We start from the raw sequence: 144,179 nt of genomic DNA, 5'->3' as shown, positions 1-144,179 counted from the left end.
CGTGAGTGTATTACCATGAGGGCCAGCCTGTTAGAACAGGAGTGGCCCAGGCAGAGCATGGCAAGCAATACCTCGGGGTTATTGACAGGGAAGCAGAAAAATAGCACAGAGGGTTGATGTCTGCCCAGCTCTAGTACTTTAAGGCTTATTCTAAATCTGAAAGTTTTGTGTCTTTTATTTGGGAACTAAATAATCTACGGTGGGGTAGAAAACCCCTAATAATATTTACTGTAGCAATGGCCACTCATTTATTGTGGTATTTTAAATATAACACACATTGAATTTCACAATTCAGATGCAAGGCTTTTTATATTTCCAATGTGACTGTACACCTGAGGTCATGTCTAGGTATAGAGACATAACATGGGAGAAATACCTAGAACATTTTCAGGTCACCACAGGGAACAATGAAAGCCACAGGCTATACAGACTATGATGGATGAGGAGAAGGCTTAGTGCTCTCTGGGAGTCCCCTTCCCTAGTCTTGAGATAAGACTTCCAGTAAGCCAAGACCATAATCCTCTTTCATTTTCACTGAGCCAGGGTTAGAACCACATATATGATTTCTTAGCCTGCAGTGTTTTTTTTCCAAGTGCTGCCCTGTTTGAGGACTTGGCAAAGGTAAGCACCATCAGAGGAAGGCCAGCATATGAATTCTGTATAACTCTGCTCTGACAGCATGTACCTATCAAGTACTGGAAGCCTTGCTGGAAAGATTAATCAACCTCTAGGATCAAAAGGAAACAACCCGAGGGCCATATGGCTGTAAAGCAAGTCTGGAACCATAGCCCAGTATGGAAGTTCAGCCTTGGATCTTACATCAAACAGCGATAGCATCCAAAAGAAAAACGAAACTGAAATGGCAAGGTGACTGGTAATGACCTCATGGCAAGGATATCTAAGTCATGTGGAAAGATCCCAGTGCAAAGACACATGTCCACGAAGCTTTCACCAAGAATCCCTATTCTGTGTTCTACAACATTATATATACACACACACAAAGAATACTCATTTATGGTCAGCTATGGGGATTGATTCTCTGGGAATCTGACTTTGAGATTGACATAGATGTATAAAGGTGTTTGACAAGTGCTCTTGGGGACCATGGCTGTGACAAAGAGGAGAGAAGAGGATGGGGCAGAGAGCACTCTGGCTTTAATGCAGTCACAAGGGTATGCAGGCAGCCCTGTGTGGGTCTCAGGAGCTGGCCTGACCCTGAAGTCTTAGCCTGCACTGGAACAAGCAGGAGGCCCGGCCTTAAAGTCTCCATTGGCTAAGGACGAGGTTCCTGGTCAGAACCCAGTTACGACATTGTAACCACATAGCCATCCCTTCTCCAATATCATTCTTCCTGAATTTCCAAGTCCTATCATGAGGATATTTGGGGCTCCACTCTGATCTTTTACTCATAGCAAACATAAAAATCAGGTGGATGGGCAGGGAGTGGAATGGCCTAAGGTTAGGCTAAACCTCAATTTTAATGTGTCCATAAGTTCAGGAGGGAGTCCATTGGCATTGTCATCTGTGGCTTCTGGGTCCTTATCCCGGGTGAGCTGACTCTGTGATACGATGCCACATCACCTCCCAGATGTCAGGGTGAAAATCATGTATGACTTTTCTGGGAAGAACTCTGCCTTTTCCTACCATCTGGAGTTATACAACATCTCTATGCACAGCTCAGAAGAGAGGGGTGGAGATTGTGGAGGCCTTAGAAGTTGAGGATCTTTTCTGATTAAGGCACATATTTTTTCCTATGTAATTTTCCCCTTGCTCTTTCCCTAATGATGGTTGTCTTCATTCCTGGCCTGAAGTAAACTGGATTCCAAGGTTTTGGATTAGGGAAGTCCCTATTTTTGAGATGACAGGCCCAGCAAGGGATCCCACTGCATACAGGTTCCTATTCCCAAGGAAGTTGTTGCTGCAGAATCACAGCATGGGGGCAGCAGCACAGGATATCTCCCAGCTTTCTCTCCTGCACCTGCTGCAACTGTAATAAGGCTGTTTGTTTGTTTGTTTGTTTGTTTGCTTTTTATTGGAAATACCTAAAAACTGGTCAGAGTTAATACATGCCTTTAATACCAGCACCCACAAGGTATTTTTGTTTTTGCTTTTGTTTTTGTTTTATTTCATTTCATAATTTCTGTAATTGTTGTTAGGATTCTTATTGTTTTCTTTGGTAATTCCCTCTAGCTATTCACTCTGTACCTAGAATGTGAAGCCCATGCTCTGCATGGTCCTGTTATTCATGTTAAGGATTTTATTCTAACCACCGATGCCACAGATGAACACAATATTTACTTTCTAATCAGGGAAACAGGCATAAAGAGGAGAGCTATGTAGTTTGGTCTCAGGTAAGCAGGCAATCAGGAGTGTAGGATGGCTTCCCAATGTTTTGGATTAGGTAAGCTTCTGTTATTGAGATGAAAGGCCCTTGCTGAAACCTTCAGTTGAGTAACAGAGAGCCTGTAAAGACTGAAAGAGTGGTTGTGAAAGAGCGTACCCCAAAACGGGGAGCCGCGTCTCTCGCTCCGATCGCAGGGTGGGTTGCCCCCAGGAATCACGAGGAGCCATTCTTGATGTAACAGCAAGAGCTAGCTTTATTAACGAGATCCCAGGTCTTAGCGGGATCCCGGGTCGACACGTATCTCACACAGGAGACAGAGGAATCGACCCCGAGCTTCCAAACTCGGGGGTTTTTATAGGGGAGGTAAGGAGCATTCACGCGGTTACACATGATTGGTCAATTCAAAAGGTGCACGGTTACTTTCGGCGCGAAATGACATCAGCAAGGAGTATGTGTTATCTAGCAGCTCGGCAGGCAGGTAGGGTGGCTCATCTCACTCAGGGGGGTGAAGGAAGGGGAGGGGGTGGCTATGGATGGTCAGTGTCCTTGGGGCTGATAGCTGGTTTGGCAAGTCCTATCTCTGGCTCTCCCTCAGGCACGTCCGGCCCTGCACATCCGGACTCTGACAATGAGCAACCTTTATGAAACTCTAGTTCTACATTCCCCAATTCTTTTTTTTTTTTTTTTTTTTTTGGTTAATAGTTCTAATCCTAGAACTTCATGGAGAACTCAGCTTCATCTAGCATAACAGCTTGGTATTGTTGTCTTAACATGAGGATTCTAATCTGGACACTATCCAAGCCTATCCACCAAGGTCATGACTAGCTTTTAGAACTTCTAAGCTTATACAGACTGTGATCCCTGAGGCACAGTCCCAAGAAGTGTTAGGAGTACTAACATATGCAATGTTACATCATTTGCAATAGAAATCAAGCCTATTTCCACACCTATCCCGATGGAACGAGGGCAAACATGAAATTCTTGTTTCTAAAGCACACTCCTCAAGTGAGCATTATAGCAACCTCCCAGTCAGTTTCTGATGTATCCACTTATCAGATGTGTAAGTCTAGGGAGCTTTTTGAAGATCTGAGTGTCCCTCTAGGTCTCAGCTCTCAGCCCCAACAGCTAGTATGTGGCTGGTGAGGGCTGAGAATTGACGGCTGTCAGGGTGGTCAGTAGCACCAGGTACAGTCCTTTCCAGCGATGCTCGAGTGTCTGGGCTCAGTGTAGCTGCTTCCGACCTGGAACTGATGAGATGTCTCAGGGGTCTCCGGGGCATAGGCTGCTGTCAGCTGTGAGCAGATTTCTTTCTGTATCACCTGTAGGTCTTTTAGCCTGGCACACAAATCATTATTACTATGGCACTATGACATGTTGGTTCAGTAACATCATCTAATACAGTCAGGGGGGCTGAGGCCCCATAAAAGATCTCAAAGGGGGTAAGGCTGAATCTGGAAGGGGTATTTCTTGCTCTGAAGAGAGCAAGAAGGAAGGAGTGCCACCCAGTCTGTGCCAGTCTCCATGGTCAATTTGGTCAGGGTCTCTTTTAGAGTTCTATTTATTTACCCTACCTGTCCTGAACTTTGAGGTCTGTAAATACAATGTAATTTCCAATCGACCTCTAAATACTTGGCCACACCCTGGCTTACCTTGGCAACGAAAGTAGGGCCGTTGTCTGACCAGATTACCTTGGGCATTCCAGACCTGGGGAAGATTTCTTCCAGTATCTTCTTGATGATTGCAGAGGCTGTCTCTCGTTTGGTGAGGAAAGCTTCTATCTATTCCTGAAAAAGTATCTACAAGCACTAGGAGATACTTGTGATTATATTTTTCTGGTTTTATCTCAATGAAGTTCACTTCGACTTTTCACTAAACTCTCTAGGTCTCTTTGCCCTGTTTGCTTGCTAAGCATTCACTTATTGTCATACCTTATACTTTCTACTGCCTCTCTGGCTAAAATCTTAAAGTCTATTACATACACTTAACTACTTGGACAAACTTTTTATCTCCTAAATGAGTCCATTTCTGTATTTGGTAAAGTGAGTCTTTTTTTGTTCTCTGGGGAGTATAGCTTTCCCCTCAAGTGCGTCATTGTCTTTTTTTTTTTTTTCGTTTAAGCAATTTGGGCCTTTTCTTCTGTTTTACATTCTAAGTGAGGCCATCCCTTAGTCCGATCCTAGTTCTCAGTGGCTGTCTCTTGCAGGCCTTCAACCAGGATAGGCTCCTGCATAGCCATTTCCCGAGCCACTTTATCTGCTTTGTTACTGCCCAATGCCACTGAATCTCTTCCCTCCTGATATCCTGAGCAATGAATAGTACTCACAGTTGTTGGCTTCACCAGGGTATCCAAGAGATGGCAAAGGCATCTGCGGCACTGATGTACTGGGGGGGTAGAGGTTCAGCCATCCCAGATGACATTGTGTTGTCCACCATGGCAGCACCCACTTATCTCTGACCTTCATGAAGAGAACTGTTCCCGTCTGTGGACAAGGTAGCCTCGGCTTTCAGCAGGGGTCAATCAGCCAGTCGCAGAGGTCTTTCCTCCACCCATGGGCTTCTGCCAGTACTTGACACTCGTGCTGTGGTGGCTCCAGGTCCGGATTGGGCAGCAAGGTGACCAGATTGTCCCCAACCGGTGGAGAATCTAGTCCATGGCAGCTGACCAGTGGTCCCATCTTTTGGGACACTCTATTCAAAGGCAGAACATCAGCCACTCTATCACAGTTTAAGTCCTGGATTGGGTGATAATTGTTAGTGCCCGGTTGGCAGGAGTGATGTGTTCCAGGCAGATCAGGACTAAGTCACACATCTCCCAGCATCAGGTACTGGTGCACTGAGACAGGTCTTAAGCTCCACATACACAGTCTGTAGATATGTATACACATGGCCTCACCCAGCCATTTCAGCCCACGCAAGCCATTTTGGAGAGCAATTTTCTCATGAGCAAGGGATAGGGGCAGTCAGGGATGACCATGAATTAGTGGGTGGGTTACCCGGCCCACGCCAAGGTCCACTGTTCTTCGGGCAGTCCATAAGTATTGTTCGTTGCCAGTAGCCCCTTGCACTCAAGGTCTTTGGATATTGGCCCACTGGGGGGCATAGGAGCACAGAGCATTGGGTCCCTGTATCCACACTTCCCTTCTATCTCTGTACATAGCCAGCACTCTAGGACCAAGAGGCTCTCCAGTGGCCCCTCTTGTTCTTCTTGGGCAGTCCCTGACCCAGTGTCCTTTTTTCTTCGTATTAGGCACACTGATCTTTAGCCAGGAATTCTCTTCTGTTGCCAGGTACTATCTTCCTAGGTTCCCTAACTACTGTGGCCAGTATATGTTCCTCTCTCGTCTTTTATCTCTCTTTAGCTCTCTAATTTCCTCTTCTTTTTGTCTCTTTTCTTCCCTAGCTTCCTGCTCTCTTTACCTCTTACTTTCTTTCTTTCTTTCTTTTTTTTCAGTCTCTCTGCATCTTCTTCTACAGCTATTAGGTGCTGTCCACTTTTCTGCACAGACCCTGAACCATGCATCAACTTATTTTCTCTGCAACTTACAATAACTCTCTCAGTGACTTAGCTTAACCCTTCAAGTTTCTGTAACTTTCTCTTCATATCTTTTCCTTATCTTAGCCAGATTGGTGGGGCATTTTCCAGCCCCTCAGAGACCCACCCTTGGAGCCTGGCGGCAGACCTGGCACTCCCTACCTTCAGGCGTCTGAAGGGAGCAGGAAGAAGTGAGGGCCTTCTATCCGTGTCTGGAACATTTTTTTTTTTTATAGCCTGTTGACAGCATTTCTGATCTTTTAGGCAGCTACGCACTAAGTGTCAAACCGGCTGAAACTCCGCCTTTAAGATTCCTTACTCCCAAGCAAAATTTAAATCTTCCTCTAGCTTATCTCAGCTGGCTGCGAGCACAAGCACAGATAAACCACTGTTTTAAAAATTAACTTTGGCTATCAACAAACACACTGCCACTAGAGCGGGGTCCATAAGATTAAGTTTCTTAGAACCATCTGATTTTACCTCCCAACAGAATTCCAGAGTATCCCCTTGCCCTAACATCCGTCCAATGGTCCACCTTCAAAGACAAAGGGGTTATCACAGTCAGCTCTTTTTGACTGCTAGTTGCCGGGTCCTCCCGACAAAGGCTGGCTCGAGGAACGTCTCTCACACGTCCCAGAGCCAGGACCCGACAAAGACTGGCTCGCGGAACGTCTCTCACGCGTCCCAGAGCCTGCGCGATTGGGGCGTCCCCCGGTGCGCTTTCTAAAAAGGAAAAAAGAAAGAAAAAGACTATTCGGAGTAGGAATCCTTCATCTACTCACAGGCGCCATTTCGGGGTGGGGAACCTTCTTCCACCCGTGCACAGGGCAGGAATCCTCCTTCTGCCCAGACAGTGCACTCTCAAGCTAGCTTTCTACGGGGTGGGGAACCTTCTTCCACCCGTGCACAGGGCAGGAAACCTTCTTCTGCCCAGACAGTGCACTAAGACTCTCATGCACAGGGCAGGAATCCTTCATCTGCCCAGACAGTGCACTAAGACCTTAAACCGGTACCGAAAAACACAGACTACAGGACTTAATTCACACACACTCACACACAGCAGCCGCTTTCCAGCACTCACACTAATGTACCTCCAAGTGGCATTCGGGGTTCCGGGGGGTCACGCTCCGATCCCGGACGAGCCCCCAAATGAAAGAGCGTACCCCAAAACGGGGAGCCGCGTCTCTCGCTCCGATCGCAGGGTGGGGTGCCCCCAGGAATCACGAGGAGCCATTCTTGATGTAACAGCAAGAGCTAGCTTTATTAACGAGATCCCAGGTCTTAGCGGGATCCCGGGTCGACACGTATCTCACACAGGAGACAGAGGAATCGACCCCGAGCTTCCAAACTCGGGGGTTTTTATAGGGGAGGTAAGGAGCATTCACGCGGTTACACATGATTGGTCAATTCAAAAGGTGCACGGTTACTTTCGGCGCGAAATGACATCAGCAAGGAGTATGTGTTATCTAGCAGCTCGGCAGGCAGGTAGGGTGGCTCATCTCACTCAGGGGGGTGAAGGAAGGGGAGGGGGTGGCTATGGATGGTCAGTGTCCTTGGGGCTGATAGCTGGTTTGGCAAGTCCTATCTCTGGCTCTCCCTCAGGCACGTCCGGCCCTGCACATCCGGACTCTGACAATGAGCAACCTTTATGAAACTCTAGTTCTACAGTTGCACCTTGAAGGTGAAGGCTGGCCCTTCAGTGCCTCTGCAGCCTGAGGCAGAGTAATTTTGGGAACACAAGAGCACTTGGCCAGAGATCATAGGGGACTGCATTTTGCTTGAGCCCTGAGACCTGGATGAGAGGAGGCCTCCACAGTCCTGATAAAGGGAAGCAGAGTCACATAGATGGGAGGGAACAATGGATCTGTGATCTACATGTTATCCACTTCATTTATCTTTGCTGTGTACATAGTATATGTAAACGACAAGGGCATCCTACTTTATCACATCTAGTCTCTCTAGATGTTAAAGCATGTGCAAGTGTAAACACAGTAGAGTTAGTTCAGCAATACATTGTGTCCCATTTTGTTAAAGACCTTTATTTTATTTCTATTTATGTATTTTTTCTTTTTCACTTTACGTTCTGCTCACTGACTACTGATACTTAATTACTCTCTCCCACAATCCTTCCCCAATTCTCCTGGCACAGTCTTCTCTGAGTGTATGAGGGCCAACTGTCTCACTACCTCCCTTCTTTTAACAAAGCCTTCCCTGGGGTCATTGGTGAGGATGCTGGTTTTGAATGCCTTGGACTTGGCTTTCTTCATGCTCCAGTTTGCTGGCTTTGAGAAGTTTGTGAAGAACTGTCTGTGAACTTGGTACTTCATCCAGATGGTAAACAAGAGGCAGTGGTTTTGTTAATATTTTTGAGAGTATATTTCAATCAAACCTCTCCTACTAATATCCTAACAATGACAAAGGTAATGGGAGGCTACACATCTATTTCATTAGTTTTTAGTTCTCCTCAGACCAGCAGTGTAGAAGCCCACAAAGCTGGCAAAGTGAAGTGAGGTCACGCAGGGGTCCTAAGAGCATAGTCCTACTTTCTTAGAGTAACTCCTAGGGACTTACCATATCCATACACCCGTAGCTCCATATGCACTGGACCCCAGTGAAGTGCTCAACATTCATTGCTTTTGCCACGCAGTTTGCCACAAATGTTAGAAATCTGAAAAGTTCAGCAAATTTGAAGGTGTGAGTAACTCCCAGTGACTGGAGTAAGCTCAAACAGTCTGTGACAACGAAGAAATGATTAAGTATCCAAGAGAGAAGACCCTCACCAGGATCGTAGTCCTATTCCAGTAAGAAAATTTAATAATAAGGATTCAGGTGAAAAGATAAATTAGGAGATCTAGGCCAAATATTTTATCCTCTGCCCTCAGGGTTGCAGCCATTCTATCAGCCTTTCCTGGCCTCTCACAGGATCAGAGTTCTCACCTGGAAGCAGGAATATCTTGAAGGCACATAATACATATCCACAGACGACTCTTTGGGTACAAACTGACAGGCAACTTCAAGGCTTAAAGTTATTCTCTCTCTCTCTCTCTCTCTCTCTCTCTCTCTCTCTCTCTCTCTCTCTCTCTCTCTCAATCTCTCTCTCTCTCTCTCAGCTTGAGGCTGCACACACTCTCATTCTTTTGTGCACTCTGCCTTTTTTATTGCAGTTTTCTTTTCTCAAACTCCCACAATCATTCACACGTCTGTTCATTACCCTTTCATTCTCACACACAGTCTTCATACACACCTCATACCTATCTCACACACACCACATGCACTCTCCTTTCACGCACACACACAATCTTCATACACACCTCATACATATCTCACACACAGCACGTGCACTCTCCTGTCACGCACACACACAATCTTCATACACACCTCACATTCTCTCCTCACTCATTTTCAAATTCTCCTCTTATGCTCTCTCCCTGGCTCTCATATTTGTTCTTACATTTGCTCTGTGATTTACTCTCTCATTCACTCCCTCATGCACTCTCTCATTTACTCTTCACATGTTCTGTAGTTATTAATAATCCAAAAGCGGGTAGAAAAAAGAGCTTTTATAATCATTGCCAAATCAAATGCAAAGAATGACTAAATCCCACCAAGAACTAAGAATTACAACTGTTCCCCAAAGTTTCAGGCTTGCCCTATACCCAGGCCTGTGGCCAATATAATAATAATAATTGTAAACTTATCATGATTTAAACTTTAACCATTTACTTTTATACTTCAGAGTCCAAAGCTCTGAGGTCAGCTAATTGCATTTTCCTGTGACACTCTAATGATAAATGACATAGGCAAAACTGCCAGGCAGTGGCCAGAAAGAATCAAGGTAACCCTTAGCACACTAATTCCACTAGCGTTCTGTTCCTTGCACACAATGACTCTCATAAGGGTTCCAGTAGTTAGACTTAGTTTACTAGTATATTATTTTATATATTCTATACTTCCTTAACCAGTCTATAATATTATGTAAAACTTACTTCCTAACTTCAATAACTTTTTCCTTTCTTGGGGTCCCAATGTTGGCTCTAATTCATTTTCTCTCATTTTCTTCAAGCTGTCTTTGCAAGTAAAACCCAAATCTAGAACTACAATTCTGCAGTTATTACATTTTTTTCCAAGATGAGAATACACAGTATGCACCTGGGCCACTAGGGCTGTGCTGTGCTGTGCCCCTATGCATCAATTTCCAATTGTCTAAGAATCATAACATCAAGGAACATCTAGTTTCACAGAATTTACCAGAGCAGAAGGAGAAAGAAGTAGGAAAGTCAGATATAATACAATAATTGTGCACACCAAGGCCAACTGATAGGCAGTCACACACAAATGAAATCTATACAGCCGTTGTCCAGGGCTAAGGTTTGGAGAAATGGAAACAACCAGTTTTTACAAAAAGCTACTGCGGGCTACTGAGATGTCTCCATTGTATGTTGTCCCCAGTATTAGCCAGAACTCAGACAAAAAAGAGAGGTCAAAAGGATACAGATTGGAAAGGAAGAAGTAAAAATATCACTGTTGCAGAGGATAGGGTAGTATACATGGGACACCCCAAAAGTTACAACAGAGAACTCCTAAGCCTGATAAACAACTTCAGCAAAGTGGTTGGGTATAAAATTAACTCAAACAAATCAGTAGCCTTCCTCTACACAAAAGATAAACAAGCTGAGAAAGAAATTAGGGAAATGACACCTTACATAGTAGTCCCAAATCATATAAAAATACCTCAGTGTGACTTTTATCAAACAAGTGAAAGATCTGTGTGACAAGAACTTCATGATATGAAGAAAGAAATTGAAGAAGATCTCAGAAAATGGAAAGATCTCCCATGTTCATGGCTTGGCAGTATGAAGATAGTAAAAATGGCCATTTTCCCAAAGTGACCTACAGTTGCAATGCACTCTCCATCAAAATTCGATTCCAATTCTTCATAGGGTTAGACAGAACAATTTGCAAATTCATTTGGAATAACAAGTAATGCAGGATAGCTAAAACTATCCTCAACAATAAAAGGACTTCCCTGGGAATCACCATCCCTGAACTCAAGCAGTTTACAGATCATTAGTGATAAAACTGTATGGTATTGGTACAGAGACAGGAAGATAGACCAGTGGAATAGAACTGCAGACCCAGAAATGAACCAGCACACCTATGGTCCCTTGATTTTTGACAAAGGAGACAAAAGCATCCAGTGGAAAAAGGATAGTATTTTTAGCAAAGGGTGCTGGTTCAATTGGAGGTCAGCATATGGAGGAGTACAAATCATCCCCTTCTTATTGCCCTGTGTAAAGCTTAAGTCCAGGTGGATCAAGGACCTCTACATCAAACCAGATCACTCAAACTAATAGAAGCAAAAGCAGGGAAGAATCTTGAACACATGGACACTGGAAAAAATTTCCTGAACAAAACACGAATGGCTTATGCTCTACGATCAAGAATAGACAAATGGGACCTCATAAAGCTACAAAGCTTCTGTAAGACAAAGGACACTGTGGTTAGGACAAAACAGCAACCAACAGATTGGGAAAAGACCTTTACTAATCCTACAACTGATAGAGGGCTAATATCCCAAATATACAAAGAACTCATGAAGTTGGACTGCAGAGAGACTAATAACCCTATTAAAAATTGCAGTTCAGCGCTAAACAAAGAATTTATAGCTGAGGAATATGGAGTGGCTGAGAAGCACCAAAAGAAATGTTCAACATCTTTAGTTATGTGGGAAATGCAAATCAAACAACCCTGAGATTCCACCTCACACCAGTCTGAATGGCTAAGATAAAACACTCAGGCGACAGAAGATGCTTGCACGGATGTCAGAAAGAGGAACATTCCTCCATTGTTGGTGAGATTGCAGACTGGTACAACCATTCTGGATATCAGTCTGGAGGTTCCTCAGAAAATTAGACATTGCACTAGCTGAGGACCCACCTATACCTCTCTTGCACATATACCGAAAAGATGATCCAACATACAACAGGGCACATGCTCCACCATGTTCATAGCAGCCTTATTTATAATAGTCAGAAAATGAAAAGATCCCAAATGCCCTTCAACAGAGGAATGGGAACAGAAAGTGTGGTACATCTACACAATGGAGTACTACAGAGATATCAAAAACAATGACTTCATGAAATTCATAGGCAAAGAGAATGAACCAGAAAGTATCATCCTGAGTGAGTTAACCCAATCACAAAAACACACACATGGTATGCACTCACTGATAAGTGGAATTTAGCCCAATTGCTCAAGTTCTCCAAGATTCACAGACCAAATGAAATTCAGGAAGGATGACCAAAATGCTGATTCTTCACTCCTTCCTTTAAGGAGAAGAAGAATCCCTATTGAAGGGGTAGGGAGGCAAAGTTTAGAACAGAGCCTGGAGGAATGGCCATTCAGAGTCTACCCCACGAGTGGCCTATACATATACAGCCTCAAACTAGATAAGGTGGATGAAGCTAAGAAGTGCAGGCTGATAGGAACTGGATATAGATGTCTCCTGAGAGGCATAGCCAGATCATGTCAAATACAATGGCAAATGCTAGCAGCAAACCTTATTGATCTGAGAACTGGACCTCAGTTGGAGGAATTACAGAAAGATTGAAAGAGCTGAAGGGACTTGCAACCCCATAAGGACAACCATGCCTGCCAAGCAGAGTTTCCAGAGACTAAACCAATACCAATCACTATACAGGGACTGTGCCATGGCTCCATCTGCATGTGTATCAGAGGATGGTCTTCTTGGGCACAAATGGAATGAGCAGCCCTTGGTCCTGCCTAGGCTGGGAAAGTGGATGGCTGGTGAAGGGAATACTTTTATAGCAGAGGTGGAGGGCAATGGTATTCAGACTTATTTCTGGAAAACAAGGAAGGAATAACATTTGAATTCGAAATGAAAAATATCCAACTAAAAATCAACAACAACAAAATGGTATTTTGAGCTTCGAATCAAAAAAAGCCACAGTCAGGAAACAGAGAATTGTATGCTTCTGGTTTTCTTCAAATATGCTCAGGGCCCAGGTAGGTTCTGGGCCCAGGCTGAACCAAGCAGGTTCCTGCCACTGACTTCTCTATTCCTGTTTCCAGAGGCATCATGCAGATTAATATTGGGCCAGAGATGTGGGCAGAGCTGGTCAGAAGTGGCTTTCTTTCCTGTGGTCTCAGGATTATCTGCATTCCTGGGTGTTCAGCATTTTCTGCCCCGGGATTTGGGTGCAGGATTCCCGATGGCTTTAAACTCCCTTATACCATGTTTATATGTCCTGGGAGGTGTTACAGAAAAATTAATGTTTATCCTATTAATTTGGTCAAAACTCTCATCGACAGAGTATAATTTAGAGGTAACTATATATTTGACAGCAAGCATACACAGTGGGTAATGTATGCATGATGAAGTTGAAATTCAGAGTTGGAAACACAGTGCACAGTGACTGTATAAATTCCTGTGAATCTCAGTCTGACTGGGAAGTGATTTGATGCCCAGTCCCCATGAGAATGCAGAGATCCATCCCTCCCTGATAGCTGTGGGACTTCAGATGTTGACACTAATGATCAATAAACAAGGTTCTTAAGAGTGAAGAGTTTGAGATTACTCCTTTATTGACCAGAATACATCCAATTTACTTGATAGTAACCAGATGCAGGTAGTCAATATATACAGTCTATATCTTTATCAAAATAGAAAAGCAAATGAAGAAAACAACAACAACAGATAAATAACAAATCTTCAAATGAATAGAAGGAAAACCAAATACCCAAACAATTAAAAATTAACCAAACCTTAAATAGAGGAATTGCACTAAGCATTTTTTGCTGCTCCTTTTGCAGAATAGACTTATAGCCTGTGGCTTGCCTTGGAGACATAGTAGACAAGCAGTTAGTGATGGTAATAATCTTTTCAAGAGGAGTGGAAGTAGGTCTGTTTTGTTGGCGTGGGGGTATTAAGGAAAAAGCCATCCAACACTGAGTAGAAATTATATTATAGACTTTGTCACAAAGTCTTTCCAATATTGTGAACTGATCTCCATGAAACTCTTCTGGATGACCCATCAGGACAAGTACAAATTTACATGTGCACAGTCTTTCTGGATGACCAGCAGCTCTTGATTGATGTGCATCAGCACTTCTCTGAGTCCCTCAAAAAGTGTACACTTGCTGGAGAGAGGCAAGGTGAAAATACAGCGTATTCAATCCAAAGAAATCAAACTACAGGAGGAAAATGCAGTCCACAGTTGCTATGGACATTACAAGTGAGATGCAATAGTGGTGTATTTGCTGTGCACACTTAGTTCTCCTCCTGTAGCTCTTCTCTCCAAGGGAGATCTTGTCCTGGACTGTGTCATGTTCGAGTTTCTGCTGGAGAATTTCAGACCTAGCAGAGCAAGGGAAAAAAAGGTTTAGTGAGTGGTTGTCAATTCGGCTCTCCCTCATACATCAGCTCTATTCAGTTGGACAATCCAGCATGACCTGTCAGCTGAGGTCAGTCCCTGCATCCCCAAGTGTCCTAGAGTACCTGCGCTTGGATTTATATCTCACCTTTCAAACTGTTAGAATTTGAACTGTGGACTATGCACTGTACTGGGATTAAGAGAAAAATGAGTATTTTTTTCCCACTAGTCCAGGTATATGACATTGAATAATAACATTGTAGCTATGTCTGAATCTGAGTTCAAGAGAGGTATGAGCAACCTAGAATACCATGTGGATTCCTTCTGGAGAACATGCCCAGAATTGAGGTGAAATTTCTGATTATGTTAGCACTGAAGGAACCCGTCTAGTTTCTATTTGTAACCACTGAGTCTGCAAATACACAGAGAAGCCATCTCACATCAAATCCATGGGAATTGCATAGATCCTGTAATCACTGAGAATGTGCTCCATGCAAATCTTCCCAGCGTACACATGGACATTAAAGGTGATTGTGATGTAGAAACAGAACAGCACCCCTGTAAGTCTATGGCTAGTGTAAGGCAATTTGTGAGAGGACAGAAGAGAAAATGTCCTCAGATCTTTCCGGAGAGATCACAGGAAGAAAGGAGTAGAACATAGCAAGAAATCCAGAGGATCATATATATTGTTTCATGGGCAAAATTCACATGAACTGTACCAGAACAATACTCTGAGTAGATCTTTAACTGCCTGAGGCTGAAATCCAGGTGGGGTGGTCATCCACCCAAAAAGGGTATTTATATAGGGAAGGATATTCAAATGGCTTCTTCCAGCCTGTGTTCCTACCTGAACATTAATGCTTAATGTAAATATTCCCCAGGATTCGCTGGAGGCATAAAAAAAATGTAGAGTGGGATATGTACATAGTGGCCAGAGCCTATAGACAGCTCAGTCAGTGATGTGCTGTCCTCCAATAAACCGTCATAGACTCAGGGTTCTTTTTCCATTAACAATCTGGCTTAGCAAGTCCCAAAGGCTGTGTAGAGCTGTCTTGTTGCTCAGCAAAGGATCATATATTGGTGGTGGACTAGACTCTTGTTCTTGTTCACTCTTTCAGACTTTCCCCAAAGTGTGCAACTTCTTCTAATTGGAGCTGTCTTTACCATAGCCTGAGTGACTTCATGCCCAAAGCTAGAATCATAGGAAATCTCCATAACCAGGATCCAAATCAACAAATTTTCTCCCCGTAATGTGATTGCTCCACAGATAATTTGAATAAGTAAGTAAAAGCTTGCATGGATTATCTCACACTGAATCAGAATCTATGGAAGGGCTCCATCGTATGGTACACTTTTACTCCTTGGCTGATGGACGTCTGGATAGATTCTCCTTCAAGGTTACTCTGGGACCACTACAACATTGATGCTCCCTAGTTGCAATGGCAATACCTACTCCTTGTTGTGGAATCACTGGGTTAACTAAAACTTCTGTTCCACTTTCTGAACATGGCTTCTCATAGGGCTACCTGTTCTTACACTGTCAGACCCATTTGAAGCTCATCATTTCTCCTAACCCATTGAGGCTGAAATTAACTGAGAGAAAATGATGTTGATTGACAGCACTTGCAGAATGCTACACAGATAACATAGAGGAGCGCTTTGGATTATCTGTGCACCTAAAGGGGTTCCTGAAACTGCCCTGTTCTTGCACCACAGCATAGCTATGGGGCTTTTTCTGGATGACGATACAATTCCAAGCAACTCAAATTCTCAATGAATAAAATCCAAGCCAAACTCCCAGGGGAAGTTGTAGTGTGCCAAGGTAGCTCGAAAGAAATGGTAGCAGGCAATGTGAAAAGAAACCTTGGAGAAGACACAGTGAGTGACATAACCTTCCAATGGGCTTTCACAATTCACAAAGAACAGAGAAGCAGAATAAACTCATGGATTTTTCTAGAGAAGCCTTGCCCTTACCTCCCAGTACTCCTTTCCTTTGATGTGCTCCAAAGGATTTCAATGCAGATCAGTAGTTTTGCCCCTAATCACTTGAAAATCTAACTTTACAGGTGTTTTTGTGTCCTCGTTTTGGGGGTTGCATTTCTAAAGGATTTTATTGTCCTGCTTCTACACCATAACAAAAAGGGACCTGCAAGCTCTAGGCCTGTACCATTTGTTACCCCTGTGAAACATGACTCACTTGAACATATTTCCACTCCTCCCCCAGACTTCACAAGATAATTCTGTTCTGAAATTTTTGGAAACAATAAATTAGTAATTTAAGTGTCCTTTTGCTGTACAGAGCTAGATGGAGATGCCAAATGACTGGGCAGCTCTATTTCATGTTTCATGGATGTAAAGTGAACGCTTAGAGTACTTTTCTCATGAAACTTGGAAATAGAGGGAAACACACGTTCACTACTGCAAACACACACACACACACACATATACCCACACACACCACACACACACACACACACACACACACACACACAAACACACACAAACACAGACACCCAGATACACACTCACATGCACAAATGAAAACTTTGCTCTTATGCAGCACATTTCCTGTTGAGTGAGGTATTAGTGGGAACAATGCTGTGTACAAGTCTCTTAGACTCAAGCAATATGTGCTGCCCTGACCTGTACTCATTTCCACTTCAGGAAACCTTTCTATGCAGATACTTGCTGGTTCGACAAGTAAGTTACATGTTTTGCACAGATAGCCTAAACAACACAACATCAAATCCCCAAGAGAGAAATTTCTAGGAAAAGACTCCATCAAGCTCTATGCTGACTCATCATAGGCCCCTCACTAAAACTACCCTGTTTCCTTCATAGAAGTCTTTGGAAGCACCAGAGAAGACAGTAACTCATGGTCAGTTCCGAGGAACATTTGATCACATTAGAGTTCCTGTGATATAAAAACAACCTCAATGTCAGTCAGTAAAAGGCTAAATAAATAACATACAGTGAATTTTCTGAAATGCAGCACTGTGTACAATATTGAGAGGGAATCTATCCTGAAAGAATGCAGTGCCCATGATATAGTCAGCAAAGCAATGTCAGCAGAGGGTTGCACTCTAGGATTCCATGCAATATCATGGTGAAGCCAATAAGACAATACAGAATCTTCCCGGGGGATAACTCTGTTCAGGTAAAGTAAAGAAATCTAATCCTTATTTTTAAAATAGCTAAATGGTTTAAGAATGTGTTGAGACAAATAAGAGAGGGGGCTCCACTTGGAACTGGATGAATGATGCAAAGACTGCTGGCCAGCACAAAACAGGAAGCTTCATGTTTGTTGAGAGACCTAGGCTTAAAGGACTAAGTTAGATAATGACTGGACAAAACTGCATGTCATGAACTGGCCTCCCCGCGTGCTCCCTAAGATGCAGGTCAGCACAGCAATGCACCTTTCTTGGTGAGAATTGGGGGTACATACGGATAACTTTGTTCTTGAAGTCTCAAGTCTCTCATGCCAACCCTCAGCCTTTGAGAAACCTTTTCCACATCCTTGCTCTTCTAACCAGCTTCAGGTTGTAAGGCCCAGTTATGAACTCTCAGGGGCACTCAAATAAGACAGGATTGACATACTGATACACAGGCTCTGTAGTTACCCAAGATCTATGAAGCATGAAGTCACCATCTTCATATACAGGGACATGAGGGGAGGAAGAACAAAAGCCACCACAAATGACAATGAGAACCATTTCTTTGGCATTTCCACCAGGCTCTCCTCCTTGACAACTACTTACTTCCTGAGTCTCACACGATCCTGAAAATAAAATGAGCTCCAGGCTTTTGCTTCATCCCTCAAAGCCCTGTTCTAGTCTAAAGAGGGGCTCCCACATAGCACCCTCCATACATAATGGCATGTAGTGCTGTGCTGTGTGATCAACCTATCTCCCTTAATGAAGTGCAGATTCTCGAAGAGGAGGAGCATTTGCTTTCCAACATGCAGTTTCTTGAAAAGGGGCTATCTCCACAGAAAGCCTTGTAAACCATCACATGAATGAACACTTGGATGAGACCTAGGTCAGGACATGGATCAGTCAATAGACAGTTACATTGGTTTGTCTATGATTATGGTAAGACATGAGGACAACCTGACCCTGAGGCCTAACCCTACCTGCTGTTGCTTGGCTCTGGGGTCACAGATGTTCATTCCGGCCTCTTCACAGAACCTCTTTGTCTCCACAGAGGATGCTGGCAGTTCAGTCTGCTCCACCAGCAGTTCTCTCTTCTCATTCAGCAAAATCTGTATATTGTTCTCCAATTGAGCTTGTTCACGCAGGAGCTGGGATTGCCTGATGCTGAACCACAAACAAAAAATGGTAAACCCAGCCAGCTTCTATTTGCCTGTCACTCCTGCAAGTCCAATCATCCCTTCAAGGGCCCTCATCCCCAGAAATCACCAGAATAGAGCCACACTATGCAGGTTAGCACCAATTAGAGGAGGTCAAATCCAGAGGATACATTCCTTGTGAATCAAAGTACTTCTGAAAATCCTGACACTAAGACGGTTTATATAAATCAAGGAAGAAGAGATGGTCCATATGGGTGCTTATATGTCCATAGTATGCTGAAAACATCTTCACGTTGTGGGGAAATCCCCTCTGAGGGGTGGTTGAAGATCCAATAGCTGTATAATCTTTCCATGTGTTTCTCATGGATCATAGACATCCTGTCAGAGTTCTAGAGATTCAGAGTTGATTGATATTCCCATTATGGTGCAAACCTTTTCTATCTAGAGGATCTTTAATGGGGAAAATAACAATTGGAGGGTCTTCTACACCCTTCACATGTAGGACAACTGAGTCCAAGAGCTACAAATCTAAGACCCTTGCCAGGAGGCAGGCTTCTTTTTAAGAGTCAGACACTACAGAACCAGAGCCCTGACTTTTGATAAAGTCATACAGGACAGAAGCATTCCCTGCCTAGTGCTGGGTTCTCATCTCTGTCAGCGACTCACCGGTAGGAACTGTTCACTTGTATGAGCTCCTTGTACCTCTCCATGGCATCACTTATTGAGTTGGTCATCATTTGCATAGCCATCATTCTCATCTCATGTTCGGATTGAAGGACTGGCAATTCGACATCCAGCCTGGGTTAGGTCATGGCCAAAGGAACAAATAACATTTTGAACTCATGATTTCAGAATTAGGTGAAATGTAAATAAAAAATATATAATAAAACAGTTCAAATTCAAGGAATGGTGGAAGGGAAGAAAGTGGCAAACTCAAAAACCAGACCAAAACCCAAGAGTGAGACACAATCCACAGAAAATATTTCCATGTACATAAGCAAACATTTGTTTTGATATAAGGACTCCTTGGAATCTTGGGGAGATATGGTTCTGCAAAGACTCACTATATAGGAGAGGGCAGAGCCTGAGAGCTGCCTGTTTGGGAATAACAACGGTCAAGACCACAGTGACCATTTCTAGGTCACAATGAACAATCCCTGGATAGTTAAAAAAATAAAAAACTAAAGATCAAAGCAGGTGAAACAAATTAGGTAAAATCAGACTGTTCTCTCGATTACTTAAACTCAGTATGTACCACATACTTGCTCCTTCAAAGTATTTGTACTGCTTAAGTTTATTATCCTGGGCACAGGACAACAGAGCCAAGGGACCAATTGGAGGGACCTGAGCTTCAAGAGCTGGCCAGGTGAGCATGATGGAATTGACTAGTTCAGGAAGAAGATTCCTCCAGTCTGTGCCACAGCTTTGGGCCCAAGAGAAAGCTGTGATGACATTTCTCTTGTTTTGAATACTCAATCCTTGGTTTCTATTGTTACATGAATTCTCAGAGGGCATAAATATGTTTGACAGGGAAGAGGATTTATAGCACCTCCTCCCCTCAGGAGAGTCCTGTGTGCCACCAAGGTATACAGAAGGAGCAAAGTGCTCTGTAGATCAATGTGGGCCTCCACGTACTCATCACTATCATGACCTGCAAACTGTCCATCACACAAATTCTCAGACCCCATCAAAGGTCCCAGACGTCCTGATCCTGAGTAAAACACCAACAAATACATCCACATATATACATACCAACCCATATCCAAAAACATTTAGAATGCCAACTACATCCATGGAGGTGCCATAGAATCAGTGTATAATGAACAAATTCAGAGGAAAAGAGTGATGACCTGCAGGCATTTCATTCACACACACACTTGCAGTAAGTGTGACCAGGTCCTTCCAGCTGTTGACAGAACCAATGCATCTCCAACCACCTCAGGCTCAACTACAAAACAGTTAACCCCAAACACACAGCACCTAGCTTATCTCACAAGCTAATGCATGCCAAGTCTCCTTAAAATCCAGGATGAGAGGTGAAACTCTCTCGTGCTATGAGGAAATCTTGGGTTAGCAGAGAGAGAGCACAAGACAGTGAACAGGTTACTGGGCATAATGATTACCTGTGGTCCCAATCATCATAGATATAAAGGTCCAGGATTTGGTAAAGTTCATCCCTCTCGAATTGACACTTCTGGATTTCAAATTTGAGTTCCTCCAGTTCCTTTAGACACTCCACTTGCTGACTTATGACACTTTGGGATGATGCCTTCCTACCAAAACCTGTAGATAGATAAACCCAAGTTAATTTGCATATTTGATGGCCCATGGGAGGAAAAGACCATTCTGAATACCAAAAGGCAGTTGAGGAAGATGAAATGGTAGACTGGGTGAATCCCAAAAAGAGCAGAAAAGCTATTTTGAAGCTGGACTTTAAGCTATGACCCTCTTCCCAACCTCTAATGCCATACACATGCCACACTCACTATTATAGGACCCCTGGCACTGAAAGTTATAACCTGACTGAGACATAAACATCTGGGATAATGTTATCTCATATCAGATGTGGTGCAGTTAATCCTGGAGTTCATAATGCTTAGCTCCATCAAGCTCTAATCATCTATGTTCCAGCCCAAAGTGTCTGAGAACTCAATTCATGACTAGGGGTGCATCCTTCCTTGTTCTCACCATAGAGACTTATGTAACCTACAGTAATCTAGAGGATGAAGTTCTTCAACTCCCAACCATGGATGGTCAAATTGTTAATCTCACAGTGCCTCCTCCTGCCATTCATTGACATTCACAGTTAAAAAACTTCAAGAAAAGACACTGAAGGCTTACCACTTTATGTCTTTCTCTCAAATTTAAGATTAGGAACTCCTGACTCTTGGTTTGCCTTTGAGAAATCCCAAGGCTCCTGCTTGTAAGGCCTAGCCTTGGAAGGCACATCTCAAACCTATCTCCTTGAGGATGTTCCCCAACTCTGCCCAGGACTCACCAAGCCTTCCCCAGAATGATTTCCTCCTTCCTGTTTCACTAGAGAGGGGGTCAGCTTCCCTCTGACCTGGTATGGTCTCTCCTTGATCTCCCCTTTCCTTCCGAAATAGCCTGAGCAGCTGGCGAAACATGCCTGCTTGTGAACCCAAAGGGAACTGAAGAAAGATCCCAAAGGCAGTTGGTGTCACCACAACACTGGTGACATCACAGAAGATTCTAGGGATCTCTTAGATACAATAGATTGCCCAGTGAAGTGCTTACTGGTGATGTCACTGGAAAGTTCTATGGCCTACCTACTAACCAGCTCTCCCCAAACTAATGATTTTCTGTGGGGACCCTTTCGTCCAGTCTCTCATGTGTCGCTGGGAATACCATTTGGCAACTTCTATTTCAAAGCTAGATATTTCTCTCTGCTTCATTAGAAGTCAACAATGCTTTTGCTGGGGAGGGTTGCTTACAACCCTGAATTTGAGAGCAGATTTTTCTTAGCACCCAAATCTCTAGGGACCAAGGAGGAGGGAGACTTTACTTAAAAGTAAATCTACTACTTGAGACAATGCATGTGACACACATTTCCATTCCTAAGCTTTTCCCTTTTTCTGGAGGCCAATATATTTCTTCTATACCTCTGAGTGTATAAAACCTGGAAATATTTGCTTACTGTGCAGTCCTTGACAGCCGACATTGTTTCCATTTACATATCCATGTATTTCACAAAATCAATGGTCTATAATCCTATTTTTTTGCAATAAAAACTCCTTTTCCATGGGAACATAGTGATCAACTACAGGGCATATATAAAAGAATAAGTTTCTGTCCCTTTTATATATTATTTAGGATATCTTCCTTTTCTCAAATATAACAAGACAATTAAATTGGACATCAGTGAGCAAATGTCAACCTGGACCATGTGTTACTACATTGTAACTACGTAGCCATCACTTTTACAATATCATTCTTCCTGAATAGCCAAGTCCAGGCATGAGAATATTGGGGGCTGCACCATGATCTTTTACTTCTTGCAAACATAACAATCAGGAGGACGGGAAGGGAGTGGAATGGCGTGAGGTCAGGTTGAAGCTCAATTTTAATGGGTCCATAAGTTCTGGAGGGTGTCCATTTGGCATTGTGATATGTGGATTCTGTCTTCTTATCCTAGGTTTTATAATCCCACCTGAATGTGTGCTATAATGCCACCCAACCTCACAGATGTAAGAGTGAAAATCATGTATGACGTTTCTGGGAAGAACTCTGCCTTTTACTACCATCTGGAGTTATACAACATCACTATACAAAGCTCAGAAGAGAGGGGTGCAGATGTGCGGGCCTTAGAAGTTGAGGATCTTTTCTTCTGATTAAGCCACTTGTTTTTCCTATGTAATTTTTCCCTTGCTCTTTTACTAATGGTGGCTGACTTCTTTCCTGGCCTGAGGTAAACTGGAGTCCAATCTTGTGGATTACTGAACCTTCTATTTTTGAGATGACAGGCCCACCAAGGGTCCTACTGCATACAGAAGGTGTGAATAATTCTCAGGGTATGGAGTAAGTTAAAAACGTCTGTGACAACAAAGAACTGATTAAGAAAACAAGAGCCCAGCTGCTCATCAAGATCACAGTTGTATGATAGTAAGAAAATGTGAATAGGCATCAGGTGAAAAGATAAATTAATTAGGAGGTCATAGGCCTAGAAGGGTTATCCTTTGCTCTCAGTGGAGCTGCCCTTCTTTCTGCCATTCCTCGCCCTCTGCCACAGGACCAGAGACTTCCCCAGACAACTGGCTGGCCTTGCCAAAGACCTGGCAGGGCTTCTCCCTGCAGAATAGGACATGTAGAGTCCATGAGGACTCACCAAGAGGTCTCCTCCACACAGGTTCCTTGTTGTCAAAGGGAAATGTTCCTGCAGAATCCTGCCATGGCAGCAGGAATTTCAACCTGGCTGCTCTTGGTCCAGCTCACTGGGTGCAGGCCTGAGGCCCAGGGGTATCTGGGGAAAGAAGCAGCACGCACTACCTCACAGCTCTCTCTTTGTTGGATGCAACTGCTAGGACTGTGATAGGATTTTTGTTTCTTTGTGTGTTTATTAGAAATACCTACAAAGCTGATTAAAGTTGTAACATGCCTTCATACCCAGAATGCAGAATGTTTTTAAATCATTGTTGTTCCTGTTTTATGTTTGGATTTTGTTCTTTAATCCCCCAGGAAATTTCCCTGTGCTTAGAATGTTAAGCACATGCTCTGGAGGGATCGATTATTCAAGTTAGGCAAAGCTTTTGTTCTCACCATCACTCCACAGATGATGCCATTACTTACTTTCAAATAAGAAAACAGTCATAGAAAAGTAAATTAACCTGTAAGATATCACAGAAGAAACACATCATGATTGTGGAATGGTAACCCAGTATTTTGTATTTCCTAAGTTATTTTTATTTTAAACTTTTTTATTGGATTTTTTGGGGTACATTTCATTTTTTTTAAATCTTTAAAGGTATCTTTTATTCCTCTCCTCCCATTTACAAGGTGGAATTTCACCTGTGATTGTTAGTCCAGATAGTTTGGTCAATGGCTTAGATATCACCTTGGCCTAGTTTCCTTGGCATAAGCTGAGTTAGAAGCAGACTCAAAGATTCAGGACCAACAAATAATGAATTCCACTACATCTGGATCCCCAGCCTCACAGCCAGGAAGGGACTGGATTTCCATTCACTATTTAAAAAGATGCAGTTCATTAACATGTAAAAAAATTTCTCAAGTATATTAAAGTGTTTACCATGATCATACAGTTTTTCAAATACCTGGCATTCATCTTTTTCCAAATCCTAAAATTTCTTTCTTATTCACATTTTTTGATTATTTTTTGGCATTAGTATCATTTTTTTAAATTTTAGTTTTTTTAATAGATATATATGTTTTATTCAAACGTTATTCCCTTTCCCAGCTTTTGGTCCATAAACCCCCCTGCCGTGCCCTCTCCCATATATATGATCCCCCAATCCACGCCACTTAGAAACCCCTTCCCGGATATTTCCCTGCACTCAGGGTCCAACCTTGTTAAGAACAAGGGCTTCCCCTTCCACAGGTGCCCCAACAAGGATATTCTCTCCAACATATGCAGTTGGACCCCTGGGTCAGTCCACGTATAGTCTTTTGCTAGTGGTTTATTTGGTTGGCATTGCTGTTCTTATGGGGTTGCAAGCCCTTCAGCTCTTTGAATCCTTCCTCTAATTCCCATAAATGGCGTCCTGCTCTCAGTTCACTAGTTTACTGCCAGCACTGACCTCTTTATTTGAAATGCTCTGCATGTGTCTCTCAGGGGAGATGTATATCCAGTCCCTTTCAGTAAGCACTTTTTAGCTTCATCAATCTTACCTAGTTTTGGTGGCTGTATATACATGGGCCACATGTGGGGCAGGCTCTGAATGGCTGTTCCTTCAGGCTCTGCTTTAGATTTGGCCTCCATATCCCCTCCTATGGATACTTTTGTTCCCCATTTTAAGAAGGTGTGGGAACATCTGCACTTTGGTCATCCATTTCTTGAGTTTCCTGAGATCTGTAGATTGCATCTTGGGTAATTTGAGGTTTTGGTCAATATCCACTTATCAATGAGTACATACTGTCAATGAGGGGTGCTGAGAATCTGGAAGAGAATGGGGGAGAAGAGACGTGACGAAGGACTCCAAGACAAGAGTATGATCAAGGCGACAATTTTATTTTTCCCCAAGGCTGAATTTGTACCATAAAAAGGGTAACAGAGAGAGGAGAGAAGTAAAAAACAATTACCCACGCCAAGGACACAATATTCATGTGGTCAGGGAATCGGCTGATGTTGACAGGTTGTCAGAAAGTTCACAGGTTTGTCATATCTATTAGTCAGCAGGATGTTGGTTTTTCAGAAAGGTTACAGGTCATGACATTGGGTATCTTAACGTCACACGTTATCATATGATTATTCATCTTGACCACCACATTTGTATTAGTCTTCTGCAGCTGGCTGGGGATTTTCCATGAACCCAGTCATACTTAATGCTAAGCATAATAATAACATCAATAATGGAGGGCTTCAAGGCCATCGCTACCAAGAGCATACCAAGTGTGTTTTTCTGTGATTGGATTACCTCACTGTGGATGATATTTTCTAGTTTTTTCCATTTGCCTATGAATTGAACGTAGTCATTGTTTTTGATAGCTGAGTGGTACTCCATTGTGTAGATGTACCACATTTTTCGAATCCATTCCTCTGTTGAAGGGCATCTGGGTTCACTTCAGGTTCTGGCTATTATGAATAAGGCTGCTATAAACTCAGTGGATCATATGTGTTTGTTTTATGTTGGAGTATCTTTTGGGTATATGCCCAGGACAGGTATAGCTGTGTGCTCAGGTAGTGCAATGTCCAATTTTCTGAGGAACCTTCCGACTGATTTCCAGAGTGCTTGTACCAGTTTGCCATCCCAGCAACAATGGAGGAGTGTTCCTCTTTCTCCACATCCTCACCAGCATCTGTTGTCACATGAGTTTTTGATCTTAGCCATCCTGACTGGTGTGAGGTGGATTCTCAGCCTGTTTTGATTTGCATTTCCCAGATGACTAAGGATGTTGAGCATTTCTTTAGGTGCTTTTCAGGTATTCGATATTCCTCAGCTGAGAATGTTTTCTTTAGCTCTGTACCCCATTTCTTAACAGGGTTGTTTGGCTCTCTGTATTCTGACTTCTTGTGTTTTGTGTATACTTTGGATATTAGCCCTCTATCAGATGCTGGATTGGTAAAGATTCTTTCCCAATCTGTTGGTTGCCTTTTTGTCTGAATGACACTGTCCTTTGCCTTACAGAAGCTTTTCAGTTTTATGAGGTTCCCCCATTTGTCGATTCTTGATCTTAAAGCATAAGCCATTGGTATTTTGTTCAGGAAATTTTCCTTAGTTCTTATGTCTTCGGGACCCTTCCCTAATTTTATCTATTACTTGTAGTGTATCTGGTTTGATGTGGAGGTCCTTGATCCACTTGGACTTAAGGTTTGTACAGGGTAATAAGGATGGGTCAACTTGCACTCTTCTACCTGCTGACCTCCAGTTGATCCAGCACCATTTGTTAAAAATGCTATGTTTCTACCATTGGATGTTTTAACTCCTTTGTCAAAGATCAAATGACCATAGGTGTGTGGGTTCATTTCTGTGTCTTCAATTATGTTCCGCTGATCTGCCTGTCTGTATGCAAATACCATTCATACTATTGCTCTGTAATACTGCTTGAGGTCAGAGATGGTGATTCCCCCAGAAGTTCTTTTATAGTTGAGTATAGTTTTTGCTATCCTGGGTTTTATGGTATACCAAATGACGGCAAATTGTACTTTCTACCTTTATAAAGAATTGAGTAGGAATATTGTTGGTGTTGGCATTGAATCTGTAGATTGCTTTTTGCAAAATGGCCATTTTTTACCATATTCATCCTGCCAATCTATGAGCATGGGAGATATTTCCATTTTCTGAGATCGTCTTCAATTTCTTTCTTCAGAGATTTGAAGTTCTTGTCATACAGATTTTTTACTTGCTTGGTTCAAGTAACAGCAAGTTATTTCATATTATTTGGGACTATTGTGAAGGGTGTCATTTCCCTAATTTCTTTCTCAGCCTGTTTACCCTTTGAGTAGAGGAAAGCTACTGAATTGTTTGAGTTAATTTTATACTTGGACAGTTTGCTGAAGTTGTTGATCACATTAAGTAGTTCTCTGGTTGAATTTTCGTGTTGCTTAAGTAGACTATCATATCATTTTCAAATATTAGTGTTTTGACTTCATCCCTTCTAATTTTTTCTCATTGACCTAATTTCATTGTGTGATTGCTATGGCTAGGACTTTAAGTACCATATTAAAAAGTAGGGAAAGAGTGGGCAGCCCTGTCTACTCCCTGATTTTAGTGGGATTCCTTCAATTTTCTCAGTTTAGTTTGATGTTAGCTACTGGTTTGATGTATATTGCATTTTCCTATATTTAGATTCAGGCCTTGAATTCCTGAACTTTCCAGGAATTATTAATGAATTTTGTCAAAAGATTTCTCAGCATCTAATGAAATGATCATGTGGTTTTGACTTTGTTTATATGATGAATTTCGTTGATGGACTTCCGTATATTAAACCATCCCTGCATCCTTGCCATGAGGCCTACTTGATCATGATGGATGATCGTTGGGATGTGTTCTTGGATTTAGTTTGCAAGAATTTTATTGAGCTTTTTTGATCAATATTCATAAATCAAATAGGTCTGAATTTCTCTATCTTTGTTGTATCTTTGTGTGGTTTAGGTATAAGAGTAATTGTGGCTTCATAGAAGGAATTTGGTAGTGCTCTGTCTGTTTCTATTTTGCGGAATAGTTTGGACAGTATTGGTATGAAGTCATCCATGAAGGTCTGATAGAATTCTGCACTAAATCCATCTGGTCCTGGGCTGTTTTTGGATGGGAGATGTTTAATAGCAGTTTCTATGTCTTTATGAGTTACGGGTTTGTTTCGAAGGTATATTTATTCCTGATTTAACTGTGGTACCTGGTATCTGTATAGAAAATTGTCCATTTCCTCTACATTTTCCAGTTTTGTTGAATATACGTTTTTGTAGTAGGATTTGATGATCTTTTTAATTTCTTCAGATTTTGCTGTTATGTCTCCCTTTTATTTCTGATTTTATTAATTTGGATACACTCTCTATGCCCTCTGGTTAGTATGGCTAAGCGTTTATTTATCTTGTTGATTTTCTCAAAGAACCAGCTCCTGGGTTTGCTGATTCTTTTGATACTCGGTTATGTTTCTTCTTGTTTGATTTCAGCCCTGAGTTTGATTATTTCCTGCTTCCTACTCCTCTAGGGTTTATTTAATTTTTTTCTAGAGCTTTTAGGTGTGCTGTGAAGCTGCTGAAATATGCTCTCTCTTGTTTCTTTTTGCAGGCACTCAGAGCTATGATTTTTCCTCTTAGCGCTGCTTTTATTGTGTCCCATAAGTTTCAGTATGTTGTGTCTTCATTTTCATTTACTTCTAAGAAATCTTTAATTTTTTTCTTATGTCTCCAATGACCAAGTTGTCATTGACTTCAACTTCCATGTATATGTGTGCTTTCTGTCCTATTTGTTGTTATTGATCAGTAGCCTTAGTCCGTGGTTTTTTGATAGGATACATGGGATTATTTCTATCTTCCTGTATCTGTTGAGGCCTGTTTTGTGACCGATTATATGGTCAATTTTGGAAAAGGTACTGTGGGATGCTGAGAAGAAGGTATATCCTTTGGTTTTAGGGTGTAGTGTTCTATAAATATATGTTAAATACATTTGGTTCATAACTTCTGTTAGTCTTTCTATGTCTCTGTTTAATTTCTGTTTCCCTGATCTGTCCATTGATGAAAGTAGGGTGTTTAAATCTCCTACTATTATTGTTTGTGGTGCAAAGTATGATTTTTTTGAGCTTTAGAAAGGTTTCTCATTGTTTAGGGACACAACTGCTATATACTTGACAAATATAGCAATCACGCAGAACATCTGTATAAAGCCTGTGACCGTTGGCCATATGAGGATGAGTGTCTTTCAAATATCATCATGATTTTTGGTAAGATCTTCCCTGTAATTGGTGGCATGGCTTCCCACAAATATGGTCCAGTTGTCTAAAATCTACTCCTTGGTAAGAATCTTTTTTTATCTGACTCATACACCAGATGCCAGAACTCACCCTGTGCATGGTCATAGTCCTGAGGGAGGATCCAGTGGCGAATCTCATCCTAGTCCAGCTTCCCATCCTTGTTCAGATCTGGGAAATCATTGAACTGCTCCCCAGACAAAACCAAGTCTGTCTCAGGGCAATTGTCCTCGTGAGAAAAAGATGTTCACAATGTATTCATCCTGGTCCACAAAACCATCCCCGTTCTTGTCGATATCCTCCAGGGTTTCCAGAACTACAATCTCCTTCATATGTTCTAAATCCTCTTAGTGTAGAAAAGCAATGAACCCATCCTGAGTAGCTGTCAGGTCACCGTTAAGGCCTTAAACCTCCTCTCATCTCATGGAGGCAACTTTTTAAAGTTGTGATGATCAGAGCTATCTTGGAATTCAGCAAGGTTAACCAGGTAGTAGCCATAGTTGGCCTGATTGTATTCTTCCCAGGAGATCTTTTCGTATATGTCCCTATCCCAATCCTTCCAGAGTTTAGCCACATTATGGTTGATGTATCTTTTCTGTACCTGTTTGATCCAAACTTTCAGGTCTTCAGTAGTAACAAGGCCACCTCCATCACTGTCAATTGGATCAACAATTTTCCCCAGCCTCTCCTGCTCTCGTCCAGGCTTACTATCAAAGGTCTTGGAGTCCTCCTTGCCCAGGAAGTCCTCATGATTGTACAGGAAGCTGTCCTAGTCCTCTGGTGGCCACTCACCCAGCTCTGAATCGGGACAAACCATGTGCTCCTTGCTCATCATGCTCTTGGCCCTGAACACCAGGACCAGTGCCAGCAGCATCCCATGGGGAGTCCCAGGCTGACACCATACACCACAGTCGTGATCAAAGGGAGGCAGCAGGGAAGGAGGTGCTCAGAGCATCCTTAGCCGCTGTCCATCCCCAGAGAGGGCTTTTGTTACATTTCAAATGTTATCCCTTTTCCTGGTTTCCCATCCACTAAACCCCTTATAACACGCCTCCCCCTTCTACTGTGAGGGTGTTACCACCCACCCAAACTCCCAGGCCGACCTGCCTCCCTGTTCTGGTTTCCTCTATACTGGGGCATCAAGCCTTGACAAGACCAAGGGCTTCTCCTCCCATTTGTGCCCAAGAAGGCCATTCTCTTCTACATATGCAGCTGTAGCCATGGGTCTGTCCATGTGTACTCTTTGGATGGTGGTTTAGGCCCTGGGAGCTCTGGGTGTTTCTTACTGTTGTTCTTATGTGGCTGTAAACCCCTTCAGCTCCCTCAATCCTTTCTCTTAACTCTCCATTTGGGACCCTGTTTTCAGCTAAATGGTTGACTGCAAGCATCTGCCTCTGTATTTGTCATGCTCTTTACCCCACTCTTTTGAGCAGATCACCACAGAGCAACAAAGATGTATTGTCTTGGCGTGATGATGTATAGACAAATAGTTGATTTCTTAATTCCTAATGATGGTTCTATAAGAATTCCTAAATTAGATTAGTAATTTTAAGCTTTTATAATAGGACTGCTATTATGTTTTCTCTGGTGATCAAAATTGCATTGAGATCTCTTCTATTCTTAAAGTGTCATGAGTGAATTGCTTCTCCAATACCAAGGAGGCATCTACAAATTAGAGCCCATCCTAAGAGGGTATAAACCAATTAACCAAAGTTCATAAAAGGAGAACAAATCATTTACTATAGGTGCATGGACTGAACATAAATAACTGACTGGATTTGCCTATAGGTAATTTCACTTATTTTTTTCTCATAAAAATTACAGCTTTTAACTCTCCATGAATGTGCAGAGCTGGTGACAGATGGTGACTGTTTATCCTGAGGATTACTCTTCATGGATATGCATGTAAACATTCTCTGTCGTAAACTGATTATCCAACTTATGATTTGAATTCCTGTGCAAACTTGTGGTGAACATTTCACCATGTGATGCTGTGTTCAGAAAGATATACAAATACTGAGTACAAAGAGAGAGAGAAGCTTTTTAGACAGAACTGAACTGAAGAGAACAGAACTCAAGAAGAACTTAGAAGTAAAGGCACAGTGTTGAGAGGAAGGCCTTGAGAGTAAGGAAATTATTGTGTCATAAGAGCAAGAGGAAAGGAGATAAGAAGAAGAGAGCAAGGAGAACCTCTTTAGTCAAACTTTATGGAGGGAAACTTTTGTCTTTTAGGAAAACTGAAGAACTTAGAAATAAAGGTTAAAATCACTGCTCTTCAGCCTTCAGTCAGGCTCACTGGCTAGCCTGTGCTCTTCAGTCAGGTTCACTGGCTAGCCTCTGCTCTTCAGTCAGGCTCACTGGCTAGCCTGTGCTCTTCAGTCAGACTCACTGGCTAGCCTCTGCTCTTCATTCAGGCTCACTGCCTAGCCTCTGCTCTTCAGTCAGGCTCACTGGCTAGCCTCTGCTCTTCAGCCTGGCTCACTGGCTAGCCTCTGCTCTTCAGTCAGGCTCACTGGTTAGCCTCTGCTCTTCATTCAGGCTCACTGGCTAGCCTCTGCTCTTCATTCAGGCTCACTGGCTAGCCTCTGCTCTTCAGTCAGGCTCACTGGCTAGCCTCTGCTCTTCAGCCTGGCTCACTGGCTAGCCTCTGCTCTTCAGACTGGCTCACTGGCTAGCCTCTGCTCTTCAGTCAGGCTCACTGGCTAGCCTCTGCTCCTCAGTCAGGCTCACTGGCTAGACTCTCCTCTTCAGCTGGGCTCACTGGCCGATGGAGCCCTAGCACATTGCTTAACCATCTGCTCATGACTGCGTGACTACGCTGACCACCTGACCGCCCTGACTTCTTAAAGTCATTCTCTAGAAAGAGCACAAGAAACCAAAGAGAAACACCGCAACAAACTTTTCCCATGGGCTTTGCTTAACCTTAAGTGCTTTCATTATTTCTTTAAAAGAGTGAAATATAATTTAGGCTATTTATATGTCCAAGAGAGCTGTGCAGTAGTCATTGCTTTAGGGAATTTGGTGCTAAATCAAAAGATTCCTTTATTCTATTACGATGTTATCTGTATGCTGTACGATGTATGTTTAGAAAACACAAAACTAAATTCCTAAATCTAGATGTTTTAAGACATCAGCTCATGGAGAAACATATCTGCTTACCTATCTAGACTGGGTTTTTTTGCTATACTGCAGGTAAAATCAATTTTCCACACTACTTCCATGATTTTCAAGAATGATTAAGAGTAAAATATGTTGAACATAATGGCCAGAAAGGGAGTTCTGTCAAGTTGTCTTATGTGGGACAAGATACCAAACTATAACTGGTCAACCTAAAATCACCTGTTCCCAAAACTAACAGAACTTACAGAAAATACATACTTTCTTATCATTCCTCCTCCCCAATGGTCAGTGATTTATTGAGCACCTAATACGATCCTAGCACTGTGCATCTAAGGGTGTAATGGTGAATAAAAAGCTTAATAAAAAGCCTCATTAAGTAATAAAGAAAAATGAAACATAACTTTGAAACTCAGAATTCAATATAAGAAAACCACCATTTCTTTAACTGGTGATTTCTGAAAACTTCATCATTTTTTCCATGGGCTTCTACAGTAATGATACTCAGTCTTGATTTTGTAAGTCACAAAAAGCAAGTCACACTTCTTTCTTGGCTCCCACAACTGTCAAAGAGAACAACACTGTCACTGTCCATTTCGCTTCCCTATCAATCCTGCTATGGATGGTAATGAATTCCAGTCTTTTCAATGTGAAAACAGGCCACCACTTGAGGGGAAAGGTTATTAAAATTACCCAAAACCGTATATTCTCTAAAATTTTCACATAGCATTTTACTGATATCACAATGTAAATTCACCACAAATATTTATCCAATGAAAATATTGAATAGCTCTGCAAATAGGAGCGATAATCATATATACTTGAAAACAACTATCATGGAAACAAATGACGTAATAGGAGAAAAGTTACATCACTAAAAAGTACAGAAGCAGCAAAAAAGACACTACATTTCTTGGTTTGAAAGTTAGGTGATACACTTGATCTCTAAAGACAGGCAATGTACTTGATTTTTAAGCCCTTCAACTGTGCCCTGTCCACACAGAAACTACAGTAGATGACAATCTTTTGTAAGATTTATTTATTTATATGTGAGACCATGCAGCTGTCTTCAGACACAACAGAAGAGGGCATCAGTACTCCTTACAGATGGTTGTGAGCCATCATGTGGTCGCGGGCATTTGAACTCAGGACCTCTGGAAGAACACTTGGTGCTCTTACCCACTGAGCCATCTCTCCAGCCCTCACAACAGCCTCTCTTACACAGCATCACAGTGGTCTATTTCACTAGATGGCTCCAGGGTGATAACAGAGAAACTTTCACAGTTCCTGAGCACTTCTGAGTTCAAACACCACCAGTGCCCAATCTGTGCTGTTGGCACATTCTGACCTTCTCCTAAGGGTTGTCAGCCACAAAAGGGACGGGTTAGCACCAGACAGCATTCATTGCCCAATCCTAAAAACCCCCTCGATTCTGAAAAAGCCACATTCCATGCTTGCTCCAAATTTGAGGAAGCCAAATGGTTGATCTGGCTCAAGGCTCCTCTTTTCTTAGCTCATCAACTTTCTTTTTCCACTTCTTGTCACAAGAAGTATGTTTTTATGCTGCAACTACACTGCAGTGTTTGAAGGAAACCACCATAAACTCTGGGTGTCACCTCTTGAAATTTAAAATTCACAAAACAATTCATGGCTTTCTAATCAGCACCATGGAAAATAAACAAAAACAAGAAAACCATTCCAAAGGAACTTGCTGATCTGGAGGCCTGCTCATAGCAGGCAGGAAAGAATTAAATTATGCAGAACTGTAATCTGCATAAATTGCCTGAGGTTTTAAGAAAATATATTCCCAAGATCCCCATCCTTTAACATACAATGAAAACATTACAGGGAGTGTGCCACCAGGCTAAGCTGCCTCTGAAAAGCCTGTCCTGCCCTGGCAGGTACAGGTCATTTAATTCTAAGTCAATCTAGAGAGAGGTGACAGCCCCAAGTTGCTCTGGGGATGTCAGAGCACAGCTCTCATGCACACTCCGATCACCTCTCCATTCTTTCCCAATGCCATAGGCTTTCCAATCCCTGCTTCAGCTCTCCATACATCTCTGAACCCTCCCTTCCCCTACCCAATGGGCTCCCTTTGCATTGCCTCCTTCTGCCACTGCTTTCCCAGGGCTGGGGTGGGGGGCGGCCCAGAAGGAGCCTTAGGAGGGACGCGGGTCTCCTATGTACCTTGATGATGCTGCTCTTAAGGTGCAGACCGCCCTGCTTGAGGCTTGCTGTCCCTGGGGAGCAGACCGGAGGTCGGGCTAGGGGTCCGCCCAGGCGCCAGGCCTCCAGGTCCCCTGGCAGGACTAGCCTTGGCTTCTTCCCTGGACACTGCAAGGGTGGAGTCGCCGTTGGAAACCCCGCCGCTGTCTTAGCGCGCCCTCCCGTGGCCGAGGTGACCCCCAACGCCGTTACCGCCCCCTTCTCTGTCAGCTTCTTCTGATTTTTCTTTTCATTTTTTTCTTTTCTCTTTTTGTTCGCGACGTGGCGCCTGAGAAGAGCTCGCCTCCAGGAAGGAGGACATCGTGCAGGCAGAATCACGTCTGGGCCCTGCCGGGGTCGGAGAGGGAGAGAGAGGAGTCAGCTTGGGCTTCGGCGCCCCCGCTGCCGGCACCCGCGGAAGGAAAACTCGCCCAGGCACACGCACTGCTGCCGGCGCCAAATATGAAGCGCGCTCCCCGTCCCCTCAGGCCCCGCGCTCACCCACGAGCTCCGTGTGCCCTGAGGCCCGGCTCGGGCGCGGTCGAGCTGCGGGGTGGGAAGGACACGTGTGCCCACTCCGTGGCGCAGACAACACCGGGAGGCAGGACAAGGGGAGGCGCGTGGTGTGGAGTTCCGGGCTCCGCTCAGGCCGGTCAGTCCCCTCTCAGGGCCCGCGGAGGCCGGGGCGGCTTCTTCGGGCCTCCAGGCCCACCATGACCAACCTGAGGCCATCACAGCCGGAGCTTCCTGGTGCCCCAGGCTGGAGGCTTGGACATGGCGATTGTGGTTGCCACTCTCCTAGGCCGGCTCAGCAGGGCACAAGCCACCACCTGCTGTCCTCGCCTGAAGGCATCTTGATGGGGCTGAGAGCCCACATCCAGCAGGCGAGCCTCAGGGCACAGGGCCATGGTCTTGGGTCTGCACCTTGTTGCCAGCCCCTCACACATATGGTGGCATCACACATATGGCTCCTTCTACCAACCGCCACTAATCACCATTTGGACATTCCATCACAGTGTTCTCAAGAAGAAAGATGCAAACAAACACGAAAAGAATGAAATTTAAAATCTTTTTTATCAGGTTGGAGAGATGGCTTGGTGGTTAAGAGCGCTGCTTCTCCAGTGCTCCCAAGTTCAATTCCCAGCAACCACATGGTGACCGACAACTATCTGTAGTGGGATCCAATGCCCTCTTCTGTCTGAAGCTCTCTTCTGACAGGCAGGCACACTCGCAAACAGAGTGCTCATGTACATAAATAAATAAATCTTTAAAAATAAAACCTTCTAATCAGTTAATGTATCTACATCTAGAAGCTAGAAAAGGGTCACAGCAATATTAAAAATAACTCAGAAATAGTAAAGGGATGTACAAGAGTCACAAAATTCACTGGGCAAGATGGTGTATACCTGCAATCCCAACACTCACAAGGCTGAGGTAGGTGGATTGCCTTGAGTTCAAGGCTAGACTAAAGTGTGAGTCCTTGTACTAGAAAACAGAACAATTGGGGAGGGGATGGAGAGAGAGACAGAGAGACAGAGAGACAGAGAGACAGAGAGACAGAGAGACAGAGAGGGAGACAGAGACAGAGAGACAGAGATAGAGAGAGACAGAGAGACAGAAGAGACAGAGAGACAGAGAGACAGAGAGGGAGACAGAGACAGAGAGACAGAGATAGAGAGAGAGAGAGAGAGAGAGAGAGAGAGAGAGAGAGAGAGAGAGAGAGCGAGAGCTTGATGTCATTTCCTGCACTGATGACAAGCTACTGAAGAATGTGAATGTCTCCTATCAAGCACAGAGAGTGCTAATGACAGAATGGGTTTCTTATTAAGATATCATAAACTATAGATGGAAAAGTAAAGGAATGTATAATAAATAAAAGAGAAATCAGACATCGGAAACCTAAATTTAGAAGACTGTATATGTTTAAGTTCCAGAGGAGGGAATGGGACGATGTGGGGGAGAGAATAATCAGAATAAATTATATATGTGTATGAATATGGAAACTAAGAGCAACCAATGAAAAGAGAAAAGCAGGTTTATTTTACGATGAAATTGAGTTCCCATATGACACTATGTAACATTTTTTAAATTGATTATATGAATTATCAGCAATAAAAATTAATTGTTATTAAAGATGTGGTTGTGTTCATATTAATGAGAAATGTTTTAAATTCTTTTTATTTGCTTATTTATTGATTGATTTTTTTTAAGATAGGGTTTTCCTATATAGACCAGGTCGACCTCAAAAAACAGATCCACCTGCTTATGCCTTCAAAGTGTTAGGATCAAAAGTGTATACTCACACATGAAAGTTACATTCTTAAAGTGATAAAAAAGAAAGTACAGTTATCAACATGGTACAATTATTGAACATTGATCAAGTGAATGGAAATATCAGAAACACATTTAAGGCATTAGGTCACTGTTGTTAAAAGGATCTTAAGCAGCATATATAATTCAAATCATCCAGGAGACACATTTCGAAAAAAAACAAGAAACTGGATAAAGATGATTTAAATTTTTTAATCTATTAAAAATTTTAAAGTGCATTCGATATGAAAGCTCTAAGTGATATACTTCACACTTTTGCTTATATACCATCTTCAATTTTATGTGCATTCTGCAAATATTGTCCATGTTTATTCAGGCTCTTAATATTTCCCCATGACTGATAACATTCACAGAAATCATATTGAGCAAAATGTATATGTTGACGTATAATAGAATTGTATTCTACACAGTATAGCATAGAAATATGTATATATAACTTCCCATATGTGTGTATATACATATGTAAATGGCTCAAGAAAATGAGTATCACTTTATCATTGTAGTATTATTTTCATCAAAATCCTGAGAACATTTAAATGGCATCAAATACTGACCAGATTGGCAAAAAGCAAAAAAAAAAAAAAACAAAAAACAAAAAGAAAAAAAAACTCCAAAAAATAAAACTCTTATAAAGAATCTAACGATACTAGCAAAAGATGCAAAAATATTAAAGTCTCAATGAAAAAAAAAAGCTCAGATGAAATACTGTATATTTTCTCAACTCTAGGATAATATATTTTTGTACAACTATCAATAATAGGCCTGAATTTTGAAGAATTCAAAAGTAGTGCAGTATAATTATGCAGGGGACAATACTGTTGCATACCATTTTACATAACTGCATACACTCTCGTTCTTTTGTTCCGTGGTCTAGCAACGAACTCCGGTAGATTTATGGGGAACTCGGGTAGATTTATGGGGAACCATTGCACTGTAGACTTAAACTGGATTAATTTGGGGATGAGTAAGTCGTATTTTGTTAAAGTTGCTTTAAAAATAAACCGTTGGATATTAGTATGGCAAGTAATTCTCCCTGAAGGAAAAACCAGACACCAAGAACCTAGACCACTTCTGTCCAGGAGAAATTTCTAGATGATAGCAATATTCTATATCTGCTGTGTTTCTGGCTATGGATTTCTGGCTGGCTGTTTGCCTCCTGGTTTGCCTGCTGTGACTAAAGAGGCAGATTTTAGTTAAGTTTAGTTCATCTCAAATAGCCATGTGTGACCAGTGGGTGTCATTTGGACAGTGTAGCCACAGAAAACTGAAGCAGTGTAACCAAAGACTCACCTAGGAGTCAGTTGACCTCCTAGAAGGTGACTTGGGAAAACGTTGGCAATGATAGCCTCTTGGGGAGCTCACCTTCACCAAAAACAAACTGTGAATCCTTACTCTTCTGCAATAGTCATAATGCAACTGGTCTCACACCCACCCCAACCCTCACCAAAGACACTTGAGAGGGAGCTGAACCCATTGTGTGCTTTAGATTTCAGTGTAGAAAGCACTTCCTTCGAAGTGGAGCAGACTGAGATTGCCAAGTCCTTTGCCTGGCTCCAGGGACTTGGGCCTGACCAGGGATGAGGAGGAAATGAAGAATGACATTGGACACACTTACATGGGGAAGGCTGGGTCCATGAGCTGGAGAAAATGCAGCATCCCAGAAGCTCAGCATGTTTATTATATAGAGTTGGCAGGAAGCAGGGCTGTTGCTCCAGGCAGCAAGGAGGTGGGCATTACATGCAGATAAACAAGGAGGGGAGGACTATGCATATGTAACTGACAAGGGGCAGATTTAGCTAATCTCAGTGGGAGCAGTCTCTGCAGCTGGCAGTCTTCAGGCTGTAAATATCCTGATGGGGAAAGGGGAAAGGTAGAGTAGACTTTATCTGCACACACTATCAACACCATCCTGAGAAGGCTTTGTCATGTCTCTGAGCCTCAACGGGTATGGGGGCCTTTGCCTTTTCCCCATGGATAAATGGCTTTGGGTCCATGGCATGGTCATATCATTTTTACAACACACACCCTCTTAGGGCTGCAGTTCCTCAGGACTTCCTCTGCTCCCACAGTGAGATCTCAAAAGAAAAACAGAAACCAAACAAAGAAAAAATGTGCTCAGTGAACTGGTTAATTCCCTAAACTATACAGATCCAGTGTCCTAAGTCTAGGACTTCCTCAAAAGCTACAGAAAATCCTGTGGACCTAAAATAAGCAAGAAAAAAAAAAAGAAAAAAGGAAAAAAAACAAAACAAAGACCCTTGTCCCCTCCACAAAAAATGAATGGGAGAAAAAATTATTAAAGGTTTTCATAGAAAATTGTTTAAGAAAAACACACGGGAATTGTACTTAATAGAATTAGTGTGCTGAGATGTGAGGCCCACTCACAGCATGCAGCATTTGGAAGTCTCAGACAACTTAACAGAAGAGGACTCCTAATTAGTCTTTGTGACCACTCTCCACATACTACTCACAGCTTAATACTAACCTTCATAATTGAGTTGGGGATAGTATTCACCATAGCAGATAATTGAAGCATTTGTGCACACACACACACACACACACACACACACACACAAACATGCACACAAAACACACACACTCACACATACACTCACACACATACACACAGACACACACACATGCACACAAAACACACACACACATTCACAAACATACACACAGACATACACTCATGCACACAAAACACACACTCACACACACACTCACACATACACACACACTCACACATACACACACACTCACACATACAAAACACAAACAAAACACACACACTCAGGAGCACACACAAGAGAAATGCATATTCTATGAAGTTTCTTGGCATATTTTTATTTGTAAGCCTCAATGCTGGAGTATTCTTGGTTTTGCAAAAAGTGGGGGGAAAAGTGTGGCTTCATTTTCCCCCTTTTGAAATGACAGATATCTGTGTGTTAAACATTCTCTGATGGCTGTCCAGGCTGCCTCGGCCTATTTGACAGCATCCAGGTCACCTTGGTCAGGACAGTGGTTGTTCTTCTTATTGGCAACTGGTTTGCATCACAAGAGTTTTTCACATCCTTACCAATATTAGAAGTTTGGTGACACAAGCAGCTTGACAAACAGTAAAATTATTGTGGTTTTGCCTCTCTGGAGGACATTAAAATTTACATGTTTTGCATATGGCTTTTTTTCTTAGCATTTAGTCCTGCTTTAGCACTGTTCAAATGTGGCCATGCAGCCAGCATCCCTTTGCTCCAGGCTCTCAGCACCCCATTCCTGTCACTGATCTGATGCATACTTGGTCCCAGAGATGGACAGCAGAGGGACTTGACACACAGCGTCCACACTGCTCCACTGCTTTGCTTTTTGTAAATTCTTTACAATGGCTATTTCTTGATTTATTATTACTATGAACCTGACTTTTCTTGATATTTTGAGATACGATCTTATTATGCAGCCCAGGCTAGCCTTGATTTCCCATATCTCTGCCCTTAGTCTTCCATCATTCCCTGATTCTCAATTTGTTATTAGAGGTAGTTGTATGGCCCCATTTCCAAATCAAATGTTCTTCTGGCTTTATGACCTTGCCCTTTCCACAGACTTTTATTAATTATGCAAAGTAGATGGTGTTTAATGTTTAAATACTAGATATATTAACTCGTCAGTCCCCAAGACAACTCTGTGAATTAACACTCGTTATCATCCTCACTGTGCAAATAAGGGAATTGAGTCACACAAAGGTAAAATAACTTCTCCAGGTTGAACATCTAATGGGTGTGAGAGCCAAGCTTTGAGTCCAACTACAAAGTAGATTGGCCTATAATGTGTCTGCTGCTGCTGTATATTCAAATGGTAAATTCTGCACCCTCAGGTCTGGTTGCTCCAAGACAAGGAGATCCTCATGTATACCAGATTTTCTTCCTTCCTTCCTTCCTTTCTTTCTTTCTTTCTTTCTTTCTTTCTTTCTTTCTTTCTTTCTTTCTTTCTTTTTTTGCCTCCTATTTTATCCCTGATTGGTTAATAAAATCCCTACAACATGGGCTGGGCAGAAGAGAGGGGACAGAGCAAAGTTTCCCTGGGCCTGGGGGCTCAGGCAGGGTCCACAAGGAGAGGGAAAAGACATGGAGGAGAAGGAAGGAGTCACCACCCCATAGGGTAGGTGGATCGTGAGTGTATTGCCATGAGGGCCAGCCTGTCAGAACAGGAGTGGCCCAGGCAGAGCATGGCAAGCAATACCTCGGGGATATGGACAGGGAAGCAGAAAAAATAGCACAGAGGGTTGATGTCTGCCCAGCTCTAGTACTTTAAGGCTTATTCTAAATCTAAAAGTTTTGTGTCTTTTATTTGGGAACTAAATGATCTACGGTGGTGTAGAAACCCCCTAATAATATTTACTGTAGCAATGGCCACTGAATTATTGTGGTATTTTAAATAAAACACACATTGAATTTCACAATTCAGGTGCAAGGCTTTTTATGTTTCCAATGTGACTGTACACCTGAGGTCATGTCTAGGTATAGAGACAGAACATGGCAGAAATACGTAGAACATTTTAAGGTCATCACACTGACCACAGGAAAGCCACAGGCTATACAGACTATGATGGATGAGGAGAAGGCTTAGTGCTCTCTGGAGTCCCCTTCCCTAGTCTTGGGATAAGACTTCCAGTAAGCCAAGACCATATTCCTCTTTCATTTCTCAAAGAGCCAGGGGTAGACCCACATATATGATTTCTTTCCCTGCAGGGTTGTTTTTTCCAAGTGCTGCCCTGTTTGAGAACTTGGTAAAGGTAAGCACCATCAGAGGAAGGCCAGCATATGAATTCTGTATAACTCTGCTCTGACAGCATGTACCTATCAAGTACTGGATGCCTTGCTGGAAAGATTAATCAACCTCTAGGATCAAAAGGAAACAACCCGAGGGCCATATGGCTGTAAAGCAAGTCTGAAACCATAGCCCAGTGTGGAAGTTCAGCCTTGGATCTTACATCAAACAGCGATAGCATCCAAAAGAAAAACGAAACTGAAATGGCAAGGTGAATGGTAATGACCTCATGGCAAGGATATCTAAGTCATGTGGAAAGATCCCAGTGCAAAGACACATGTCCACGAAGCTTTCACCAAGAATCCCTATTCTGTGTTCTACAACATTATATATACACACACACACAAAGAATACTCATTTATGGTCAGCTATGGGGATTGATTCTCTGGGAATCTGACTTTGAGATTGACATAGATGTATAAAGGTGTTTGACAAGTGCTCTTGGGGACCATGGCTCTGACAAAGAGGAGAGAAGAGGATGGGGCGGAGAGCACTCTGGCTCTAATGCAGTCACAAGGGTATGCAGGCAGCCATGTGTGGGGGTCAGGAGCTGGCCTGACCCTGAAGTCTTAGCCTGCACTGGAACAAGCAGGAGGCCCGGCCTTAAAGTCTCCATTGGCTAAGGACGAGGTTCCTGGTCAGAACCCAGTTACCACATTGTAACCACATAGCCATCCCTTCTCCATTATCATTCTTCCTGAATTTCCAAGTCCTATCATGAGGATATTTGGGGCTCCACTCTGATCTTTTACTCATAGCAAACATAAAAATCAGGTGGATGGGCAGGGAGTGGAATGGCCTAAGGTTAGGCTAAACCTCAATTTTAATGGGTCCATAAGTTCAGGAGGGAGTCCATTGGCATTGTCATCTGTGGCTTCTGTGTCCTTATGCCGGGTGAGCTGACTCTGTGATACGATGCCACCTCACCTCACAGATGTCAGGGTGAAAATCATGTATGACTTTTCTGGGAAGAACTCTGCCTTTTCCTACCATCTGGAGTTATACAACATCTCTAGGCACAGCTCAGAAGAGAGGGGTGGAGATTGTGGAGGCCTTAGAAGTTGAGGATCTTTTCTGATTAAGGCACATATTTTTTCCTATGTAATTTTCCCCTTGCTCTTTCCCTAATGATGGTTGACTTCATTCCTGGCCTGAAGTAAACTGGATTCCAAGGTTTTGGATTAAGGAAGTCCCTAGTTTTGAGATGACAGGCCCAGCAAGGGATGCCACTGCATACAGGTTCCTATTCCCAAGGAAGTTGTTGCTGCAGAATCACAGCCTGGGGGCAGCAGCACAGGATATCTCCCAGCTTTCTCTCCTGCATGTGCTGCAACTGTAATAAGGCTGTTTGTTTGTTTGTTTGTTTGTTTGTTTGCTTTTTATTGGAAATACCTAAAAGCTGGTCAGAGTTAATACATGCCTTTAATACAAGCACCCACAAGGTATTTTTGTTTTTGCTTTTGTTTTTGTTTTATTTCATTTCATAATTTCTGTAATTGTTGTTAGGATTCTTATTGTTTTCTTTGGTAATTCCCTCTAGCTCTTCACTCTGTACCTAGAATGTGAAGCCCATGCTCTGCATGGTCCTGTTATTCATGTAAAGGATTTTATTCTTACCACCGATGCCACAGATGAACACAATATTTACTTTCAAGTCAGGGAAACAGGCATAAAGAGGAGAGCTATGTAGTTTGGTCTCAGGTAAGCAGGCAATCAGGAGTGTAGGATGGCTTCCCAATGTTTTGGATTAGGTAAGCTTCTGTTATTGAGATGAAAGGCCTCTGCTGAAACCTTCAGTTGAGTAACAGAGAGCCTGTAAAGACTGAAAGAGTGGTTGCACCTTGAAGGTGAAGGCTGGCCCTTCAGTGCCTCTGCAGCCTGAGGCAGAGTAATTTTGGGAACACAAGAGCACTTGGCCAGAGATCATAGGGGACTGCATTTTGCTTGAGCCCTGAGACCTGGATGAGAGGAGGCCTCCACAGTCCTGATAAAGGGAAGCAGAGTCACATAGATGCGAGGGAACAATGGATCTGTGATCTGCATGTTATCCACTTCATTTATCTTTGCTGTGTACATAGTATATGTAAACGACAAGGGCATCCTACATTATCACATCTAGTCTCTCTACATGTTAAAGCAAGTGCAAGTGTAAACACAGTAGAGTTAGTTCAGCAATACATTGTATCCCATTTTGTTAAAGAACTTTGTTTTATTTATATTTATATATTTTTTCTTTTTCACTTTACGTTCTGCTCACTGACTACTGATACTTAATTACTCTCTCCCACAATCCTTCCCCAATTCTCCTGGCACAGTCTTCTCTGAGTGTATGAGGGCCAACTGTCTCAGTACCTCCCTTCTTTTAACAAAGCCTTTCCTGGGGGCATTGGTGAGGATGCTGGTTTTGAATGCCTTGGACTTGGCTTTCTTCATGCTCCAGTTTGCTGGCTTTGAGAAGTTTGTGAAGAACTGTCTGTGAACTTGGTACTTCATCCAGATGGTACACAAGAGGCAGTGGTTTTGTTAATATTTTTGAGAGTATATTTCAATCAAACCTCTCCTACTAATATCCTAACAATGACAAAGGTAATGGGAGGCTACACATCTATTTCATTAGTTTTCAGTTCTTCTCAGACCAGCAGTGTAGAAGCCCACAAAGCTGGCAAAGTGAAGTGAGGTCAGGCAGGGGTCCTAAGAGCACAGTCCTACTTTCTTAGAGTAACTCCTAGGGACTTACCATATCCATACACCAGTAGCTCCATATGCACTGGACACCAGTGAAGTGCTCAACATTCATTGCTTTTGTCACTCAGTTTGCCACAAATGTTAGAAATCTGAAAAGTTCAGCAAATTTGAAGGTGTGAGTAACTCCCAGTGACTGGAGTAAGCTCAAACAGTCTGTGACAACGAAGAAATGATTAAGTATCCAAGAGACAAGACGCTCACCAGGATCATAGTCCTATTCCAGTAAGAAAATTTAATAATGAGGCTTCAGGTGAAAAGATAAATTAGGAGGTCTAGGCCAAATATTTTATCCTCTGCCCTCAGGGTTGCAGCCATTCTGTCAGACTTTCCTGGCCTCTCACAGGATCAGAGTTCTCACCTGGAAGCAGGAATATCTGGAAGGCACATAATACATATCCACAGACGACACTTTGGGTACAAACTGACAGGCAACTTCAAGGCTTAAAGTTATCTCTCTCTCTCTCTCTCTCTCTCTCTCTCTCTCTCTCTCTCTCTCTCTCTCTCTCAGCTTGAGGCTGCACACACTCTGCATTCTTTTGTGCACTCTGCCTTTTTTATTGCAGTTTTCTTTTCTCAAATTCCCACAATCATGCACACGTCTGTTCATTACCCTTTCATTCTCACACACACTCTTCATACACACCTCATACATATCTCACACACACCACATGCACTCTCCTTTCACGCACACACACAATCTTCATACACACCTCACATTCTCTCCTCACTCATTTTCAAATTCTCCTCTTATGCTCTCTCCCTGGCTCTCATATTTGTTCTTACATTTGCTCTGTGATTTACTCTCTCATTCACTCCCTCATGCACTCTCTCATTTACTCTTCACATGTTCTGTAGTTATTAATAATCCAAAAGCGGGTAGAAAAAAGAGCTTTTATAATCATTGCCAAATCAAATGCAAAGAATGACTACATCCCACCAAGAACTAAGAATTACAACTGTTCCCCAAAGTTTCAGGCTAGCCCTATACCCAGGCCTGTGGCCAATATAATAATAATAATAATAATTGTAAACTTATCATTATTTAAACTTTAACTCTTTACTTTTATACTTCAGAGTCCAAAGCTCCGAGATCAGCTAATTGCATTTTCCTGTGACACTCTAATGATAAATGACATAGGCAAAACTGCCAGGCAGTGGCCAGAAAGAATCAAGGTAACCCTTAGCACACTAATTCCACTAGCGTTCTGTTCCTTGCACACAATGACTCTCATAAGGGTTCCAGTAGTTAGACTTAGTTTACTAGTATATTATTTTATATATTCTATACTTTCTTAACTAGTCTATAATATTATGTAAAACTTACTTCCTAACTTCAATAACTTTTTCCTTTCTTAGGGTCCCAATGTTGGCTCTAATTCATTTTCTCTTATTTTCTTCAAGCTGTCTTTGCAAGTCAAACCCTAATCTAGAACTACAATTCTGCAGTTATTACATTTTTTTCCAAGATGAGAATACACAGTATCCACCTGGGCCACTAGGGCTGTGCTGTGCTGTGCCCCTATGCATCAATTTCCAATTGTCTAAGAATCATAACATCAAGGAACATCTAGTTTCACAGAATTCACCAGAGCAGAAGGAGAAAGAAGTAGAAAAGTCAGATATAATACAATAATTGTGCACACCAAGGCCAACTGATAGGCAGTCACACACAAATGAAATCTATAAAGCCGTTGTCCAGGGCTAAGGTTTGGAGAAATGGAAACAACCAGTTTTTACAAAAAGCTACTGCGGGCTACTGAGATGTCTCCATTGTATGTTGTCCCCAGCATTAGCCAAAACTCAGACAATAAAGGGAGTTCAAAAGGATACAGATTGGAAAGGAAGAAGTCAAAATATCACTGTTGCAGAGGATAGGGTAGTATACATTGTATACCCCAAAAGTTACAACAGAGAACTCCTAAGCCTGATAAACAACTTCAGCAAAGTGGTTGGGTATAAAATTAACTCAAACAAATCAGTAGCCTTCCTCTACACAAAAGATAAACAAGCTGAGAAAGAAATTAGGGAAATGACACCTTTCATAGTAGTCCCAAATCATATAAAAATACCTCAGTGTGACTTTTATCAAACAAGTGAAAGATCTGTGTGACAAGAACTTCATGATCTGAAGAAAGAAATTGAAGAAGATCTCAGAAAATGGAAAGATCTCCCATGTTCATGGCTTGGCAGTATGAAGATAGTAAAAATGGCCATTTTCCCAAAGTGACCTACAGTTGCAATGCAATTTCCATCAAAATTCGATTCCAATTCTTCATAGGGTTAGACAGAACAATTTGCAAATTCATTTGGAATAACAAGTAACGCAGGATAGCTAAATCTATCCTCAATAAAAGGACTTCCCTGGGAATCACCATCCCTGAACTCAAGCAGTTTACAGAGCATTAGTGATAAAACTGTATGGTATTGGTACAGAGACAGGAAGATAGACCAGTGGAATAGAACTGCAGACCCAGAAATGAACCAGCACACCTATGGTCCCTTGATTTTTGACAAAGGAGACAAAAGCATCCAGTGGAAAAAGGATAGCATTTTTAGCAAAGGGTGCTGGTTCAAATGGAGGTCAGCATATGGAGGAGTACAAATCATCCCCTTCTTATTGCCCTGTGTAAAGCTTAAGTCCAGGTGGATCAAGGACCTCTACATCAAACCAGATCACTCAAACTAATAGAAGCAAAAGCGGGGAAGAATCTTGAACACATGGACACTGGAAAAAATTTCCTGAACAAAACACGAATGGCTTATGCTCTATGATCAAGAATAGACAAATGGGACCTCATAAAGGTACAAAGCTTCTGTAAGGCAAAGGACACTGTGGTTAGGACAAACCAGCAACCAACAGATTGGGAAAAGACCTTTACTAATCCTACAACTGATAGAGGGCTAATATCCAAAATATACAAGAACTCATGAAGTTGGACTGCAGGGAGACTAATAACCCTATTAAAAATTGCAGTTCAGAGCTAAACAAAGAATTCATAGCTGAGGAATATGGAGTGGCTGAGAAGCACCAAAAGAAATGTTCAACATCTTTAGTTATAAGGGAAATGCAAATCAAAACAACCCTGAGATTCCACCTCACACCAGTCTGAATGGCTAAGATAAAATACTCAGGCGACAGAAGATGCTTGCACGGATGTCAGAAAGAGGAACATTCCTCCATTGTTGGTGAGATTGCAGACTGGTACAACCATTCTGGACATCAGTCTGGAGGTTCCTCAGAAAATTAGACATTGCACTAGCTGAGGACCCAGCTATACCTCTCTTGCACATATACCCAAAAGATGCTCCAACATACAACAGGGCACATGCTCCACCATGTTCATAGCAGCCTTATTTATAATAGTCAGAAAATGAAAAGATCCCAGATGCCCATCAACAGAGGAATGGAAAGAGAAAGTGTGGTACATCTACACAATAGGATACTACAGAGATATCAAAAACAATGACTTCATGAAATTCATAGGCAAATAGAATGAACCAGAAAATATCATCCTGAGTGAGTTAACCCAATGACAGAAATACACACATGGTATGCACTCATTGATAAGTGAATATTAGCCCAAATGCTCAAATTCTCCAAGATTCACAGACCAAATGAAATTCAGGAAGGATGACCAAAATGCTGGTTCTTCACTCCTTCCTTTAAAGGAGAAGAAGAATCCCTATTGAAGGGATAGGGAGGCAAAGTTTAAAACAGAGCCTAGAGAAATGGCCATTCAGAGTCTACCCCATATGTGACCTATACACATACAGCCTTCAAACTAGATAAGGTGGATGAAGCTAAGAGGTGCAGGCTGACAGGAACTGGATATAGATGTCTCCTGAGAGGCACAGCCAGAGCATGTCAAATACAGTGGCGAATGCTAGCAGCAAACCATTGAACTGAGAACAGGACCTCAGTTGGAGGAATTACAGAAAGATTGAAAGAGTTGAAGGGACTTGCAACCCCATAAGAACAACCATGCCTGCCAAGCAGAGTTCCCAGAGACTAAACCACTACCCAACCACTATACAGGGACTGTGCCATGGCCTCATCTGCATGTGTATCAGAGGATGGTCTTCTTGGGCACAAATGGAATGAGCAGCCCTTGGTCCTGCCTAGGCTGGGAAAGTGGATGGCTGGTGAAGGGAATACTTTTATAGCAGAGGGGGAGGGCGATGGTATTAGGACTTATTTCTGGGAAAAAGGAAAGAATAACATTTGAATTCAAAAAGAAAGATATCCAATTAAAATTCAACAACAAAATGGTGTTTAGAGCTTCGAATCTAAAAAAGCCACAGTCAGGAAATAGAGAATTGTATGCCTCTGGTTTTCTTCAAATATGCTCAGGGCCCAGGTAGGTTCTGGGTCCAGGCTGAACCAAGCAGGTTCCTGCCACTGACTGCTCCTCTATTCCTGTTTCCAGAGGCAGCATGCAGATTAATATTGGGCCAGAGATGTGGGCAGAGCTGGTCAGAAGTGGCTTTCTGTCCTGTGGTCTCAGGATTATCTGCATTCCTGGGTGTTCAGCACTCCCCACCATGGGATTTGGGTGCAGGCTTCCGGATTGCTTTAAACTCCCTTATGCCACGTTTATATGTCCTGGGAGATATTACAGAGAAATTAATTTTATCCCATTAATTTGTTCAACACTCTCATCCACAGAGTATAATTAAGAGGTAACTATATATTTGACAGCAAGCATACACAGTGGGTAATATATGCAATATGAAGTTGAAATTCACAGAGTTTGGAACACAGTGAACAGTGACTGTATAATTGCCTTTGAATCTCAGTCTGACTGGGAAGTGATTTTGATGCCCAGTCCCCATGAGAATGCAGAGATCCATCCCTCCCTGATAGCTGTGGGACTTCAGATGTTGACACTAGTGATCAATAAAGAAGGTTCTTAAGAGTGAAGAGTTTGAGATTACTCTTTTTTTCACCAGGATATATCCATTTTACTTGATAGTAACCAGATGCAGGTAGTCAATATACACAGTCTATATCCTTATCAAAATAGAAAACAAAATGAACAAAACAACAACACATAAATAACAAAACTTCAAATGAATAGGAGGAAAACCAAATAACCAAAATAATTAAAACTCAGCCACACTTAAATAGAGGAGCTGCGCTAAGCATTTTTTGCTGCTCCTTTTGCAGAATAGATTTATAGCCTGTGTCTTTCCTTGGAGACACAGTAGACAAGCAGTTACTGATGGTAATAATCTTTCCAAGAGGAGTGGAAGTAGGTCTGTTTTGTTGGAGTGGGGGCATTAAGGACAAAGCCATCCAATACTGAGTATAAATGATATTACAGACTTTGTCTCAAAGACTTTCCAATATTGTGAACTGATCTCCATGAAACTCTTCTGGATGACCCATCAGGACAAGTACAAATTTACACGTGCACAGTCTTTCTGGATGACCAGCAGCCCTTGATTGATGTGCATCAACACTTCTCTGGGTCCCTCCAAAAGTGTACACTTGCTGGAGAGAGCTGAGGTGAAAGTACGGTCTATTCAATCCAAAGAAATCAAAGTAAAGGAGGAAAATGCAGTCCACAATTGCTATGGACATTACAGATGAGACGCAATAGTGGTGTATTTGCTGTGCACACTTAGTTCTCCTCCTGTAGCTCTTCTCTCCAAGGGAGATCTTGTCCTGGTCTGTGTCATGTTCGAGTTTCTGCTGGAGAATTTCAGACCTAGCAGAGCAAGGGAATAAAGGTTTAGTGAGTGGTTTCCAATTCAGCTCTCCCTCTTACATCAGCTCTATTCAGTTGGACAATCCAGCATGACCTGTCAGCTGAGGTCAGTCCCTGCATCCCCAAGTGTCATAGAGTACCTGGGCTTGGATTTATATCTCAGGTTTTCAAACTGCTAGAATTTGAACTGTGGACTATGGACTGTACTGGGATTAAGAGAAAAATGAGCATATTTTGTCACTGGTCCAGGTATATTATATTGAATAATAACATTGTAGCTGGGTCTGAATCTGAGTTCAAGAGACGTATGAGCAACCTAGAATACCATGTGGATTCCTTCTGGAGAACATGCCCAGAATTGAGGTGAAAGTTCTGATTATGTTAGCACTGAAGGAACCCGTCTAGTTTCCATTTGTAACCACTGAATCTGCAAATACACAGAGAAGCCATCTCACTTCAAATCCATGGGAATTGCATAGATCCTGTAATCACTGAGAATGTGCTCCATGCAAATCTTCCTAGCGTACACATGGACATTAAAGGTGATTGTGATGTAGAAACAGAACAGCACCCTGTAAGTCTATGGCTAGTGTAAGGCAATTTGTGAGAGGACAGAAGAGAAAATGTCCTCAGATCTTTCCAGAGAGATCACAGGAAGAAAGGAGTAGAACATAGCAAGAAATCCAGAGGATCATATATATTGTTTCATGGGCAAAATTCACATGAACTGTACCAGAACTATACTCTGAGTAGCTCTTTAGCTGCCTGAGGCTGAAATCCATGTAGGTGGTCATTCACCCAAAACAGGTACTTACATAGGGAAAGGATATTCAAATGGATTCCAGCCTGTGTTCCTACCTGAACATTAATGCTTAATGTAAAGATTCCCCAGGATTCGCTGGAGGCATAAAAACAAATGTTGAGTGGGATATGTACATAGTGAATAGAGCCTACAGATAGCTCAGTCAGTGATGTGCTGTCCTCTCATAAACCGACATAGACTCAGGGTTCTTTCCCTATTACCAATCTTGCTTTGCAAGTTCCCGAGGCTGTGTAGAGCAGTCTTGTTCCCCAGCAAAGGATCATATGTTGGTGGTGTACTAGACTCTTGTTCTTGTTCACTGTTTCAGACTTTCCCCAAAGTGTGCAGCTTCTTCTAATCTGAGCTGTCTTTACCATAGACTGAGTGACTTCATGCCCAAAGCTAGAATCATAGGAAATCTCCATAACCAGGATCCAAATCAACAATTTTTCTCCCCGTAATGTGATTGTGCCACAGATATTTTGAGTAAGTACGTAAAAGCTTGCATGGATTTTCTCAGACTGAATCAGAATCTATGGAAGGGCTCCACCCTATGGTACACTTTTACTCCTTGCCTGATGGACGTCTGGATAGATTCTCCTTCAGGGCTACTCTGGGACCACTACAACACTGATGTGCCCTAGTTGCAATGGCAATACCTACTCCTTGTTGTGGAATCACTGGGTTAACTAAACCTTCTGTTCCACTTTCTGAACATGGCTTCTCATAGGGCTACCTGTTCTTAAACTCCCAGACCCATCTGAAATTCATCATTTCTCCTAACTCCATTGAGGCTGAAATTAACTGAGAGAAAATGATGTTGATTGACAGCACTTGCAGAATGCTACACAGATAACATAGGGGAGCGCTTTAGATTATCTGTGCACCAAAGGGGCTCCTGACACTGCCCTGTTCTTGCACCACAGCATAGCTATGGGGCTTTTGCTGGATGACAATACAACTCCAAGCAACTCAAATTCTCAATGAATAAAATCCAAGCCAAAGTCCCAGCGGAAGCTGTAGTGTGCCAAGGTAGCTGGAGAGAAATGGTAGCAGGCCATGTGGAAAGCAACCTTGGAGAAGACACAGTGAGTGACACACCCTTCCAGTGGGCTTTCACCATTCACAAAGAACAGAGAAGCCGCATAAACTCATGGATTTTAGAGAGAAGCCCCCCTTACCTCCCTGTACTCCTTTCCTTTGATGTGCTCCAAAGGATTTCAATGCAGACCAGTAGTTTTACCCCTAATCACTTGAAAATCTAACTTTACAGGTGTTTTTGTGTCCTCTTTTTGGGGGCCTGCATTCTTTTTTGGGGGGGGGCTGCATTTCTACAAGACTTTATTGTCCTTCTTTTACACCATAACTAAAAGGGACCTGCAAGCTCCAGGCCTGTACCATTTGTTACCACTGTGAAACACGACTCACTTGAACATATTTCCCACTCCTCCCCCAGACTTCACGAGATAATTCTTTTACGGTATTTTTGAAAACAGATTAAATTAATACCTTAAGTGTCCTTTTGCTGTACAGAGCTGGATGGAGATGCCAAATAACTGGGCAGCTGTATTTCATGTTTCATGGATGTAAAGTGAACTCTTAGAGTACTTTTCTCATGAAACTTGGAAATAGAGGGAAACACATTCACTACTGCAAACACAAACACACACAAACACACAGAAATACACAGATACTCACTTGCACGCACAAATGAAAACTTTGATCTTGTGCAGCACATTTCCTGTTGAGTGAGGAATTAGTGGGAGCTATGCTGTGTACAAGTCTCTTAGACTCAAGCAGGCTGTGCTGCCCTGGCCTGTACTCATTTCCACTTCAGGAAACCTTTCTATGCAGATACTTGCTGGTCCGACAAGTAAGTTACATGTTCTGCACAGATAGCCTAAACAATACAACATCAAATTCCCAAGAGAGAGATTCTAGGAAAAGACTCCATCAAGCTCTATGTTGACTCATCATAGGCCCCTCACTAAAACTACCCTGTTTCCTTCATAGAAGACCTTGGAACCATCAGAGAAGACAGGGACTCATGGTCATTTACCAGGAACTTTTCATCACATTAGAGTTCATGTGATGTTAAAACAACCTCAATGTCAGTCAGAAGGAGGCTAAAGAAATAACATACCCTGACTTTTCTGAAATGCAGCACTGTGTACAGTATTGAGAGGGAATCTATCCTTAAAGAATGCCATGCCCATGATATAGTCAGCAAAGCAATGTCAGCAGAGGGATGCACTCTAGGATTCCATGCAAGATCATGGTGAAGCCAATAAGACAATCCAGAATCTTCCCGGGGGATACCTCTGTTCAGGTAAAGTGAAGAAATCTAATCCTTATTTTGAAAATAGTTGAATGGTTTAAGAATGTGTTGAGACAAATAAGAGACAGGGCTCCACCTGGAACTGGACCGGTGATGCAAAGACTGCTGGACAACACAAAAAAAGGAAGCTTCATGTTTGTTGAGAGACCTAGGCTTAAAGGACGAAGTTGGATAATGACTGGACAAAACTGCATGTCATGAACTGGCCTCCCCGCAGGCTCCCTAAGATGCAGATCAGCACAGCAATGCACCTTTCTTGGTGAGAATTGGGGGTATATACGGATAACTTTGTTCTTGAAGTCTCAAATCTCTCATGCCAACCCTCAGCCTTTGAGAAACCTTTTCCACATCCTTGTTCTTCTATCCAGCTTCAGATTGTAAGGCCCACATACGAACTCTCCAGGAGCACTCAAATAAGACAGGACTGACATGCTGCTCCTCAGGCTCTGTAGTTATCCAAGATCTATGAAGCATGAAGTCACCATTTTCATATACAGGGACATGAGGGGAGGAAGAACAAAAGCCACCACAAATGAGAACCGGTTCTTTGCCATTTCCACCAGCCTCTCCTCCTTGAAAACTACTTACTTCCTGGAGTCTCACAAGATCCCTGTAATGAAAATCAGCTCCAGGCTTTTGCTTCATCCCTCAAAGCCCTGTTCTAGTCTAAAGAGGGGCTCCCACATAGCACCCTCCACACACATGGCATGTAGTGCTGTGATATGTGATCAACCCATCTCCCTTAATAAACTGCAGAGTCTCAAAGAGCAGGAGCATTCGCTTTCCAAACATGCAGTTTCCTGAAGAGGGGCTATCTCCACAGAAAGCCTTGTAAACCATCACATGAATGAACACTTGGATGAGACCTAGGTCAGGACATGGATCAATCAATAGACAGTTACATTGGTTTGTCTATGTTTATGGAAAGACCTGAGGACAACCTGACCTGGAGGCCTAATCCTACCTGCTGTTCCTTTGCACTGGGGACACAGATGTTCATTCCGGCCTCTTCACAGAGCCTCTTTGCCTCCACACAGGATGCTGGCCGTTCAGTCTGCTCCACCAGCAGTTCTCTGTTCTCATTCAGCAAAATCTGTATATTGTTCTTCAATTGAGTTTGTTCACGCAGAAGCTGGGAGTGCCTGATGCTGAACCACAAACAAAAAATGGTAAACCCAGCCAGCTTCTATTTGCCTGTCACTCTTGCAAGTCCAATCATCCCTTCAAGGAATCCCTCATCCCCAGACATCCCCAGAACAGAGCCACACTATACAAGTTAGCACCAATTAGAGGAGGTCAAATCCAGAATCCACATTCAACATGAATCAAAGTACTTCTGATAATCCTGACACTAAGACGGTTTATATAAATCCAGGAAGAAGAAATGGTCCATATGGGTGCTTATATGTCCATGATATGCTAAAACCATCTTCACGTAGTGGGGAAATCCCCTCTGAGGGGTAATTGAAGTCCCAATAGCTATACAATCTTTCCATGTGTTTCTCATGGATCACAGATCTTTAAATCTTCTGTCAGAGTCCTAGAGATTCAGAGTTGATTGATATTCCCATCACGGTACAAAACTTTCTATCTAGAGGATCCTTAATGGGGAAAATAACAATTGGAGGGTCTTCTATAGCCTTCACATGTAGGACAACTGAGTCCAAGAGCTACAAACATAAGACCCTTGCCAGGAGGCAGGCTTCTTGTTAAAAGTCAGACACTACAGAACCAGTGCCGTGACTTTGGTTCAATGTCATACAGGACAGGAGCATTCCCTGCCTAGTGCTGGGTTCTCATCTCTGTCAGCGACTCACCGGTAGGAACTGTTCACTTGTATGAGCTCCTTGTACCTCTCCATGGCCTCACTTATTGAACTGGTCATCATTTGCATAGCCATCATTCTCATCTCATGTGCGGATTGAAGGACTGGCAATTCGACATCCAGCCTGTTGTGGGGCATGGCCCAAGAAAAAAATAACCATCTGAACTCAGGATTTCAGAATTAAGTGAATTGTAAATTAAAAAAACCCAATAAAAAATTGAAATTTAAGAAATGTGGGGGGAGGGAAGAATGTGGCAAACACAAAGACCAGAGCAAAAAACACAACAGTGAGACTCCAACAACAATTCTTTCAAGGAAATATTTCTACGCAAATCAGCAAAGAGTTATTTTGAAATATGGACATTTTCTAAGACTGTGGAGATATGGTTCCCCCAAGACCAACTGTACTGCAGTGGCTTGGGTCTAACAGATAGCTGTGATGATATTTCTTTTGTTTTGAAAACAGGGATTCTCAAACCTTGTTTCCTACTGTTCCATGAATTCCCAGAGGGCATAACTACTTTGACAGGGAAGAGGATTTGTAACCCCTCCTTCCCTCAGGAGGGTCCTATCTACCACCTAAGTAAACAGAAGATGCAAAGTGCTCAGTTGATCCATGTGGGCATCCCCACTATCATGACCTGCAAACTGTCCATCAGACATATCCTAAGATCCCATGAAACTCCCCAGACTCCCTGACCGAGAGCTTAATACCCACAAACACTTTCACATACTTACATACCAATCAATATACAAACACAAGCAGAATCCCAACTACATGCATGGAGGTGCCATAGAATCAGTGTATAATGAAAACAATTAGAGGAAAAGAGGGATGACGTGCAGGCATTTCATCCCCTCACTTAGAGGCAGCAAGTGTGACCAGGTCCTTCTAGCTGTTGACAGAACCAATGCTAATCCAAGGAGCTCAGGGTCAAGTACAAAAGAGGTTGACCCTAAACACACAGGACCTAGCTTGTCTCACAAGCAAATGCCTTCCAAATCTCCTTAAAATCCAGGATGAGAGGTAAACCTCTCTTGTGCTAAGAGGAAATCTTGGGTTAGCAGAGAGAAAGCACAAGACAGTGAACAGGTTACTGGCCATAATGACTACCTGTGGTCCCAATCATCATAGATATAAAGGTCCAGGATTTGATAAAATTCATCCCTCTCGAATTGACACTTCTGGATTTCAAATTTAAGTTCCTCCAGTTCCTTTAAACACTCCTCTTGCTTACTGATGACATTTTGGGATGATGCCTTCCTACCAAAACCTGTAAATAGATAAACCCAAGTGAATTTGCATATTTGGTGGCCCATGGGCAGAAAAGATCATTCTGAATCCGAAAAGGAGGTGAGGAAGGGGAAATGGTAGAGACTGGGTGAATCCCTTAAAGAGCAGAAAAGCTTTCTTAAAGGTGGATTCTTTTTTTTTTTTTTTTTTTTTTGGTTCTTTTTTTTTTTTTTTTTTTTTCGGAGCTGGGGACCGAACCCAGGGCCTTGCGCTTCCTAGGCAAGCGCTCTACCACTGAGCTAAATCCCCAACCCCCTTAAAGGTGGATTCTTAAGCTATGTCCCTCTTCCCAACCTCTAATGCCATACACGTGCCACATTCACTTTTACAGGACCCCTCACCCTGAATAGTATAACCTGACTGATACATAAACATCTGGGACGTTGTTATCTCATATCAGATGTGTTTCAGTTAATCCTGGAGTTCATACTGCTTAGCACCATCATGCTCTAATCATGTGTGTTCCACCCAAAGTGTCTGAGAACTCAATTCATTTCTCGGGGTGCATCCTTCCTTGTTCTCACCATCAGAGACTTATGTAACCTACAGTAATCTAGAGGAAGAAATGCTTCAACTCCCAACCATGGATGGTCACATTTTTAATCTCACTGTGCCTCCTCCTGCCATGCATTGACACTCACAATTAAAAAGCTTCCAGAAAAGAAACTGAAGGCTTACCACTTTCTGGCTTTCTCTCAAATTAAAGATCAGGAACTCCTGACTCTTGGTTTGCCTTTGAGAAATCCCAAGGCTCCTGCTTGTAAGGCCTAATCTTAGAAGGCACATCTCAAACATACCTCCTTGAGGATGTTCCCCAACTCTGCCCAGGACTCACCAAGCCTTCCCCAGAATGATTTCCTTCCTTCCAAGGAAGATGAGAGGAGGTCATCTTCCTTCAGCCTTGGTGTGGTCTCTCCTTGATCAACACTTTCCTTCTGAAATAGCCTGAGCGGCTGGCGAAACATGCCTGTTTGTGAACCCAAAGGGAACTGAAGGAATATCCCAAAGGCAGTTGGTGTCACCACAACACTGGTGACATCACAGAAGATTCTAGGGATCTCTTAGATACAATAGATTGTCCAGTGAAGGGCTTACTGATGATGCTACTGGGAAGTTCTATAACCTACCTGCTAACTAGCTCTCCAAAAATTGATCAATTTCTGTGCGGACCCTTTCCTCCAGTCTCTCATACATCACTGGGAATAGCATTTGGCAACCTCTATTGCTAAGCTAGATGTTTCTCTGTGCATCATTAGAACTCAACAGTGCTTTTGCTGGGGAGGGCTGCTTACAACCTGAATGAGAGAACAGATTTTTCTTAGCACCCAAATCTCTAGGGACCAAGGAAGAGGGAGTTTTTTCTTAAAAGTAAATCTACTACTCGAGACAATGCATGTGACACACATTTCGATTCCTAAGGTTTTCCTTTTTATGGAGGCCAATATGTTTCTTCTAGACCTCTGAGTGTATAAAACCTGGAAATATTTGCTTACTGTGCAGTCCTTGACAGTTGACATTGTTTTTATTTACATATCCATGTATTTCACAAAATCAATGGTCTATTATCTTATTTTTTTAGAATAAAAACTCCTTTTTTCTTGAAACATAGGGATCAACTACAGGGCATATATAAAATAATAAATTTCTGTACCTTTTATATATTAAGTTGGACATCCTCCCTTTCTCAAATATAACAAGACAGTGAAATCGGACATCAGCGAGCAAACGTCAACCTGGACCTTGTGTTACCACATTGTAACCACATAGCCATCCCTTCTCCAATATCGTTCTTCCTGAATTTCCAAGTCCAATCCTGAGGATATTTGGGGCTGCACGCTGATCTTTTATTCAGAGCAAACATAAAAATCAGGCGGATGGGCAGGGAGTGGAATGGCCTAAGGTTAGGCTAAACCTCAATTTTAATGGGTCCATAAGTTCAGGAGGGAGTCCATTGGCATTGTCATCTGTGGCTTCTGTGTCCTTATCCTGGGTGTGCTGACTCTGTGATACGATGCCACCTCACCTCACAGATGTCAGGGTGAAAATCATGTATGACTTTTCTGGGAAGAACTCTGCCTTTTACTACCATCTGGAGTTATACAACATCACTATGCACAGCTCAGAAGAGAGGGGTGGAGATTGTGGAGGCCTTAGAAGTTGAGGATCTTTTCTGATTAAGGCACATATTTTTTCCTATGTAATTTTTCCCTTGCTCTTTCACTAATGATGGTTGACTTCATTCCTGGCCTGAAGTCAACTGGATTCCAAGGTTTGGGATTAGGGAAGCCCCTCTTTTTGAGATGACAGGCCCAGCAAGGGATCCCACTGCATACAGGTTCCTATTCCCAAGGAAGTTGTTGCTGCAGAATCACAGCATGGGGGCAGCAGCACAGGACATCTCCCAGCTTTCTCTCCTGCACCTGCAGCACTTTTAATAAGGCTGTTTGTTTGTTTGTTTGCTTTTTATTGGAAATACCTACAAAGCTGGTCAAAATTAATACGTGCCTTAAATTCCAGCACCCACAAAGTATTGTTGTTTTTGCTTTTGTTTTTGTTTTATTTCATTTCATTATTTCTGTAATTGTTGTTAGGATTCTTATTGTTTTCTTTGGTAATTCCCTCTAGCTATTCAATTTGCAAGTAGAATGTAAAGCCATGCTCTGCATGGTCCTCTTATTCATGTTAAGGATTTTATTCTTACCACCAAGACCACAGATGAGCACAATATTTACTTTCAAATCAGGAAAACAGGCAGAAAGAAGAGAGCTATGTTGTTTGGTCTCAGGTAACCAAACAATGAGGAGTGTAGGATGGCTTCCCAATGTTTTGGATTAGATAAGATTCTGTTATTGAGATGAAAGGCCTCTGCTGAAGCCTCCAGTTGAGTAACAGAGAGCCTGAAAAGGCTGAAAGAGTGGTTGTACCTTGAAGGTGAAGGCTGGCCCTTCAGTGCCTCTGCAGCCTGAGGCAGAGTTCTACTGGGAACAGAAGAGAACTTGGCCAGAGATCATAGGGGACTGCATTTTGGTTGAGCCCTGAGACCTGGATGAGCAGAGGCCTCCACAGTCCTGATAAGGGAAGCAGAGCCACATAGATGTGAGGGAACAATGGATCTTTGAACTGCATGTTCTCCAATTCATTTATCTTTGCTATATACATAGTATATGTAAATGACAAGGGCATCCTACTTTATCACATCTAGTCTCTCTAGATCTTAAAGCATGTGCAAGTGTAAACAGAGTAGAGTTAGTTCAGCAATACATTGTGTCCCATTTTGTTAAAGACGTTTATTTTATTTCTATTTATATTTTTTTCTTTTTCTTGACTACTGATACCTAATTACTCTCCCACAATCCTTCCCCAATTCTCCTGGCACAGTCTTCTCTGAGTGTATGAGGGCCAACTGTCTCAGTACCTCCCTTCTTTTACCAAAGCCTTTCCTGGGGGCATTCGTGAGGATGCTGGTTTTGAATGCCTTGGACTTGGCTTTCTTCATGCTCCAGTTTGCTGGCTTTGAGAAGTTTGTGAAGAACTGTCTGTGAACTTGGTACTTCATCCAGATGGTACACAAGAGGCAATGGTTTTGTCAATGGGTCCATAAGTTCAGGAGGGAGTCCATTTGGCATTGTGATATGTGGATTCTGTCTTCTTATCCTAGGTGTTATAATTCCACCTGAATGTGTGCTATAATGCCACCCAACCTCACAGATGTAAGAGTGAAAATCATGTTTGACCTTTCTGGGAAGAACTCTGCCTTTTACTACCATCTGGAGTTATACAACATCACTATGCAAAGCTCAGAAGAGAGGGGTGCAGATGTGTGCGTCTTAGAAGTTGAGGATCTTTTCTTCTAATTAAGGCACTTGTTTTTCCTATGTAATTTTCCCCTTGCTCTTTTACTAATGGTGGCTGACTTCTTTCCTGGCCTGAGGTAAACTGGAGTCCAATCTTTTGGATTACCGAACCTTCTAATTTTGAGATGACAGGCCCACCAAGGGTCCTACTGCATACAGAAGGTATGAATAAGTCTCAGGGGCTGGAGTAAGTTAAAAACGTCTGTGACAACAAAGAACTGATTAAGAAAACAAGAGACCAGCTGCTCATGAAGATCACAGTTGTATGATAGTAAGAAAATGTGAATAGGCATCAGGTGAGAAGATAAATTAATTAGGAGGTCATAGGCCTAGAAGGGTTATCCTTTGCTCTCAGTGGAGCTGCCATTCTTTCTGCCATTCCTCGCCCTCTGCCACAGGACCAGAGACTTCCCCAAACAACTGGCTGGCCTTGCCAAAGACCTGGCAGGGCTTCTCCCTGTAGAATAGGAAATGCAGAGTCCATGAGGACTCACCAAGAGGTCTCCTCCACACAGGTTCCTTGTTGTCAAAGGGAAATGTTCCTGCAGAATCCTGCCATGGCAGCAGGAATTTCAACCTGGCTGCTCTTGGTCCAGCTCACTGGGTGCAGGCCTGTGGCCCACGGGTATCTGGGGAAAGAAGCAGCACGCACTACCTCACAGCTCTCTCTTTGTTGGATGCAACTGCTAGGACTGTGGTGGGATTTTTGTTTCTTTGTGTGTTTATTAGAAATACCTACAAAGCTGATTAAAGTTGTAACATGTCTTCATACCCAGCATGCAGAATGTTTTTAAATCGTTGTGGTTCCTGTTTTATGTTTGGATTTTGTTTTTTAATCCCCTCAGGAAATTTCCCTGTGCTTAGAATGTTAAGCATATGCTCGGGAGGGATCGATTATTCAAGTTAGCCAAAGCTTTTGTTCTCTTTTTTTTTTTTTTTTTTTTTTTGGTTCTTTTTTTCGGAGCTGGGGACCGAACCCAGGGCCTTGTGCTTCCTAGGTAAGCGCTCTACCACTGAGCTAAATCCCCAGCCCCGAAAGCTTTTGTTCTCACCATCCACTCCACAGATGATGCCATTTCTTACTTTGAAATAAGAAAACAGTCATAGAGAAGTAAATTAACCTGTAAGTTATCACAGAATAAACACATCATGATTGTGGAGTGGCACCCCAGTATTTTGTATTTCCTAAGTTATTTTTATTTTAAACTTTTTTTCTTTTTCTTTTTTTTTCTTTGTTTTTTTTTTTCTTTTTTTCCTGGAGCTGGGGACCGAACCCAGGGCCTTGCGCTCGCTAGGCAAGCACTCTACTGCTGAGCTAAATCCCCAACCCCTATTTTAAACTTTTTTATTGGATTTTTTGGGTACATTTCATTTTTTTTAAATCCTTAAAGATATCTTTTATTCCTCTCCTCCCATTTACAAGGTGGAATTTCACCTGTGATTGTTAGTCCAGATAGTTTGGTCAATGGCTTAGATATCATCTTGGCCTAGTTTCCTTGGCATGAGCTGTGTTAGAAGCAGGCTCAAAGGTTCAGGACTCAACAAATAATGAATTCCAATACATCTGGTTCCCTAGCCTCACAACCAGGAAGGGACTGTATTTCCATTCACTATTTAAAAAAAGATGCAGTTCATTAACATGTAAAAAAATTACTCAAGTATATTAAAGTGTTTACCATGGTCATACAGTTTTTCAAATACCTGGCATTCATCTTTTTCCAAATCCTAAAATTTCTTTCTTATTCACATTTTCTTTTTTTATTTCTTAGTAGTATTATCATATTTTTAAATTTTAATAGATATATACTTTTTATTTACATTTCAAACCTTATTCCCTTTCCCAGCTTTTGGTCCATAAGCCCCCATCACGTGCCCTCTCCCATATGTATGGTCCCCCAATCCATGCCCCTTAGAACCCCCTTCCCGGACATTCCCCTGCACTGAGTGTCCAACCTTGTTAAGAACAAGGGCTTCCCCTTCCACAGGTGCCCCAACAAGGATATTCTCTCCTACATATGCAGTTGGACGCCTGCGTCAATCCATGTATAGTCTTTTGCTAGTGGTTTATTTGGTTGGCATGACTGTTCTTATGGGGTTGCAAGCCCTTCAGCTCTTTGAATCCTTCCTCTAATTCCCATAAAGGGGGTCCTGTTCTCAGTTCAGTAGTTTACTGCTAGCACTGACCTCTTTATTTGACATGCTCTGGATGAGTCTCTCAGGGGAGATGTATATCTGGTCCCTTTGACTAAGCACTTTTTAGCTTCATCAATCTTACCTAGTTTTGGTGGCTGTATATATATGGGCCACATGTGGGGCAGGCTCTGAATGGCTGTTCCTTCAGTCTCTGCTTTAGATTTGGCCTCCATATCCCCTCTTATGGATATTTTTGTTCCCCATTTTAAGAAGGAGTGGGGGCATCTGCACTTTGGTCATCCTTTTCTTGAGTTTCCTGAGATCTGCAGATTGCATTGGGTAATTTGAGGTTTTGGTCAATATCCACTTATCAATGAGTGCATACTGTCAATGAGGGGTGCTGAGTACCTGGAAGAGAAAGGGGGACAAGAGTTGTGAAGAAGGACTCCAAGACAAGAGTCTGATCAAGGCGACAATTTTATTTTTCCCCAAGGCTGAATTTGTACCATAAAAAGGGTAACAGAGAGAGGAGGGAATTAAGACACATTTACGCAAGCCAAGGACACAATATTCATGTGGTCAGGGAATCGGCTGATGTTGACAGGATGTCAGAAAGGTCACAGGTTTGTCATATCTATTAGAAAGCAGGATGTTGGTTTTTCAGAAAGGTTACAGGTCATGACATTGGGTATCTTAAGGTCACACGTTATCATATGGTTATTCATATTGACCACCACATTTGTATTAGTCTTCTGCAGCTGGCTGGGGATTTTCCATGAACCCAGTCATACTTAATGCTAACCATAATAATAACATCAATAATGGAGGGCTTCAAGGCCATCGCTCCCAATAGCATACCAAGTGTGTTTTTCTGTGATTGGATTACCTCACTGTGTATGATATTTTCTAGTTCTTTCCATTTGCCTATGAATTGAACGTAGTCATTGTTTTTGATAGCTGAGTGGTGCTCCATTGTGTAGATGTACCACATTTTTCAAATCAATTCCTCTGTTGAAGGGTATCTGGGTTCATTCCAGCTTCTGGCTATTATGAATAAGGCTGCTATGAACTTAGTGCAGCATGTGTGTTTGTTGTATGTTGGAGAATCTTTTGGGTACATGCCCAGGACAGGTATACCTGTGTGCTCAGGTAGTGGAATGTCCAATTTTCTGAGGAACCTTCAGACTGTTTTCCAGAGTGCTTGTACCAGTTTGCCATCCCAGCAACAATGGACGAGTGTTCCTCTTTCTCCACATCCTCGCCAGCATCTGTTGTCACCTGAGTTTTTGATCTTAGCCATCCTGTCTGGTCTGAGGTGGATTCTTAGGGTTGTTTTGATTTGCATTTCCCAGATGACTAAGGATGTTGAGCATTTCTTTAGGTGCTTTTCAGCTGTTCGATATTCCTCAGCTGAGAATGTTTTCTTTAGCTCCGTACCCCATTTATTAACAGGGGTGTTTGGCTCTCTGTACTCTAACTTCTTGTGTTTTGTGTATACTTTGGATATTAGCCCTCCATCAGATGCAGGATTGGGAAAGATTCTTTCCCAATCTGTTGGTTGCCTTTTTGTCCGAATGACACTGTCCTTTGCCTTACAGAAGCTTTTCAGTTTTATGAGGTTCCCCCATTTGTCGATTCTTGATCTTAAAGCATAAGCCATTGGTGTTTTGTTTAGGAAATTTCCTTAGTGCTCATGTCTTCGAGACTCTTCCCTACATTTTTTCTATTAATTTTAGTGTATCTGGTTTGATGTGGAGGCCCTTGATCCACTTGGACTTAAGCTTTGTACAGGGTAATAAGAATGGGTCAACTTGCATGCTTCTACATGCTGACCTCCAGTTGAACTATTTGTTAAAACTGCTATCTTTCTTCCATTGGATGATTTAACTCCTTTGTCAAAGATCAAATAACCATAGGTGTGTGGGTTCATTTCTGTGTCTTCAATTATGTTCCACTGATCTGCCTGTCTGTATGCCAATACCATACAAACTATTGCTCTGTAATACTGCTTGAGGTCAGAGATGGTGATTCCCCCAGAAGGTCTTTTATTGTTGAGTATAGTTTTGCTATCCTGGGTTTTATGGTATACCAAATGACGGCAAATTGCACTTTCTACCTTTATAAAGAATTGAGTAGGAATATTGTTGGTGATGGCATTGAATCTGTAGATTGCTTTTTGCAAAACGGCCATTTTTTACCATATTCATCCTGCCAATCTATGAGCATGGGAGATCTTTCCATCTTCTGAGACCTTCTTCAATTTCTTCAGAGATTTGAAGTTCTTGTCATACAGATTTTTTACTTGCTTGGTTCAAGTAACAGCAAGTTATTTTATATTATTTGGGACTGTTGTGAAGGGTGTCATTTCCCTAATTTCTTTCTCAGCCTGTTTACCCTTTGAGTAGAGGAAGACTACTGAATTGTTTGAGTTAATATTATACTCGGCCAGTTTGCTGAAGTTGTTGATCAGGTTAAGTAGTTCTCTGGTGGAATTTTGGTGTTGCTTAAGTAGACTATCATATCATCTTCAAATATTAGTGTTTTGACTTCATCCCTTCTAATTTTTTCCCTGTGACCTACTTTCATTGTTTGATTGCTATGGCTAGGACGTTAAGTACCATATTGAAAAAGTAGGGAAAGAGTGGGCAGCCTTGTCTAGTCCCTGATTTTAGTGGGATTCCTTCAATTTTCTCAGTTTAGTTTGATGTTACCTACTGGTTTGATGTATTTTGCATTTTCCTATATTTAGATATGGGCCTTGAATTCCTGATATTTCCAGGACTTTATTAATGAAAGGGTATTGAATTTTGTCAAATGATTTCTCAGCATCTAATGAAGTGATCATGTGTTTTTTTTCCTTTGAGTTTGTTTATATGGTGAATTTCGTTCATGGATTTCTGTATATTAAACCATCCCTGCAGCCTTGCCATGAATCCTACTTGATCATGATGGATGATTGTTTGGATGTGTTCTTGGATTCAGTTTGTAAGAATTTTGCATCAATATTCATAAATCAAATAGGTCTGAATTACTCTTTCTTTGTTGTATCTTTGTGTGGTTTAGGTATAAGAGTAATTGTGGCTTCATAGAAGGAATTTGGTAGTGCTCTCTCTGTTTCTATAACTGGTAAGCCTAAAACCCCCTGTTCCTGAAAGTAACAGAACTTACAGAAAATACATACTTTCTTATCATTCCTCCTCCCCGATGGTCAGTGATTCATTGAGCACCTACTACGATCCTAGCACTGTGCATCTAAGGGTGTAATGGTGAATAAAAAACTTAATAAAAAGCTTCATTAAGGAATAAAGAAAAATGAAACATAATTTTGAAACTCAGAGTTAAATATAAGCAATACCACCATTTCTTTAACTGGTGATTTCTGAAAAACTCATCATTTTTTCCATGGGCTCCTACAGTAATGACACTAAGCCTTGATTTTGTAAGACACAAATAGGCAACTCACACTTCATTCTTGACTCTCAAAACTGTCAAAGGGAACAACACTGTTGCTGTCCATTGTGCTTCCCTATCAATCCTGCTATGGATGGTAATACATTCCAGTCTTTTTAATGTGTAAACAGGCCACCACTTGAGGGGAAAGGTTATTACAATTACCCAAACCGGTATATTCTCTAAAATTTTCACATAGCATTTTACTGATATCACAATGCAAATTCACCACAGATATTTAACCAATGAAAACAGAAATATTGAATAGCTCTGCAAATAGGATCAATGATTATATACACTTGAAAAGAACTATCATGGAAACAAATGATGTTATAGTAGAAAAGATACATCATTAAAAGGTACAGAAGCAGCAAAAAAGACACTACATTTCTTGGTTTAAAAGTTAGGTGATACACTTGATTTTTAAAGACAGGCAATGTTTTTGATCTTAAAGCCCTTAAACTGTGCCCTGTCCACATAGAAACTGCAGTAGATGACAATCTTTTGTAAGATTTATTTATTTATATGTGAGACAATGCATCTGTCTTCAGCCACAACAGAAGAGGGCATCAGTACTCATTACAGATGGTTATGAGCCACCATGTGGTCGCGGGCATTTGAACTCAGGACCTCTGGAAGAACACTTGGTGCTCTTACCCACTGAGCCATCTATGCAGCCCTCACAATGGCCTCTTACACAGCATCACAGTGGTCTATTTCACTAGATGGCTCCAGGGTGATAACAGAGAAACTTTCACAGTTCCTGAGCACTTCTGAGTTCAAATACCACCAGTGCCCACTCTGTGCTGTTGGCACATTCTGACCTTCTCCTAAGGGTTGTCAGCCACAAAAGGGACGGGTTAGCCCCAGACAGCATTCACTGCCCAATCCTAAAAACCCCCTCGATTCTGAAAAAGCGACATTTCATGCTTGCTCCATATTTGAGGAAGCCAAATGGTTGATCTGGCTCAAGGCTCTACTTTTCTTAGCTCATCAACTTTCTTTTTCCACTTCTTGTCACAAGAAGTATTTTTTTTTTGTGGTGCAACTACACTGCAATGAGTGAAGGAAACCACCATCAACTCTGGGTGTCACCTCTTGAAATTTAAAATTCACAAAACAATTCATGGCTTTCTAATCAGCACCATGGAAAATAAACAAAAACAAGCAAAACCATTCCAAAGGAACTTGCTGATCTGGAGGCCTGCTCATAGCAGGCAGGAAAGAATTAAATCATGCAGAACTGTAATCTCTCAGAGCTTTGGAGGCTAAAAAAGAGGAAATCTCTGTTTATGTTCCCTTTCTCCGAGTAATTGAAGGAGGGTATTTTACATCCTCCAAATACAATCTCTTGCAAGGGGCCACCAATTACAAAGTAGATCAGAAGAAATCTATTAAATAATAATTCATTGCCTGAGGTTTTAAGGAAATATTTTCCCATGATCCCTGTCCTTTAACACACAATGGAAACATTACAGGGAGTGTGCCACCAGGCTAAGCTGCCTCTGAAAAGCCTGTCCTGCCCTGGCAGGTACAGGCCATTTAATTCCAAGTCATCTGGAGAGAGGTGACAGCCCCAAGTTGTTCTGGGGATGTCAGAGCACAGCTCTCATGCACACTCCAGAGCACCTCTCCACTCTTTCCCAATGCCATAGGCTTTCCAATCCCTGCTTCAGTTCTCCATCCATCCCTGAACCCTCCCTTCCCCTACCCAATGGGCTCACTTTGCATTGCCTCCTTCTGCCACTGCTTTCCCAGGGCGGGGGGCGGGGGGGGGGAGGGGCGCCCAGAAGGAGCCTAAGGAGGGACGCGGGTCTCCTACCTACCTTGATGATGCTGCTCTTAAGGTGCAGCCCGCCCTGCTTGCTGCTTGCTGTCCCTGGGGACCAGACCAGAGTTCGGGCCAAGGTTTCGCGCGGGCGCCAGGCCTCCAGGTCCCCTGGCAGGACTAGCCTCTACTTCTTCCCTGGAAACTTCAGGGTGGAGGCGCCATTGGAAACCCCGCCACTGTCTTAGCGCGCCCTCCCTTGGCCGAGGTGACCCCTAACCCCGTTACCGCCCCCTTCTCTGTCGGCTTCTTCTGATTTTTCTTTTCTTTTTTTTCTTTTCTCTTTTTGTTCGCGACGTGGCGCCTGCGAAGAGCTCGTCTCCAGGAAGGAGGACATCGTGCAGGCAGAATCACCTCTGGGCCCTGCCGGGGTTGGAGAGGGAGAGAGAGGAGTCAGCTTGGGCCCCGGCTGCTGGCACCTGCGGAAGGAAAACTCGCCCAGGCACACGCGCTGCTGCCGGCGCCAAATATAACGCGCGCGCCCCGTCCCCTCAGGCCTGCGCTCACCCACGAGCTCCGCGTGCCCTGAGGCCCGGCTCGGGCGCGGTCGAGCTGCGGGGTGGGAAGGACACGTGTGCCCACTCCGTGGGGCAGACAACACAGGGAGGCGCGACACGGGGAGGCGCGTGGTGCGGAACTCCGGGCTCCGCTCAAGCCCGTCAGTCCCCTCTCAGGGCTCGGCGGAGGCCGGGGCGGCTTCTTCTGGCCTCCAGGCCCATGGTAACCAACCCGCGGCCATCACCTCTGGAGCTTCCAGGTGCCCCAGGCTGGAGGCTTGGGCATGGCGATTGTGGTTGCCACTCTCCTAGGCTGGCTCAGCAGGGCACAAGCCACCACCTGCTGTCCTCACCTGAAGGCATCTTGATGGGGCTGAGAGCCCACATCCAGCAGGCGAGCCTCAGGGCACTGGGCCATGGTCTTGGGTCTGCACCTTGTTGCCAGCCCCTCACACATATGGCAGCATCACACATATGGCTCCTTCTACCAACCGCCACTAATTACCATTTGGACATTCCATCACAGTGTTCTCAAGAAGAAAGATGCAAACAAACACGAAAAGAATGAAATTTGAAATCTTTTTTATCAGGCTGGAGAGATGGCTTGGTGGTTAAGAGCGCTGCTTCTCCAGTGCTCCCAAGTTCAATTCCCAGCAACCACATTGTGACCTACAACTATCTGTAGTGGGATCCAATGCCCTCTTCTGTCTGAAGCTCTCTTCTGACATGCAGGCACACTCGCAGACAGAGTGGTCATGTACATAAATAAATAAATCTTTAAAAATAAAACCTTCTAATCAGTTAATGTATCTACATCTAGAAGCTAGAAAAGGGTCACAGCAATATTAAAAGTAATTCAGAAATGGTAAAGGGGTGTACAAGAGTCACAAAATTCACTGGGCAACATGGTGTATGCCTGGAATCCCAACACTCACAAGGCTGAGGTAGGTGGATTGCCTTGATTTCAAGATTAAAGTGTGAGACCTTGTATTAGAAAACAAAACAGTTGCGGAGGGGATGGAGAGAGAGACAGAGAGACAGAGAGACAGAAGAGACAGAGAGAGAGACAGAGATGGAGACAGAGACAGAGAGACAGAGATAGAGAGAGACAGAAACAGAAAGAGAGAGAGAGCTCGATGTCATTTCCTGCACTGATGACAAGCTACTGAAGAATGTGAATGTCTCCTACCAAGCACAGAGAGTGCTAATGACAGAATGGGTTTCTTATTAAGATATCATAAACTATAGATGGAAAAGTAAAGGAATGTATAATAATTAAAAGAGAAATCAGACATTGGAAATCCTAAATTTAGAAGACTGTATATGTTGAAGTCATAGGGGAGGGGATGAGACAATGTGGGGAGAGAAAAATCAGAATAAATTATATATGCGTATAAAAATGTTAACTAAGAGCAACCAATTGAAAGAGAAAAGCAGGTTTATTTTATAATGAAATTGAGTTCCCATATGACATTATGTAACATTTTGTAAATTGATTATATGAATTATCTGCAATAAAAAATCAATTGTTATTAAAGATGTGGTTGTGTTCATATTAATTAGAAATGTTTTAAATTATTTTTATTTATTTGCTTATTTATTGATTGATTTTTTTTAAGATAGGGTTTTCCTATATAGACCAGGTTGACCTCAAAAAACAGATTCACCTGCTTTTGCCTTCAAAGAGTTAGGATCAAAAGTGTATACTCACACATGAAAGTTACATTCTTAAAGTGATAAAAAAGAAAGTACAGTTATCAACTTGGTACAATTATTGAACAGTGATCAAGTGAATGGAAATATCAGAAACACATTTAAGGCATTAGGTCACTGTTGTTAAAAGGATCTCGAGCAGCATATATAATTCAAATCATCCAGGAGACACATTTCGAAATAAAACAAGAAACTGGGTAAAGATGGTTTAAATTTTTTAATCTATTAAAAATTTTAAAGTGCATTCGATATGAAAGCTGTAAGTGATATACTTCACATTTTTGCTTATATACCATCTTCAATTTTATGTGCATTCTGCAAATATTGTCCATGTTTATTCAGGCTCTTAATATTTCCCCATGACTGATAACATTCACAGAAATCATATTGAGCAAAATGTATATGTTGACGTATAATAGAATTGTATTCTACACAGTACAGCATAGAAATATGTATACATAACTTTCCATATGTGTGTATATACATATGTAAATGGCTCAAGAAAATGAGTATCCCTTTATCATTGTGGTATTATTGTCATCAAAATCCTGAGAACATTGAAATGGCATCAAATAGTGACCAGATCGGCAAAAAAATCCACAAAATAAAACTCTTATAAAGAATCTAACAATACTAGCAAAAGATGCAAAAATATTAAAGTCTCAATGTAATAAAAAGCCCAGATGAAATATTGTATAATATTTTCTCAACTCTAGGATAATGTATTTTTGTAAAACTATCAATAAAAGGCCTGAATTTTGAAGAAATCAAAAGTAGTACAGTATAATTATGCAGTGGTCAATATTGATACATACCATTTTTACATAACTGCATAAACTGTCTTTCTTTTGTTCCGTGGTCTACCGTCGAACTCGGATAGATTTATGGGGAACCATTACATTGTAGACTTAAACTGGATTAATTTCGAGGTGAGTAAGTCATATTTTGGTAAAGTTGCTTTAAAAATAAACCTTTTGATATTAGTACCGCAAATAATTCTCCCTGAAGGAAAAACCAGACACCAAGAACCTAGACCACTGCTGTCCAGGAGAAATTTCTAGATGATAGAAATATTCTATATCTGCTGTGCTTCTGGCTATGAATTCTGGCTGGCTGTTTGCCTCCTGGTTTGCCTGCTGTGACTAAAGAGGCAGATTTTAGTTCTAAGTTTAGTTCATCTCAAATAGCCATGTGTGACCAGTGGGTGCCATTTGGACAGTGTAGCCACAGAAAACTGAAGCAGTGTAACCAAAGACTCACCTAGGAGTCAGTTGACCTCCTAGAAGTGACTTGGGAAAACATTGGCAATGATAGCCTCTTGGGGAGCTCAGCTTCACCAAAAGCAAACTGTGAATCCTTTACTCTTCTGCAATACTCATAATGCAACTGGTCTCACACCCACCCCAACTCTCACCAAAGACACTTGAGAGGGAGCTGAACCCACTGTGTGCTTTAGATTTCAGTTTAGAAAGTACTTCCTTCAAAGTGGAGCAGACTTAGATTGCCAAGTCCTTTGTGTGGCTCCAGGGACTTGGGCCTGACCAGTGGTGAGGAGGAAATGAAGAATGACATTGGACACACATACATGGGGAAGGCTGGGTCCGTGGGCTGGAGAAAATGCAGCATCCCAGAAACTCAGCATGTTTATTGTATAGAGCTGGCCAGGAAGCAGGGCTGTTGCTCCAGGCAGCAAGGAGGTGGGCATTACATGCAGATAAACAAGGAGGGGAGGACTATGCATATGCAACTGATAAGGGGCAGATTTAGCTAATCTCAGTAGGAGCAGTCTCTGCAGGGAGCAGTCTTCAGGCTATAAATATCCAGATGGGGCCAGGGAGAAAGGTAGAGTAGACTTTTTCTGCACACACTATCAACACCATCCTGAGAAGGCATTGTCATGTCTCTGAGCCTCAAGGGGTATGGGGGCCTTTGCCTTTTCCCCATGGATAAATGGCTTTGGGTCCATGGCATGGTCATATCATGTTTACAGCACACATCCACTTAGGGCTGTACTTCCTCAGGGCTTCCTCTGCTCCCACAGTGAGATCTCAAAAGAAAAACAGAAACCAAACAAAGAAAAAATGTGCTCAGTGAACTGGTTAATTCCCTTAACTGTACAGATCCAGTGTCCTAAGTCTAGGACTTCGTCCAAGGCTACAGAAAATCCTATGGACCTAAAATAAGCAAACAAACAAACAAACAAACAAAAAGAAAACCAAAAAACAAAACAAAAACAAAAACAAACCAAGACCCTTGCGCCCCCCCCCAAAAAAATGAATGGGAGAAAAAATTATTAAAGGTTTTCATGGAAAAATGTTTAAGAAAAACACACGGGAATTTACTTAATATAGTTAGTGTCCTGAGATATGAGGCCCACTCACATCATGCAGCATTTGGAAGTCTCAGACAACTTAACAGAAGAGGACTCCTAAATATTCTTTGTGACCACTCTCCACATACTACTCACAGCTTAATACTAACCTTCATAATTGAGTTGGGGACAGTATTCACCATAGCAGATAATTGAAGCATTAGTGCACACAGACACAGACACAGACACACACACACTCATACACACACTCACACACGCACACACACACAAAACACACACACTCACACGCATACACACACACTCACACCTGCATACACACTCACACACATACACACACAGACACACAGACACTCACACACACAAGTACACACACATACACACACACTCACACCTGCATACACACTCACAGACATACACACACAGACACACAGACACTCACACATACAAGTACACACACATACACACACACTCACACATACACATAAAACACACACAAAACACATACAAAACACACACACTCAGGAGCACACACAAGAGAAATGTATATTCTATGAAGTTTCTTGGCATATTTTTATTTGTAATCCTCAATGCTTTAGTATTCTTGGTTTTGCTTAAAGGGGGGAAAAGTCAGGCTTCATTTTCCCCCTTTTGAAATGACAGATATCTGTGTGTTAAACATACTCTGATGGCTGTCCAGGCTGCCTTGGCCTATTTGACAGCATCCAGGTCACCTTGGTCAGGACAGTGGTTGTTCTTCTTATTGGCAACTGGTTTGCATCACAAGAGTTTTCCACATCCTTACCAATATTAGAAGTTTGGTGACACAAGCAGCTTGACAAACAGTAAAATTATTGTGGTGTTGTCTTTCTGGAGGACATTAAAATTTACATGGTTTGGATATCACTTTTTTTTTCTTAGCATTTAGTCCTGCTTTAGTGTTGTTCAAATGTGGCCATGCAGCCAGCATCCCTTTGCTCCAGGCTTTCAGCACCCCATTCCTGTCACTGATCTGATGCATACTTGGTCCCAGAGATGGACAGCAGAGGGATTTGACACACAGCGTCCACTCTGCTCCACTGCTTTGCTTTTTGTAAATTCTTTACAATGGCTATTTCTTGATTTATTATTAAATAATAATAAATCTTGACTTTTCTTGACATTTTGAGATAGGATCTTATTAGGCAGGGTAATTCTGTACCCTAAGGTCTGGTTGCTTCAAACAAGGAGACCCTCATGTATACTAGATTTTTTTTTTTTTTTTTGCCTCCTAAGTTATCCCTGATTGGTTAATAAAATCCCTACAACACGGGCTGGGCAGAAGAGAGGGGAGAGAGCAAAGTTGCCCTTGGCTTGGGGGCTCAGGCAGGGTCCACGAGGAGAGGGAAAGGACATGGGAGGAGAAGGAAGGAGACACCACCCCATAGGGTAGTTGGATCATGAGTGTATTGCCATGTGGGCCAGTCTGTTAGAACAGGCGTGGCCCAGGCAGAGCATGGCAAGCAATACCTCAGGGTTATTGACAGGGAAGCAGAAAAAGTAGCACAGAGGGTTGATGTCTGCCCAGTTCTAGTATTTTAAAGCTTATTGTAAATCTAAAAGTTTTGTGTCTTTTATTTGGGAACTAAATGATCTACGGTCGGGTAGAAACCCCCTTATAATATTTACTGTAGCAATGGCCACTCAATTATTGTGGTATTTTAAATATAACACACATTGAATTTTATAATTCAGATGCAAGGTTTTGTATATTTCCAATGTGAATGTACACCTGAGGTCATGTGTAGGTATAGAGACATAACATGGCAGAAATACCTAGTACATTTTAATGTCACCACACCGACCAAATGAAAGCCACAGGCTATAAAGACTATGATGGATGAGGAGAAGGCTTAGTGCTCTCTGGAGTCCCCTTCCCTAGTCTTGGGATAAGACTACCAGTAAGTCAAGACCATATTCCTCTTTCATTTCTCAAGGAGCCAGGGGTAGACCCAGATACATGATTTATTGCCTGCAGGGTTTTTTTTTTTTTTTCTGCAAGCGCTGCCCTGTTTGAGGACTTGTCAATGGTAAGCACTGTCAGAGGAAGGCCAGCATATGAATTCTGTATAACTCTGCTCTGACAGCATGTAGCACAATCCTATCAAGTACTGGAAGCCTTGCTGGAAAGATTAATCAACCTCTAGGATCAAAAGGAAGCAACCCGAGGGGCACATGGCTGTAAATCAAGTCTGAAACCATAGCCCATTATAGAAGTTCATCTTTGGATCTTATATCAAACAGCGTTAGCCTCTAAAAGAAACACAAAATTAAAATGGCAAGGTGACGGGTAATGACCCCATAGCAAGGATATCTAAGTAATGTGGAAAGATCCCAGTGCAAAGACATCTAGCAAAGATACTGAAAGAGTGTACCCCAAAATGGGGAGCCCCGTCTCTCGCTCCGATCGCGGGCTTGGGTGCCCTCAGGAATCACGAGTAGCCATTCTTGATGTAACAGCAAGAGGTAGCTTTAATTAACGAGATCCCGGGTCTTAGCGGGATCCCGGGTCGAGACATATCTCACACAGGAGACAGAGGAATCGACCCCGAGACTCCAAACTCGGGGGTTTATATAGGGGAGGTTAGGGGCATTCGCGAGGTTACACATGATTGGTCAATTCAAATGGTGCACAGTTACTTTCAGTGTGAAATTACATCAGCAAGGCGTACGTGCTCTCTAGCAGCTCGGCAGGCAGGTAGGGTGGCTCATCTCACTCAGGGGGATGAAGGAAGGGGAGGGGGTGGCTATAGATGGTCAATGTCCTTGGGGCTGATAGCTGGTCCGGCAAGTCCTATCTCTGGCTCTCCCTCAGGCACGTCCGGCCCTGAACATCCGGACTCTGACAATGATTAACCTTTTTAAAACTCTAGTTCTACATTCCCTTCTCCTTTTTTGTTAATAGTCCTAATCTTAGAACTTCATGGAGAACTCAGCTTCATCTAGCATAACAGCTTGGTATTGTTGTCTTAACATGAGGATTCTAATCTGGACACTATCTAAGCCTATACACCAAGGTCATGACTAGCTTTTAGAGCTTCTAAGCTTATACAGACTGTGATCCCTGAGGCACGGTCCCAAGAAGTATTAAGAGTAGTAACATATGCATTGTTACATCATTTGTAATGGAAATCAAGCCTATCCCACACCTATCTTGATAGAACCCAGGACAAACATGACTGAATTTCCCTCTAGGTCCCAGCTCTCAGCCCCAACATATAGTACACGACTGGTGAGGGCTGAGAATTGACAGCTGTCAGGGTGGTCAGCAGCACCAGGTATGGTCCTTTCCAGCGAGGCTCGAGTGTCTGGGCTCAGTGTAGCTGCAGTCTCCGACCTGGAACTGATGGGATGTCTCAGGGGTCTCCAGGACATAGGCTGCTGTCAGCTGTGAGCAGATTTCTTTCTGTATCACCTGTAGGTCTTTTAGCCTTGCACACAAATCATTATTACTATGGCACTATGACGTGTTGGTTCAGTAACATCATCTAATACAGTCAGGGGGGCTGAGGCCCCATATAAGATCTCAAAGGGGGTAAGGCTGAATCTGGAAGGGGTATTTCTTGCTCTGAAGAGAGCAAGAGGGAAGGAGTGTCACCCAGTCTGCGCCAGTCTCCATGGTTAATTTAATTTGGTCAGGGTCTCTTTTAGAGTTTTATTTATTTACTCTACCTGTCCTGAACTTTGAGTTCTGTAGATACAATGTAATTTCCAATCGACCTCTAAATACTTGGCCATACCCTGGCTTACCTTGGCAACGAAAATAGGGCTGTTGTCTGACCAGATCACCTTGGGTACTCCAGACTGGGGGAAGATTTCTTCCAGTATCTTCTTGATGACTATCGAGGCCATCTCTTGCAGTTGTTGGCTTCACCAGGGCATCCAAGAGATGGTAAAGGCATCTGAAGTGCTGATGTGATGGGGGGTAGAAGTTCAGCCATCCCAGATGACATCGTGTTGTCCACCATGGCAGCACCCACTTGTCTCTGACCTTCATTCATGAAGAGAACTGTTCCCGTTTGTGGACAAGGTCCTCGGCTTTCAGCAGGGGTCAATCAGCCAGTTGCAGAGGTCTTTCCTCCACCCATGGGCTTCTGTCAGTGCTTGCACTCGTGCTGTGGTGGCTCCAGGTCTGGATTGGGCAGCAAGGTGACCAAATTGTCCCCAACCGGTGGAGAACCTAGTCCATGGCAGCTGACCGTGGTCCCATCTTTTGGGACACTCTATTTAAAGGCAAAACATCAGCCACTCTATCACAGTTTAAGTCCTGGATTGGGTGATAATTGCCAGTGCCCGGCTGGCAGGAACGGTGTGTTCCAAGCAGAACAGCGCTAAGCCACACACCTCCCAGCATCAGGTACTGGTGCACTGAGACAGGTCTTAAGCTCCACATTCACAGTCTGTAGATATGCATACACATGGCCTCACCCAGCGATTTCAGCCCACGCAAGCCAATTTGGAGAGCAATTTTCTCATGAGCAAGGGATGGGGCAGTCAGGGATGACCATGAATTAGTGGGTGGGTTACCCGGCCCACGCCAAGGTCCACTGTTCTTCGGGCAGTCCATAAGTATTGTTCGTTGCCAGGAACCCCTTGCACTCAAGGTCTTTGGATATTGGCCCACTGGGGGGCATAGGAGCACAGAGCATTGGGTCCCTGTCCAGCACTCTAGGACCAAGAAACTCTCCAGTGGCCTCTCTTGTTCTTTCTTGGGCAGTCCCTGCCCCAGTGCCCTTTTTCTTGGCATTAGGCACACTGATCTTTAGCCAGGAATTCTCTTCTGTTGCCAGGTACTATCTTCCTAGGTTCCCTAACTACTGTGGCCAGTATATGTTCCTCTCTCATCTTTTATCTAACTTTAGCTCTCTAACTTCTTCTTCTTTTTGTCTCTTTTCTTCCCTAGCTTCCTGCTCTTTTTATCCTCTTTCTTTCTTTCTTTTTTTCAATCTCTCTGTCTGCACCTTCTTCTACAGCTATTTTTCTCTGCAACTTACAATAACTCTCTCAGTGACTTAGCTTAACCCTTCAAGTTTCTGTAACTTTCTCTTCATATCCTTTCCTTATCTTAGCCAAATTGGTGGGGCATTTTCCAGCCCCTCAGAGACCCACCCTTGGAGCCTGGCGGCAGACCTGGAGCACTCCCTACCTTCAGGCGTCTGAAGAGAGCAGGCAGAAGTGAGGGCCTTCTATCCGTGTCTGGAACATTGTTTCTGGCCTCTAGTAGGATCCCGTCTTTCCTCAGTGGTAAAGAAAACCTGTAACAGTTACTAACAAGCATGAAGAGGGCAAACAGCATTTAGTCACACAGCTAAACCAGGAGGCCTTCTTGGACAAAAAGCCATTGTACAAATAAGCACAAGCTTTGTCTATGAAACGGAAAGGTGAGCAGAGAGGCAGTAGATCTGTTATCGACTATCTCTCTAGACTTAGATTTTTCCCTCAAGGAGTATAACCAAAGGATGGAGAGATGGTTAGAACCTGGGTGCTAGATGCCAGGTGGCTGACAAAAGAATCGTAACCAATTCACCTGGGGCTATCAGGACCTCAGTAGCAGCCCTTTACCAAACTGTCTCACTGGGTTTAAAGGCCCATGGAAAAGAAAACATTAATCCTGACCTTGGCCACCGCCTGATAAGGCAGGCTCCCTTAAAGAACTTCTCTAAATGAGCACTCTCCTACTGTGAGCAAATGTCAGAAATTCCTTTCTTGTTCTTGTTTTCCTTATAGTCCTCTCCCACCTCGCTCTCAGCCTTTTCAGATAGTTCCTCCTGTAGCATTTCTAACACAGCCTGTCTCTCTCTCTCTTTTTTTTTTTTGATAGCCTGTTGACAGCATTTCTGATCTTTTAGGCAGCTGCGCACTAAGTGTCAAAATGGCTGAAACTCTGCCTTTAAGATTCCTTACTCCCAAGCAAAATTTAAATCTTTCTCTAGCTTATCTCAGCTGGCTGTGAGCACAAGCACAGATAAAACACTGTTTTAACAATTAACTTTGGCTATCAACCAACACACCGCCACTAGAGCAGGGTCCATAAGATTAAGTTTCTTACTCACTAAGCATTAAGGGGACCAAGTAAAACTCTTCGACGAACAAAGCAAAACATGATTTCAAACACAGTCGTCGGTCCAAGATTTTAAACACAGTCAGATCTTTTTGACTGTCAGTTGCCGGGTCCTCCCTGCAAAATTCAGCTCGTGGAACGTTCTCATGCGTCCCAGATCCTGCGCGATTGGGGCGTCCCCCTGTGTGCTTTCTAAAAAGGAAAAAGAAAAAAAAAAGACTATTTGGAGTAGGAATCCTTCATCTACTCACAGGCGCCTATTCGGGGTGGGGAACCTTCTTCCACCCGTGCACAGGGCAGGAATCCTTCATCTGCCCAGACAGTGCACTCTCAAGCTAGCTTTCTACGGGGTGGGAATCCTTCTTCCACCCGTGCACAGGGCAGGAATCCTCCTTCTGCCCAGACAGTGCACTCTCAAGCTAGCTTTCTACGGGGTGGGAATCCTTCTTCCACCCGTGCACAGGGCAGGAATCCTTCTTCTGCCCAGACAGTGCACTCTCAAGCTAGCTTTCTACGGGGTGGGAATCCTTCTTCCACCCATGCACAGGGCAGGAATCCTTCATCTGCCCAGACAGTGCACCAAGACCTTAAACCGGTACTGAAAAACACAGACTACAAGACTTAATTCACACAAACTCACACACAGCAGCCGCTTTCCAGCACTCACACTAACGTACCTCCAAGTGGCATTGGTGGTTCCGGGGGGGTCACGCTCAGATCCCGGACGAGCCCCCAAATGAAAGAGCATACCCCAAAACGGGGAGCCCCGTCTCTCGCTCCGATCGCGGGCTGGGGTGCCCCCAGGAATCACGAGTAGCCATTCTTGATGTAATAGCAAGAGGTAACTTTAATTAACATGATCCCGGGTCTTAGCGGGATCCCGGGTCGACACGTATCTCACACAGGAGACAGAGGAATCGACCCTGAGCCTCCAAACTCGAGGGTTTATATAGGGGAGGTTAGGGGCATTCTCGCGGTTACACATGATTGGTCAATTCAAATGGTGCACAGTTATGTTCGGCGCGAAATTACATCAGCAAGGAGTACGTGCTCTCTAGCAGCTCGGCAGGCAGGTAGGGTGGCTCATATCACTCAGGGGGGTGAAGGAAGGGGAGGGGGTGGCTATAGATGGTCAATGTCCTTGGGGCTGATAGCTGGTTTGGCAAGTCCTATCTCTGGCTCTCCTTCAGGCATGTCCGGCCCTGCACATCCGGACTCTAACAATGAGTAACCTTTTTAAAACTCTAGTTCTGCAATACATGTCCATGAAGCTTTCACCAAGAATCCCAATTCTGTGTTCTAAAATACTATATATATACACTCACACACACAGTGAATCCTCATTTATGGTCAGCTATGGGGATTGATTCTCTGGGAACCTGACACTGAGATAGAGATAGATGTATAAATGTGTTTGACAAGTGCTCTTGGGGACCATGGCTGTGACAAAGAGGAGAGAAGAGGATAGGGTGGAGAGCACTCTGGCTCTAATGCAGTCACAAGAGTATGCAGGCAGCCCTGTGTGGGGCTCAGGAGCTGGCCTGACCCTGAAGTCTTAGCCTGCACTGGAACAAGCAGGAGGCCCGGCCTTAAAGTCCCCATTGGCTAAGGACGAGGTTCCTGGTCAGAAACTAGTTACCACATTGTAACCACATAGCCATCCCTTCTCCAATATCATTCTTCCTGAATTTCCAAGTCCTATCATGAGGATATTTGGGGGTCCACTCTGATCTTTTACTCAGAGCAAACATAAAAATCAGGTGGATGGGCAGGGAGTGGAATGGCCTAAGGTTAAGCTAAACCTCAATTTTAATGGGTCCATAAGTTCAGGAGGGAGTCCATTTGGCATTGTCATCTGTGCCTTCTGTGTCCTTATCCCAGGTGTGCTGACTGTGATAAGATGCCACCTCAACTCACATATGTCAGGGTGAAAATCATGTATGACTTTTCTGGGAAGAACTCTGCCTTTTCCTACCATCTGGAGTTATACAACATCTCTATGCAAAGCTCAGAAGAGAGGGGTGGAGATTGTGGAGGCCTTAGAAGTTGAGGATCTTTTCTGATTAAGGCACATATTTTTTCCTGTATAATTTTTCCCTTGCTCTTTCACTAATGATGGTTGACTTCATTCCTGGCCTGAAGTCAACTGGATTCTAAGGTTTGGATTAGGGAAGCCCCTCTTTTTGAGATGATAAGCCCAGCAAGGGATCCCACTGCATACAGGTTCCTATTCCCAAGGAAGTTGTTGCTGCAGAATCACAGCATGGGGGCAGCAGCACAGGATATCTCCCAGCTTTCTCTCCTGCACCTGCTGCAACTGTAATAAGGCTGTTTGTTTGTTTGTTTGTTTGCTTTTTATTGGAAATACCTAAAAGGTGGTCAGAGTTAATACATGCCTTTAATACCAGCACCCACAAGGTATTTTTGTTTTTGCTTTTGTTTTTGTTTTATTTCATTTCATTATTTCTGTAATTGTTGTTAGGATTCTTATTGTTTTCTTTGGTAATTCCCTCTACCTCTTCACTCTGTACCTAGAATGTGAAGCCCATGCTCTGCATGGTCCTATTATTCATGTTAAGAATTTTATTCTTACCACCAACACCACAGATGATCACATTATTTACTTTCAAATCAGGAAAACAGGCATAAAGAAGAGAGCTATGTTGTTTGGTCTCAGGTAAGCAGGCAATCAGGAGTGTAGGATGGCTTCCCAGTGTTTTGGATTAGGTAAGCTTCTGTTATTGAGATGAAAGGCCTCTGTTGAAACCTCCAGTTGAGTAACAGAGAGCCTGGAAAGACTGAAAGAGAGGTTGCACCTTGAAGGTGAAGGCTGGCCCTTCAGTGCCTCTGCAGCCTGAGGCAGAGTTCTGTTGTGAACACAGGAGCACTTGGCCAGAGATCATAGGGGACTGCATTTTGGTTGAGCCCTGAGACCTGGATGAGCAGAGGCCTCCACAGTCCTGATAAAGGGAAGCAGAGGCACATAGATGTGAGGGAACAATGGATCTTTGAACTGCATGTTCTCCACCTCATTTATCTTGTATACATAATATATGTAAATGACAAGGGCATCCTACTTTATCACATCTAGTCTCTCTATCTGTTAAAGCATGTGCAAATGTAAACACAGTAGAGTTAGTTCAGCAATACATTGTATCCCATTTTGTTAAAGACCTTTATTTTATTTCTATTTATATATTTTTTCTTTTTCACTTTACGTTCTGCTCACTGACTACTGATACTTAATTCCTCTCCCACAATCCTTCCCCAATTCTCCTGGCACAGTCTTCTCTGAGTGTATGAGGGCCAACTGTCTCAGTACCTCCCTTCTTTTACCAAAGCCTTTTCTGGTTGCATTGGTGAGGATGCTGGTTTTGAATGCCTTGGACTTGGCTTTCTTCATGCTCCAATTTGCTGGCTTTGGGAAGTTTGTGAAGAAATGTCTGTGAACTTGGTCCTTCATCCAGATGGTACACAAGAGGCAATGGTTTTGTTAATATTTTTGAGAGTATATTTCAATCAAACCTCTCCTACTAATATCCTAACAATGACAAAGGTAATGGGAGGCTACACATCTATTTCATTAGTTTTCAGTTCTTCTCAGAGCAGCAGTGTAGAAGCCCACAAAGCTGGCAAAGTGAAGTGAGGTCACGCAGGGGTCTTAAGAGCACAGTCCTACATTCTTAGAGTAACTCCTATGGATTTACCATATCCATACACCCGTAGCTCCATATGCACTGGACCCCAGGGAAGTGCTCAACATTCATTGCTTTTGCCACGCAGTTTGCCACAAATGTTAGAAATCTGAAAAGTTCAGGAAAATTGAGGTGTGAATAAGTCCCAGTGACTGGAGTAAGCTCAAACAGTCTGTGACAACAAAGAACTGATTGAGCATCCAAGAGACAAGACGCTCACCAGGATCATAGTTTTATACCAGTAAGAAAATTTGAATAATAAGTCTTCAGGTGAAAAGATAAATTAGGAGGTCATAGACCTAAAAGTTTTATCCTTTGCCCTCAGGGGAGCAGCCATTCTGTCAGCCTTTCCTGGCCCTTGGTCACAGGATCAGAGTTCTCACCTGGAAGCAGGGTTATCTGGAAGGCACATAATACATATCCACAGACTCCTCTTTGGGTACAAACTGATAGGCAACTTCAAGGCTTAAAGTCATCTCTCTCTCTCTCTCTCTCTCTCTCTCTCTCTCTCTCTCTCTCTCTCTCTCTCTCTCTCAGCTTGAGGCTGCACACACGCTGCATTCTTTTGTACATTCCGGTGTTTTTATTGCAGTTTTCTTTTCTCAAACTCCCACAATCATGTACACGTCTGTTCATTACCCTTTCATTCTCACACACACTCTTCATACACACCTCACACATATCTCACACACACCACATGCACTCTCCTGTCACATACACACACATAATCTTCACACACACCTCACACATATCTCACACACAGCACATGCACTCTCCTGTCACGTACATACACATAATCTTCATACACACCTCACACATATCTCACACACACCACATGCACTCTCCTGTCACTCACACACACAATCTTCACACACACCTCACACATATCTCACACACACCACATGCACTCTCCTGTCATGCACACACACAGTCTTCATACACACCTCATACATATCTCACACACAGCACATGCACTCTCCTGTCATGCACACACACAGTCTTCATACACACCTCATACATATCTCACACACAGCACATGCACTCTCCTGTCATGCACACACACAATCTTCACACACACCTCACACATATCTCACACACACCATATGCACTCTCCTGTCAGGTACACACAATCTTCATACACACCTCATACATATCTCACACACACCACTTGCACTCTCCTGTCATGCACACACACAATCTTCACACACACCTCACACATATCTCACACACAGCACATGCACTCTCCTGTCACACACACACACAGTCTTCACACATACCTCACACATATCTCACACACAGCACATGCACTCTCCTGTCATGCACACACACAGTCTTCACACTCACCTCAAGTTCTCTCCTCACTCATTCTCAAATGCTCTCCTCATGCTCTCTCCCTGGCTCTCACATTTGTTCTCAGACTTGCTCCCTCATTAGCTCCCTCATTAGCTCCCTCATTCACTCTTCACATTCTCTCTCCTCTCACTCTTCACATGCTCTTCTCATGCTCTCTCATTCGCTCTCACATTTGTTCTCACATTAGCTCTGTCATTTACTCTCTCATTCACTCCCTCATGCTCTCTCTCATTTACTCTTCACATGTTCTGTAGCCTTTCTCTTGCCCCAGTCCTTTATTAATAATCCAAAGGCGGGTAGAAAAACAAGATTTTATAATCATTGCCAAATCAAATGCAAAGAATGACTACATCTCACCAAGAACTAAGAATTACAACTGTTCTCCAAAGTTTCAGGCTTGCCCTATACCCAGGCCTGTGGCCAATATAATAATAATAATTGTAAACTTATCATGATTTAAACTTTAACCATTTACTTTTATACTTCAGAGTCCAAAGCTCCGAGATCAGCTAATTGCATTTTCCTGTGACACTCTAATGATAAATGACATAGGCAAAACTGCCAGGCAGTGGCCAGAAAGAATCAAGGTAACCCTTAGCACAGTAATTCCACTAGCGTTCTGTTCCTTGCACACAATGACTCTCATAAGGGTTCCAGTAGTTAGACTTAGTTTACTAGTATATTATTTTATATATTCTATACTTTCTTAACCAGTCTATAATATTATGTAAAACTTACTTCCTAACTTCAATAACTTTTTCCTTTCTTAGGGTCCCAATGTTGGCTCTAATTCATTTTCTCTTATTTTCTTCAAGCTGTCTTTGCAAGTAAAACCCTAATCTAGAACTACAATTCTGCAGTTATTACATTTTTTCCAAGATGAGAATACACAGTATCCACCTGGGCCACTAGGGCTGTGCTGTGCTGTGCCCCTATGCATCAATTTTCAATTGTCTAAGAATCATAACATCAAGGAACATCTAGTTTCACAGAATTCACCAGAGCAGGAGGAGAAAGAAGTAGGAAAGTCAGATATAATACAATAATTGTGCACACCAAGGCCAACTGATAGGCAGTCACACACAAATGAAATCTATAAAGCCGTTGTCTAGGGCTAAGGTTTGGAGAAATGGAAACAACCAGTTTTTACAAAAAGCTACTGCGGTCTACTTAGATGTCTCCATTGTATGTTGTCCCCAGCATTAGCCAGAACTCAGACAACAAAGGGAGGTCAAAGGGATACAGATTGGAAAGGAAGAAGTCAAAATATCACTGTTGCAGAGGATAGGGTAGTATACATCGGACACCCCAAAAGTTACAACAGAGAACTCCTAAGCCTGATAAACAACTTCAGCAAAGTGGCTGGGTATAAAATTAACTCAAACAAATCAGTAGCCTTCCTCTACACAAAAGATAAACAAGCTGAGAAAGAAATTAGGGAAATGACACCTTTCATAGTAGTCCCAAATCATATAAAAATACCTCAGTGTGACTTTTATCAAACAAGTGAAAGATCTGTGTGACAAGAACTTCATGATCTGAAGAAAGAAATTGAAGAAGATCTCAGAAAATGCAAAGATCTCCCATGTTCATGGCTTGGCAGTATGAAGATAGTAAAAATGGCCATTTTCCCAAAGTGACCTACAGTTGCAATGCACTCTCCATCAAAATTCGATTGCAATTCTTCATAGGGTTAGACAGAACAATTTGCAAATTCATTTGGAATAACAAGTAACGCAGGATAGCTAAAACAATCCTCAACAATAAAAGGACTTCCCTGGGAATCACCATCCCTGAACTCAAGCAGTTTACAAAGCATTAGTGATAAAACTGTATGGTATTGGTACAGAGACAGGAAGATAGACCAGTGGAATAGAACTGCAGACCCAGAAATGAACCAGCACACCTATGGTCCCTTGATTTTTGACAAAGGAGACAAAAGCATCCAGTGGAAAAAGGATAGCATTTTTAGCAAAGGGTGCTGGTTCAAATGGAGGTCAGCATATGGAGGAGTACAAATCATCCTCTTCTTATTGCCCTGTGTAAAGCTTAAGTCCAGGTGGATCAAGGACCTCTACATCAAACCAGATCACTCAAACTAATTGAAGCAAAAGCGGGGAAGAATCTTGAACACAAGGACACTGGAAAAAATTTCCTGAACAAAACACGAATGGCTTATGCTCTATGATCAAGAATAGAAAAATGGGACCTCATAAAGGTACAAAGCTTCTGTAAGGCAAAGGACACTGTGGTTAGGACAAACCAGCAACCAACAGATTGGGAAAAGACCTTTACTAATCCTACAACTGATAGAGGGCTAATATCCAAAATATACAAGAACTCATGAAGTTGGACTGCAGGGAGACTAATAACCCTATTAAAAATTGCAGTTCAGAGCTAAACAAAGAATTCATAGCTGAGGAATATGGAGTGGCTGAGAAGCACCAAAAGAAATGTTCAACATCTTTAGTTATGTGGGAAATGCAAATCAAAACAACCCTGAGATTCCACCTCACACCACTCTGAATGGCTAAGATCAAACACTCAGGCTATAGAAGACGCTTGCAGGGATGTGAGAAAGAGGAACAATCCTCCATTGTTGGTGAGATTGCAGACTGGTACAACCATTCTGGATATCAGTCTAGAGGTTCCTCAGAAAATTAGACATTGCACTAGCGGAGGACCCAGCTATACCTCTCTTACACATATACCCAAAAGATGCTCCAACATACAACAGGGCACATGCTCCACCATGTTCATAGCAGCCTTATTTATATTAGTCAGAAAATGAAAAGATCCCAGATGCCCTTCAACAGAGGAATGGAAACAGAAAGTGTGGTACATCTACACAATGGAGTACTACAGAGATATCAAAAACAATGACTTCATGAAATTCATAGGCAAAGAGAATGAACTAAAACATATCATCCTGAATGAGTTAACCCAATCACAGAAACACACACATGGTATGCACTCATTGATAAGTGGATATTAGCCCAAATGCTCAAATTCTGCAAGATTCACAGACCAAATGAAACTCAGGAAGGATGACCAAAATGCTGATTCTTCACTCCTTCCTTTAAAGGAGAAGAAGAATCCCTATTGAAGGGATAGGGATGCAAAGTTTAAAACAGAGCCTGAAGGAATGTCCATTCAGAGTCTACCCCACATGTGGCCTATACATATACAGCCTTCAAACTAGATAAGGTGGATGAAGCTAAGACGTGCAGGCTGATAGGAACTGGATATAGATGTCTCCTGAGAGGCACAGCCAGATCATGTCAAATACAGCGGTGAATGCTAGCAGCAAACCATTGAACTGAGAACTGGACCTCAGTTGGAGGAATTACAGAAAGATTGAAAGAGCTGAAGGGACTTGCAACCCCATAAGAACAACCATGGCTGCCAAGCAGAGATCCCAGAGACTAAACCAGTACCCAACCACTATACAGGGACTGTGCCATGGCTCCATCTGCATGTGTATCAGAGGATGGTCTTTTTGGGCACAAATGGAATGAGCAGCTCTTGGTCCTGCCTAGGCTGGGAAAGTGGATGGCTGGTGAAGGGAATATTTTATAGCAGAGGTGGAGGGCGATGGTATTCGGACTTATTTCTGGAAAACAAGGAAGGAATAATATTTGAATTCGAAATGAAAAATATCCAACTAAAAATCAACAACAACAAAATGGTATTTTGAGCTTCGAATCAAAAAAAGCCACAGTCAGGAAACAGAGAATTGTATGCCTCTGGTTTTCTTCAAATATGCTTGAGGCCCAGGTAGGTTCTGGGCCTAGGCTGAACCAAGAGGGTTCCTGCCACTGACTGCTCCTCTATTCCTGTTTCCAGAGGCACCATGCAGATTAATATTGGGCCAGAGATGTGGGAAGAGCTGGTCAGAAGTGGCTTTCTGTCCTGTGGTCTCAGGATAATCTGCATTCCAGGGTGTTCAGCATTTTCAGCCCCAGGATTTGGGTGCAGGGTTCCGGATGGCTTTAAACTCCCTTATACCATGTTTATATGTCCTGGGAGGTATTACAGAAAAATTAATGTTTATCCTACTAATTTGGTCAAAACTCTCATCGACAGAGTATAATTTAGAGGTAACTATATATTTGACAGCAAGCATACACAGTGGGTAATGTATGCATGATGAAGTTGAAATTCAGAGTTGGAAACACAGTGCACAGTGACTGTATAAATGCCTGTGAATCTCAGTCTGACTGGGAAGTGATTTGATGCCCAGTCCCCATGAGAATGCAGAGATCCATCCCTCCCTGATAGCTGTGGGACTTCAGATGTTGACACTAATGATCAATAAAGAAGGTTCTTAAGAGTGAAGAGTTTGAGATTACCCCTTTATTGACCAGAATACATCCAATTTACTGGATAGTAACCAGATGCAGGTAGTCAATATATACAGTCTATATCCTTATCAAAATAGAAAAGCAAATGAACAAAACAACAACAGATAAATAACAAATCTTCAAATGAATAGAAGGAAAACCAAATAACCAAAACAATTAAAAATTAACCAAACTTTAAATAGAGGAATTGCACTAAGCATTTTTTGCTGCTCCTTTTGCAGAATAGACTTATAGCCTGTGGCTTGCCTTGGAGACATAGTAGACAAGCAGTTAGTGATGGTAATCATCTTTTCAAGAGGAGTGGAAGTAGGTCTGTTTTGTTGGAGTGGGGGTATTAAGGAAAAAGCCATCCAACATTGAGTATAAATGATATTACAGACTTTGTCACAAAGTCTTTCCAATATTGTGAACTGATCTCCATGAAACTCTTCTGGGTGACCCATCAGGACAAGTACAAATTTACACGTGCACGGTCTTTCTGGATGACCAGCAGCTCTTGATTGATGTGCATCAGCACTTCTCTGAGTCCCTCAAAAAGTGCACACTTGCTGGAGAGAGGCAAGGTGAAAATACAGCGTATTCAATCCAAAGAAGTTAAACTAAAGGAGGAAAATGCAGTCCACAATTGCTATGGACATTACAGATGAGACGCAATAGTGGTGTATTTGCTGTGCACACTTAGTTCTCCTCCTGTAGCTCTTCTCTCCAAGGGAGATCTTGTCCTGGTCTGTGTCATGTTCGAGTTTCTGCTGGAGAATTTCAGACCTAGCAGAGCAAGGGAATAAAGATTTAGTGAGTGGTTGTCAATTCAGCTCTCCCTCTTACATCAGCTCTATTCAGTTGGATAATCCAGCATGACCTGTCAGCTGAGGTCAGTCCCTGCATCCCCAAGTGTCCTAGAGTACCTGCGCTTGGATTTATATCTCACCTTTCAAACTGCTAGAATTTGAACTGTGGACTATGCACTGTACTGGGATTAAGAGAAAAATGAGCATTTTTCCCACTGGTACAGGTATATGACACTGAATAATAACATTGTAGCTATGTCTGAATCTGAGTTTAAGAGAGGTATGAGCAACCTAGAATACCATGTGGATTCCTTCTGGAGAACATGCCCAGAATTGAGGTGAAATTTCTGATTATGTCAGCACTGAAGGAACCCGTCTAGTTTCCATTCGTAACCACTGAATCTGCAAATACACAGAGAAGCCATCTCACTTCAAATTCATGCTCACCGCACAGATCTTGTAATCACTGAGAATGTGCTCCATGCAAATCTTCCCAGCGTACACAGGGAACATTAAAGGTGATTGTGATGTAGAAACAGAACAGCACCCCTGTAAGTCTATGGCTAGTGCAAGGCAGTTTGTGAGAGGACAGAAGAGAAAATGTCCTCAGATCTTTCCGGAGAGATCACAGGAAGAAAGGAGTAGAACATAGCAAGAAATCCAGAGGATCATATATATATTGTTTCATGGGCAAAATTCACATGAACTGTACCAGAACAATACTCTGAGTAGCTCTTTAACTGCCTTAGGCTGAAATCCAGGTGGGTTGGTCATCCACCCAAAAAGGGTATTTATATAGGGAAGGATATTCAAATGGCCTCTTCCAGCCTATGTTCCTACCTGAACATTAATGCTTAATGTAAAGATTCCCCAGGATTCGCTGGAGGCATAAAAACAAATGTTGAGTGGAATATGTACATAGTGGCCAGAGCCAATAGACAGCTCAGTCAGTGATGTGCTGTCCTCCCATAAACCGTCATAGACTCAGGGTTCTTTCCCCATTAACAATCTGGCTTAGCAAGTCCCAAAGGCTGTGTAGAGCTGTCTTGTTGCTCAGCAAAGGATCATATGTTGGTGGTGGACTAGACTCTTGTTCTTGTTCACTCTTTCAGACTTTCCCCAAAGTGTGCAACTTCTTCTAATCGGAGCTGTCTTTACCATAGCCTGAGTGACTTCATGCCCAAAGCTAGAATCATAGGAAATCTCCATAACCAGGATCCAAATCAACAAATTTTCTCCCCGTAATGTGATTGTTCCACAGATAATTTGAATAAGTAAGTAAAAGCTTGCATGGATTATCTCACACTGAATCAGAATCTATGGAAGGGCTCCATCGTATGTACACTTTTACTCCTTGGCTGATGGACGTCTGGATAGATTCTCCTTCAAGGTTACTCTGGGACCACTACAACACTGATGTGCCCTAGTTGCAATGGCAATACCTACTCCTTGTTGTGGAATCACTGGGTTAACTAAAACTTCTGTTCCACTTTCTGAACATGGCTTCTCATAGGGCTACCTGTTCTTACACTGTCAGACCCATTTGAAGCTCATCATTTCTCCTAACCCACTGAGGCTGAAATTAACTGAGAGAAAATGATGTTGATCGACAGCACTTGCAGAATGCTACACAGATAACATAGAGGAGCGCTTTGGATTATCTGTGCACCTAAAGGGGTTCCTGAAACTGCCCTGTTCTTGCACCACAGCATAGCTATGGGACTTTTTCTGGATGACGATACAATTCCAAGCAACTCAAATTCTCAATGAATAAAATCCAAGCCAAACTCCTAGGGGAAGTTGTAGTGTGCCAAGGTAGCTCGAAAGAAATGGTAGCAGGCAATGTGGAAAGCAACCTTGGAGAAGACACAGTGAGTGACATAACCTTACAGTGGGCTTTCACAATTCACAAAGAACAGAGAAGCAGAATAAACTCATGGATTTTTCTAGAGAAGCCTTGCCCTTACCTCCCAGTACTCCATTCCTTTGATGTGCTCCAAAGGATTTCAATGCAGATCAGTAGTTTTGCCCCTAATCACTTGAAAATCTAACTTTAGAGGTGTTTTTGTGTCCTCTTTTTGGGGGTTGCATATCTAATGGATTTTATTGTCCTGCTTCTACACCATAACAAAAAGGGACCTGCAAGCTCTAGGCCTGTACCATTTGTTACCCCTGTGAAACATGATTCACTTGAACATATTTCCACTCCTCCCCCAGACTTCACACGATAATTCATTCTGAAATTTTTGGAAAGAATAAATTAGTAATTTAAGTGTCCTTTTGCTGTACAGAGCTAGATGGAGAAACCAAATGACTGGGCAGCTCTATTTCATGTTTCATGGATGTAAAGTGAACGCTTAGAGTACTTTTCTCATGAAACTTGGAAATAGAGGGAAACACACGTTCACTACTGCAAACACACACACACACACACACACATATACCCACACACACATATACCCACACACACACCACACACACACACACACACACACACACAAACACACACACAAACACAGACACACAGATACACACTTGCATGCACAAATGAAAACTTTGCTCTTATGCAGCACATTTCCTGTTGAGTGAGGAATTAGTGGGAACAATGCTGTGTACAAGTCTCTTAGACACAAGCAAGATGTGCTGCCCTGGCCTGTACTCATTTCCACTTCAGGAAACCTTTCTATACAGATACTTGCTGGTCCGACAAGTAAGTTACATGTTTTGCACAGATAGCCTAAACAACACAACATCAAATCCCCAAGAGAGATTTCTAGGAAAAGACTCCATCAAGCTCTATGCTGACTCATCATAGGCCCCTCACTAAAACTACCCTGTTTCCGTCATAGAAGACTTTGGAAGCATCAGAGAAGGCAGTGACTCATTGTCAGTTCCCAGGAACATTTCATCACATTAGAGTTCCTGTGATATTAAAACAACCTCAATGTCAGTCAGAAAAAGGCTAAATAAATAACATACAGTGAATTTTCTGAAATGCAGCACTGTGTACAATATTGAGAGGGTATCTATCCTGAAAGAATGCAGTGCCCATGATATAGTCAGCAAAGCAATGTCAGCAGAGGGTTGCACTCTAGGATTCCATGCAAGATCATGGTGAAGCCAATAAGACAATCCAGAAACTTCCCGGGGGATAACTCTGTTCAGGTAAAGTGAAGAAATCTAATCCTTATTTTTGAAATAGCTGAATGGTTTAAGAATGTGTTGAGACAAATAAGAGAGGGGGCTCCACCTGGAACTGGACGAATGATGCAAAGACTGCTGGCCAGCACAAAACAGGAAGCTTCATGTTTGTTGAGAGACCTAGGCTTAAAGGATTAAGTTAGATAATGACTGGACAAAACTGCATGTCATGAACTGGCCTCCCCGCATGCTCCCTAAGATGCAGGTCAGCACAGCAATGCAACTTTCTTGGTGAGAATTGGGGGTACATATGGATAACTTTGTTCTTGAAGCCTCAAGTCTCTCATGCCAACCCTCAGCCTTTGAGAAACCTTTTCCACATCCTTGCTCTTCTAACCAGCTTCAGGTTGTAAGGCCCAGTTATGAACTCTCCAGGAGCACTCAAATAAGACAGGACTGACATGCTGATACACAGGCTCTGTAGTTACCCAAGATCTATGAAGCATGAAGTCACCATCTTCATATACAGGGACATGAGGGGAGGAAGAACAAAAGCCACCACAAATGACAATGAGAACCATTTCTTTGGCATTTCCACCAGGCTCTCCTCCTTGAAAACTACTTACATCCTGAGTCTCACACGATCCCTGTAAAGAAAATGGGCTCTGGGCTTTTGCTTCATCCCTCAAAGCCCTGCTCTAGTCTAAAGAGGGGCTCCCACATAGCACCCTCCATACATAATGGCATGTAGTGCTGTGCTGTGTGATCAACCTATCTCCCTTAATGAAGTGCAGATTCTCAAAGAGCAGGAGCATTTGATTTCCAAACATGCAGTTTCTTGAAAAGGGGCTATCTCCACAGAAAGCCTTGTAAACCATCACATGAATGAACACTTGGATGAGACCTAGGTCAGGACATGGATCAGTCAATAGACAGTTACATTGGTTTGCCTATGTTTATGGTAAGACATGAGGACAACCTGACCCTGAGCCCTAACCCTACCTGCTGTTGCGTGGCACTGGGGTCACAGATGTTCATTCCGGCCTCTTCCCAGAGCCTCTTTGTCTCCACAGAGGATGCTGGCAGTTCAGTCTGCTCCACCAGCAGTTCTCTCTTCTCATTCAGCAAAATCTGTATATTGTTCTTCAATTGAGCTTGTTCACGCAGGAGCTGGGATTGCCTGATGCTGAACCACAAACAAAAAATGGTAAATCCCAGCCAGCTTCTATTTGCCTGTCACTCCTGCAAGTACAATCATCCCTTCAAGGGTCCTCATCCTCAGAAATCCCCAGAATAGAGCCACACTATGCAGGTTAGCACCAATTAGAGGAGGTCAAATCCAGAATCCACATTCCACATGAATCAAAGTACTTCTGAAAATCCTGACACTAAGACGGTTTATATAAATCAAGGAAGAAGAGATGGTCCATAAGGGAGCTCGTATGTCCATGGTATGGTGAAACCATCTTCATGTTGTGGGGAAAGCCCCTCTGAGGGGTAGTTGAAGACCCAATAGCTATACAATCTTTCCATGTGTTTCTCATGGATCACAGATCTTTAAATCTCCTGTCAGAGTCCTAGAGATTCAGAGTTGATTAATATTCCCATCATGGTCCAAACCTTTTCTATCTAGAGGAACTTTAACTGGGAAAATAACAATTGGAGGGTCTTCTACACCCCTCACATGTACGACAACTGAGTCCAAGAGCTACAAATCTAAGACCCTTGCCAGGAGGCAGCCTTCTTGTTAAGAGTCAGACACTACAGAACCAGAGCCCTGAATTTTGTTCAAAGTCATACAGGACAGAAGCATTCCCTGCCTAGTGCTGTGTTCTCATCTCTGTCAGCGACTCACCGGTAGGAACTGTTCACTTGTATGAGCTCCTTGTACCTCTCCATGGCATCACTTATTGAGTTGGTCATCATTTGCATAGCCATCATTCTCATCTCATGTTCAGATTGAAGGACTGGCAATTCGACATGCAGCCTGGGTTAGGTCATGGCCAAAGGAACAAATAATGTTTTGAACTCACGATTTCAGAATAAGGTGAAATGTAAATAAAAATATATAATAAAAAATTTCAAATTCAAGGAATGGTGGAAGGGAAGAAAATGGCAAACTCAAAAACCAGACCAAAACCCAACAGTGAGACTCAATCCACAGAAAATATTTCTATGTAAATAAGCAAACATTTGTTTTGAAATAAGGACTCCTTGGAATCCTGAGAGATCTGGTTCTGCAAAGACTCACTATATAGGAGGGGGCAGAGCCTGAGAGCTGCCTGTTTGGGAATAACAACTGTCAAGACCACAGTGACCATTTCTAGGTCACAATAAACAATCCCTGGATAGTTAAAAAAATAAAAAACTAAAGATCAAAGCAGGTGAAACAAATTAGGTAAAATCAGACTGTTCTCTCTATTACTTAAACTCAGTATGTTCCACATACTTGCTCCTTCAAAGTATTTGTACTGGTTAAGTTTATTATCCTGGGCACAGGAAAACAGAGTCACGGTACCAGTTGGAGGGACCTGACCTTCAAGAGCTGGCCAGGTGAGCATGATGGAATTGACTAGTTTAGGAAGAAGATTCCTCCAGTCTGTGCCACAGCTTTGGGCCCAAGAGAAAGCTGTGATGACATTTCTCTTGTTTTGAAAGCAGGTATACTCAATCCTTGGTTTCTATCATTACATGAATTCCCAGAGGGTATAACTATGTTTGACAGGGAAGAGGATTTATAGCACCTCCTCCCCTCAGGAGAGTCCTGTGTGCCACCAATATATACAGAAGGAGCAAAGTGCTGTGTTGATCAATGTGGGCCTCCACATACTCATCACTATCATGACCTGCAAAGTGTTGATCAAACAAATCCTCAGACCCCATCAAAGGTCCCAGACGTCCTGATCCAGAGTAAACCACCAACAAATACTGCCACATACATACACACCAACCCATATCCAAACACACTTAGAATGCCAACTACATTCATGGAGGTGCCATAGAATCAGTGTATAATGAACAAATTCAGAGGAAAGAGTGATGACGTGCAGGCATTTCATTCACACACACAGTTGCAGCAAGTGTGACCAGGTCCTTCCAGCTGTTGACAGGACCAAGGCTAATCCAAGAGGCTCAGGGTCAAGTACAAAAGAGGTTGACCCTAAACACACAGCACCTAGCTTATCTCCCAAGCTAATGCCTGCCAACTCTACTTAAAATCCAGGATGAGAGGTGAAACTTTCTCGTGCTATGAGGAAATCTTGAGGTAGCAGAGAGAGAGCTCAAGACAGTGAACAGGTTACTGGGCATAATGACTACCTGTGGTCCCACTCATCATAGATATAAAGATCCAGGATTTGATAAAGTTCATCCCTCTCGAATTGACACTTCTGGATTTCGAATTTGAGTTCCTCCAGTTCCTTTAGACACTCCTCTTGCTTACTGATGACATTTTGGGATGATGCCTTCCTACCAAAACCTGTAGACAGATAAACCCAAGTGAATTTGCATATTTGATGGCCCATGGGCAGAATAGATCATTCTGAATCCGAAAATGAGGTTGAGGAAGGGGAAATGGTAGAGACTGGGTGAATCCGTGAAAGAGCAGAAAAGCTTTCTTAAAGGTTGATTCTTAAGCTATGTCCCTGTTCCCAACCTTTAAAGCCATACACGTGCCACACTCACTATTAAACAACCCGCGGCACTGAAAGTTATAATGACTGAGACATAAACATCTGCGACATTCTTATATCAGATGTGGTGCAGATAATCCTGGAGTTCATAATGACTTCATAATGTTTAGCACCATCAAGCTCTAACCAAGTGTGGTCCAGCCCAAAGTGTCTGAGAACTCAATTCATGACTAGGGGTGCATCCTTCCTTGTTCTCGCCATCACACACTCATGTAACCTACAGTAATTTAGAGGATGAAGTGCTTCAACTCCCAAACATGGATGGTCACATTGTTAATCTCACAGTGCCTCCTCCTGCAAATCATTGACACTCATAGTTAAAAAGCTTCAAGAAAAGACACTGAAGTCTTACAACTTTATGGCTTTCTCTCAAATTAAAGATCAGGAACTCCTGACTCTTGGTTTGCCTTTGAAAAATCCCAAGGCTCCTGCTTGTAAGGCCTAGTCTTAGAAGGCACATCTCAAACCTACCTCCTTGAGGATGTTCCCCAACTCTGCCCACGACTCACCAAGCCTTCCCAAGAATGATTTCCTCCTTCCTGTTTCACTAGAGAGGGGGTCAGCTTCCCTCTGACCTGGTGCGGTCTCTGCTTGCTCAACACTTTCCTTCCGAAATAGCCTGAGCAGCTGGTGAAACATGCCTGCTTGTGAACCCAAAGGGAACTGAAGTAATATCCCAAAGGCAGTTGGTGTCACCACAACACTGGTGACAGCACAGAAGATTCTAGGGAGCTCTTAGATACAATAGAGTGTCCAGTGAACGGCTTACTGGTGATGTCACTGGAAAAATCTATGGCCTACCTACTAACCAGCTCTCCCCACACTGATGAATTTCTGTGGGGACCCTTTCCTCCAGTCTCCCATGTGTCACTGGGAATACTATTTGGCAACCTCTATTTCAAAGCTACATATGTCTCTCTGCTTCATTAGAAGTCAACAATGCAATTGCTGGGGAGGGTTTCTTACAACCCTGAATTGGAGAACAGATTTTTCTTAGCACCCAAATCTCTAGGGACCAAGGAGGAGGGAGATTTTTCTTAAAAGTAAATCTACTACTCGAGACAATGCATGTGACATGTTTTTCGATTTCTAAGCTTTTCCCTTTTTGTGGAGGCCAATATATTTCTTCTATACCTCTGAGTGTATAAAACCTGGAAATAATTGCTTACTGTGCAGTCCTTGAAAGCCGACATTGTTTCCATTTACATATCAATGTATTTCACAAAATCAATGGTCTACAATCCTATTTTTTTGCAATAAAAACTCCTTTTCCTTGGGATCATAGGGATCAACTACAGGGCATATATAAAACAATAAATTTCTGTCTGTTTTATATATTATGTAGGACATCCTCCCTTTCTCAAATATAACAAGACAATTAAATTGGACATCAGTGAGCAAATGTCAACCTGGACCTTGTGTTACTACATTGTAACTACATAACCATCACTTCTCCAATATCCTTCTCCGTGAATAGACAAGTCTAGGCATGAGAATATTGGGGACTACACCATGATCTTTTACTTGTAGCAAACATAAGAATCCGGAGGACGGGAAGGGAGTGGAATGGCCTGAGTTCAGGTTGAACCTCAATTTTAATGGGTCCATACGTTCAGGAGGGAGTCTATTTGGCATTGTGATATATGGATTCTGTCTTCTTATCATAGGTGTTATAATAATTCAACATGAATGTGTGCTATAATGCCAGCCCACCTCAGAGATGTAAGAGTGAAAATCATGTCTGACCTTTCTGGGAAGAACTCTGCCTTTTACTACCATCTGGAGTTATACAACATCACTATACAAAGCTCAGAAGAGAGGGGTGCAGATGTGCGGGCCTTAGAAGTTGAGGATCTTTTCTACTGATTAAGCCACTTGTTTTTCCTATGTAATTTTACCCTTGCTCTTTTACTAATGGTGGCTGACTTCTTTCCTGGCCTGAGGTAAACTGGAGTCCAATCTTTTGGATTACCGAACCTTCTAATTTTTGAGATGACAGTCCCACCAAGGGTCCTACTGCATACAGAAGGTATGAATAAGTCTCAGGGGCTGGAGTAAGTTAAAAACGTCTGTGACAACAAAGAACTGATTAAGAAAACAAGAGCCCAGCTGCTCATCAAGATCACAGTTGTATGATAGTAAGAAAATGTGAATAGGGCTCAGGTGAAAAGATAAATTAATTAGGAGTTCATAGGCCTAGAAGGGTTATCCTTTGCTCTCAGTGGAGCTGCCCTTCTTTCTGCCATTCCTCACCCTCTGCCACATGACCAGAGACTTCCCCAAACAACTGGCTGGCCTTGGTCAAAGACCTGCCAGGGCTTCTCCCTGTAGAATAGGACATGTAGAGTCCTTGAGGACTCACCAAGAGGTCTCCTCCACACAGGTTCCTTGTTGTCAAAGGGAAATGTTCCTGCAGAATCCTGCCATGGCATCAGGAATTTCAACCTGGCTGCTCTTGGTCCAGCTCACTGGGTGCAGGCCTGAGGCCCAGGGGTATCTGGGGAAAGAAGTAGCAGGGACTACCTCACAGCTCTCCTTTGTTGGATGCAACTACTAGGACTGTGATGGGATTTTTGTTTCTTGTGTGTTTATTAGAAATACCTACAAAGCTGATTAAAGTTGTAACATGCCTTCATACCCAGCGTGCAGAATGTTTTTAAATCGTTGTTGTTCTTGTTTTATGTTTGGATTTTGTTTTTTAATCCCCTCAGGAAATTTCCCTGTGCTTAGAATGTTAAGCACATGCTCAGGAGGGATCGATTATTCAAGTTAGGCAAAGCTTTTGTTCTCACCATCACTCCACAGATGATGCCATTACTTAATTTGAAATAAGAAAACAGTTATAGAGAAGTAAATTAACCTGTAAGCTATCACCGAAGAAACACATCATGATTGTGGAATGGCACCCCAGTATTTTGTATTTCCTAAGTTATTTTTATTTTAAACTTTTTTATTGGATTTTTTTGGGTACATTTCATCTTTTTTAAATCCTTAAAGGTATCTTTTATTCCTCTCGTACCATTTACAAGGTGGAATTTCACCTGTAATTGTTAGTCTAGATAGTTTAGTCAATGGCTTAGATATCATCTTGGCCTAGTTTCCTTGGCATAAGCTGAGTTAGAAGCAGACTCAAAGGTTCAGGACTCAACAAATAATGAATTCCACTACATCTGGATACCTAGACTCACAGCCAGGAAGGGACTGTATTTCCATTCACTATTTAAAAAAAAGATGCAGTTCATTAACATGTAAAAAATTTCTCAAGTATAGTAAAGTGTTTACCATGGTCATACAGTTTTTCAAATACCTGGCATTCATCTTTTTCCAAAACCTAAAATATCTTTCTTATTCACATTTTTTGATTATTTTTTGGTACTAGTATCATTTTTTTAAATTTCAGTTTTTTTAATAGATATATATGTTTTATTCAAACGTTATTCCCTTTCCCAGCTTTTGGTACATAAGCCCCCCTGCCGTGCCCTTTCCCATATGTATGCTCCCCAATCCATGCCACTTAGAAACCCCTTCCCGGACATTTCCCTGCACTCAGGGTCCAACCTTGTTAAGAACAAGGGCTTCCCCTTCCACAGGTGCCCCAGCAAGGCTATTCTCTCCTACATATGCAGTTGGACCCCTGGGTCAGTCCATGTATAGTCTTTTGCTAGTGGTTTATTTGGTTGGCATTGCTGTTCTTATGGGGTTGCAAGCCCTTCAGCTCTTTGAATCCTTCCTCTAATTCCCATAAAGGGTGTCCTGTTCTCAGTTCAGCAGTTTACTGCCAGCACTGACCTCTTTATTTGACATGCCCTGTATGTGTCTCTCAGGGGAGATGTATATCCGGTCCCTTTCAGTAAGCACTTTTTAGCTTCATCAGTCTTACCTAGTTTTGGTGACTGTATATATATGGGCCACATGTGGGGCAGACTCTGAATGGCTGTTCCTTCAGTCTCTGCTTTAGATTTGGCCTCCATATCCCCTCCTATGGATATTTTTGTTCCCCATTTTAAGAAGGAGTAGGAGCATCTGCACTTTGGTCATCCTTCTTCTTGAGTTTCCTGAGATCTATTGATTGCATCTTGGGTAATTTGAGGTTTTGGTCAATATCCACTTATCAATGAGTGCATACTGTCAATGAGGGGTGCTGAGTACCTGGAAGAGAATGGGGGAATAGAGACGCGAAGAAGGAGGCCAAGACAAGAGTCTTATCAAGGTGACAATTTTATTTTTCCCCAAGGCTGAATTTGTACCATAAAAAGGGTAACAGAGAGAGGAGAGAAGTAAGAAAATTTACCCACGCCAAGGACAAAATATTCGTGTGGTCAGGGAATCGGCTGATGTTGACAGGTTGTCAGAAAACTCACAGGTTTGTAATATCTATTAGTCAACAGGATGTTGGTTTTTCAGAAAGGTTACAGGTCATCACATTGGGTATCTTAACGTCACACGTTATCATATGATTATTCATCTTGACCACCACATTTGTATTAGTCTTCTGCAGCTGGCTGGGGTTTTTCCATGAACCCAGTCATACTTAATGCTAACCATAATAATAACATCAATAATGGAGGGCTTCAAGGCCATCGCTCCCAAGAGCATATCAAGTGTGCTTTTCTGTGATTGGATTACCTCACTGTGGATGATATTTTCTAGTTCTTTCCATTTGCCTATGAATTGAACGTAGTCATTGTTTTTGATAGCTGAGTGGTACTCCATTGTGTAGATGTACCACATTTTTCGAATAAATTCCTCTGTTGAAGGACATCTGGGTTCATTCCAGCTTCTGGCTATTATGAATAAGGCTGCTATGAACATAGTGGATCATATGTGTTGTTGTATGTTGGAGCATCTTTTGAGTATATGCCCAGGACAGGTATAGCTGTGTGCTCAGGTAGGGCAATGTCCAATTTTCCAGGAACGTTCAGACTGATTTCCAGAGTTCTTGTACCAGTTTGCAATCCCAGCGACAATGGACGAGTGTTCCTCTTTCTCCACATCCTCGCCAGCGTCTGCTGTCACCTGAGTTTTTGATCTTAGACATCCTGACTGTTGTGAGGTGGATTCTTAGGGTTGTTTTGATTTGCATTTCCCTGATGACTAAGGATATTGAGCATTTCTTTAGGTGCTTTTCAGCTATTCTATATTCCTCAGCTGAGAATGTTTTCTTTAGCTCCGAACCCCATTTATTAACAGGGGTGTTTGGCTCTCTGTACTCTAACTTCTTCTGTTTTGTGTATACTTTGGATATTAGCCCTCCATCAGATGCAGGATTGGTAAAGATTTTTTCCCAATCTCTGGGTTGCCTTTTTGTCCTAATGACACTGTCCTTTGCCTTACAGAAGCTTTTCAGTTTTATGAGGTCCCATTTGTCGATTCTTGATCCTAAAGCATAAGCCATTGGTATTTTGTTCAGGAAATTTTCCTTAGTGCTCATGTCTTCTAGACTCTTCCCTACTTCTTATCCATTACTTTTAGTGTATCTGGTTTGATGTGGAGGTCCTTGATCCACTTGGACTTAAGCTTTGTACAGGGTAATAAGAATGGGTCAACTTGCATTCTTCTACATGTTGACCTCCAGTTGAATCAGCACCATTTGTTAAAAATACTATCTTTCTTCCATTGGATGTTTTACCTCCTTTGTCAAAGATCAAATGACCATAGGTGTGTGGGTTCTTTTCTGTGTCTTCAATTATGTTCCACTGAGCTGCCTGTCTGTATGCCAATACCATACAAACTATTGCTCTGTAATACTGCTTGAGGTAAGAGATGGTGATTCCCCCAGAAGGTCTTTTATTGTTGAGTATAGTTTTGCTATCCTGGGTTTTATGTTAACCAAATGACGGCAAATTGCACTTTCTACCTTTATAAAGAATTATGTAGGAATATTGTTGGTGATGGCATTGAATCTGTAGATTGCCTTTGACAAAATGGTCATTTTTTACCATATTCATCCTGCCAATCTATGAGCATGGGAGATCTTTCAATCTTCTGAGACCTTCTTCAATTTCTTCAGAGATTTGAAGTTTTTGTCATACAGATTTTTTACTTGCTTGGTTCAAGTAACAGCAAGTTATTTTTTATTATTTGGGACTATTGTGAAGGGTGTCATTTCCCTAATTTCTTTCTCAGCCTGTTTACCCTTTGAGTAGAGGAAGACTACTGAATTGTTTGGGTTAATTTTATACTCGGACAGTTTGCTGAAGTTGTTGATCAGGTTAAGTAGTTCTCTGGTAGAATTTTGGTGTTGCTTAAGTAGACTATCATATCATCTTCAAATATTAGTGTTTTGACTTCATCCCTTCTAATTTTTTCCCTTTGACCTACTTTCATTGTTTGATTGCTATGGCTAGGACGTTAAGTACCATATTGTACTTAAGTAGGGAAAGAGTGGGCAGCCTTGTCTAGTCCCTGATTTTAGTGGGATTCCTTCAATACTCTAAGTTTAGTTTGATGTTAGGTACAGGTTTGATGTATTTTGCATTTTCCTATATTTAGATTCAGGCCTTCAATTCCTGATCTTTCCAGGACTTTATTAATGAAAGGGTAATGAATTTTGTCAAATGATTTCTCAGCATCTAATGAAATGATCATGTGGTTTTGACTTTGTTTATATGATGAATTTCGTTGATGGACTTCCGTATATTAAACCATCCCTGCATCCTTGCCATGAGGCCTACTTGACCATGATGGATGATTGTTTGGATGTGTTCTTGGATTCAGTTTGCAAGAATTTTATTGAGCATTTTTGATCAATATTCATAAATCAAATAGGTCTGAATTTCTCTATCTTTGTTGTATCCTTGTGTGGTTTAGGTATAAGAGTAATTGTGGCTTCATAGAAGGAGTTTGGTAGTGCTCTGTCTGTTTCCATTTTGCGGAATAGTTTGGACAGTATTGGTATGAAGTCTTCTATGAAGGTCTGATAGAATTCTGCACTAAATCCATCTGGTCCTGGGCTCTTTTTGGATGGGAGATGTTTAATAGCAGTTTCTATGTCTTTATGAGTTATGGGGTTGTTTCGATGGTTTATTTGTTCCTGATTTAACTGTGGTACCTGGTATCTGTATAGAAAATTGTCCATTTCCTCCACATTTTCCAGTTTTGTTGAATATATGTTTTTGTAGTAGGATCTGATGATCTTTTTAATTTCTTCAGATTTTGTTGTTATGTCTCCCTTTTATTTCTGATTTTATTAATTTGGATACACTCTCTGTGACCTCTGGTTAATATGGCTAAGCGTTTATGTATCTTGTTGATTTTCTCAAAGAACCAGCTCCTGGGTTTGCTGATTCTTTTGATACTCGGTTTTGTTTCTTCTTATTTGATTTCAGCCCTGTGTTTCATTATTTCCTGCCTTCTACCTCCCTAGGGTTTATTTAATTTTTTCTAGAGCTTTTAGGTGTGCTGTCAAGCTGCTGACATATGCTCTCTCTTGTTTCTTTTTGCAGGCATACAGAGCTATGAGTTTTCCTCTTAGCGCTGCTTTTATTGTGTCCCATAAGTTTGGGTATGTTGTATCTTCATTTTCATTAAATTCTAAGAAGTCTTTAATTTCTTTCTTATGTCTGCCATGACCAAGTTGTCATTGACTTCAACTTCCATGTATATGTGGGCTTTTTGTCCTATTTGTTGTTATTGATCAGCAGCCTTAGTCCGTGGTTTTTTGATACGAGGCATGGGATTATTTCTACCTTCCTGTATCTGTTGAGGCCGGTTTTGTGACCGATTATATGGTCAATTTTGGAGAAGGTACAATGGGATGCTGAGAAGAAGGTATATCCTTTGGTTTTAGGGTGGAGTGTTCTATAAATATATGTTAAATCCATTTGTTTCATAACCTGTTAGTCTTTCTGTGTCTCTGTTTAATTTCTATTTCCCTGATCTGTCCATTGATGAAAGTGGCGTGTTTAAATCTCCTACTATTATTGTTTGTGGTGAAATGCATGATTTTTTGAGCTTTAGAAAGGTTTCTTATTGTTTAGAGACACAACTGCTATATACTTGACAAATATAGCAATCGGCCAGAATAGAAAGCATGTGACTGTTGGCCACATGAGGATGAGTTTCTTTCAAAGATCATCATGATTTTTGGTAAGATCTTCCTTGTAATTGGTGGCATGGCTTCTCACAAACATGGTCCAGTTGTCTAGAATCTCCTCCTTGGTCAGCATCTCATCCTTGTTTTTATCTGACTCATACACCAGATGCTGGGCCTCAGCCTGTGCATGGTCATAGTCCTGAGGGAGGATCCAATGGTGAATCTCATCCTAATCCAGTTTCCCATCCTTGTTCAGATCTGGGAAATCATTGAACTGCTCCCCAGACAAAACCCAGTAGGTCTCAGGGCAATTGTCCTCGTGAGAAAAAGATGTCCACAATGTACTCATACTCGTCCACAAAACCATCCCCGTTCTTGTCGATATTCTCCAGTGTTTCCAGAACTACAATCTCCTTCATATGTTCTAAATCCTCTTAGTGCAGAAAAGCAATGAACCCGTCCTGAGTAGCTGTCAGGTCACCGACAAGGCCTTAAACCTCCTCTCATCTCGTGGAGGCAACTTTTTGAAGTTGTGATGATCAGAGCTATCTTGGAATTCAGCAAGGTTTCCCAGGTAGTAGCCATATGTAGCCTGCTTGTATTCTTCCCAGGAGATTTTTCATCTATGTCCCTATCATAATCCTTCTAGAGTTTAGCCACATTTTGGTTGATGTATCTTTTCTGTACCTGTTTGATCCAAACTTTCAGATCCTCAGTAGTAACAAGGCTGCCTTCATCACTGTCAATTGGATCAACAATTTTCCCCAGCCTCTCCTGCTCTCGTCCAGGATTAGCTATCAAAGGTCTTGGAGTCCTCTTTGCCCAGGAAGACCTCATGATCGTACAGGAAGCTGTGATTATTCTCTGGTGGCCACCCGCCCTGCTCTGAATCGGGACAAACCATGTGCTCCTTGCTCATCATGCTCTTGGCATGAACGCCAGGACCAGTGCCAGCAGCAGCCCATGGAGAGTCCCAGGCTGACACCATGCACCACAGTCGCGATCAAAGGGAGGCAGCAGGGAAGTAGGGGCTCAGAGCAGCTTAACCGCTGTCCCTTCCCCAGAGAGGGCTTTTGTTACATTTCGAATGTTATCCATTTTCCTGGTTTCCACAAAACCCCTTATAAAACCCCCTCCCCCTTCTACTGTGAGGGTGTTACCACACCCACCCAAACACCCAGGCCTATCTGCCTCCCTGTTCTGGTTTCCTCTACACTGGGGCATCAAGCCTTGACAAGACCAAGGGCTTCTCCTCCCATTTGTGCCCAAGAAGGCCATCCTCTTCTACATATGCAGCTGTAGCCATGGGTCTGTCCATGTGTACTCTTTGGATGGTGGTTTCGGTCCTGGGAACTCTGGGTGTTTCTTAGTGTTGTTCTTATGGGACTGTAAACCCCTTCAGCTCCCTCAATCCTTTCTCTTACTCCTCCATTGGGGACCCTGCTCTCAGCTGAATGGTTGGCTGCAAATATCTGCCTCTGTATTTGTCATCCTCTTTACCCCACTCTTTTGAGCAGATCACCACAGAGCAGCGAAGATGTATTGTCTTGGCCTGATGATGTACAGACAAATAGATGATTTCTTAATTCTTATGATGGTTCTATAAGAATTCCTAAAATTAGATTAGTAATTTTAAGCTCCTTTATAATGGGACAGCTATTATGTTTTCTCTGGTAATCAAAATTGCATTGAGAACTCTTCCTTCTTAAACTTTCACGAGTGAATTGCTTCTGCAATACCAAGCAGGCATCTACAAATTAGAACCCAATCTAAGAGGGTATAAAGCAATTAACAAATGTTCATTAAAAGAGAACTAATGATTTACTATAGGTGCAAGGACTGAACGTAAATAATTGACTGGATTTGCCTATAGGCAATTTCACTTATTCTTTTCTCATAAAAATTACAGCTTTTAACTCTCCATGAACATGCAGAGCCAGTGACAGATGGTGACAGTTTATCCTGATGATTACTCTTCATGGATATGCATGTAAACATTCTCTGTCGTAAACTGATTATCCAACTTATGATTTGAATTCCTGTGCAAACTTGTGGTGAACTTTTCACCATGTGATGCTGTGTTCAGAAAGATATACAAATGCTGAGGACAAAGAGACAGAAAGCTTTTTAGACAGAACTGAACTGAAGAGAACAGAACTCAAGAAGAACTTAGAAGTAAAGGCATAGCGTTGAGAGTAAGGCATTGAGAGTAAGGGAATTATTGTGTCATAAGAGCAAGAGGAAAGGAGATAAGAAGAAGAGAGCAAGGAGAACCTTATAAGTCAAACTTTATGGCGGCAAACCTTTGTAGAAATTCTAGGAAAACGGAAGAACTTATAAATAAAGGTTAAAATCACTACTCTTCAGTCTTCAGCCTGGCTCACTGGCTAGCCTCTGCTCTTCAGTCAGGCTCACTGTCTAGCCTCTGCTCTTCAGCCTGGCTCACTGGCTAGCCTCTGCTCTTCAGTCAGACTCACTGGCTAGCCTCTGCTCTTCTGTCAGGGTCACTGGCTAGCCTCTGCTCTTCAGCCTGGCTCACTGGCTAACCTGTGCTCTTCAGTCAGGCTCACTGGCTACCCTCTGTTCTTCAGTCAGCCTCACTGGCTAGCCTCTGCTCTTCAGTCAGGCTCACTGGCTAGCCTGTTCTCTTCAGTCAGGCTCACTGTCTACCCTGTGCTCTTCAGTCAGGTTCCCGGCTAGCCTCTGCTCTTCAGTCAGGCTCACTGGCTAGCCTCTGCTCTTCAATTAGGCTCACTGACTAGCCTCTGCACTTCAGTCAGGCTCACTGGCTAGCCTCTGCTCTTCAGCCTGGCTCACTGGCTAGCCTCTGCTCTTCAGTCAGACTCACAGGCTAGCCTGTGCTCTTCAGCCTGGCTCACTGCCTAGACTCTGCTTTTCAGCTGGGATCACTGGCTAGCCTCTGCTCTTCAGTCAGGCTCACTGGCTAGCCTCTGCTCTTCAGCTAGGCTCACTGGCTAGCCTCTGCTCTTCAGCTTGGCTCACTGGCTAGCCTCTGCTCTTCAGTCAGGTTCACTGTCTAGCCTCTGCTATTCAGTTAGGCTCACTGGCTAGACTCTGCTTCTCAGCTGGGCTCACTGGCCTATGGGGCCCTAGCACATCGCTTAACCATCTGCTCATGACTGCCTGACCACACTGACCACCTGACCCGTCGCCCTGACTTCTTAAAGTCATTCTCTAGAAAGAGCACAAGAAACCAAAGAGAAACACCACAGCAAACTTTTCCCATGGGCTCCTCTTTAACCTTAAGTGCTTTCATTATTTCTTTAAAAGAGTGAAATATAATTTCGGCTATTCATATGGCCAAGAGAGCTGTGCAGTAGTCATTGCTTTAGGGAATTTGGTGCTAAATCAAAAGATTCCTTTATTCTATCACGATGTTATCTGTATGCTGTAAGATATGTTTTGAAAACACAACACCAAATTCCTAAAATCTAGATGTTTTAAGACATCAGCTCATGGAGAAACATAACTGCTTCCTATCTAGACTGGCCTTTTTTGCTATACTGCAGGTACAATCAATTTTCCACACTACTTCCATGATTTTCAAGAATGATTAAGAGAAAAATAAGTTGAACATAATGGCCAGAAAGGGGGTTCTGTCAAGTTGTCTTATGTGGGACAAGATACCAAAGTATGATGGTAAGCCTAAAACCACCTGTTCCCAAAACTAACAGAACTTACAGAAAATACATACTTTCTTATCATTCCTCCTCCCCAATGATCAGTGATTTAATGAGCACCTACTACGATCCTAGCACTGTGCATCTAAGTGTGTAATGGTGATTAAAAAACTTAATAAAAAGCCTCATTAAGGAATAAAGAAAAATGAAACATAACTTTGAAACTCAGAATTCAATATAAGCAAAACCACCACCATTTCTTCAACTGGTGATTTCTGAAAACTTCATCATTTTTTCCATGGGCTTCTATAGTAATGATACTGAGTCTTGATTTGGTAAATCACAAAAAGCAAGTCACACTTCTTTCTTGGCTCCCACAACTGTCAAAGAGAACAACACTGTCGCTGTCCATTTTGCTTCCCTATCAATCCTGCTATGGATGGTAATGAATTCCAGTCTTTTCAATGTGAAAACAGGCCACCACTTGAGGGCAAAGGTTATTAAAATTACCCAAACCGGTATATTCTCTAAAATTTTCACATAGCATTTTACTGATATCACAATGTAAATTCACCACAAATATTTAACCAATGAAAATATTGAATAGCTCTGCAAATAGGAGCGATAATCATATATACTTGAAAACAACTATTATGGAAACAAAGGACGTACTAGGAGAAAAGATACATCACTAAAAGCTACACAAGCAGCAAAAAAGACACTACATTTCTTGGTTTAAAAGTTAGATGATACACTTGATCTTTAAAGACAGGCAATGTACTTGATCTTTAATCCCTTCAACTGTGCCCTGTCCACATAGAAACTGCAGTAGATGACAATCTTTTGTAAGATTTATTTATTTATATGTGAGACAATGCAGCTGTCTTCAGACACACCAGAAGAGGGCATCAGTACTCCTTACAGATGGTTGTGAGCCACCATGTGGTTGCTGGCATTTGAACTCAGGACCTCTGGAAGAACACTTGGTGCTCTTACCCACTGAGCCATCTCTCCAGCCCTCACAATGGCCTCTTAAACAGCATCACAGTGGTCTATTTCACTAGATGGCTCCAGGGTGATAACAGAGAAACTTTCACAGTTCCTGAGCACTTCTGAGTTCAAACACCACCAGTGCCAACTCTGTGCTGTTGGCACATTCTGACCTTCTCCTAAGGGTTGTCAGCCACAAAAGGGACAGGTTAGCACCACACAGCACTCACTGCCCAATCCTAAAAACCCCCTCGATTCTGAAAAAGCCACATTCCATGCTTGCTCCATATTTGAGGAAGCCAAATGTTGTTCCGGCTCAAGGCTCTTCTTTTCTTAGCTCATCAACTTTCTTTTTCCACTTCTTGTCACAAGAAGTATTTTTTTTTTATGCTGCAACTACACTGCAATGTGTGAAGAAAACCAACATCAACTCTGGGTGTCACCTCTTGAAATTTAAAATTCACAAAACAATTCATGGCTTTCTAATCAGCACCATGGAAAATAAACAAAAATAAGCAAAACCATTCCAAAGGAACTTGCTGATCTGGAGGCCTGCTCATAGCAGGTAGGAAAGAATTAAATTATGCAGAACTGTAATCTCTCAGAGCTTTGGAGGCTAAAAAAGAGGAAATCCCTGTTTATGTTCCCTTTCTCCGAGTAATTGAAGGAGGGTATTTTACATCCTCCCAATACAATCTCTTGCAAGGGGCAACCAATTTCAAAGTAGATCAGAAGAAATCTATTAAATAATACATTCATTGCCTGAGGTTTTAAGAAAATATTTTCCCACGATCCCAGTCCTTTAACAGCATACTCCAGATTACCTCTCCACTCTTTCCCAATGCTATGGGCTTTCCAATCCCTACTTCAGCTCTCCATACATCCCTGAACCCTCCCTTCCCCTACCCAATGGGCTCACTTTGCATTGCCTCCTTCTGCCACTGCTTTCCCAGGACAGGGGGAAGGGGGGCGGGGGGGCAGGGCCAGAACCAGCCAAGGGGGGACGCGGGTCTCCTACCTACCTTGATTCTGCTGCTCTGGCGGTGCAGCCCGCCCTGCTTGCTGCTTGCTGTCCCTGGGGACCAGACCGAGGTCCGGCTAGGGATCCGGGCAAGCGCCAGGCCTCGAGGTCCCCTGGCAGGGCTGGCCTGGGCTTCTTCCCTGGACACTGCGAGGCTGCAGTCTCTGTTGGAAACCCCGCCGCTATCATAGCGCGCCTGCCCCAGGCGGAGCTGACCCCCAAAGCCGCTAAGGTCCCCTTCCCTGGTCTCTTCTTCTGCTTTTTCTTTTCTTTTTTTCTTTCTCTTTTTGTTCGCGACCTGGCGCCTGCGAAGAGCTCGTCTCCAGGAAGGAGGACATCGTGCAGGCAGAATCACCTCTGGACCCTGCCGGGGTTGGAGAGGGAGAGAGAGGAGTCAGCTTGGGCGGCGGCGCCCCGGCTGCTGGCACCTGTGGAAGGAAAACTCGTCCAGGCACACGCGCAGCTGCGGGCGCCAAATATAACGCGCGCGCCCCGCCCCCTCAGGCCCCGCGCTCACCCACGAGCTCCGCGTGCCCTGAGGCCCGGCTCGGGCGCGGTCGAACGGCGGGGTGGGAAGGACACGTGTGCCCACTCCGTGGGGCAGACAACAGGGCGAGGCGCGACACCGGGAGGCCTGTGGTGCAGAGCTCCGGGCTCCGTCCAGGCGGGTCAGTCCCCTCTCAGGGCTCTGAGGAGGCGCAGGGCGGCTTCTGTGGCCCCCAGGCCCAGCGTGACCTAACTGTGGCCATCGCCTCCGGAGCTCCCAGCTGCCCCAGGCTGGAGGCTTGGGCATGGCGATTGTAGTTGCCACTCTCCTAGGCCGGCTCAGCAGGGCGCAAGCCACCACCTGCTGTCCTCACCTGAAGGCATCCTGAGAGCCCACATCCAGCAGGCGAGCCTCAGTGCTCAGGGCCATGGTCTTGGGTCTGCACCTTGTTGCCAGCCCCTCACACATATGGCAGCATCACACATATGGCTCCTTCTACCAACCGCCACTAATTACCATTTGGACATTCCATCACAGTGTTCTCAAGAAGAAAGATGCAAACAAACACGAAAAGAATGAAATTTAAAATCTTTTTTATCAGGCTGGAGAGATGGCTTGGTGGTTAAGAGCGCTGCTTCTCCATTGCTCCCAAGTTCAATTCCCAGCAACTACATGGTGACCGACAACTATCTGTAGTGGGATCCAATGCCCTCTTCTGTCTGAAGTTCTCTTCTGACATGCAGGCACACTCGCAAACAGAGTGCTCATGTACATAAATAAATAAATCTTTAAAAATTAAACCTTCTAATCAGTTAATGTATCTACATCTAGAAGCTAGAAAAGGGTCACAGCAATATTAAAAATAATTCAGAAATGGTAAAGGGATGTACGAGAGTCACAAAATTCACTGGGCAAGATGGTGTATGCCTGGAATCCCAACACTCACAAGGCTGAGGTAGGTGGATTGCCTTGAGTTCAAGGCTAGACTAAAGTGTGAGACCTTGTATTAGAAAACAAAACAATTGGGGAGGGGATGGAGAGAGAGACAGAGAGACAGAGAAAGACGGAGAGGGAGACAGAGACAGAGAGCCAGCGCCAGAGAGAGACAGAGACAGAGAGAGAGAGAGAGAGAGAGAGAGAGAGACCTCGACATCATATCTTGCACTGATGACAAGCTACTGAAGAATGTGAATGTCTCCTACCAAGCACTGAGATAATGCCAATGATAGAATGGGTTTCTTATTAAGATATCATAAAATGTAGATGGAAAAGTAAAGGAATGTACAATAAATAAAAGAGAAATCCTAAATTTGGAAAGCCTAAATTTAGAAGACTGTATAAGTTTAAGTCATAGGGGAGGGGATGAGACGATGTGGGGGAGAGAATAATCAGAATAAATTATATATGTGTATGAAAATGTTAACTAAGAGCAATCAATGAAAAGAGAAAAGCAGGTTTATTTTACGATAAATTGAGTTCCCATATGACACTATATAACATTTTGGATTATATAAATTATCTGCAATAAAAAAATCAATTGTTATTAAAGATGTGGTTGTGTTCATATTAATTTCAAGTGTTTTAAATTCTTTTTTTATTTGCTTATTCATTGATTGATTTTTTTAAGATAGGGTTTTCCTATGTAGACCAGGTTGACTCAAAAAAGAGATGCACCTGCCTATGCCTCCAAAGAGTTAGGATCAAAAGTATATGCACACACATGAAATTTACATTCTTAAAGTGATAAAAAATTAGAGCTATCAACTTGGTACAATTATTGAACAGTGATCAAGTGAATAGAAATATCAGAAACACATGTAAGGCATTAGGTTACTGTTGTTTAAAGGATCTTGAGCAGCATATATAATTCAAATCATCCAGGAGATACATTGTGAAAAAAAATGAAACTGGGTAAAGATGATTTAAATCTTTTTAATCTATTAAAAATTTTAAAGTGCATTCGATATGAAAGCTCTAAGTGATATACTTCACACTTTTGCTTATATACCATCTTCAATTTTATGTGCATTCTGCAAATATTGTCCATGTTTATTCAGGCTCTTATTATTTCCCCATGACTGATAACATTCACAGAAATCATATTGAGCAAACTGTATATGTTGACGTATAATAGAATTGTATTCTACACAGTATAGCATAGAAATATGTATATATAACTTCCCATATATGTGTGTATATACATATGTAAATGGCTCAAGAAAATGAGTATCACTTTATCATTGTGGTATTATTTTCATCAAAATCCTGAGAACATTGAAATGGCATCAAATAGTGACCAGATCGGCAAAAAAATCCACAAAATAAAACTCTTATAAAGAATCTAACAATACTAGCAAAAGATGCAAAAATATTAAAGTCTCAATGAAATATAAAGTCCAGATGAAATTCTGTATAATATTTTCTCAACTCTAGGATAATGTATTTTTGTACAACTATCAATAAAAGGCCTGAATTTGAAGAAATCAAAAGTAGTGCACTATAATTATGCAGTGGTCAATATTGATGCATACCATTTTACAGAACTGCATACACTCTTGTTCTTTTGTTCCGTGGTCTAGCGACGAACTCGGGTAGATTTATGGGGAGCCATTGCATTGTAGACTTGAACTGGATTAATTTGGGGGTGAGTAAGTCATATTTTGGTAACGTTGCTTTAAAAATAAACCGTTGGATATTAGTACAGCAAGTAATTCTCCCTGAAGGAAAAACCAGACACCAAGAACCTAGACCACTGCTGTCCATGAGAAATTTGTAGATGATAGAAATATTCTATATCTGCAGTGTTTCTGGCTATGGATTCTGGCTGGCTGTTTGCCTCCTGGTTTGCCTGATGTGACTAAAGATGCAGATTTTAGTTCTAAGTTCAGTTCATCTCAAATAGCCATGTGTGACCAGTGGATGCCATTTGAACAGTGTAGCCACAGAAAACTGAAGCAGTGTAACCAAAGACTCACCTAGGAGTCAGTTGACCTCCTAGAAGTGACTTGGGAAAACGTTGTCAATGATAGCCACTACTTAACTACTAAATATATTGACTCATCAGTCCCAAAGACAACTCTGTGAATTTAACACTCATTATCATCCTCACTGTGCAGATAAGGGAATAGAGTCACACAAAGGTAAAATAACTTCTCCACCATTGAACATCTAAGCGGTGTGAGAGCCAAGCTTTGAGTCCAACTACAAAGTAGATCGGCCTATAATAGGTTGGTCTGTGCTGCTGTATATTCAAATGCTAAATTCTGTACCCTAACGCCTGGTTGCTCCAAGACAAGGAGAACCTCAGGTATACCAGATTTTTTTTTTTTGCCTCCTATGTTATCCCTGAATGGTTAATAAAATCCCTACAACATGGGCTGGGCAGAAGAGAGGGGACAGAGCAAAGTTTCCCTGGGCCTGGGGACTCAGGCAGGGTCCATGAGGAGAGGGAAAGGACATGGAGGAGAAGGAAGACGACTACACCCCATAGGGTAGGTGGATCATGAGTGTATTACCATGAGGGCCAGCCTGTCAGAACAGGAGTGACCCAGGCAGAGCATGGCAGGCAATACCTCGGTGTTATTGACAGGGAAGCAGAAAAAATAGCACAGAGGGTTGATGTCTGCCCAGCTCGAGTACTTTAAGGCTTATTATAAATCTAAAAGTTTTGTGTCTTTCATTTGGGAACTAAATGATCTACGGTGGGGGAGAAACCCCCTAATAATATTTACTGTAGCAATGGCCACTCATTTATTGTGGTATTTTAAATATAACACACATTGAATTTCACAATTCAGGTGCAAGGCTTTTTATGTTTCCAATGTGACTGTACACCTGAGGTCATGTCTAGGTATAGAGACATAAAATGGCAGAAATGCCTAGAACATTTTAAGGTCATCACACTGACCACATGAAAGCCACAGGCTATACAGACTATGATAGATGAGGAGAAGGCTTAGTGCTCTCTGGAGTCCCCTTCCCTAGTCTTGGGATAAGACTTCCAGTAAGCCAAGACCATATTCCTCTTTCATTTCTCAAGGAGCCAGGGGTAGACCCACATATATGATTTCTTTGCCTGCAGGGTTTTTTCTTCCAAGTGCTGCCCTGTTTAAGGACTTGGCAAAGATAAGCACCATCAGAAGAAGGCCAGCATATGAATTCTGTATAACTCTGCTCTGACAGCATGTACCTATCAAGTACTGGAAGCCTTGCTGGAGATATTAATCAACCTCTAGGATCAAAAGGAAACAACCCGAGGGCCATATGGCTCTAAAGCAAGTCTGAAACCATAGCCCAGTATGGAAGTTCAGCCTTGGATCTTACATCAAACAGCGATAGCATCCAAAAGAAAAATGAAACTGAAATGGCAAGGTGACTGGTAATGACCTCATGGCAAGGATATCTAAGTCATGTGGAAAGATCCCAGTGCAAAGACACATGTCCACGAAGCTTTCACAAAGAATCCCTATTCTGTGTTCTACAACATTATATATACACACACACAAAGAATACTCATTTATGATCAGCTATGGGGATTGATTCTCTGGGAATCTGACTTTGAGATTGACATAGATGTATAAAGGTGTTTGACAAGTGCTCTTGGGTACCATGGCTGTGACAAAGAGGAGAGAAGAGGATGGGGCGGAGAGCACTCTGGCTCTAATGCAGTCAGGGTATGCAGGCAGCCCTGTGTGGGGCTCAGGAGCTGGCCTGACCCTGAAGTCTTAGCCTGCACTGGAACAAGGAGGAGGCCCGGCCTAAAGTCTCCATTGGCTAAGGACGAGGTTCTTGGTCAGAACCCAGTTACCACATTGTAACCACATAGCCATCCCTTGTCCATTATCATTCTTCCTGAATTTCCAAGTCCTATCATGAGGATATTTGGGGCTCCACTCTGATCTTTTATTCATAGCAAACATAAAAATCAGGCGGATGGGCAGGGAGTGGAATGGCCTAAGGTTAGGCTAAACCTCAATTTTAATGGGTCCATACGTTCAGGAGGGAGTCCATTTGGCATTGTCATCTGTGGCTTCTGTGTTCTTATCCCGGGTGAGCTGACTCTGTGATACGATGCCACCTCACCTCACAGTTATCAGGGTGAAAATCATGTATGACTTTTCTGGGAAGAACTCTGCCTTTTCCTACCATCTGGAGTTATACAACATCTCTATGCACAGCTCAGAAGAGAGGGGTGGAGATTGTGGAGGCCTTAGAAGTTGAGGATTGTTTCTGATTAAGGCACATATTTTTTTCCTTTGTAATTTTTCCCTTGCTCTTTCCCTAATGATGGCTGACTTCATTCCTGGCCTGAAGTAAACTGGATTCCAAGGTTTTGGATTAGAGAAGCCCCCATTTTTGAGATGACAGGTCCAGCACGGGATCCCACTGCATACAGGTTCCTATTCCCAAGGAATTTGTTGCTGCAGAATCACAGCATGGGGGCAGCAGCACAGGATATCTCCCAGCTTTCTCTCCTGCACCTGCTGCAACTGTAATAAGGCTGTTTGTTTGTTTGTTTGCTTTTTATTGGAAATACCTAAAAGCTGGTCAGAGTTAATACATGCCTTTAATACCAGCACCCACAAGGTATTTTTGTTTTTGCTTTTGTTTTTGTTTTATTTCATTTCATAATTTCTGTAATTGTTGTTAGGATTCTTATTGTTTTCTTTGGTAATTCCCTCTAGCTATTCAATTTGTATATAGAATGTAAAGCCATGCTCTGCATGGTCCTCTTATTCATGTTAAGGATTTTATTCTTACCACCAATGCCACAGATGAACACAATATTTACTTTCAAATCAGGGAAACAGGCATAAAGAAGAGAGCTATGTTGTTTGGTCTCAGGTAAGCAGGCAATCAGGAGTGTAGGATGGCTTCCCAATGTTTTGGATTAGGTAAGCTTCTGTTATTGAGATGAAAGGCCTCTGCTGAAACCTTCAGTTGAGTAACAGAGAGCCTGGAAAGACTGAAAGAGTGGTTGCACCTTGAAGGTGAAGGCTGGCCCTTCAGTGCCTCTGCAGCCTGAGGCAGAGTAATTTTGGGAACACAAGAGCACTTGGCCAGAGATCATAGGGGACTGCATTTTGCTTGAGCCCTGAGACCTGGATGAGCAGAGGCCTCCACAGTCCTGATAAAGGGAAGCAGAGCCACATAGATGTGAGGGAACAACGGATCTGTGATCTGCATGTTATCCACTTCATTTATCTTTGCAGTATACATAGTATATGTAAACGACAAGGGCATCCTACTTTATCACATCTAGTCTCTCTAGATATAAAGCATGTGCAAGTGTAAACACAGTAGAGTTAGTTCAGCAATACATTGTGTGCCATTTTGTTAAAGACCTTTATTTTATTTCTATTTATATATTTTTTCTTTTTCACTTTACGTTCTGCTCACTGACTACTGATACTTAATTACTCTCTCCCACAATCCTTCCCCAATTCTCCTGGCACAGTCTTCTCTGAGTGTATGAGGGCCAACTGTCTCAGTACCTCCCGTCTTTTACCAAAGCCTTTCCTGGGGGCATTGGTGAGGATGCTGGTTTTGAATGCCTTGGACTTGGCTTTCTTCATGCTCCAGTTTGCTGGCTTTGAGAAGTTTGTGAAGAACTGTCTGTGAACTTGGTACTTCATCCAGATGGTACACAAGAGGCAGTGGTTTTGTTAATATTTTTGAGAGTATATTTCAATCAAACCTCTCCTACTAATATCCTAACAATGACAAAGGTAATGGGAGGCTACACATCTATTTCATTAGTTTTCAGTTCTTCTCAGACCAGCAGTGTAGAAGCCCACAAAGCTGGCAAAGTGAAGTGAGGTCACGCAGGGGTCCTAAGAGCACAGTCCTACTTTCTTAGAGTAACTCCTAGGGACTTACCATATCCATACACCCGTAGCTCCATATGCACTGGACCCCAGGGAAGTGCTCAACATTCATTGCTTTTGTCACTCAGTTTGCCACAAACGTTAGAAATCTGAAAAGTTCAGCAAATTTGAAGGTGTGAATAAGTCCCAGTGACTGGAGTAAGCTCAAACAGTCTGTGACAACGAAGAAATGATTAAGTATCCAAGAGAGAAGACCCTCACCGGGATCGTAGTCCTATTCCAGTAAGAAAATTTAATAATAAGGCTTCAGGTGAAAAGATAAATTAGGAGGTCTAGGCCAAATATTTTATCCTCTGCCCTCAGGGTTGCAGCCATTCTGTCAGACTTTCCTGGCTGTCTCACAGGATCAGAGTTCTCACCTGGAAGCAGGAATATCTGGAAGGCGCATAATACATATCCACAGACTCCTCTTTGGGTACAAACTGACAGGCAACTTCAAGGCTTAAAGTTATTCTCTCTCTCTCTCTCTCTCTCTCTCTCTCTCTCTCTCTCTCTCTCTCTCTCAGCTTGAGGCTGCACACACTCTGCATTCTTTTGTGCACTCTGCCTTTTTTATTGCAGTTTTCTTTTCTCAAATCCCACAATCATGCACACGTCTGTTCATTACCCTTTCATTCTCACACACACTCTTCATACACACCTCACACATATCTCACACACACCACATGCACTCTCCTGTCACTCACACACACACTCTTCATACACACCTCACACATATCTCACACACACCACATGCACTCTCCTGTCACTCACACACACACTCTTCATACACACCTCACACATATCTCACACACACCACATGCACTCTCCTGTCACGCACACACAAAATCTTCATACACACCTCACATTCTCTCTTCACTCATTCTCACATGCTCTCCTCATGCTCTCTCCCTGGCTCTCACATTTGTTCTCAGACTCGCTCTCTCATTAGCTCCCTCATTCACTCTTCACATTCTCTCTCCACTCACTCTTCTCATGCTCTCCTCATGCTCTCTCATTCGCTCTCACATTTGTTCTTACATTTGCTGTCATTTACTCTCTCATTCACTCCCTCATGCTCTCTCTCATTTACTCTTCACATGTTCTGTAGCCTTTCTCTTGCCCCAGTCCTTTATTAATAATCCAAAAGCGGGTAGAAAAAAGAGATTTTGTAATCATTGCCAAATCAAATGCAAAGAATGACTACATCCCACCAAGAACTAAGAATTACAACTGTTCTCCAAAGTTTCAGGCTTGCCCTATACCCAGGCCTGTGGCCAATATAATAATAATAATTGTAAACTTATCATTATTTAAACTTTAACTCTTTACTTTTATACTTCAGAGTCCAAAGCTCAGAGACCAGCTAATTGCATTTTCCTGTGACACTCTAATGATAAATGACATAGGCAAAACTGCCAGGCAGTGGCCAGAAAGAATCAAGGTAACTCTTAGCACAGTAATTCCACTAGCGTTCTGTTCCTTGCACACAATGACTCTCATAAGGGTTCCAGTAGTTAGACTTAGTTTACTAGTATATAATTTTATATATTCTATACTTCCTTAACCAGTCTATAATATTATGTAAAACTTACTTCCTAACTTCAATAACTTTTTCCTTTCTTAGGGTCCCAATGTTGGCTCTAATTCATTTTCTCTTATTTTCTTCAAGCTGTCTTTGCAAGTCAAACCCTAATCTGGAACTACAATTCTGCAGTTATTACATTTTTTCCAAGATGAGAACACACAGTATCCACCTGGGCCACTAGGGCCGTGCTGTGCTGTGCCCCTATGCATCAATTTCCAATTGTCTAAGAATCATAAAATCAAGGAACATCTAGTTTCACAGAATTCACCAGAGCAGGAGGAGAAAGAAGTAGGAAAGTCAGATATAATACAATAATTGTGCACACCAAGGCCAACTGATAGGCAGTCACACACAAATGAAATCTATACAGCCCTTAGGAAAGTCAGATATAATACAATAATTGTGCACACCAAGGCCAACTGATAGGCAGTCACACACAAATGAAATCTATACAGCCCTTGTCCAGGGCTAAGGTTTGGAGAAATGGAAACAACCAGTTTTTACAAAAAGCTACTGCGGGCTACTGAGATGTCTCCATTGTATGTTGTCCCCAGCATTAGCCAAAACTCAGACAACAAAGGGAGGTCAAAGGGATACAGATTGGAAAGGAAGAAGTCAAAATATCACTGTTGCAGAGGATAGGGTAGTGTACATGGGACACCCCAAAAGTTACAACAGAGAACTCCTAAGCCTGATAAACAACTTCAGCAAAGTGGCTGGGTATAAAATTAACTCAAACAAATCAGTAGCCTTCCTCTACACAAAAGATAAACAAGCTGAGAAAGAAATTAGGGAAATGACACCTTTCATAATAGTGCCAGATAATATAAAAATACCTCTGTGTGACTTTTATCAAACAAGTGAAAGATCTGTGTGACAAGAATGCCAATGTCTGAAGAAAGATATTGAAGAAGGTCTCAGAAAATGGAAAGATCTCCCATGTTCATGGCTTGGCAGTATGAAGATAGTAAAAATGGCCATTTTCCCAAAGTGACCTACAGTTGCAATGCAATCTCCATCAAAATTCGATTCCAATTCTTCATAGGGTTAGACAGAACAATTTGCAAATTCATTTGGAATAACAAGTAACGCAGGATAGCTAAAAATATCCTCAACAATAAAAGGACTTCCCTGGGAATCACCATCCCTGAACTAAAGCAGTTTACAGATCATTAGTGATAAAACTGTATGGTATTGGTACAGAGACAGGAAGATAGACCAGTGGAATAGAATTGCAGATCCAGAAATGAACCCACACACCTATGGGCACTTGATTTTTGACAAAGGAGACAAAAGCATCCAGTGGAAAAAGGATTGCATTTTTAGCAAAGGGTGCTGGTTCAAATGGAGGTCAGCATATGGAGTAGTACAAATCATCCCCTTCTTATTGCCGTGTGTAAAGCTTAAGTCCAGGTGGATCAAACCAGATCACTCAAACTAATAGAAGCAAAAGCGGGGAAGAATCTTGAACACATGGACACTGGAAAAAATTTCCTGAACAAAACACGAATGGCTTATGCTCTAAGATCAAGAATAGAAAAATGGGACCTCATAAAGCTACAAAGCTTCTGTAAGACAAAGGACACTGTGGTTAGGACAAAACAGCAAACAACAGATTGGGAAAAGACCTTTACTAATCCTACAACTGATAGAGGGAAAATATCCAAAATATACAAAGAACTCATGAAGTTGGACTGCAGGGAGACTAATAACCCTATTGAAAATTGCAGTTCAGAGCTAAACAAAGAATTCATAGCTGAGGAATATGGAGTGGCTGAGAAGCACCAAAAGAAATGTTCAACATCTTTAGTTATAAGGGAAATGCAAATCAAAACAACCCTGAGATTCCACCTACACAAGTCTGAATGGCTAAGATCAAACACTCAGGTGACTGAAGATGCTTTTGCGGATTTGAGAAAGAGGAACACTCCTCCATTGTTAGTGAGATTGCAGACTGGTATAACCATTCTGGATATCAGTCTGGAGGTTCCTCAGAAAATTAGACATTGCACTAGCTGAGGACAAAGCTATACCTCTCTTGCACATATACCCAAAAGATGCTACAACATACAACAGGGCACATGCTCCACCATGTTCATAGCAGCCTTATTTATAATAGTCATAAAATGAAAAGATCCCAGATGCCCTTCAACAGAGGAATGGAAACAGAAATTGTGGTACATCTACACAATGGAGTACTACAGAGATATCAAAAACAATGACTTCATGAAATTCATAGGCAAAGAGAACGAACTAAAACATATCATCCTGAGTGAGTTAACCCAATGACAAAAACACACACATGGTATGCACTCATTGATAAGTGGATATTAGCCCAAATGCTCAAATTCTCCAAGATTCACAGACCAAATGAAATTCAGGAAGGATGACCAAAATGCTGATTCTTCACTCCTTCCTTTAAAGGAGAAGAAGAATCCCTATTGAAGGGATAGGGATGCAAAGTTTAAAACAGAGCCTAGAGGAATGGCCATTCAGAGTCTACCCCACATGTGGCCTATACATATACAGCCTTCAAACTAGATAAGGTGGATGAAGCTAAGAAGTGCAGGCTGATAGGAACTGGATATAGATGTCTCCTGAGATTCACAGCCAGATCATGTCAAATACAGTGGCAAATGCTAGCAGCAAACCATTGAACTGAGAACTGGACCTCAGTTGGAGGAATTACAGAAAGATTGAAAGAGCTGAAGAGACTTGCAACCCCATAAGAACAACCATGGCTGCCAAGCAGAGTTCCCAGAGACTAAACCAGTACCAATCACTATACAGGGACTGTGCCATGGCCTCATCTGCATGTGTATCAGAGGATGGTCTTCTTGGGCACAAATAGAATGAGCAGCCCTTGGTCCTGCCTAGGCTGGGAAAGTGGATGGCTGGTGAAGGGAATACTTTTATAGCAGAGGTGGAGGGCGATGGTATTCAGACTTATTTCTGGAAAACAAGGAAGGAATAACATTTGAATTCGAAATGAAAAATATCCAACTAAAAATCAACAACAACAAAATGGTATTTTGAGCTTCGAATCAAAATAAGCCACAGTCAGGAAACAGAGAATTGTATGCCTATGGTTTTCTTCAAACATGCTCAGGGCCCAGGTAGGTTCTGGGCCCAGGCTGAACCAAGCAGGTTCCTGCCACTGACTGCTCCTCTATTCCTGTTTCCAGAGGCATCATGCAGATTAATATTGGGCCAGAGATGTGGGCAGAGCTGGTCAGAAGTGGCTTTCTTTCCTGTGGTCTCAGGATTATCTGCATTCCTGGGTGTTCAGCATTTTCTGCCCCGGGATTTGGGTGCAGGATTCCCGATGGCTTTAAACTCCCTTATACCATGTTTATATGTCCTGGGAGGTGTTACAGAAAAATCAATGTTTATCCTATTAATTTGGTCAAAACTGTCATCGACAGAGTATAATTTAGAGGTAACTATATATTTGACAGCAAGCATACACAGTGGGTAATGTATGCATGATGAAGTTGAAATTCAGAGTTGGAAACACAGTGCACAGTGACTGTATAAATGCCTGTGAATCTCAGTCTGACTGGGAAGTGATTTGATGCCCAGTCCCCATGAGAAAGCAGAGATCCATCCCTCCCTGATAGCTGTGGGACTTCAGATGTTGACACTAAAGTAGTTGATCAATAAAGAAGGTTCTTAAGAGTGAAGAGTTTGAGATTACTCCTTTATTGACCAGAATACATCCAATTTACTTGATATTAACCAGATGCAGGTAGTCAATATATACAGTCTATATCCTTATCAAAATAGAAAAGCAAATGAACAAAACAACAACAGATAAATAATAAGTCTTCAAATGAATAGAAGGAAAACCAAATAACCAAAACAATTAAAAATTAACCAAACTTTAAATAGAAGAATTGCGCTAAGCATTCTTTTGCTGCTCCTTTTGCAGAATAGACTTATAGCCTGTGGCTTGCCTTGGAGACATAGTAGACAAGCAGTTAGTGATGATAATAATCTTTTCAAGAGGAGTGGAAGTAGGTCTGTTTTGTTGGAGTGGGGGTATTAAGGAAAAAGCCTACCAATACTGAGTATAAATGATATTACAGACTTTGTCACAAAGACTTTCCAATATTGTGAACTGATCTCCATGAAACTCTTCTGGATGACCCATCAGGACAAGTACAAATTTACACGTGCACAGTCTTTCTGGATGACCAGCAGCTCTTGATTGATGTGCATCAGCACTTCTCTGAGTCCCTCAAAAAGTGCACACTTGTTGGAGAGGCTGAGGTGAAAGTACGGCCTATTCAATCCAAAGAAGTTAAACTAAAGGAGGAAAATGCAGTCCACAATTGCTATGGACACTACAGATGAGACGCAATAGTGGTGTATTTGCTGTGCACACTTAGTTCTCCTCCTGTAGCTCTTCTCTCCAAGGGAGATCTTGTCCTGGTCCGTGTCATGTTCGAGTTTCTGCTGGAGAATTTCAGACCTAGCAGAGCAAGGGAATAAAGATTTATTGAGTGGTTGTCAATTCAGCTCTCCCTCTTACATCAGCTCTATTCAGTTGGACAATCCAGCATGACCCGTCAGCTGAGGTCAGTCCCTGCATCCCCAAGTGACATAGAGTACCTACGCTTGGATTTATATCTCAGCTTTTAACACTGCTAGAATTTGAACTGTGGACTATGCACTGTGCTGGGATTAAGAGAAAAATGAGCATTTTCCCCCACTGGTCCAGGTATATGACATTGAATAATAACATTGTAGCTGGGTCTGAATCTGAGTTCAAGAGGGGTATGAGCAACCTAGAATACAATGTGGATTCCTTCTGGAGAACATGCCCAGAATTGAGGTAAATTTTCTGATTATGTTAGCACTGAAGGAACCCGTCTAGTTTCCATTTGTAACCACTGTATCTGCAAATACACAGAGAAGCCATCTCACATCAAATCCATGCTCACCGCACAGATCTTGAAATCACTGAGAATGTGCTCCATGCAAATCTTCCCAGCGTACACATGGACATTAAAGGTGATTGTGATGTAGAAACAGAACAGCACCCCTGTAAGTCTATGGCCAGTGCAAGGCAGTTTGTGAGAGGACAGAAGAGAAAATGTCCTCAGATCTTTCCGGAGAGATCACAGGAAGAAAGGAGTAGAACATAGCAAGAAATCCAGAGGATCATATATATTGTTTCATGGGCAAAATTCACATGAACTGTACCAGAACTATATTCTGAGTATCTCTTTAACTGCCTGAGGCTGAAATCTATGTGGGTGGTCATTCACCCAAAAAGGGTATTTATATAGGGAAGGATATTCAAATGGCTTCTTCCAGCCTGTGTTCCTACCTGAACATTAATGCTTAATGTAAAGATTCCCCAGGATTCGCTGGAGGCATAAAAACAAATGTTGAGTGGGATATGTACATAGTGGCCAGAGCCTATAGACAGCTCAGTCAGTGATGTGCTGTCCTCCCATAAACCGTCATAGACTCAGGGTTCTTTCTCCATTAACAATCTGGCTTAGCAAGTCCCAAAGGCTGTGTAGAGCTGTCTTGTTGCTCAGCAAAGGATCATATATTGGTGGTGGACTAGACTCTTGTTCTTGTTCACTCTTTCAGACTTTCCCCAAAGTGTGCAACTTCTTCTAATCGGAGCTGTCTTTACCATAGCCTGAGTGACTTCATGCCCAAAGCTAGAATCATAGGAAATCTCCATAACCAGGATCCAAATCAACAAATTTTCTCCCCGTAATGTGATTGTTCCAGAGATAATTTGAATAAGTAAGTAAAAGCTTGCATGGATTACCTCACACTGAATCAGTATGCATGGAAGGGCTCCATCGTATGGTACACTTTTACTCCTTGGCTGATGGACGTCTGGATAGATTCTCCTTCAAGGTTACTCTGGGACCACTACAACATTGATGCTCCCTAGTTGCAATGGCAATACCTACTCCTTGTTGTGGAATCACTGGGTTAACTAAAACTTCTGTTCCACTTTCTGAACATGGCTTCTCATAGGGCTACCTGTTCTTACACTGTCAGACCCATTTGAAGCTCATCATTTCTCCTGACCCATTGAGGCTGAAATTAACTGAAGAGACAATGATGTTGATCGACAGCACTTGCAGAATGCTACACAGATAACATAGGGGAACGCTTTGGATTATCTGTGCACCTAAAGGGGTTCCTGAAACTGCCCTGTTCTTGCACCACAGCATAGCTATGGGACTTTTTCTGGATGACGATACAATTCCAAGCAACTCAAATTCTCAATGAATAAAATCTAAGCCAAACTCCCAGGGGAAGTTGTAGTGTGCCAAGGTAGCTCGAAAGAAATGGTAGCAGGCAATGTGGAATGCAACCTTGGAGAAGACACAGTGAGTGACACAACCTTCCAGTGGGCTTTCACAATTCACAAAGAACAGAGAAGCAGAATAAACTCATGGATTTTTCTAGAGAAGCCTTGCCCTTACCTCCCAGTACTCCATTCCTTTGATGTGCTCCAAAGGATTTCAATGCAGATCAGTAGTTTTGCCCCTAATCACTTGAAAATCTAACTTTACAGGTGTTTTTGTGTCCTCTTTTTCGGGGTTGCATTTCTAAAAAATTTTATTGTCCTGCTTCTACACCATAACAAAAAGGGACCTGCAAGCTCTAGGCCTGTACCATTTGTTACCCCTGTGAAACACGACTCACTTGAACATATTTCCACTCCTTCCCCAGACTTCACAAGATAATTGTGTTCTGAAATTTTTGGAAACAGAATAAATTAGTAATTTAAGTGTCCTTTTGCTATACAGAGCTAGATGGAGATGCCAAATGACTGGGCAGCTCTATTTCATGTTTCATGGATGTAAAGTGAACGCTTAGAGTACTTTTCTCATGAAACTTGGAAATAGAGGGAAACACACTTTCACTACTGCAAACACACACACACACACACACATACCCACACACACACCACACACACACACACACACACATATACCCACACACACACCACACACACACACACACACACATATACCCACACACACACCACACACACACACACACACACACACAAACACACACACAAACACAGACATACAGATACACACTCGCATGCACAAATGAAAACTTTGCTCTTATGCAGCACATTTCCTGTTGAGTGAGGAATTAGTGGGAACAATGCTGTGTACAAGTCTCTTAGACTCAAGCAGGCTGTGCTGCCCTGGCCTGTACTCATTTCCACTTCAGGAAACCTTTCTATGCAGATACTTGCTGGTCCGACAAGTAAGTTACATGTTCTGCACAGATAGCCTAAACAACACAACATCAAATCCCCAAGAGAGAGATTTCTAGGAAAAGACTCCATCGAGCTCTATGCTGACTCATCATAGGCCCCTCACTAAAGCTACCCTGTTTCCTTCATAGAAGACTTTGGAAGCATCAGAGAAGACAGTGACTCATGGTCAGTTCCCAGGAACATTTGATCACATTAGAGTTCCAGTGATATTAAAACAACCTCAATGTCAGTCAGAAAAAGGCTAAATAAATAACATACAGTGAATTTTCTGAAATGCAGCACTGTGTACAATATTGAGAGGGAATCTATCCTGAAAGAATGCAGTGCCCATGATATAGTCAGCAAAGCAATGTCAGCAGAGGGTTGCACTCTAGGATTCCATGCAAGATCATGCTGAAGCCAATAAGACAATCCAGAATCTTCCGCGGGGGATAACTCTGTTCAGGTAAAGTGAAGAAATCTAATCCTTATTTTTAAAATAGGTGAATGGTTTAAGAATGTGTTGAGACATCTTTAGTCATAAGGGAAATGCAAATCAAAACAACCCTGAGATTTCACCTCACACCAGTGCGATTGGCTAAGATCAAAAACTCAGGTGACAGCAGATGCTGGCGAGGATGTGGAGAAAGAGGAACACTCCTCCATTGTTGGTGGGATTGCAGACTGGTAAAACCATTCTGGAAATCAGTGTGGAGGTTCCTCAGAAAATTGGACATTGAACTGCCTGAGGATCCAGCTATACCTCTCTTGGGCATATACCCAAAAGATGCCTCAACATATAAAAGAGACACGTGCTCCACTATGTTCATCGCAGCCTTATTTATAATAGCCAGAAAATGGAAAGAACCCAGATGCCCTTCAACAGAGGAATGGATACAGAAAATGTGGTACATCTACACAATGGAATATTACTCAGCTATCAAAAACAACGAGTTTATGAAATTCGTAGGCAAATGGTTGGAACTGGAAAATATCATCCTGAGTGAGCTAACCCAATCACAGAAAGACATACATGGTATGCACTCATTGATAAGTGGCTATTAGCCCAAATGCTTGAATTACCCTAGATCCCTAGAACAAACGAAACTCAAGACGGATGATCAAAATGTGAATGCTTCACTCCTTCTTTAAATGAGGAAAAAGAATACCCTTGGCAGGGAAGGGAGAGGCAAAGATTAAAACAGAGACTGAAGGAACACCCATTCAGAGCCTGCCCCACATTTGGCCCATACATATACAGCCACCCAATTAGACAAGATGGATGAAGCAAAGAAGTGCAGACAGACAGGAGCCGGATGTAGATCGCTCCTGAGAGACACAGCCAGAATACAGCAAATATAGAGGCGAATGCCAGCAGCAAACCACTGAACTGAGAATAGGTCCCCTATTGAAGGAATCAGAGAAAGAACTGGAAGAGCTTGAAGGGGCTCGAGACCCCAAAAGTACAACAATGCCAAGCAACCAGAGCTTCCAGGGACTAAGCCACTACCTAAAGACTATACATGGACTGACCCTGGACTCTGACCCCATAGGTAGCAATGAATATCCTAGTAAGAGCACCAGTGGAAGGGGAAGCCCTGGGTCCTGCTAAGACTGAACCCCCAGTGAACTAGTCTATGGGGGGAGGGCGGCAATGGGGGGAGGGTTGGGAGGGGAACACCCATAAGGAAGGGGAGGGGGGAGGGGGATGTTTGCCCGGAAACCGGGAAAGGGAATAACACTCGAAATGTATATAAGAAATACTCAAGTTAATAAAAAAAAAAAAAAAAAGAAAATGAAAAAAAAAAAAAAAGAATGTGTTGAGACAAACAAGAGAGGGGGCTCCATTTGGAACTGGACGAATGATGCAAAGACTGCTGGCCAGCACAAAGCAGGAAGCTTCAGGTTTGTTGAGAGACCTAGGCTTAAAGGACTAAGTTAGATAATGACTGGACAAAACTGCATGTCATGAACTGGCCTCCCCGCATGCTCCGTAAGATGCAGGTCAGCACAGCAATGCACCTTTCTCGAGAATTGGGGGTATATACTGATAACTTTTTTCTTGAAGCCTCAAGTCTCTCATGGCAACCCTCAGCCTTTGAGAAACCTTTTCCACATCCTTGCTCTTCTAACCAGCTTCAGATTGTAAGGCCCAGATATGAACTCTCCAGGAGCACTCAAATAAGACAGGACTGACATGCTGCTCCTCAGGCTCTGTAGTAACCCATGATCTATGGAGCATGAAGTCACCATCTTCTTATAGAGGGGAAGAGGGGAGGAATAACAAAAGCCACCACAAATGACAATGAGAACCATTTCTTTGGCATTTCCACCAGGCTCTCCTCCTTGAAAACTACTTACTTCCTGAGTCTCACACGATCCCTGTAAAGCAAATGAGTTCCAGGCTTTTGCTTCATGCCTCAAAGCCCTGTTCTGGTCTAAAGAGGGGCTCCCACATAGCACCCTCCATACATAATGGCATGTAGTGCTGTGCTGTGTGATCAACCTATCTCCCTTAATGAAGTGCAGATTCTCGAAGAGCAGGAGCATTTGATTTCCAAACATGCAGTTTGTTGAAAAGGGGCTATCTCCACAGAAAGCCTTGTAAACCATCACATAAATGAACACTTGGATGAGACCTAGGACAGGACATGGATCAGTCAATAGACAGTTACATTGGTTTGTCTATGGTTATGGTAAGACCTGAGGACAACCTGACCCTGAGACCTAACCCTACCTGCTGTTGCTTGGCTCTGGGGTCACAGATGTTCATTCCGGCCTCTTCACAGAGCCTCTTTGTATCCACAGAGGATGCTGGCAGTTCAGTCTGCTCCACCAGCAGTTCTCTCTTCTCATTCAGCAAAATCTGTATATCGTTCTTCAATTGAGCTTGTTCACGCAGGAGCTGGGATTGCCTGATGCTGAACCACAAACAAAAAATGGTAAACCCAGCCAGCTTCTATTTGCCTGTCACTCCTGCAAGTCCAATCATCCCTTCAAGGGTCCTCATCCTCAGAAATCCCCAGAATAGAGCCACACTATACAAGTTAGCACCAATTAGAGGAGGTCAAATCCAGAATCCACATTCCACATGAATCAAAGTACTTCTGAAAATCCTGACACTAAGACGGTTTATATAAATCAAGGAAGAAGAAATGGTCCATAAGGGAGCTCATATGTCCATGGTATGGTGAAACCATCTTCACGTTGTGGGGAAAGCCCCTCTGAGGGGTAGTTGAAGACCCAATAGCTATACAATCTTTCCATGTGTTTCTAATGGATCACAGACCTTTAAATCTCCTGTCAGAGTCCTAAAGATTTAGAGTTGATTGATATTCCCATCATGGTGCAAACCTTTTCTATCTAGAGGATATTAAATGGGGAAAATAACAATTAGAGGGTTTTCTACACCCTTCACATGTAGGACATCTGAGTCTAAGAGCTACAAATCTAAGACCCTTGCCAGGAGGCAGCCTTCTTGTTAAGAGTCAGACACTACAGAAACAGAGCCCTGACTTTTGTTCAAAGTCATACAGGACAGAAGCACTCCCAGCCTAGTGCTGGGTTCTCATCTCTGTCAGCGACTCACCGGTAGGAACTGTTCACTTGTATGAGCTCCTTGTACCTCTCCATGGCATCACTTATTGAGTTGGTCATCATTTGCATAGCCATCATTCTCATCTCATGTTCGGATTGAAGGACTGGCAATTCGACATGCAGCCTGGGTTAGGCCAAATGAACAAATAATGTTTTGAACTCACGATTTCAGAATTAGGTGAAACGTAAATAAAAATATATAATAAAAAATTTCAAATTCAAGAAATGGTGGAAGGGAAGAAAATGGCAAAGTCAAAAACCAGACCAAAACCCAACAGTGAGACTCAATCCACAGAAAATATTTCTATGTAAATAAGCAAACACTTGTTTTGTAATAAGGACTCCTTGGAATCCTGAGAGATATGGTTCTGCAAAGACTCACTATATAGGAGGGGGCAGAGCCTGAGAGCTGCCTGTTTGGGAATAACAACGGTCAAGACCACAGTGACCATTTCTAGGTCACAATAAACAATCCCTGGATAGTTAAAAAAATAAAAAACTAAAGATCAAAGCAGGTGAAACAAATTAGGTAAAATCAGACTGTTCTCTCTATTACTTAAACTCAGTATGTATCACATACTTGCTCCTTCAAAGTATTTGTACTGGTTAAGTTTATTATCCTGGGCACAGGACAACAGAGTCACGGTACCAGTTGGAGGGACCTGACCTTCAAGAGCTGGCCAGGTGAGCATGATGGAATTGACTATTTCAGGAAGAAGATTCCTCCAGTCTGTGCCACAGCTTTGGGCCCAAGAGAAAGCTGTGATGACATTTCTCTTGTTTTGAAAGCAGGTATACTCAATCCTTGGTTTCTATAGTTACATGAATTCTCAGAGGGCATAACTAAGTTTGACAGGGAAGAGGATTTATAGCACCTCCTCCCCTTGGGAGAGTCCTGGGTGCCACCAAGGTATACAGAAGGAGCAAAGTGCTCTTTTGATCAGTGTGGGCCTCCACGTACTCATCACTATCATGACCTGCAAACTGTTGATCAAACAAATCCTCAGACCCCATCAAAGGTCCCAGACGTCCTGATCCTGAGTAAACACCACATATACTTCCACATACATACATACCAACCCATATCCAAACACATTTAGAATGCCAACTACATCCATGGAGGTGCCATAGAATCAGAGTATAATGAACAAATTCAGAGGAAAGAGTGATGACGTGCAGGCATTTCATTCACACACACAGTTGCAGCAAGTGTGACCAGGTCCTTCCAGCTGTTGAAGGAACCAATGCTAATCCAAGGAGCTCAGAGTCAAGTACAAAAGAGGTTGACCCTAAACACACAGCACCTAGCTTATCTCACAAGCTAATGCCTGCCAAGGCTCCTTAAAATCCAGGATGAGAGGTGAAACTCTCTCGTGCTATGAGTAAATCTTGAGGTAGCAGAGAGAGAGAGCTCAAGACAGTGAACAGGTTACTGGGCATAATGACTACCTGTGGTCCCACTCATCATAGATATAAAGATCCAGGATTTGATAAAGTTCATCCCTCTCGAATTGACACTTCTGGATTTCAAATTTGAGTTCCTCCAGTTCCTTTAGACACTCCTCTTGCTGACTGATGACATTTTGGGATGATGCCTTCCTACCAAAACCTGTAGACAGATAAACCCAAGTGAATTTGCATATTTGATGGCCCATGGGCAGAATAGATCATTCTGAATCCGAAAAGGAGGTGGAGGAAGGGGAAATGGTAGAGACTGGGTGAATCCCTGAAAGAGCAGAAAAGCTTTCTTAAAGGTTGATTCTTAAGCTATGTCCCTCTTCCCAACCTCTAATGCCATACACATGCCACACTCACTATTACACAACCCCCGGCACTGAAAGTTATAATCTGACTGAGACATAAACATCTGCGACATTGTTATCTCATATCAGATGTGGAGCAGATAATCCTGGAGTTCATAATGACTTCATAATGCTTAGCACCATCAAGCTCTAACCAAGTGTGGTCCAGCCCAAAGTGTCTGAGAACTCAATTCATGACTAGGGGTGCATCCTTCCTTGTTCTCGCCATCAGAGACTCATGTAACCTACAGTAATCTAGAGGATGAAGTGCTTCAACTCCCAACCATGGATGGTCACATTGTTAATCTCACAGTGCCTCCTCCTGCCAATCATTGACACTAATAGTTAAAAAGCTTCAAAAAAAGACACTGAAGTCTTACAACTTTATGGCTTTCTCTCAAATTAAAGATCAGGAACTCCTGACTCTTGGTTTGCCTTTGAAAAATCCCAAGGCTCCTGCTTGTAAGGCCTAGTCTTAGAAGGCACATCTCAAACCTACCTCCTTGAGGATGTTCCCCAACTCTGCCCACGACTCACCAAGCCTTCCCAAGAATGATTTCCTCCTTCCTGTTTCACTAGAGAGGGGGTCAGCTTCCCTCTGACCTGGTGCGGTCTCTCCTTGCTCAACACTTTCCTTCCGAAATAGCCTGAGCAGCTGGCGAAACATGCCTGCTTGTGAACCCAAAGGGAACTGAAGTAATATCCCAAAGGCAGTTGGTGTCACCACAACACTGGTGACATCACAGAAGATTCTAGGGATCTCTTAGATACAATAGAGTGTCCAGTGAAGTGCTTACTGATGATGTCACTGGAAAGTTCTATGGCCTACCTACTATCCAGCTCTCCCCAAACTGATGAATTTCTGTGGGGACCCTTTCCTCCAGTCTCTCATGTGTCACTGGGAATACTATTTGGCAACCTCTATTTCAAAGCTACATATGTCTCTCTGCTTCATTAGAAGTGAACAATGCTTTTGCTGGGGAGGGTTGCTTACAACCCTGAATTGGAGAACAGATTTTTCTTAGCACCCAAATCTCTAGGGACCAAGGAGGAGGGAGATTTTTCTTAAAAGTAAATCTACTACTCGAGACAATGCATTGACATGTCTTTCGATTCCTAAGCTTTTCCCTTTTTCTGGAGGGCAATATATTTCTTCTATACCTCTGAGTGTTTAAAACCTGGAAATATTTGCTTACTGTGCAGTCCTAGAAAGCCGACATTGTTTCCATTTACATATCCATGTATTTCACAAAATCAATGGTCTATAATCCTATTTTTTTGCAATAAAAACTCCTTTTACTTGGGAATATAGGAATCAACTACAGGGCATATAGAAAATAATAAATTTCTGTCTGTTTTATATATTATGTAGGACCTCCACCCTTTCTCAAATATAACAAGACAATTAAATTGGACATCAGTGAGCAAATGTCAACCAGAACCTTGTGTTACTACATTGTAACTATATAGCCATCACTTCTCCAATATCATTCTTCGTGAATAGACAAGTCTAGGCATGAGAATATTGGGGACTACACCATGATCTTTTACTTGTAGCAAACATAAGAATCAGGAGGATGGGACGGGAGTGGAATGGCCTGAGTTCAGGTTGAACCTCAATTTTAATGGGTCCATACGTTCAGGGGGCGTCTATTTGGCATTGTGATATATGGATTCTGTCTTCTTATCATAGGTGTTATAATAATTCAACATGAATGTGTACTATAATGCCACCCCATCTCAGAGATGTAAGAGTGAAAATCATGTCTGACCTTTCTGGGAAGATCTCTGCCTTTTACTACCATCTGGAGTTATACAACATCACTATATAAAGCTCAGAAGAGAGGGGTGCAGATGTGCGGGCCTTAGAAGTTGAGGATCTTTTCTTCTGATTAAGCCACTTGTTTTTCCTATGTAATTTTTCCGTTGCTCTTTTACTAATGATGGCTGACTTCTTTCCTGGCCTGAGGTAAACTGGAGTCCAATCTTTTGGATTACCGAAGCTTCTATTTTTGAGATGACAGTCCCACCAAGGGTCCTACTGCATACAGAAGGTATGAATAAGTCTCAGGGGCTGGAGTAAGTTAAAAACGTCTGTGACAACAAAGAACTGATTAAGAAAACAAGAGACCAGCTGCTCATCAAGATCACAGTTGTATGATAGTAAGAAAATGTGAATAGGGCATCGGGTGAAAGATAAATTAATTAGGAGGTCATAGGCCTAGAAGGGGTAGCCTTTGCTCTCAGTGGAGCTGCCATTCTTTCTGCCATTCCTCGCCCTCTGCCACAGGACCAGAGACTTCCCCATACAACTGGCTGGCCTTGCCAAAGACCTGGCAGGGCTTCTCCCTGTAGAATAGGACATGTAGAGTCCTTGAGGACTCACCAAGAGGTCTCCTCCACACAGGTTCCTTGTTGTCAAAGGGAAATGTTCCTGCAAAATCCTGCCATGGCAGCAGGAATTTCAACCTGGCTGCTCTTGGTCCAGCTCACTGGGTGCAGGCCTGAGGCCCAGGGGTATCTGGGGAAAGAAGCAGCACACACTACCTCACAGCTCTCTCTTTGTTGGATGCAACTGCTAGGACTGTGATAGGATTTTTGTTTCTTTGTGTGTTTATTAGAAATACCTACAAAGCTGATTAAAGTTGCAACATGCCTTCATACCCAGAGTGCAGAATGTTTTTACATCGTTGTTGTTCCTGTTTTATGTTTGGATTTTGTTTTTTCATCCCCTCAGGAAATTTCCCTGTGCTTAGAATGTTAAGCACATGCTCAGGAGGGATCGATTATTCAAGTTCGGCAAAGATTTTGTTCTCACCATCCACTCCACAGATGATGCCATTACTTACTTTTAAATAAGAAAACAGTTATAGAGAAGTAAATTAACCTGTAAGCTATCAAAGAAGAAACACATCATGATTGTGGAGTGGCACCCCAGTATTTTGTATTTCCTAAGTTATTTTTATTTTAAATTTTTTATTGGATTTTTTTGGGTACATTTCATCTTTTTTAAATCCTTAAAGGTATCTTTTATTCCTCTCCTCCCATTTACAAGGTGGAATTTCACATGTAATTGTTAGTCCAGATAGTTTGGTCAATGGCTTAGATATCACCTTGACCTAGTTTCCTTGGCATAAGCTGAGTTAGAAACAGACTCAAAGATTCAGGACCAACAAATAATGAATTCCTCTACATCTGGATCCCTAGCCTCACAGCCAGGAAGGGACTGTATTTCCATTCAGTATTTAAAAAAAAGATGCAGTTCATTAACATGTAAAAAATTTCTCAAGTATATTAAAGTGTTTACCATGGTCATACAGTTTTTCAAATACCTGGCATTCATCTTTTTCCAAAACCTAAAATTTCTTTCTTATTCACATTTTTTGATTATTTTTTGTTATTAGTATCATTTTTTTAAATTTCAGTTTTTTTAATAGATATATATGTTTTATTCAAACGTTATTCCCTTTCCCAGCTTTTGGTCCATAAGCCCCCCTGCCGTGACCTCTCCCATATGTATGGTCCCCCAATCCATGCCACTTAGAAACCCCTTCCCGGACATTCCCCTGCACTGAGGGTCCCACCTTGTTAAGAACAAGGGCTTCCCCTTCCACAGGTGCCCCATCAAGGCTATTCTCTCCTACATATGCAGTTGGACCCCTGGGTCAGTCCATGTATAGTCTTTTGCTAGTGGTTTATTTGGTTGGCATTGCTGTTCTTATGGGGTTGCAAGCCCTTCTGCTCTTTGAATACTTCTTCTAATTCCCATAAAGGGCGTCTTGTTCTCAGTTCAGTAGTTTACTGCTAGCACTGACCTCTTTATTTGACATGCCCTGGATGTGTCTCTCAGGGGAGATGCATAATCTGTCCCTTTCAGTAAGCACTTTTTAGCTTTATCAATCTTACCTAGTTTTGGTGGCTGTATATATATGGGCCACATGTGGGGCAGACTCTGAATGGCTGTTCCTTCAGTCTCTGCTTTAGATTTGGCCTCCATATCCCCTCCTATGGATATTTTTGTTCCCCATTTTAAGAAGGAGTGGGAGCATCTGCACTTTGGTCATCCTTCTTCTTGAGTTTCCTGAGATCTGTAGATTGCATCTTGGTTAATTCGAGGTTTTGGTCAATATCCACTTATCAATGAGTGCATATTGTCAACGAGGGGTTTTGAGTACCTGGAAGAGAATGAGGGACAAGAGATGTGAAGAAGGACTCCAAGACAAGTGTCTGATCAAGGCGACAATTTTATTTTTCCCCAAGGCTGAATTTGTACCATAAAAAGGGTAACAGAGACATTTACCCACGCTAAGGACACAATATTCGTGTGGTCAGAGAATTGGCTGGTGTTGACAGGTTGTCAGAAAGGTCACGGGTTTTTCATATCTATTAGTCAGCAGGATGTTGGTTTTTCAGAAAGGTTACAGGTCATGACATTGGGTATCTTAACGTCACACGTTATCATATGATTATTCATCTTGACCACCACATTTGTATTAGTCTTCTGCAGCTGGCTGGCGATTTTCCATGAACCCAGGCATACTTAATGCTCACCATAATAATAACATAAATAATGGAGGGCTTCATGGCCATCGCTCCCAAAAGCATACCAAGTGTGTTTTTCTGTGATAGGGTTACCTCACTGTGGATGATATTTTCTAGTTCTTTCCATTTGCCTATGAATTGAACGTTGTCACTGTTTTTGATAGCTGAGTGGTACTCCATTGTGTAGATGTACCACATTTTTCGAATAAATTCCTCTTTTGAAGGGCATCTGGGTTCATTCCAGCTTCTGGCTCTTATGAATAAGGCTGCTATGAACATAGTGGATCATATGTGTTGTTGTATGTTGGAGTATCTTTTGGGTATATGCCCAGGACAGGTATAGCTGTGTGCTCAGGTAGTGCAATGTCCAATTTTACAGGAACGTTCAGACTGATTTCCAGAGTTTTGTACCAGTTTGCCATCCCAGCAACAATGGACGAGTGTTCCTCTTTCTCCACATCCTCGCCAGCATCTGTTGTCACCTGATTTTTTGATCTTAGACATCCTGACTGGTGTGAGGTGGATTCTTAGGGTTGTTTTGATTTGCATTTCCCTGATGACTAAGGATATTGAGCATTTCTTTAGGTGCTTTTCAGCTATTCTATATTCCTCAGCTGAGAATGTTTTCTTTAGCTCCGAACCCCATTTATTAACAGGGGTGTTTGGCTCTCTGTACTCTAACTTCTTCTGTTTTGTGTATACTTTGGATATAAGCCCTCCATCAGATGCAGGATTGGTAAAGATTTTTTCCCAATCTGTGGGTTGCCTTTTTGTCCTAATGACACTGTCCTTTGCCTTACAGAAGCCTTTCAGTTTTATGAGGTTTCATTTGTCGATTCTCGATCTTAAAGCATAAGCCACTGGTATTTTGTTCAGGAAATTTTCCTTAGTGCTCATGTCTTCGAGACTCTTCCCTACTTTTTATCCATTACTTTTAGTGTATCTGGTTTGATGTGGAGGTCTTTGATCCACTTGGACTTAAGCTTTGTACAGGGCAATAAGAATGGGTCAACTTGCATTCTTCTACATGTTGACCTCCAGTTGATCCAGCACCATTTGTTAAAAATACTATCTTTCTTCCATTGGATGTTTTACCTCCTTTGTCAAAGATCAAATGACCATAGTTGTGTGGGTTCTTTTCTTTGTCTTCAATTATGTTCCACTGATCTGCCTGTCTGTATGCCAATACCATTCAAACTATTGCTCTGTAATACTGCTTGAGGTCAGAGATGGTGATTCCCCCAGAAGTTCTTTTATTGTTGAGTATAGTTTTGCTATCCTGGGTTTTATGTTATACCAAATGACGGCAAATTGCACTTTCTACCTTTATAAAGAATTGAGTAGGAATATTGTTGGTGATGGCATTGAATCTGTAGATTGCCTTTGGAAAAATGGTCATTTTTTACCATATTCATCCTGCCAATCGTGAGCATGGGAAATCTTTCCATCTTCTGAGACCTTCTTCAATTTCTTCAGAGATTTGAAGTTCTTGTCATACAGATTTTTTACTTGCTTGGTTCAAGTAACAGCAAGTTATTTTATATTATTTGGGACTATTGTGAAGGGTGCCATTTCCCTAATTTCTTTCTCAGCCTGTTTATCCTTTGAGTAGAGGAAGACTACTGAATTGTTTGGGTTAATTTTATACTCGGACAGTTTGCTGAAGTTGTTGATCAGGTTAAATAGTTCTCTGGTAGAATTTTGGTGTTGCTTAAGTAGACTATCATATCATCTTCAAATATTAGTGTTTTGACTTCATCCCTTCTAATTTTTTTCCCTTTGACCTACTTTCATTGTTTGATTGCTATGGCTAGGACGTTAAGTACCATATTGTACTTAAGTAGGGAAAGAGTGGGCAGCCTTGTCTAGTCCCTGATTTTAGTGGGATTCCTTCAATATTCTAAGTTTAGTTTGATGTTAGGTACAGGTTTGATGTATTTTGCATTTTCCTATATTTAGATTCAGGCCTTCAATTCCTGATCTTTCCAGGACTTTATTAATGAAAGGGTAATGAATTTTGTCAAATAATTTCTCAGCATCTAATGAAATGATCATGTGGTTTTGACTTTGTTTATATGATGAATTTCGTTGATGGACTTCCGTATATTAAACCATCCCTGCATCCTTGCCATGAGGCCTACTTGACCATGATGGATGATTGTTTGGATGTGTTCTTGGATTCAGTTTGCAAGAATTTTATTGAGCATTTTGATCAATATTCATAAATAAAATAGGTCTGAATTTCTCTATCTTTGTTGTATCTTTGTGTGGTTTAGGTATAAGAGTAATTGTGGCTTCATAGAAGGAGTTTGGTAGTGCTCTGTCTGTTTCTATTTTGTGGAATAGTTTGGACAGTACTGGTATGAAGTCTTCTATGAAGGTCTGATAGAATTCTGCACTAAATCCATCTGGTCCTGGGCTCTTTTTGGATGGGAGATGTTTATTAGCAGTTTCTATGTCTTTATGAGTTTATGGGTTTGTTTCGATGGTTTATTTGTTCCTGATTTAACTGTGGTACCTGGTATCTGTATAGAAAATTGTCCATTTCCTCCACATTCTCCAGTTTTGTTGAATATATGTTTTTGTAGTAGGATCTGATGATCTTCTTAATTTCTTCAGATTTTGTTGTTATGTCTCCCTTTTATTTCTGATTTTATTAATTTGGATACACTCTGTGACCTCTGGTTAATATAGCTAAGCGTTTATGTATCTTGTTGACTTTCTCAAAGAACCATCTTCTGGGTTTGCTGATTCTTTGATACTCGGTTTTGTTTCTTCTTGTTTGATTTCAGCCCTGAGTTTGATTATTTCCTGCCTTCTACTCCTCTAGGGTTTATTTAATTTTTTCTAGAGCTTTTAGGTGTGCTGTCAAGCTGCTGACATATGCTCTCTCTTGTTTCTTTTTGCAGGCATACAGAGCTATGAGTTTTCCTCTTAGCGCTTCCTTTATTGTGTCCCATAAGTTTCGGTATGTTGTATCTTCATTTTCATTAAATTCTAAGAAGTCTTTAATTTCTTTGTTATGTCTCCAATGACCAAGTTGTCATTGACTTCAACTTCCATGTATATGTGGGCTTTCTGTCCTATTTGTTGTTATTGATCAGCAGCCTTAGTCCGTGGTTTTTTGATAGGATGCATGGGATTATTTCTACCTTCCTGTATCTGTTGAGGCCTGTTTTGTGACCGATTATATGGTCAATTTTGTAGAAGGTACAATGGGATGCTGAATAGAAGGAATATCCTTTGGTTTTAGGGTGGAGTGTTCTATATATATATGTTAAATCCATTTGTTTCATAACCTGTTAGCCTTTCTGTGTCTCTGTTTAATTTCTGTTTCCCTGATCTGTCCATTGATGAAAGTGGCGTGTTTAAATTTCCTACCATTATTGTTTGTGGTGCAATGTATGATTTTTTTGAGCTTTAGAAAGGTTTCTTATTGTTTAGGGACACAACTGCTATATACTTGACAAATATAGCAATCACCCAGAACATCCGTAGAAAGCATGTGACTGTTGGCCACATGAGGATGAGTGTCTTTCAAAGATCATCATGATTTTTGGTAAGATCTTCCCTGTAATTGGTGGCATGGCTTCTCACAAACATGGTCCAGTTGTCTAGAATCTCCTCCTTGGTCAGCATCTCATCCTTGTTTTTATCTGATTCATATACCAGATGCTGGGCCTCAGCCTGTGCATGGTCATAGTCCTGAGGGAGGATCCAATGGTGAATCTCATCCTAATCCAGTTTCCCATCCTTGTTCAGATCTGGGAAATCATTGAACTGCTCCCCAGACAAAACCCAGTCGGTCTCAGGGCAATTGTCCTCGTGAGAAAAAGATGTCCACAATGTACTCATCCTGGTCCACAAAACCATCCCCGTTTTGGTCGATATTCTCCAGCGTTTCCAGAACTACAATCTCCTTCAGATGTTCTAAATCCTCTTAGTGCAGGAAAGCAATGAACCTGTCCTGAGTAGCTGTCAGGTCACCGTCAAGGCCTTAAACCTCCTCTCATCTCGTGGAGGCAACTTTTTAAAGTTGTGATGATCAGAGCTATCTTGGAATTCAGCAAGGTTTCCCAGGTAGTAGCCATAGGTAGCCTGCTGGTATTCTTCCCAGGAGATTTTTCATCTATGTCCCTATCATAATCCTTCCAGAGTTTAGCCACATTTTGGTTGATGTATCTTTTCTGTACCTGTTTGATCCAAACTTTCAGATCCTCAGTAATAACAAGGCTGCCTTCATCTCTGTCAATTGGATCAACATTTTCCCCAACTTCTGCTCTCGTCCAGGATTAGCTATCAAAGGTCTTGGAGTCCTCCTTGCCCAGGAAGACCTCATGATCGTACAGGAAGCTGTGCTTATTCTCTGGTGGCCACTGGCCCTGCTCTGAATCGGGACAAACCATGTGCTCCTTGCTTATCATGCTCTTGGCCATGAACGCCAGGACCAGTGCCAGCAGCAGCCCATGGAGAGTCCCAAGCTGACACCATGCACCAAAGTCGTGATCAAAGGGAGGCAGCAGGGAAGTAGGGGCTCAGAGCACCTTATCCGCTGTCCCTTCCCCAGAGAGGGCTTTTGTTACATTTCGAATGTTATCCATTTTCCTGGTTTCCACAAAACCCCTTATAAAACCCCCTCCCCCTTCTACTCTGAGGGTGTTACCACACCCACCCAAACACCCAGGCCTATCTGCCTCCCTGTTCTGGTTTCCCCTACACTGGGGCATCAAGCCTTGACAAGACCAAGGGCTTCTCCTCCCATTTGTGCCCAAGAAGGCCATCCTCTTCTACATATGCAGCTGTAGCCATGGGTCCGTCCATGTGTACTCTTTGGATGGTGGTTTCGGTCCTGGGAGCTCTGGGTGTTTCTTAGTGTTGTTCTTATGGGGCTGTAAACCCCTTCAGCTCCCCCAATCCTTTCTCTTACTCCTCCATTGGGGACCCTGCTCTCAGTTGAATGGTTGGCTGCAAGTATCTGCCTCTGTATTTGTCATGCTCTTTACCCCACTCTTTTGAGCAGATCACCACAGAGCAACGAAGATGTATTGTCTTGGCGTGGTGATGTACAGAAAAATAGATGATTTCTTAATTCTTATGATGGTTCTATAAGAATTCCTAAAATTAGATTAGTAATTTTAAGCTCCTTTATAATGGGACAGCTATTATGTTTTCTCTGGTAATCAAAATTGCATTGAGAACTCTTCCTTCTTAAAGTTTCACGAGTGAATTGCTTCTGCTATACCAAGCAGGCATCTACAAATTAGAACCCATTCTAAGAGGGTACAAACCAATTAACAAAAGTTCATTAAAAGAGAACTAATGATTTACTATAGGTGCAAGGACTGAACGTAAATAATTGACTGGATTTGCCTATAGGCAATTTCACTTATTCTTTTCTCATAAAAATTACAGCTTTTAACTCTCCATGAACATGCAGAGCCAGTGACAGATGGTGACGGTTTATCCTGATGATTACTCTTCATGGATATGCATGTAAACATTCTCTGTCGTAAACTGATTATCCAACTTATGATTTGAATTCCTGTGCAAACTTGTGGTGAACTTTTCACCATGTGATGCTGTGTTCAGAAAGATATACAAATGCTGAGGACAAAGAGAGAGAAAGCTTTTTAGACAGAACTGAACTGAAGAGAACAGAACTCAAGAAGAACTTAGAAGTAAAGGCATAGCGTTGAGAGTAAGGCATTGAGAGTAAGGAAATTATTGTGTCATAAGAGCAAGAGGAAAGGAGATAAGGAGAAGAGAGGAAGGAGAACCTTATAAGTCAAACTTTATGGAGGCAAACCTTTGTAGAAATTTTAGGAAAACTGAAGAACTTATAAATAAAGGTTAAAATCACTGCTCTTCAGTCTTCAGTCAGGCTCACTGGCTAGCCTCTGCTCTTCAGGCAGGCTCACTGGCTAGCCTCTGCTCTTCAGCCTGGCTCACTGGCTAGCCTCTGCTCTTCAGTCAGACTCACTGGCTAGCCTCTGCTCTTTAGTAAGGCTCACTGGCTAGCCTCTGCTCTTCAGCCTGGCTCACTGGCTAGCCTGTGCTCTTCAGTCAGGCTCACTGGCTAGCCTGTGCTCTTCAGCCTGGCTCACTGGCTAGCCTGTGCTCTTCAGCCTGGCTCACTGACTAGCCTCTGCTCTTCAGTCAGGCTCACTGCCTAGCCTCTGTTCTTCAGTCAGCCTCACTGGCTAGCCTCTGCTCTTCAGTCAGGCTCACTCGCTAGCCTTGCTCTTCAGTCAGGCTCACTGTCTACCCTGTGCTCTTCAGTCAGGTTCCCTGGCTAGCCTCTGCTCTTCAGTCAGGCTCAATGGCTAGCCTCTGCTCTTCAGTTTGGCTCACTGGCTAGCCTCTGCTCTTCAGTCAGGCTCACTGGCTAGCCTCTCTCTTCAGCCTGGCTCACTGGCTAGCCTCTGCTCTTCAGTCAGACTCACTGGCTAGCCTGTGCTCTTCAGCCTGGCTCAATGCCTAGACTCTGCTTTTCAGCTGGGCTCACTGGCTAGCCTCTGCTCTTCAGTCAGGCTCACTGGCTAGCCTCTGCTCTTCAGCTAGGCTCACTGGCTAGCCTCTGCTCTTCAGTCAGGTTCACTGTCTAGCCTCTGCTATTCAGTTACGCTCACTGGCTAGACTCTGCTTCTCAGCTGGGCTCACTGGCCTATGGGGCCCTAGCACATCGCTTAACCATCTGCTCATGACTGCCTGACCACACTGACCACCTGACCGGTCGCCCTGACTTCTTAAAGTCATTCTCTAGAAAGAGCAAAAGAAACCAAAGAGAAACACCACAGCAAACTTTTCCCATGGGCTCTGCTTTAACCTTAAGTGCTTTCATTATTTCTTTAAAAGAGTGAAATATAATTTCGGCTATTCATATGGCCAGGAGAGCTGAGCAGTAGTCATTGCTTTAGGGAATTTGGTGCTAAATCAAAAGATTCCTTTATTCTCTCACGATGTTACCTGTATGCTGTAAGATGTATGTTTAGAAAACACAACACCAAATTCCTAAAATCTAGATGTTTTAAGACATCAGCTCATGGAGAAACATAACTGCTTCCTATCTAGACTGGGCTTTTTTGCTATACTGCAGGTACAATCAATTTTCCACACTACTTCCATGATTTTCAAGAATGATTAAGAGAAAAATAAGTTGAACATAATGGCCAGAAAGGGGGTTCTGTCAAGTTGTCTTATGTGGGACAAGATACCAAACTATGATGGTAAACCTAAAACCACCTGTTCCCAAAACTAAGAGAACTTACAGAAAATACATACTTTCTTATCACACCTCCTCCCCAATGGTCAGTGATTTAATGAGCACCTACTACGATCCTAGCACTGTGCATCTAAGTGGGTAATGGTGAATAAAAAAACTTAATATAAAGCCTCATTAAGGAATAAAGAAAAATGAAACATAACTTTGAAACTCAGAATTCAATATAAGCAAAACCACCATTTCTTCAACTGGTGATTTCTGAAACCTTCATCATTTTTTCCATGGGCTTCTATAGTAATGATACTGAGTCTTGATTTGGTAAATCACAAAAAGCAAGTCACACTTCTTTCTTGGCTCCCACAACTGTCAAAGGGAACTACACTGTCGCTGTCCATTGTGCTTCCCTATCAATCCTGCTATGGATGGTAATGAATTCCAGTCTTTTCAATGTGAAAACAGGCCACCACTTGAGGGCAAAGATTATTAAAATTACCCAAACCGGTATATTCTCTAAAAGTTTCACATAGCATTTTACTGATATCACAATGTAAATTCACCACAAATATTTAACCAATGAAAATATTGAATAGCTCTGCAAATAGGAGCGATAATCATATATACTTGAAAACAACTATTATGGAAACAAAGGACGTACTAGGAGAAAAGATACATCACTAAAAGCTACACAAGCAGCAAAAAAGACACTACATTTCTTGGTTTAAAAGTTAGGTGATACACTTGATCTTTAAAGACAGGCAATGTACTTGATCTTTAAGCCCTTCAACTGTGCCCTGTCCACATAGAAACTGCAGTAGATGACAATCTTTTGTAAGATTTATTTATTTATATGTGAGACAATGCAGCTCTCTTCAGACACAACAGAAGAGGGCATCAGTACTCATTACAGATGGTTGTGAGCTACCATGTGGTTGCTGGCATTTGAACTCAGGACCTCTGGAAGAACACTTGGTGCTCTTACCCATTGAGTCATCTCTCCAGCCCTCACAACAGCCTCTTACACAGCATCACAGTGGTCTATTTCACTAGATGGCTCCAGGATGATAACATACAAACTTTCACAGTTCCTGAGCACTTCTGAGTTCAAACACCACCAGTGCCAACTCTGTGCTGTTGGCACATTCTGACCTGTCTCCTAAGGGTTGTCAGCCACAAAAGGGACGGGTTAGCACCAGACAGCATTCACTGCCCAGTCCTAAAAACCCCATCGATTCTGAAAAAGCCACATTCCATGCTTGCTCCATATTTGAGGAAGCCAAATGGTTGATCTGGCTCAAGGCTTTACTTTTCTTAGCTCATCAACTTTCTTTTTCCACTTCTTGTCACAAGAAGTATTTTTTTATGCTGCAACTACGCTGCAGTGTTTGAAGGAAACCACCATCAACTCTAGGTGCCACCTCTTGAAATTTAAAATTCACAAAACAATTCATGGCTTTCTAATCAGCACCATGGAAAATAAACAAAAACAAGCAAAACCATTCCAAAGGAACTTGCTGATCTGAAGGTCTGCTCATAGCAGGTAGGAAAGAATTAAATTATGCAGAACTGTAATCTCTCAGAGCTTTGCAGGCTAAAAAAGAGGAAATCTCTGTTTATGTTCCCTTTCTCCGAGTAATTGAAGGAGGGTATTTTGCATCCTCCAAATACAATCTCTTGCAAGGGGCAACCAATTACAAAGTAGATCAGAAGAAATCTATTAAATAATACATTCATTGCCTAAGGTTTTTAGAAAATATTTTCCCTTGATCCCAGGCCTTTAACATACATTAGAAATATTACAGGGATGTGCCACCAGGCTAAGCTGCC

General features: G+C 42.3%; 3 protein-coding genes and 2 pseudogenes across 5 annotated transcripts; all 5 read right to left on the bottom strand.

Annotated features, from left to right (window-relative positions):
• Positions 1–2,573: 2,573 nt before the first annotated feature.
• LOC134480507 (uncharacterized) lies at positions 2,574–34,668 on the bottom strand. Of its 3 annotated transcripts, XR_015629381.1 has the most exons (7): positions 34,485–34,668; positions 20,702–20,861; positions 19,245–19,376; positions 18,402–18,585; positions 13,662–14,253; positions 8,448–8,544; positions 2,574–3,679 (listed from the first exon to the last, which is right to left on the bottom strand). XR_015629381.1 is itself a non-coding variant. In XM_087568867.1 (6 exons), exons 2-6 carry the CDS (start codon positions 25,030–25,032, stop codon positions 14,248–14,250), a joined length of 573 nt encoding a protein of 190 aa, XP_087424993.1. In that variant the 5' UTR covers positions 25,033–25,209; positions 34,485–34,668; the 3' UTR covers positions 13,450–14,247. The 3 variants fall into 3 exon arrangements, 2 of the variants coding, with proteins under 2 accessions (XP_087424993.1, XP_087424994.1); XM_087568867.1 differs by lacking the exons at positions 2,574–3,679; positions 8,448–8,544 and adding an exon at positions 24,942–25,209 and having other exon boundaries at positions 13,450–14,253; XM_087568868.1 differs by lacking the exons at positions 2,574–3,679; positions 8,448–8,544 and having other exon boundaries at positions 13,450–14,253.
• Positions 34,669–45,279: 10,611 nt separating this feature from the next.
• On the bottom strand, positions 45,280–57,418 carry LOC148003576 (uncharacterized). The gene is made up of 5 exons (XM_087568874.1): positions 57,205–57,418; positions 56,190–56,349; positions 55,068–55,199; positions 54,215–54,398; positions 45,280–50,110 (listed from the first exon to the last, which is right to left on the bottom strand). The coding sequence occupies exons 1-5, from the start codon at positions 57,332–57,334 to the stop codon at positions 50,105–50,107; spliced, it is 612 nt and encodes a 203-aa protein (XP_087425000.1). The 5' UTR covers positions 57,335–57,418; the 3' UTR covers positions 45,280–50,104.
• A 30,244-nt stretch (positions 57,419–87,662) lies between these two features.
• Positions 87,663–133,934, bottom strand: LOC148003574 (disks large homolog 5-like). Its single transcript, XM_087567927.1, has 6 exons — positions 133,910–133,934; positions 132,978–133,079; positions 130,239–130,398; positions 93,470–93,601; positions 92,617–92,800; positions 87,663–88,450 (listed from the first exon to the last, which is right to left on the bottom strand). The coding sequence occupies exons 1-6, from the start codon at positions 133,932–133,934 to the stop codon at positions 88,445–88,447; spliced, it is 609 nt and encodes a 202-aa protein (XP_087424053.1). The 3' UTR covers positions 87,663–88,444.
• LOC148003575 (reticulocalbin-1 pseudogene) lies at positions 103,329–104,389 on the bottom strand (annotated as a pseudogene).
• Positions 133,935–138,670: 4,736 nt separating the features above from the next.
• LOC148003573 (reticulocalbin-1 pseudogene) lies at positions 138,671–139,569 on the bottom strand (annotated as a pseudogene).
• Between the last annotated feature and the right edge of the window lie 4,610 nt (positions 139,570–144,179).

Source organism: Rattus norvegicus, chromosome 9 (assembly GCF_021556685.1).
Source record: "Rattus norvegicus strain SHRSP/BbbUtx chromosome 9, alternate assembly SHRSP_T2T, whole genome shotgun sequence".
NCBI classification, from domain to species: domain Eukaryota; kingdom Metazoa; phylum Chordata; class Mammalia; order Rodentia; family Muridae; genus Rattus; species Rattus norvegicus.
Note: the sequence above shows the minus strand (reverse complement) of the source record. Positions and strands in the feature narration are given on the sequence as shown.

What these genes read in the sequence shown, in the direction of transcription:
- LOC148003576 (XM_087568874.1), bottom strand. Translation starts at nt 57,334, where the DNA reads ATGTTTCGCCAGCCGCTCAGGCTATTTCAGAAGGAAAGTGTTGATCAA. An exon ending in TATGATGATTGGGACCACAG is followed by an intron (nt 55,200 to 56,189) that starts GTAGTCATTATG and finishes GCCCCACAACAG; the next exon opens with GCTGGATGTCGAATTGCCAG. An exon ending in CAAGTGAACAGTTCCTACCG is followed by an intron (nt 54,399 to 55,067) that starts GTGAGTCGCTGA and finishes TTTGTGGTTCAG; the next exon opens with CATCAGGCACTCCCAGCTTC.
- LOC148003574 (XM_087567927.1), bottom strand. Translation starts at nt 133,934, where the DNA reads ATGAATGCCAGGTATTTGAAAAACT. An exon ending in TGCCAGGTATTTGAAAAACT is followed by an intron (nt 133,080 to 133,909) that starts GTATGACCATGG and finishes GCACCCAGTGAG; the next exon opens with CTGGACCAAGAGCAGCCAGG. An exon ending in TGTGTGGAGGAGACCTCTTG is followed by an intron (nt 130,399 to 132,977) that starts GTGAGTCCTCAA and finishes ATCTGTCTACAG; the next exon opens with GTTTTGGTAGGAAGGCATCA.
- LOC134480507 (XM_087568867.1), bottom strand. Translation starts at nt 25,032, where the DNA reads ATGGAGGCCAAATCTAAAGCAGAGCCTGAAGGAACAGCCATTCAGAGC. An exon ending in TATACAGCCACCAAAACTAG is followed by an intron (nt 20,862 to 24,941) that starts GTAAGATTGATG and finishes ATCTATCTACAG; the next exon opens with GTTTTGGTAGGAAGGCATCA. An exon ending in CAAGTGAACAGTTCCTACCG is followed by an intron (nt 18,586 to 19,244) that starts GTGAGTCGCTGA and finishes TTTGTGGTTCAG; the next exon opens with CATCAGGCAATCCCAGCTCC.